General features: G+C 42.5%; 1 protein-coding gene across 15 annotated transcripts; it reads right to left on the reverse strand.

Moving 5' to 3' along the window:
• Positions 1-13064: 13064 nt before the first annotated feature.
• Positions 13065-116849, reverse strand: LOC140690317 (trafficking protein particle complex subunit 9-like). 15 transcript variants are annotated; one of them, XR_012065548.1, is made up of 4 exons: positions 61923-62188; positions 39226-39369; positions 37974-38034; positions 37180-37443 (listed from the first exon to the last, which is right to left on the reverse strand). XR_012065548.1 is itself a non-coding variant. In XM_072952020.1 (3 exons), exons 1-3 carry the CDS (start codon positions 116690-116692, stop codon positions 13343-13345), a joined length of 474 nt encoding a protein of 157 aa, XP_072808121.1. In that variant the 5' UTR covers positions 116693-116849; the 3' UTR covers positions 13065-13342. The 15 variants fall into 15 exon arrangements, 1 of the variants encoding a protein (XP_072808121.1); XR_012065551.1 differs by lacking the exon at positions 61923-62188 and adding an exon at positions 46357-46396; XM_072952020.1 differs by lacking the exons at positions 37974-38034; positions 39226-39369; positions 61923-62188 and adding exons at positions 13065-13591; positions 116602-116849 and having other exon boundaries at positions 37310-37443.
• Positions 116850-144179: the final 27330 nt, after the last annotated feature.

Consider the following 144179-nt stretch of genomic DNA (forward strand, 5'->3'; position numbering starts at 1 on the left):
CCGTTTTCACTGTAAAACCGAGTTGGAGCTTGTTCCTCCCCATATATATGTATGGAGTGGAGTTTGCAACTGAAGAGAAACTTTGTGTTCCATTCAAGATAGGTGAAGTACGGCTTTCACACACACTTATCTCTCAGAAATGAGCATGTGGAGAGACGTTCGTTCATCCAGCACAAAGGGAACTGGTTGCAGGAGAAACCCTTACTCAGGTTTCTCAGTCTGTTTCCTAGTGCCGGTTTGAAGTCCCTCCGTTTTCACTGTAAAACCGAGTTGGATCTTGTACCTCCCCATATAAATGTATGGAGTGGAATTTGCAACTGAAAAGAAACTTTGTGTTCCCTTCAAGCTAGGTGAAGGACGGCTTTCACACACATTTTTCTCTCAGAACTGAGCATGTGGAGAGACATTCGTTCATCCAGCACAAAGGGAACGGGTTGCAGGAGAAACCCTTACTCTGCTTTCTCAGTCTGTTTCCTAGTGCCGGTTGGAAGTGCCTGCCGTTTTCACTGTAAAACCGAGTTGGAGCTTGTTCCTCCCCATATATATGTATGGAGTGGAGTTTGCAACTGAAGAGAAACTTTGTGTTCCCTTCAAGATAGGTGAAGTACGGCTTTCACACACACTTATCTCTCAGAACTGAGCATGTGGAGAGACGTTCGTTCATCCAGCACAAAGGGAACGGGTTGCAGGAGAAACCCTTACTCAGGTTTCTCAGTCTGTTTCCTAGTGCCGGTTTGAAGTCCCTCCGTTTTCACTGTAAAACCGAGTTGGATCTTGTACCTCCCCATATATATGTATGGAGTGGAATTTGCAACTGAAAAGAAACTTTGTGTTCCCTTCAAACTAGGTGAAGGACGGCTTTCACACACATTTATCTCTCAGAACTGAGCATGTGGAGAGACTTTCGTTCATCCAGCACAAAGGGAACGGGTTGCAGGAGAAACCCTTACTCTGGTTTCTCAGTCTGTTTCCTAGTGCCGGTTTGACGTGCCTGCCGTTTTCACTGTAAAACCGAGTTGGAGCTTGTACCTCCCCATATATATGTATGGAGTGGAGTTGGCAACTGAAAAGAAACTTTGTGTTCCCGGCAAGCTAGGTGAAGGACGGCTTTCACACACACTTATCTCTCAGAACTGAGCATGTGGAGAGACGTTCGTTCATTCAGCACAAAGGGAACGGGTTGCAGGAGAAACCCTTACTCTGGTTTCTCAGTCTGTTTCCTAGTGCCGGTTTGAAGTCCCTCCGGTTTCACTGTAAAACCGAGTTGGAGCTTGTACCTCCCCATATATATGTATGGAGTGGAGTTGGCAACTGAAAAGAAACTTTGTGTTCCCTTCAAGCTAGGTGAAGGACGGCTTTCACACACACTTATCTCTCAGAACTGAGCATGTGGAGAGACGTTCGTTCATCCAGCACAAAGGGAACGGGTTGCAGGAGAAACCCTTACTCTGCTTTCTCAGTCTGTTTCCTAGTGCCGGTTTGAAGTGCCTGCCGTTTTCACTGTAAAACCGAGTTGGAGCTTGTACCTCCCCATATATATGTATGGAGTGGAGTTGGCAACTGAAAAGAAACTTTGTGTTCCCTTCAAGCTAGGTGAAGGACGGCTTTCACACACTTTTATCTCTCAGAAATGAGCATGTGGAGAGACGTTCGTTCATCCAGCACAAAGGGAACGGGTTGCAGGAGAAACCCTTACTCTGGTTTCTCAGTCTGTTTCCTAGTGCCGGTTGGACGTGCCTGCCGTTTTCACTGTAAAACCGAGTTGGAGCTTGTTCCTCCCCATATATATGTATGGAGTGGAGTTTGCAACTGAAGAGAAACTTTGTGTTCCATTCAAGATAGGTGAAGTACGGCTTTCACACACACTTATCTCTCAGAAATGAGCATGTGGAGAGACGTTCGTTCATCCAGCACAAAGGGAACTGGTTGCAGGAGAAACCCTTACTCAGGTTTCTCAGTCTGTTTCCTAGTGCCGGTTTGAAGTCCCTCCGTTTTCACTTTAAAACCGAGTTGGATCTTGTACCTCCCCATATATATGTATGGAGTGGAATTTGCAACTGAAAAGAAACTTTGTGTTCCCTTCAAGCTAGGTGAAGGACGGCTTTCACACACATTTATCTCTCAGAACTGAGCATGTGGAGAGACATTCGTTCATCCAGCACAAAGGGAACGGGTTGCAGGAGAAACCCTTACTCTGGTTTCTCAGTCTGTTTCCTAGTGCCGGTTTGACGTGCCTGCCGTTTTCACTGTAAAACCGAGTTGGAGCTTGTACCTCCCCATATATATGTATGGAGTGGAGTTGGCAACTGAAAAGAAACTTTGTGTTCCCTTCAAGCTAGGTGAAGGACGGCTTTCACACACACTTATCTCTCAGAACTGAGCATGTGGAGAGACGTTCGTTCATCCAGCACAAAGGGAACGGGTTGCAGGAGAAACCCTTACTCTGCTTTCTCTGTCTGTTTCCTAGTGCCGGTTTGAAGTGCCTGCCGTTTTCACTGTAAAACCGAGTTGGAGCTTGTACCTCCCCATATATATGTATGGAGTGGAGTTGGCAACTGAAAAGAAACTTTGTGTTCCCTTCAAGCTAGGTGAAGGACGGCTTTCACACACTTTTATCTCTCAGAAATGAGCATGTGGAGAGACGTTCGTTCATCCAGCACAAAGGGAACGGGTTGCAGGAGAAACCCTTACTCTGGTTTCTCAGTCTGTTTCCTAGTGCCGGTTTGAAGTGCCTGCCTTTTTCACTGTAAAACCGAGTTGGAGCTTGTTCCTCCCCATATATATGTATGGAGTGGAGTTTGCAACTGAAGAGAAACTTTGTGTTCCCTTCAAGATAGGTGAAGTACGGCTTTCACACACACTTATCTCTCAGAACTGAGCATGTGGAGAGACGTTCGTTCATCCAGCAAAATGGGAACGGGTTGCAGGAGAAACCCTGACTCTGGTTTCTCAGTATGTTTCCTAGTGCCGGTTTGAAGTGCCTGCCGTTTTCACTGTAAAACCGAGTTGGAGCTTGTACCTCCCCATATATATGTATGGTGTGGAGTTTGCAACTGAAAAGAAACTTTGTGTTCCCTTCAAGCTAGGTGAAGGACGGCTTTCACACACACTTATCTCTCAGAACTGAGCATGTGGACAGACGTTCGTTCATCCAGCACAAAGGGAACGGGTTGCATGAGAAACCCTTACTCTGGTTTCTCAGTCTGTTTCCTAGTGCCGGTTTGAATTGCCTGCCGTTTTCACTGTAAAACCGAGTTGGTGCTTGTACCTCCCCATATATATGTATGGAGTGGAGTTTGCAACTGAAAAGGAACTTTGTGTTCCCTTCAAGCTAGGTGAAGGACGGCTTTCACACACAGTTATCTCTCAGAACTGAGCATGTGGAGAGACGTTCGTTCATCCAGCACAAAGGGAACGGGTTGCAGGAGAAACCGTTACTCTAGTTTCTCAGTCTGTTTCCTTGTGCCGGTTTGAAGTGCCTGCAGTTTTCACTGTAAAACCGAGTTGGAGCTTGTACCTCCCCATATATATGTATGGAGTGGAGTTGGCAACTGAAAAGAAACTTTGTGTTTCCTTCAAGCTTGGTGAAGGACCGCTTTCACACACACTTATCTCTCAGAACTGAGCATGTGGAGAGACTTTCGTTCATCCAGCACAAAGGGAACGGATTGCAGGAGAAACCCATACTCTGGTTTCTCAGTCTGTTTGCTAGGGCCAGTTTGTAGTGCCTGCCGTTTTTACTGTAAAACAGAGTTGGAGCTTGTACCACCCCATATATATGTATGGAGTGGAATTTGCAACTGAAAAGAAACTTTGTGTTCCCTTCAAGCTAGGTGAAGAACGGCTTTCACACACACTTATCTCTCAGAACTGAGTATGTGAAGAGACGTTCGTTCATCCAGCACAAAGGAACGGGTTGCAGAAGAAACCCTTACTCTGGTTTCTCAGTCTGTTTCCTAGTGCCGGTTTGAATCCCTCCGTTTTCACTGTAAAACCGAGTTGGAGCTTGTACCTCCCCATATATATATATGGAGTGGAGTTTGCAACTGAAGAGAAACTTTGTGTTTCCTTCAAGCTAGGTGAAGGACGGCTTTCACACACACTTATCTCTCAGAACTGTGCATGTGGAGAGACTTTCGTTCATCCAGCACAAAGGGAACGGATTGCAGGAGAAACCCTTACTCTGGTTTCTCAGTCTGTTTGCTAGTGCCGGTTTGTAGTGCCTGCCGTTTTTACTGTAAAACCGAGTTGGAGCTTGTACCTCCCCATATATATGTATGGAGTGGAATTTGCAACTGAAAAGAAACTTTGTGTTCCCTTCAAGCTAGGTGAAGAACGGCTTTCACACACACTTATCTCTCAGAACTGAGCATGTGGAGAGACGTTCGTTCATCAAGCACAAAGGGAACGGGTTGCAGGAGAAACCCTTACTCTGGTTTCTCAGTCCGTTTCCTAGTGCCGGTTTGAAGTCCCTCCGTTTTCACTGTAAAACCGAGTTGGAGCTTGGACCTCCCCATATATATGTATGGAGTGGAATTTGCAACTGAAAAGAAACTTTGTGTTCCCTTCAAGCTAGGTGAAGGACGGCTTTCACACACATTTATCTCTCAGAACTGAGCATGTGGAGAGACATTCGTTCATCCAGCACAAACGGAACGGGTTGCAGGAGAAACCCTTACTCTGGTTTCTCAGTCTGTTTCCTAGTGCCGGTTTGACGTGCCTGCCGTTTTCACTGTAAAACCGAGTTGGAGCTTGTACCTCCCCATATATATGTATGGAGTGGAGTTGGCAACTGAAAAGAAACTTTGTGTTCCCGGCAAGCTAGGTGAAGGACGGCTTTCACACACACTTATCTCTCAGAACTGAGCATGTGGAGAGAAGTTCGTTCATTCAGCACAAAGGGAACGGGTTGCAGGAGAAACCCTTACTCTGGTTTCTCAGTCTGTTTCCTAGTGCCGGTTTGAAGTCCCTCCGGTTTCACTGTAAAACCGAGTTGGAGCTTGTACCTCCCCATATATATGTATGGAGTGGAGTTGGCAACTGAAAAGAAACTTTGTGTTCCCTTCAAGCTAGGTGAAGGACGGCTTTCACACACACTTATCTCTCAGAACTGAGCATGTGGAGAGACGTTCTTTCATCCAGCACAAAGGGAACGGGTTGCAGGAGAAACCCTTACTCTGCTTTCTCAGTCTGTTTCCTAGTGCCGGTTTGAAGTGCCTGCCGTTTTCACTGTAAAACCGAGTTGGAGCTTGTACCTCCCCATATATATGTATGGAGTGGAGTTGGCAACTGAAAAGAAACTTTGTGTTCCCTTCAAGCTAGGTGAAGGACGGCTTTCACACACTTTTATCTCTCAGAAATGAGCATGTGGAGAGACGTTCGTTCATCCAGCACAAAGGGAACGGGTTGCAGGAGAAACCCTTACTCTGGTTTCTCAGTCTGTTTCCTAGTGCCGGTTTGAAGTGCCTGCCGTTTTCACTGTAAAACCGAGTTGGAGCTTGTTCCTCCCCATATATATGTATGGAGTGGAGTTTGCAACTGAAGAGAAACTTTGTGTTCCCTTCAAGATAGGTGAAGTACGGCTTTCACACACACTTATCTCTCAGAACTGAGCATGTGGAGAGACGTTCGTTCATCCAGCACAATGGGAAAGGGTTGCAGGAGAAACCCTGACTCTGGTTTCTCAGTATGTTTCCTAGGGCCGGTTTGAAGTGCCTGCCGTTTTCACTGTAAAACCGAGTTGGAGCTTGTACCTCCCCATATATATGTATGGTGTGGAGTTTGCAACTGAAAAGAAACTTTGTGTTCCCTTCAAGCTAGGTGAAGGACGGCTTTCACACACAGTTATCTCTCAGAACTGAGCATGTGGAGAGACGTTCGTTCATCCAGCACAATGGGAACGGGTTGCAGGGGAAACCGTTACTCTAGTTTCTCAGTCTGTTTCCTTGTGCCGGTTTGAAGTGCCTGCAGTTTTCACTGTAAAACCGAGTTGGAGCTTGTACCTCCCCATATATATGTATGGAGTGGAGTTGGCAACTGAAAAGAAACTTTGTGTTTCCTTCAAGCTTGGTGAAGGACGGCTTTCACACACACTTATCTCTCCGAACTGTGCATGTGGAGAGACGTTCGTTCATCCAGCACAAAGGGAACGGATTGCAGGAGAAACCCATACTCTGGTTTCTCAGTCTGTTTGCTAGGGCCAGTTTGTAGTGCCTGCCGTTTTACTGTAAAACAGAGTTGGAGCTTGTACCTCCCCATATATATGTATGGAGTGGAATTTGCAACTGAAAAGAAACTTTGTGTTCCCTTCAAGCTAGGTGAAGAACGGCTTTCACACACACTTATCTCTCAGAACTGAGTATGTGAAGAGACGTTCGTTCATCCAGCACAAAGGAACGGGTTGCAGAAAAACCCTTACTCTGGTTTCTCAGTCTGTTTCCTAGTGCCGGTTTGAATCCCTCCGTTTTCACTGTAAAACCGAGTTGAAGCTTGTACCTCCCCATATATATATATGGAGTGGAGTTTGCAACTGAAGAGAAACTTTGTGTTTCCTTCAAGCTATGTGAAGGACGGCTTTCACACACACTTATCTCTCAGAACTGTGCATGTGTAGAGACGTTCGTTCATCCAGCACAAAGGGAACGGATTGCAGGAGAAACCCTTACTCTGGTTTCTCAGTCTGTTTGCTAGTGCCGGTTTGTAGTGCCTGCCGTTTTTACTGTAAAACCGAGTTGGAGCTTGTACCTCCCCATATATATGTATGGAGTGGAATTTGCAACTGAAAAGAAACTTTGTGTTCCCTTCAAGCTAGGTGAAGAACGGCTTTCACACACACTTATCTCTCAGAACTGAGCATGTGGAGAGACGTTCGTTCATCAAGCACAAAGGGAACGGGTTGCAGGAGAAACCCTTACTCTGGTTTCTCAGTCTGTTTCCTAGTGCCGGTTTGAAGTGCCTGCCGTTTTCACTGTAAAACCAAGTTGGAGCTTGTACCTCCCCATATATATGTATGGAGTGGAGTTGGCAACTGAAAAGAAACTTTGTGTTCCCGGCAAGCTAGGTGAAGGACGGCTTTCACACACACTTATCTCTCAGAACTGAGCATGTGGAGAGACGTTCGTTCATTCAGCACAAAGGGAACGGGTTGCAGGAGAAACCCTTACTCTGGTTTCTCAGTCTGTTTCCTAGTGCCGGTTTGAAGTCCCTCCGGTTTCACTGTAAAACCGAGTTGGAGCTTGTACCTCCCCATATATATGTATGGAGTGGAGTTGGCAACTGAAAAGAAACTTTGTGTTCCCTTCAAGCTAGGTGAAGGACGGCTTTCACACACACTTATTTCTCAGAACTGAGCATGTGGAGAGACGTTCGTTCATCCAGCACAAAGGGAACGGGTTGCAGGAGAAACCCTTATTCTGGTTTCTCAGTCTGTTTCCTAGTGCCGGTTTGAAGTGCCTGCCGTTTTCACTGTAAAACCGAGTTGGAGCTTGTACCTCCCAATATATATGTATGGTGTGGAGTTTGCAACTGAAAAGAAACTTTGTGTTCCCTTCAAGCTAGGTGAAGGACGGCTTTCACACACTTTTATCTCTCAGAAATGAGCATGTGGAGAGACGTTCGTTCATCCAGCACAAAGGGAACGGGTTGCAGGAGAAACCGTTACTCTGGTTTCTCAGTGTGTTTCCTTGTGCCGGTTTGAAGTGCCTGCCGTTTTCACTGTAAAACCGAGTTGGAGCTTGTACCTCCCCATATATATGTATGGAGTGGAGTTGGCAACTGAAAAGAAACTTTGTGTTTCCTTCAAGCTAGGTGAAGGACGGCTTTCACACACACTTATCTCTCAGAACTGAGCATGAGGAGAGACGTTCGTTCATCCAGCACAAAGGGAACGGGTTGCAGGAGAAACCCTTACTCTGGTTTCTCAGTCTGTTTCCTAGTGCCGGTTTGAAGTGCCTGCCGTTTTCACCGTAAAATCGAGTTGGAGCTTGTACCTCCCCATATATATGTATGGAGTGGAGTTTGCAACTGAAAAGAAACTTTGTGTTCCCTTCAAGCTAGGTGAAGGACGGCTTTCACACACACTTATCTCTCAGAACTGAGCATGTGGAGAGACGTTCATTCATCCAGCACAAAGGGAACGGGTTGCATGAGAAACCTTTACTCTGGTTTCTCAGTCTGTTTCCTAGTGCCGGTTTGAAGTGCCTGCCGTTTTCACTGTAAAACCGAGTTGGAGCTTGTACCTCCCCATATAAAGGTATGGAGTGGTGTTGGCAACTGAAAAGAAACTTTGTGTTCCCTTCAAGCTAGGTGAAGGACGGCTTTCACACACACATATCTCTCAGAACTGAGCATGTGGAGAGACGTTCGTTCATCCAGCTCAAAGGAACGGGTTGCAGGAGAAACCCTTACTCTGGTTTCTCAGTCTGTTTCCTAGTCCCGGTTTGAAGTACCTGCCTTTTTCACTATAAACCCGGGTTGGAGCTTGTACCACCCCATATATATGTATGGAGTGGAGTTTGCAACTGAAAAGAAACTTTGTGTTCCCTTCAAGCTAGGTGAAGGACGGCTTTCACACACACTTATCTCTCAGAACTGAGCATGTGGAGAGACGTTCGTTCATCCAGCACAAAGGGAACGGGTTGCAGGAGAAACCCTTACTCTGGTTTCTCAGTCTGTTTCCTAGTGCCGGTTTGAAGTGCCTGCCGTTTTCACTGTAAAACCGAGTTGGAGCTTGTTCCTCCCCATACATATGTATGGAGTGGAGTTTGCAACTGAAGAGAAACTATGTGTTCCCTTCAAGATAGGTGAAGTACGGCTTTCACACACACTTATCTCTCAGAACTGAGCATGTGGAGAAACGTTCGTTCATCCAGCACAAAGGGAACGGGTTGCAGGAGAAACCCTTACTCAGGTTTCTCAGTCTGTTTCCTAGTGCCGGTTTGAAGTCCCTCTGTTTTCACTGTAAAACCGAGTTGGATCTTGTACCTCCCCATATATATGTATGGAGTGGAATTTGCAACTGAAAAGAAACTTTGTGTTCCCTTCAAACTAGGTGAAGGACGGCTTTCACACACATTTATCTCTCAGAACTGAGCATGTGGAGAGACTTTCGTTCATCCAGCACAAAGGGAACGGATTGCAGGAGAAACCCTTACTCTGGTTTCTCAGTCTGTTTCCTAGTGCCGGTTTGACGTGCCTGCCGTTTTCACTGTAAAACCGAGTTGGAGCTTGTACCTCCCCATATATATGTATGGAGTGGAGTTGGCAACTGAAAAGAAACTTTGTGTTCCCGGCAAGCTAGGTGAAGGACGGCTTTCACACACACTTATCTCTCAGAACTGAGCATGTGGAGAGACGTTCGTTCATTCAGCACAAAGGGAACGGGTTGCAGGAGAAACCCTTACTCTGGTTTCTCAGTCTGTTTCCTAGTGCCGGTTTGAAGTCCCTCCGGTTTCACTGTAAAACCGAGTTGGAGCTTGGACCTCCCCATATATATGTATGGAGTGGAGTTGGCAACTGAAAAGAAACTTTGTGTTCCCTTCAAGCTAGGTGAAGGACAGCTTTCACACACACTTATCTCTCAGAACTGAGCATGTGGAGAGACGTTCGTTCATCCAGCACAAAGGGAACGGGTTGCAGGAGAAACCCTTACTCTGGTTTCTCAGTCTGTTTCCTAGTGCCGGTTTGAAGTGCCTGCCGTTTTCACTGTAAAACCGAGTTAGACTTGTACCTCCCCATATATATGTATGGAGTGGAGTTTGCAACTGAAAAGAAACTTTGTGTTCCCTTCAAGCTAGGTGAAGGACGGCTTTCACACACACTTATCTCTCAGAACTGAGCAACTGGAGAGACGTTCGTTCATCCAGCACAAAGGGAACGGGTTGCAGGAGAAACCCTTTCTCTGGTTTCTCAGTCTGTTTCCTAGTGCCGGTTTGAAGTGCCTGCCGTTTTCACTGTAAAACCGAGTTGGAGCTTGTACCTCCCCATATATATGTATGGAGTGGAGTTTGCATTTGAAAAGAAACATTGTGTTCCCTTCAAGCTAGGTGAAGGACGGCTTTCACACACACTTATCTCTCAGAACTGAGCATGTGGAGAGACGTTCGTTCATCCAGCACAAAGGGAACGGGTTGCAGGAGAAACCCTTACTCTGGTTTCTCAGTCTGTTTCCTAGTGCCGGGTTGAAGTGCCTGCCGTTTTCACTGTAAAACCGAGTTGGAGCTTGTACCTCCCCATATATATGTATGGAGTGGAGTTGGCAACTGAAAAGAAACTTTGTGTTCCCTTCAAGCTAGGTGAAGGACGGCTTCCACACACACTAATCTCTCAGAACTGAGCATGTGGAGAGACGTTCGTTCATCCAGCACAAAGGGAACGGGTTGCAGGAGAAACCCTTACTCTGGTTTCTCAGTCTGTTTCCTAGTGCCGGTTTGAAGTGCCTGCCGTTTTCACTGTAAAACCGAGTTGGAGCTTGTACCTCCCCATATATATGTATGGAGAGGAGTTTGCAACTGAAAAGAAACTTTGTGTTCCCTTCAAGCTAGGTGCAGGACGGCTTTCACACACACTTATCTCTCAGAACTGAGCATGTGGAGATACTTTCGTTCATCCAGCACAAAGGGAACGGGTTGCAGGAGAAACACTGACTCTGGTTTCTCAGTCTGTTTCCTAGTGCCGGTTTGAAGTGCCTGCCGTTTTCACTGTAAAACCGAGTTGGAGGTTGTTCCTCCCCATATATATGTATGGACAATATGCCGACACAAAAGAAGAGATTGTAGTAAAGATGAAGTGGCTGAAATCAATGTCCGTAAAACCTAGCTAAGTTTCCTAAATGTCCCAACTTAACTAACCACAGGTTGCCGCATCAAGAATGGGGCAAATAGTACCTTGTGGATTTTTTTTTAATAAATAAATAATGATCCACTTCCTACCACCGGCTATTATGATAATACTGATTATAATTTCTTACAACAAATAGTGTAGAAATCATTATTTCTACTTGATTCAAACCACTTCTTCTATAAAATTTGAATCTTTTTTCTTCAGACGGATTTTTGCCATTTGACCTAGTGATAAAATTTTCAACTGGCTTTTATTAAAAATATTCACCATAGTGAGAGTTTATTACATCAACTATTCCTTTATGGGAATCCCTTGTGCCTTGTCACTGTCTTTCATAATATTTCCTGTGGAAAATTCAATCCTTCATTCAGGAAAATGCTGAGCAATATTTCTCATGGAAATCCGTCCTAAACTGCAACCCAAGAAAATGAAATTGACACTGAGCAGCCCGTGAAGCCGGCAGACACATGCAGTGCACTGTTGTGTTCCCGCCTCGAATTTCTGTAACCAGCAGGAAAATTTGTATCTCAAGAAATAGACATAAACTATTTTCAGGACCTCAGCACACAGTTTCCCTTTCAGGGTTTAGTGTGCTTCCATTTAATTCTATGAGAAATGTTTAAAACAACAGAACAACAGCTGAGATAGGTTTTAAAATAACTTTTATTTCAGTGAAAATATAGCCAACTGACTGTTATCATTTTTACTTTATTTGATCTCACTCTCTTACTTTACCTTCCCAACCTCCTCCACAAAATGATGGTGAACATCCCCTCCTGGGTCAGAAATCTAAGTAGAAATTACCAATCACATTGAGGTGTGCTTTGTTGTTTTATTTTTCAAAACAACCAAGTTTCATTCATATGATTTAATAATTAAGATCAGAAACAAAGTCTACTCAATAAATGGTAGACAACACATGTCGTCATAGCTGCTCATCAGGTTTGGCCCCACGTTACACACTTTTACATGGACATGTGCCATGTGCTGTCATGGGAAACGGTGAGTGGGGACAGGGCCTCTGCTCTCACAGGGCACACAGCCTGGTGGGGCAGTCGGTGTTCAATCATTGCCCTTTTCTCTTTAATATACTTACAAATTATGGGAAATGCTATTTAAAAAGAACAAAATGAGTCAATGAAAGTGAAAAATACAAGGACAGTATTTAGGCTGAGGGAAGACAGGGAATCTCTTTGAAGATCTGACACTCCACTGAGACCCAAAGGACAACTCTGGCACTGAAGGTGAAGGGCAGGGACACACTGATAAAGGGCTGAAATCCAGAATATACCAAAATTTCTTTACACTCAACAAGAAGGATGAATAACCTGATTAAAAAATGAGCAAAATGCCTGAACACACACCTCATCAAAGAAGAAATCTGGATGCCAAAGAAGCCTTTGGAAAGATGCTCCACAGCACCTGTCATCAAGGGGATGCAGACTGAAACAGCGAGATACCACTGCACACCTGTCAGAACTGCCAAAATGCAGAACACTGACAGCACCGAATGCTGGTGAGGATGTGGAGCACCAGAAATTATAATGCATTGTTGGTGGGAATGAAAAATGGCCCAGGTACTTTGGAAGACGTTCTGGCAATTTTTTACAGAGCTAGACGTAATTCTAACATATGATCCGTCAACTGTGCTCCTTGGTGTTTACTCGATGAAATGGAAACTTATGTTCACACACAAATCTGCATACAGATGTTAATAGCAGCTTTATTCATACTCAACAGGATTCAGAAGCAACTAAGCTCTTCTTCAGTAGGTGAATGGATAAATAAACTGTGGTCCCGCCAGAAAATGGACTATTATTTGGTGCTAAAATGAAATGAGTTATCAAGGAATGGAAAGACATGGAGGAACCTTAAATGCATATTACCAAGTGAAAGAAGCCAATCTGGGAAGTTTCAGCAACTGTCTGATTCCAACTGTATGGTGTTCTGGGAAAGGGAAAAACACAGAGACTGAAAGATCAGTGGCTGCCAGAGGCTAGAGGGGAAAGAGCAATGAATGAGGTGCAGCACGGAGCATTTTAAGGTCACTAAGACACACGACTCTGTATGATGCTGTGATGGTGGATACATGTCATTGTACATCTGTCCAAAACCACAGAGTGCACAACACAATGTGTAAATCCTAGTGTCAACTATGGGCTATGGGTGATGATGACATGTCAGTGTAGGTTCACCCATTGTCACAAATGTACACTCTGGTGCAGGTGTCAATATTGAGGAGGCTGTGGGGGCAAACTGCAGTTCATACACCCAATCCAGCCCCAGCCACCGCTGTTAATAAAGCTCTATGGGTGTGTGGACTATCTGGCTGTTCTGGCATCTAAACAGTAGAGCTGAGCAGCTGCACCAGAGATCAGGAGGTTTTCAGACCCTGAAATATTTACCCCCAAGCCCTTGAAAGGAAAAGTCTGCTGAGCCCTGTTCTAAATGAATCAAGATTCACCCTGATGAGGCAGGACAGCAGGGCCCAAACCAGGCATGGTTAATGGGGCTGAAGCAATGTTTTAGTTCCAACACATTTGCTGAAGTCCTGCAAGTCCAGTGACAGACTGTAGCCAGGAAGCGTCTGCAGGAGGAGTCGGGAGCAGGCCTTCCCGCCAGGCTCCGGGATGCCGGGGGCCGCGTGCCGCACGGGGGCCACCCGCTTGAAGAAGGTGGACTTGCAGTGGAAGCCGATCAACTCGTAGAGCTCGCAGAGGATGCTGCACGGCTGAATTTTCTCCTCAGAACGCTGAAGCACAGGGAGAAAAGCAACAAGCATCTGAATGAAACACGTAAGTGAAAAAAGACCCATAAAAATGGTTTTCCCTTAAAACAGAGACCCGATGACACAGGAAGGAAGAGGAAGGCTGACTTAGTGCACTGATGGGACCGGATGCAGAAACGCAGGGAAGCAGCACTGTGCAGACACTCCAGACCCCCTCTGGGCCCCACCTCTCCGCATTCCACCTGTCCCTTTACTAGAAAAGCCCGTATTCCCTGAAATAGAGGAATCTGCTACCTAAACATGGGACACAGAGAAGGGAAAGAGGAAAAGGAAGGGAAAGTAAAGGAACAACAGTTCATCTAGACCCTAGGGTCTGGGCGGGACTTTCACCAAACACACAACTTCTCAAAGCACAGAGCGCACAGGGAGAGGCTGACAGAGTGACTGCGACTTCTGCTCCTAAAGCACCCAGCTACCTGTCAGCACACGCTGCGCCCATTACTGAATCATTACAATCATCTCAGAAACAACTACTACCCCGGCTCACAGGCAAGGAAATCTGAAACTCGGGGAGGAATTATTATCATCCTGGACAAAGTCCCACAGCCCAGTAGTCTCAGAGCCTCCGGCAGACCCTGGGCTAAAATGCTCCTCATCACCACGGGCCCTGAGACTCAGGCTGAGGCCACGTCAGGTCTGCACGGGCCCAGAGCACAGTCTGTGGGACAGGGAATGCTCCCACTCGAAGTGCCAGGTCAAGGCCCTCAGGAACTTGTGTAATGAAACCAAATCCCCAAACTCATTTCCAACCCACTGCCCTGTCCGGGAGGACTGCTCGGCACAACTGCGCTGTCACCTGTGCACAGGCTGAGCAAGGGGCCCAGACAGTGATGTGACATCCCAGTGGAAGTGGCTCGGAGACCACTTCATCACAGGACAGATTCTCCCGGCTTCCAACGTTAACTCTCCATTCCATTTCCAACTGGAAAGTAAGTTTAGACTTGTTTTCCTCTCTTAGAAACAAAGAGAGCGGTAACATCAGAGGGAAACTCAAGACTGAGGAAGAGTCTCCTGGTCATTTGCAAGGATAGGCCGGGGAGGGAACAGAGACAGGGATCAGAAAGACCCGTGTTCCAGTCCAAAGTCTGCACGTCACTCGCTTTGACAGTTTCCTTTTTAATACAGGTGATAAAATCTAATTATGATTTTTGGGAAAACTAAATGAAATAACGTATTCCACTAGCATAGGTGTAAAATCCTCCATGAGTGTTCCAGAAATGGACGTGATCGTGGTTAGTTACTGTCTGCCAATTCTTGTGTTCTCAGCTCACATCACCCAACCAGAGATGTGCGAGAGAATGCCTCACCAGCCAGCAGCCTTCTCCAACTTGGAAACTTACAGTGTCCGAAGAGCAGGCAGTGTTGGATGCTTTGCGGCACTCTGGAGGTAGCACTCCAGTGATGACTTTAAAAAGCTGGGGAGAATTTAGGGGACCATACAGTTCAAATACAGAGTACTCATTCCATGTCTACAAATATTCATCTCTAGCCATGATGATTAAGAGAGGAAATACATATTCAAACATACATCATTTTCCCACATAAGTGCATCAAAACAATTTGGAAAGAGTGTAACTTTCTTCTCTAGATCACACAGCGGGGATTACAAGGTTTGTACTGACAGCCCTACTTGTAAATCATCTGCAAACGTAACTGGGTCCACTATCAGTCATCATAATTTGAAGGGAATGTTAGAAAAGAAAAAAGCCAAGCTAATACTCTCCAATCTTTTGTTTGGTTACGATGTCACAGAGGAGATGGACAGCTCAATAAGGAACCACTCTGCCGTGATCACGGAGCCGGGGAGCGGGATGTGCGGCAAGATGTATGACGCAGCCGCAACTGTGCCCATGATTCTAGGCAGGTACCCAAAGTCACCTTGACAAGGTGTGAAACGTTTATGCCCACGTCCTCATAACCTGACATGTATTAAGGAGAAATGGAAACTTATAAACAGCCAATACCCTTGGTGGATACACCGTCCAAAGAGCAAAGTCACAGTTTGACAACTGGCCATCCTGGTACCTTGGGATTCATTCTTGAAGAACCTTAAAAACCACTCCTCTGTCCTCAAGAAGTGCTGCCTACTAGTCCTATCTTTGGCTCATGGATACCACATGTTGAAGTGAACTTCAATGTCTGCACAGATTTGACTGTCTTTCTCCAGGTTCACTTGTCCATTCTGAAGAGGCCTGAGTTAAGTCCAAATTCCTTAAGATTAATTCCCTCCAGTGACAACTCAACGAGCCTGTAATTACAAGCCAACTGAACAGGACTGTCCTCAGCGAAAAATGTCACCAACCCTTCACTGCTTTCTTAAACTCCTCTCCTGGTTAATTGCAACATACTAACACCACCCTCCACCAAGTTCCCCAACTATGTCAAATAGAAAGTAAGGTCCATAAAAGAGGAGACAACTCCATAGTCACCTTTGAATTCCTAGCATAAAGTAATGTCAATAAATAGAACTATGATTATGGCTTCTTTCCTTTAAAACCTTTCTGGTTATTTAAATGAGACCATGGAAGGGAGGTATTTGAGTCCAGTATCTTGATCCAGAAGACTCTGGAGGCCTTTTTCAGAATGGCTGTCCACTGATTCATTCAAAACACACCTTCTCTTTCCGGGAGGAGCTGTGATTTTCTGCCATGGGTTTGTGGTCACTCTCATGCCAGAACAGCTTTAAACTAAATCCTTACTTTGGATATGTTATTTTTTCCCGCTTCCAAAAAATTTTACTTTCCTTACTTCCTTGCCTTGAGGAATGCTTTTATTCTTTTCTTTCTAATTCAACCTTTTATAAAGCAGGATTCTCAGGATGTGCTTGGCCTTATATAAGAACAGCCATCCAACTCCCAGTGTGAGAGGCCACAGGCTCACCTCCTGCCCTCCTGCCAGGGCAACTGAAACTCAGTTCAGGAGCCAACCGGCACCCCAGGGCTTCTGAGGCTCACGTATCTCCCAGAATCCCTGCTTTCTGGTTTGTCTTGGCTTCTGAGAATTTCCCCTCACTTTCTTGACAATTAGCTGTGCAGCTTGAAAGATGAGGAAGGAAGGTTTTATTTCTTAATCAGAATTTAAAGGAACTTATGTAATGAAGCTTTTCACGAGTTTCTAGATCCCTCCATTGCTGAGACAGAAAACACACAAGATATTTTCTAAATTTAGCTATCATGTGCATTTTTTCTTTGCTTTTGTTTTGTTAACTGCTAATAGACATTTTTTAATTAAAAAATAAAATAAGGTCCCAAATAAGATAGAAAATTGAAGGGGCAAACAAAATTAAAGAGCAAAGACAGAAAAATGATAAGTACTCTACAAAGTTAATAGAATAAATACACTATGGATCAGACCAGCAATTCTCAGTAACAGCTAATTGAAACCTGACCATGAGGTAAAACGTCTCTCCTGTCAGGAGATGACCAACAGAAAATAGAATTAAATCAACAACCTAAAATTCTAAGTCTGGCGGGGTATAGAAGTCTACCAGCTAAGTATGTCTTCTTCTGGAAAAGAGGGAGACTCACCAGCTCTTTTCTGTGGAGCCTGAGCCCAGGGGAGGACAGTGAAGTGTGTTCTGTAAGTACCCAGTTAGCAAAGTGAGTGATGAATAAAGAGATGTGAGCTTTGATGAGAGATGATACTACTATTCACTTGTCCTGTAAAGTATGTCTTCGCGTTCAGAGATCAATATCTCAGCAGGAAAATGCACAGCCCGGGACCAGACCACTTCTGTGATTGTGACACTGCACTTAGATGTCTCAAGGGCACCTCCAACTCCACCTGCAAAGAGCTAACTTCACGGTGTTCCTCCCATAGCCATCCTGCCCAGGGCCCTTGGTCGGGGGCAAGGTCTCCCTGCCTCTCCCAGCTCAGGCCAATCACTCACAGATGTGACAAGACCCCTCCTTCAGGGGCAAATTTCCTCAGTCAACGAGATCCACCACCCACACCTGTCCTACCAGGTACTCACTGGCACTCCCTCAGCACTCACTCTGTGCTGGGGACCATGCTGCACACTGTGCACACGTTATCTCACTGGATCTACACAGCAGTCCTGGGAGTTCGGTACATCACTGCTTCTATTGATTAGATAAATTGTTTCACTTCCTTGGGTGTGTCATCCAAAGTGACACGGCTACTGAGCCACAAACCTGGGACTGAAAATCACTTGAAAATTGAACACTGCTACACCTCGCAGCCACCCTACTCTGACTCATCACATCACCTCCTGCCGAGCCTTCTAAATGTTTCTAAGCATTCTACAAGACAAAAGTGATCTACGAGAGCATCGCACTAGCCTACTTAAAATCTGTCAATGACGGTCCACTGCTCTTAGGAGAAAGCCCCACCGGGCCTGAGCACAGCCCAACTGCCCGGCATCTGCTTTCCCTGCGCGGCCGCGCCGCCTCACCCACCATGCAGCTCTACACGTGCAGCGTCCAGGACAGGGATGCTGACTCCGTACAACCCGGGGCTCGTCTCACTCAAACAATGATCACCCTCTTCAGTGGTTACCTTCTTCAATACTGAATCTCAGAAAAATATTTTCTCTGGATGAATCAATATCTTTTTCCTTACAACTTCCCATCATTGATAATGAGCTCCCCCCAAAAGAGAGAAGACCTAATCCTCAGTCTCCTTATCTGTAAAGTGCAAATAACAGGGAAATATGAGAGGTTTTATTAGAAGTAATATTCATGTGAGGCTGAGGGACAATTCCCAACATACAGTAAGTACTCAATATGTGCTTACTTAATATTAATAAGAATAGATTACATTCCAGCAACCTTAAATCAATGCTTTATGGCTTTGTCTAAAAGACTACCGACAAACTGTTGGACGAACTGTTTTGAGCAGATCAGCACAAGTGTACTGGGCGAGGTAAGCGCTGACTCCAGTTACAGCTGCAACCAACCAGCACTACGGGGCGGGAGCAGTTTGCTCAAACTCTTACATGTTGCTTGAGCATTTAGTTGTAGTTATTGAATAAAGACAGGTATTATTGACTCAAAGCTCCTGAAACATAAATCTTCAAAGATTGATGCAAATTATGTTTCAAGTACAACACTCTCACTAGAAATTACTTGAAAATTATAGTCTTAGCTCCTCCGCACATCAAAACAGCATTTTCCTAATGTATCTGACTATGTACTCTGAAAGGATTGTTTAAAAGAAATTAAGATGAAGCCATCCTGAATAAGATCTCAGTATCATCTACACAAACCCCACCCAAAGGTCTCATTTCTCACTTCCACATAGGTGTTCAGATGGCTTAAGCTGGGTCTTGGTTTCTTATGACACGGGGGTGGGAAGAATTGTGGATAGATCAATGTAGCAAATATAAACCTAGGGTATTTGCTATGTAGGAATCCTAGAAATAAATAAATTGATATATATAGTCCCACCCTTATGAAGCTAAGCCGTTCCATTTACAACTGCATAAAAAATAAAATGAGAGATACATTTAACAAAAGTTTACAAGATTTGTACATTGAATATTTTGAAGTATCACCAAAAAAAATTTAAAATATCTTCATATATGGAAGGCATCCCATGATCATGCAATGGTAGAAAATATTGTTAAAAATGTTAAGACTTCCCAAAGTAATCTACATATTTAATGGAATCCCTATCAAAATTCCAGCTGACTTCTTTGCAAAAATTGAAAAACTGATCCCAAAATTCATATTGAAAGCAAGGGACCCAGGTCAGCCAAAACAATCTTGAAAAAGAAGAGCAAATTTGGAGGACTCACTCAAAGGTTACAGCAAATCTATAGCACTCAAGTCATTATGCTTCTGTCATAAGTTTGGATGCAGAAATCTATGAGACACAATAAAAAATGCTGGGGGGAAACTTACATTTACAGTCAGTTTTCCAGAAATGTGCCAACAACACTCCATTGAAAGTATAGTCTATCCAACAAATGGAGCAGAGACACCTGGGTATCTGAAGGCAAAAGAATGAATCTGGAATCTGGACCCCGTATTTTATATAACAAATATTAATTCAAAATGGATCACAGACAGAAACGTAAAAACTAAATATATGAACTTTCTAAAAGAAGACATAGTATGAATCTTTGTGGTCATAGGATAGGCTATGGCTTCCTAGATACAATACCAAGAGCACAAGTGATAAAACAAAATAGATAAAATGGACTTCATCAAATTAAAATCATTTGTTACAAAGGACAACATCAAGAGTGTGAAATGAAAGGGGAAAGGGGTAGCTCAAATGATAGAGTGCGTGCTAAGGAAGAAAAACAAAATGAATAAATCTAATTACCTCCCCTATAAAGAAATTGTTTTAATGTTTAAAAAAATTAAAGTGAAATGACAATCTGCAGAATAGGAGAAAAATCTTGCAAAGCATATATCTAATAAGAGACTAGTATCCAGGATATAAAACAAATGCTTACAACTGAACAATACAAAGAAAATCGACCCAATTTTTTAATTTGCCAAGGATTTAAATAGATACACAATTGGCCAATAAGCATCTGAAAAGATGGTCAGCATCACTAGCGAAATCATAATCAAAATGAGATCTCATTTTAAACTCACTAGGATGGTTATAATCAAAACATGGACAATAACAAGTGTCAATCAGGAGGCAGAGAAATGGATACCCTCAATATGCAGCCGTTGGAAAGGGGCAATGGTGCAGCTTCTTTGGAAGAGCCCGATGTTTCCTCAAAAGGTTAGAGTTATGTGGCTGAGCAATTCCACTCCTACATGTAGAGTCATCCTTCAGTGTCCTCGGGGGGTTGGTTTCAGGAACCCCCCACCCTGGATACCATAATCCAAGGATGATCAAGTCCCTTTGCAATCAGCCATCTGGATCCATGAAGTGGAAACTACAGATATGGTGGGCCAACTGTACAGCCAACAGAATGGAAATGTATTCTCACAAAAACTTGCACATCAATATTCATAGCAGTATCATTCAGAGTAGCTAAAAGTCACTAAAAATATCCATCCATCAATGAATGGATAAACAAAATTACCAAGAATAGTCCCACAAACTTTTGGTAATTGAATCTTTGACAAAGGAGGTGAGAACATACAATTGAGCAAAGACAGCCTCTTCAGCAAATGGTGCAGGGAAAACTGCACAGCTGCATGTAAATCAATGAAGTTAGACTACCCCCTCACAACATACAAAAAAATGAATTCAAAATGGCTTAAAGACTTAAAATTGTAGACAAGACACTATAAACCTCTTAGAAGAAGACATAGGCAAAACATCTGACATATATCTCAAAAATATTTTCCAAGAGCAGTCTACTCAAGCAATAGAAATACAAGCAAAAATATACAAGTGGGTTCTAATTAAACTTACAAGCTTTTGCACAGAAAAGAAAACAAAAATTAAAGCAAAAAGACAACCTATGGAGTGGGAGAAAATAGTTGCATTAAATGAAAGTGACAAGGGCTTAATTCCCAGAAAATGTAAACAGCTTTTACACTTGATAAAAAAGAAAAACAAACAATTCAATCCAAAAATGGGCAGAAGACCTAAAGAAACATTTCTCCAATGAAGACATACAAATGGCCAATAGGCACATGAAAAAATGCTCAATAACATTATCAGAGAAATGCAAATCAAAACTGCAAACAAGTATCACCTTTCACCAGTCAGAATAGCCATCATTCAGAAGTTCATAGACACTAAATGCTGGAGAGGCTGTGGAGAATTGGGAACACTCCTACACTGTGGTGGGAATGCAGTTTGGTGGAGCCATTGTGGAAAACTGTATAGAGGTTCCTCAAAAGACAAAACCTTGGGGGCCCAGATGACACAGCAATCCCACTCCAGGGCATATATCCGAAAGGAAACGTAATTCAAAAAGACACTTTCACCCCAATGTTCACAGCAGCATTATTTACAATATCAAGACATGGAAACAACCTAAATGTCCACTGACAGACGACTGGATAAAGAGGTTGTAGTATATATGTCCAATAGACTACTATTCAGCAATAAAATAATAATAAAATAATGCCATTTGCAGCAATATGAATGGACCAGGAGAATGACATTCTAAGTGAAATAAGCCAGAAAGAGAAAGAAAAATACCATATGAGATCGCTCACATGTGGAATCTAAAACAAACAAAAAAAAAAACAAAAACAAAGGAACAAAAAGATAAACTTATCTACAGAACAGAAACAGACACAGAGACATAGAAACCAAACTATGGTTACCAGAGGGGAGAGGGTGTGGAATGAATAAATTGGGAGTTCAAGATTTGCAGATGCTGAGTATGTATACAATAAACAGCAAGTATATACTGTATAGCACAGGAGAATATATTTAATAACTTATAGTAACTTATGTTTAAAAAGAATATGAAAATGAATGCAGGTATGTTCCTATTTAACTGAAGTTTTGTGCTGTACACAAGAAACTGACGCAACACTATAAACTGACTAGACTTCAATGAAAATATTTTTAAATAGACCAAAAACGAAAAAAAAGGAAAAGGATATTATCAAACAAAAAGAATAATGTACTGATTCAGGCTACAATATGAATGAACTTTGAAAATTTATGCTAAAATAAGCCCGTCACAAAAGGGCAAATAGTGCCCTTTAAGGTGAACTGTATCTAAGCATTTATTGTACTACTCCTGTAAATTTTCCGGAGTTTTGAAGTCTATCAATATCAAAATAAAATGTATTATTCATTAAAAACTTAAAACCCTTCCTCACAGGAGGGCTTTAATTATTAAATGCAGAAAAGCATGTAAAACTCTTGGAACAACAATTTTCACGTCCACACACAGTCACTGCTGTCACTGCCACTCAGAGTGTGGTGCCAGCGCTGATGAGAGCTGCCTCCACTCGCTCCCCTGCAGACAGGAGTGAAGGCCTGAGCTTTGACAGGCAGGGTTTGCGTGAACCTGGGTCAGCCACAGCCACGTCCCAGACTCTGCGTTACCCAAATTTCTTATACAAACTGCAACATGTAATGTAAACACGCTAGAGGGATGTATCTTACAACACAGGGAATACAGACAATGTTTTACAGTAACTATAAATGGAGCATCTATTGTACACCTGAAACATATATTTTAAATCAGCTATGTCTTTATAAAAAATTAAAAAATAATTTAAAAATGTTATCCCTTTAATATTCAATTTGGTTTTTAATTAACTACTAAACAGCTTAGAATATATAAAAGCATTTAAGTGTGATGTTTGTTTACATATTTATTTACTTCAGCCTCCTGCTAAAAGAGAAACTAAACAATTTTTTAAACACAGCTTAACAACCATAACAACAAAAAGGCAAAACTGAGAGTGAAGAGAAAATGGAGATTCAATACTTAAATGAAACCAGGGGGAGGTAAACTCATAAAAATGGATTCCATGAAGTCAGGGCAAGTGTTAAAGGCCGACTAGAAATTCAGCTGTAAGATTCTTGGCAGCTAAAGCAAAAAGAAAAAGATGATGGGGCAGGTGGTAGAGCGTGTGCTTAGTGTGAACAGGGTCCTGGGTTCAAGCCCCAGGGCCTCCACTAACAGATAAATATACCTAATTACCTACCCCCCAAAAGAGCCCCAAAGAAAAGAAAAAGAGAAATTTCTTTCCAAAAAAATCCTGATATTAAATTTGGATTAAATACTTTAAAAATAAAAGGAAAATAGAAAAGATGAGTGACACTGTGAACAAAAACCCCAGCTGGGCTAACAAGCTAAGTCACAAATCTAAGTGTGATAAGTGTCGGTTTCCTGATCTAAGTTTTGCTGGGCTAACTCGTAAATCTGAAGTTCAGTGTCAGTTTACTGGGCTAACAAGCTAACTCGTAAATCCAAGGTCAACAATTGTCAGTAACGTGATCTGTTCCAAATTGATAAGCTTCAGTGTACTGATTCCTTGCTTTTTGTTGTTTGAGCCTTATTGGCTAAAAGCCCCATACTTGTAATTAACCCTATAAAACCTCATGTGCACGTCTTGGATGTGCTCAGGGCTTGGGAACAGAAGCCCCTCTGAGCCCGCTGGCATAATAAATCTCAGTACTCCCACCCTCTGAGTGCTGCTTATTTCTTGGCTGGCCTGTTGTTTCCGTAACAACACAAGCGATAATGCCCGTGAGATAAATCTGCGATGGCTGCTGGCAGGTCCCCATGTCTCATGTGGGAAAATCTGAAACATATTTCTCACCACTCAGAGTCATCCTCAGCCCACCCCACATCTCCCGCTGTTAAATGCAGGAACACAGGCAGGGCCCGGCCTTTGCTCTCTCTGTGTCATCACAGTGAGACAGGATGGAAGGGGGCAGAGCAAGCCATTCAAGAAAGACCACAGCAATTAACATCAAAATGGTGAAGAATTCAACCCCCAATAGGTCTTGAGGCTCAGGATGAAGAGATTTAACTTCTAGTAGATCCTGAGCTTCATTATACACCCATTGTAATAGTAACATGGTGAATAACACGGCCCCAGGCACCATGGCAGTCACAAGGCTAGCCACAAAAGGTCAAAGGGTGGAAAATGGCCAACTCCCTGGAATCCCAGCCCCTTGCCCTAAGGCTGGTCCTTCTACTTATTAGTATATGAAACCACGAAGCCCAAGAAAAGGAGCAACACAGAGCCACATCCCAGGAACCCCTCTCTCTACCTCTTCGGAGAAGGCCCACACTATTTCTGTGGAGTGTGTGCCTACTTTTAATCTGAGCATCAAACCCCCATACTTCGTGACGTTTCTCATGCCTGTCAATGTATCTCTCTGAATAAATCTACCTTTACTCAACACTGGCTTGTTCTTGAATTCTTTACTGCATGAAGCCAAGGAACAAAATCTGGTGGGGCACATCCCAGGGGCTCAACGGAAGCCTGGGACACAGCCCTTCTCATGCCCCACATATTTTTTCTTGTATCAACAGGACTGGGATGTGAAGTGAGGTCTGAGACCCCAGCTAAGGGACAGAAGCAGCCTCCAGGTCTCCAATTGGTGGGCAGCCTCTCCCCCATCCGGGGCCATGGGGTCTGCCTGGTTCTCTGTGTTTTTTTGTTGTGCTGACTCCCCAGTCAGAGAGATTTCTCCTTAGGCCTGGCTCCACAAAACCCTTCTCTCCAAAATACAAGCACATTATGTCACAATCCTCTTGTTCAACCATGAATTGTTCAGCCAACTTTTTCCTTCCCCAGTTAAGTACATAAATGTCCTCCCTGCCATCCCACCACTTCTTTCTTTTTGAGAACTCTGCACTCCCCACACACCATCCTGAACGCAGGTGCCTTGCTGGCTGGGACCGAGATGTTTCAGTCTCAAACATCCTGAGTCCTTTCTCTTTCCACTTTCTAACTTAAAAAGGCCTTCCTGTGTCTCCCACCGCTCTGATTCTGAACGTCAAAAAATGCTCAGGTTACATTCACTCTGTGAATACCTCCCAGGTTTTGGCTAGGTTTCCTTCCCAAGATCTTCATTAAGGAGCTGCATCAAGAAGTTTAAAGGGGCTATTCTTACATTTGAGTGGAGGAGCCTGCAAGAAATTTAAATGGCTTTGAAGAGAGAGTTAACCAGGGACAGAGAGGTCGCAGGTCCTAGTCAACAGTGTCATGAGGCAAAATGTTCTTCAAAGGCTCAGAGTGGCTTCTGAACACGGAGTCGGCAGGGAGGAGGTGACAGGCAGTGAGTGGGGTGAGAGACACAGGGTACGGTCCCCCAGCAGGGGAAGAATTGGTTATTTTCTAGTTTTCCAATTTCTTACTACCTTTTTCTCTTATTGCCACATACCATTTCCTACGAATTAAGCATATCAATGTCAGTCATTTGGGCCACTTGGGAGAAGCTGCACGATGCCATTCACAGGGCTGGGACATGACAGCCACACCAGTCTAGGTTGAAAGACCAGTGGGGGTATTTCCATGGTAATCACGGGCATGCAGCAAACTCCCCAGCTTCAATGACCTCCTCTCAAAGTTGGAGCCAATAAAACTACCAAGCAAAATGCGTGATGATTCTGGCCAACATCTGTTTATTAGTTAAGTGCCTGTGACACCTGCCACTTAATAGGGAATGAGTACGATCAACGAGGCCCTGTCTACCTGGCCACACGCGCCCTGCCTTCCTGCCTTGGTGCAGCAGCACAGCTTGTTTAGCTGAGATGAGCGCCCCCAGAGCAGCCCCGACGGGAAAGCTCCCAGCTCTGCACGGCCAGACATGTTCCTTTCCTTCTCAGAGCTGATCACAATTTGCTGTCGTCTGTTTTTATGTTTATCCCTTTTGTAACTGCCTCTCCTCCGGAGATTTTGCTCAAGCAGCACAGGACCAGGTGTGTCTTGTGGCCTGCCGGATATTCTGGGCTGGGAAACAGCCGAGCCCACATCTGGCTCTGGTGCTGAACGGAGAGAGCAGAAGGCCCAGGAGCCCATGCTGAACCGAGTCCCCTGCACACAAAATTATGGTCTGACTTTGGGCAAATTACAGTCTTTTTTACCCTGAGATTCCTCATCTGTCCATAAAAATAACTGCCCATGGCACACAGAGTTACAAGTATTAAAGGAAATCACCAAATTCACAAAGTAGCCAAGGGGCTACCAGTGCATCCTAAACAGACACATGCTGCCTTTAAGGCTCTGACACACACCAAGCGTGGTGGTCGAACAAAGTGTACACTGCTAAGTGTCAGTGTGTTAAGTGCTTCATGTGTGCTATAATAATCTTCAGAACTTACAACAAGCCCAGGAAGTAACGAATATTATCATGCCCATTTCACAGACTCACCATCAGTTTAAGAGAGGTTACATTCAAGTCCAAGGCGCTATGGTGAGTAAATGGCGATTTCAACCTGAATATGGGCCCAGGCCTGGGCTCCATCTCTGTCCCATCCACCTGACCACTGCCTATGAATTCCACCTGTCCAATACCCAAGTTGAAGCCAGCCAGCTCTTAAATGCAATGTGTGTCACTGTTTGTCAATGTTGGTTCATTACCATAAACAGTTGTCAGAAAGCACTTCAGAAAGGAAAGTTGGACTCACATACCTGCCCACAAAGAAGAAGAATTCTGCCTTGCCTTCTCCTGTAACGTGCAGACACCCTTCCCATTCACCACCGAATCCTTTTGTATGCTTCCTCCGTGTTCATGTTTACACATGGCTTATTAAAGTAGAAGTTACCTGCAGTAATTCCATCTCGGTTCCATTCCAAGCTTCCAGATTATCCATAATCAGGGTAATACCATAATTTTCTGTGAATGAAAACACTACAAATTGAATGAAAATATTGCAACCATGTCACTAAACAAAGAATGCTGAAAACAAGTCATCAGCGGCTGCCGCCACCCCCCAGTGAAGACAGGCCTGCAGCCATTCACAATGGTGCCCTCTGAGCAGACTCAGAATAAGAAAGGACAGATTACTGGCCCTAGATAGCTAGGTGCTTGTCTAATGTATATATTCAGTCAGCCCAAATGTTGGCTTCCTCCCATATATTGAAAAGCATTAAATTCATGAACTTGAGATACCTGGCTTTCTTTAGATAACAAGCAATGTTTTATTGTTCTGACTACCTGGTCTTTGTTGTAAAGCTCCTATATAATCCTAGCTTCTCCCCTACTCTTGCGAGCAGTCCCTCAGAGTGTTCTGAGAGGCGGTCATCCTGGCTCGAGTCCATCTGACAAATAAAACATAACTCTTAATATTCAGGCTGCACGTTTATTTCAATCAAGTCCCAGAATAGACACAACTCATCAATTGTGTAATGGGACACACTGGATCAGGAACCAAAAGAGTGTAGTAGTCCCTAAGAACTACGGCTCCCTCTTTCTTCCTGTCATTATACAATCCCACCAGAACTCATTACTTTGCTGTCTGCTCCTCTGGCAACCAAACTCAGAGAAGAGTCAACTCAGCAGAGCGTCCTGCTGGGGAGAACCCCCGCAGCAGCACTGCAGGCTGCCTGCCCTCCCGCACGCTCTGACGACTGCTAGTGTCCTCCGTGGAAACCAGGCCAACAGAGCTGTTCCCTACAGCTACAAAGTCCCAAATATTAAATAAAACCTTTCATTTTATACTATATGTTACATATATACCCATCTCTGAAAACAGCTTTGCCAGAAGCCCAAATCTTCAACATTAATCTGCAAAGGCAAATCAGGTCCCCAAGGGAAAACAAGTCTTAAGACGATGCTAAGACCTCCAAAGTCCTCTCCACGACCATAAACCAAACTGCCTGTAGGTCTGCAGCTGCAGGAGGCTACATGTCTGCTTTTAAAGCAACCCCTTCCTGCCCTCGGGTGCTACAATGCCCTTCTACGCCCTCCCATCTCAGGGTAAGAGCACCCACTGCAGAACCTTGCAGGGCAGCACTGACAGGACTGGACAATGAGGATCAGAGCTAAACTAAGCCTTCTGATGACACGAGTTGTCACTCTGTCACTTTACAGATGAAGATATATATAGAGAGAGGTGGGGTGTTATTGTTCAAAGTCACACAGATAAAAAGTGACAAAGTCTATAACTCTGCTCCTCCCTCTGGTGTGACGCCCCAACTGGGACAACCACAGGGTTCTTTCGTGCCTGCCTGACCAGTTCTTTCCTATCACTCATGACCCACCACAGGGTCTGAAATTAGCCTGCATTTGCAGCATCTTTTCCCTCCAGTTTCTCAGGAACAAGGCTGTTCGGGCCACTTTATGACTTCCAGGTCCCTGAAATCTCCGTGCTCAGGCTGCTCTTGCCTGTGCATCCGGCCCGCTGCTCAGAGGCTCTTCCTCCCCTGCAGGAGGACGTTTCTACTCTTCACAGGGACACCCCCTTAGGGGATCCCTCCTCTCGCCCTCAGCATGGCAGGTGTCCCAGGCCACATCACGAGATGCCCCAATAGGACTGCATCTGCCCAGGTCTGCTAGTCAGACCAGCAGCCTCAGAGCCAGGGATTATGCCCAGGTCACACTGCAAACCTACTGCCCGCCTCACAGACCCCAGCCAGCAGGTCACCTGGAAGTCACAGCAAGTGCCCCACCCAATCCAGAAGCCTCTTCATTTCCCAGCACCACTGATGACTGGTTTCCAAACTTTGGTCAGTTTCACACAAAACAACACCTTCTACTGTGTAGCGGGTGGTTTTTGCTTCTGCACCCCATTCTTACTGAAAACGTTAAGGGAAACCAAAAAGCCTCTTCTCAACCCTTTTCTGATGATACCCTCCCACCCACAATATACATATGCTCAAGAGATTTGGATCCACGTGATTTTGTTTCCCTTACGATAAGTGGCTCAAAACACTGCGGGATTATTTTTCCTTTGAGGGTATTAGGACTCAGTTTCTCGGCTTTAATCTGTTTTTGTCTTTGTCTTCTTTGTTCCTAGCAGTTGCCACCTCTTACTCCCTTCAGCAGCCTCCCTCCCAACTTCTAGTCTAGGAAATCAGCTGTGATGAGGGGCACGGGGGCATTCACAGAAGATGCAACAAAGGCAAAGAGAGGCTATATAATTTGCCAAAGATATCACCTTCAACCCCCAACAGAGTGTGTCATGTCCCTGTGTTTAACTCTTATTCTAAGCAAGTTAACTTTTTGTAGATTATGTTTATAAACAGATGAGAAATCAAAATACATACAAGGACACACATCAACTCTAAGATATTCATTAACTCCACTATTTTGTTTCTATTTATTTTATTTGTATTAAAAAATTAAGAACCCCTGCAACCAATATAGCAAAATGTTACTGGGTTTTAAATACAGAATATAGAGGGGTTAAGTGTGTCATTACTCATCCTTATATGTATGTTCACAAGATAAAATTATTTGAAAGTCTCTCTCCCCTCTCCCTACTCACTACTGGCTCTCACCTGAGATCCCAGACCACACATCTAACAACCTTTCACTTTACCCACAGCTGAACTCATCAGTTTTCCCCCAGAACTCCCTCTGCAGCTTTCCCTCCTCAGAACACAGCAGGACCATCATTTAACTCATTAATCCACCCAGAAACCTGGGCCTTACTCCATCCTACCTTCACAGACAGCTTTAAATCTTTCTTTTTACCATCTAAACATGCCTTCAATCTGTTCGCTTTTACCCACTATCCTACCGCTCAAGTGGAAGCCACCAACACTGCCCACCTGGACTCACGAGTCTCCCAAGTGGCCCCACAGCCACTCTCCCCTACTTGAGACAAATGGGATTGTGTCACTCCCACGCTTTTTGGGCTCTTTTCAGACCCACTGTTCATAGGAGAAACTCCAATTTCTTCACCTTGTGAAGGTGTTTGCCATGAAACTGTCAGCTCATGGAGGGCAGGGCACGCCCTCTCCCCTCAACCCCACTCTCTGGCAGAGCATCAGCTTGGGAGGACCCGCTGAGCTACATCAGCCTGTATCCTAAACCTGGTCTTGGGTTCTTAGCAAACTGCTTCACTTATCCATACATATCCAAGGTAGATAAGAAAGATTTTAGATGTTGAGCTAGACTATTCATTAGGGGATTTTGCACTGGCAACCTGCAAGTATATGTTCTAATGTTTGTGTCTTGTTAAAACCACACCCAGATTAAAGGAGTATTTGTGGAATGTCTTCGGAGTAAAAGGGTTCTGTACTTTTACAGATTTTATGTTTTATAACATGAATAACCCGGACAGGGTCACAAATGGAACCGCCTCACAAGTGACAGAAGACAGGTGAGATGCATATAGCAACAGGTCACAAAGATGGTAAGAGCAAAGTTGTTTCTCCAAACCCCAAAAAAATTCCTCCAAGAACAGAAAACTCAGAATTTTGAAAGTAAAATACTATCATATAAGGAAAGAAAATAAATAATCCTCTTCATCAGGGTTTCAAGATCTGACTGCAGAGTTATTAGCAGGCTATACTGAATCCTAGCACAGAAAAATCAGATGGACTACTGGTGAGTAAGTTCCAGGAAAACGGCAGTAATTCCTCCACTTGAAAGAGGACACACACTCACTTGTTCAAGGTGATTGTAAACAATATTCTGCAGAAATTCAGAATATTCAGGCACCGCTTCTAGATGGTGATGACACGGAAGGATGGCTTGGATGCATGCTTCTAAATGAGTCACCGGCATTCTTACACTGCAGGGGGAAACGGAGGCCCTCAGCCAAGAGCAGAGATGTTCCTGTCATGTATCCCAGGTCGTGCCTCGGGGACTCAGTGTCCTGTAGCAGTCCGGCCCCAGGCGAGGACCAGCAGCGTGGCCCACCCAAGCAGGAAGGGCACTGTGCTTGAGAAAGCCCACACCAGATGGGAGCAAGAGTGGCTGGTGGGGTTTTGTGAACCTATGAATGCTCATACAAAAACACCTGCATACATTCAAGTGATACAATTAACAGTAGCATTCTTTTTAACAAAATTTCAAATGTCAGTGGTAATTTTACCATTCCTTTTCTCTTGTCCCCTGCACTCTGAGACAGGCTTAGGTTCTCTCACACTTGCAGCTCTGATGCAATAGTTGTGAAGTTATTTTACTTTACTGCAAGTGTCTTCGCTCCACGTGTCACTGTGACTGTCGTCTCTTAACACAGTCAGATATCTTCCTGGATCTCTCCATGAGTTCCTTGCTCCTGCTTCTCAGATCCTGAGATAAAGAACAGGTGAAGGCACATGACTGGAAAAGTCAATGTGGACTTGAGCAAAGTCCTCAGTGACCCCCTAGGTGAGTGTTGACCACCCCTTAGCTTCGATTCTCAAAGTTCTGCCCAGGGTGACATCCAGACAGGAGGGAGTCCTGGGCCCAATTAAAAGCTGTGTGGCTTGGGTGCGGGGAAAGGTGCAGGAGCTAGTTCCGTAGCCGGGACCCCCCACACCTCTGCTCCTCTCTCTCCCGAGGCCCCGCTGCCAAGCCCCCACGCTCCCTGATATTCTGTCCTTCTCTTCTACTCTACTTCAAGCCCTTTTCCTCTTCCTTTATTCCCTGATTATCTGCAACTGGAGAGATTTTTGCATCACAAAATCTGAAAAAATTTCCTGCAGCTGAAAAAGAGGTCTCCAGAGGTCAATGCCCATATGGTGGTTCCTGAAGAGAGCCCCTGGTTAGGGGGACCCTCACCAACACTCACGGGACATCAGGTATGTTACAGGGTCGACCACCCCCAACAAGAGTTTGCTGTGACCCCAAGGCACGCACAGCATCCCTGCTCACTAAAGTGTAGTTGTAATCCGTTATTAAGAAGCAAAAATAAAAAAAAATTTCTCATGTTTCTTACTAAAATTATTTATGAGTTAGAAAAAGAAATTGTAAAAGAAAAGAACAAATTTGACTCCATGTTAGATGTGTTCGTTTGGCTTTAAACCTGTACCTTGTTTTCTAGGCTCCGACTTGCTATCTCTGCACCTTTTGTAAAAAAAAGTTGCCTTTAGCCTGAAATATCCAGGACAGCCTATTCTCCGGGCTCTGATCTTTAAGGATATTAGCTCTTCTACACTTATGTACAGATGGCAAGTTGCAAAATAGATAATAACCTTTCTTTTATTTGGAGGTTTTACGGGGGCACCTTAATTTGACCCACCATGGACAGCTGCAGGAACAAAGGATTCCAAGGACAAAGAATTCGTACAGCGAGAAGTTTGCAACAACCAACCACATCCCCGCCGCTTTTTAGTATAAAAGGAGACTGAATTCTGCTTTGGGGAAGAGAGTTCTACTGGATATCAATATGCCATTTTCTGGGTCTGCCAGATTTTCAAATGAAGTCACTATTCCTTACTCCAACATCTCATCTCCCCATTTATTGGCCTGTCATGCAGCAAGCAGAACGAGTTTGGACTTGGTAACAAAATGACTGCATTAGAGGTAGTATGTCTCCACTGTTTCCTCATTTCCAGTATGTCACAACCTATCAATTTTATATGCTGTTTAACAACATGACAAAGACCTATTATACGGAATTGATTCCACAGAAATAAAATTATTTCTACTCCCTCAAGACTTTTTTCTTTTCTATTTTATTTTGTTTTGCTTATTGAAAAGAAAATAAAAGTCAAATCATTTTATTCCATGTATTTATATAGCTACATAATGTAAATACTACAAAAATATTTAAATTGCAATAAAAATTGTTAATATATTTGTATAAAGATATATAAACAATCAATGCAGATTAGGAAAGGAGTAGATATTTACTAAAAATCTACTGCACATCCAGTCTTTTACAAGCATATCCTGGAATATAAGCTCTATTATCCAGGGGTCCCCCACCCCCATTCTCACTGCCGATTCCCTTAGTAATCAACTACCAAGGCACCAGCATAGAACCATGCGATCGCTATTTTAGGTATAAATGAATGAATTAGCTCATTCAATTCTAAAACAGAAACCTTAAAATAAATACTGAACTTATTTACAGATAAACAAATTTGGACACAAAAAAGTACAGTTTCTCCCCCAAGACACAAAGATAATAATTGGTAAAGGCAAGATTTGAACTAATCTGCCTGATTATAAAGCTAAGGTGGAAATCCCCTTCGACTGTGTAGGTCCAGCAGCACAGCCCATCACCCTATCTTTGTTCAGATCTGGCTTTAGACAGCCTGAGACAGCACCCCATTCCTATGGAACTCGAGGGGAAATGATAACAATAAGGATTTTATATTCAGTAGTTTCTTAGGTCTCAATTATATAAAGTGTCAGCAGGTCAGCAGAAAACTCTGGGAAATATGAGTGGGTCCAGAGCTTTTCGCTGATAAGAAACTCAATCTATCAGGACAGAGTGACCTTCCCATGAGTGGCCTCATGAACATAAACTAAAGGCAGCTGAAATGAAAACTAGCAAGAACATGGAAGTGAAGCAGGAAGGATCCCTACTATCCCCTGCCCAGTTGCCTCTTCACCCGCGTGGACAAGATGGCAGAAGACCCAGGTTCTTGTCTAAGTTACAACATCATGGATTCTCACCCATAAAATGTTGCGACTCTATGCTGTCTTAAGTCCTTTACAACTAAAATATGATGACACCAATATCTCAGCGGAATGTCTATGTCTCCACTTTCTCTCTTCTATTAGGAGACTATATCTATGGCCACAAACAGAAATTCAATTAAAAACACCATGCACGAAGCCTGGTGAAAGTCTGTGTAAGAGACATTGTTCTCACTCTCTGTGAATGAAAACTCAGAAAAAGTGGACCTTCTCCCTCTGTAAGTGGGAGGTAGACTGATTTTGTGTGTGTGTGTGTTTGCACGCACATGTGTGTGTGTAAATCATATAAAATATATTCTGGGATTTGCAGAGTTTTTTTTTATGATACTATCATTTCATGAGGATGAGCCAACCTTTAAAGTAATTTGAATCTATTTTTCTGAGAGGCTCTTTTGGTGGAGGATGGGAAAGGGGAAAGGAAAGGAGGAAAGAAGTAAATGAAGCAAAGCTGTAAGAATACTGCTAGGGAAAGGCAAGACATTAATTTTGTACCTACTTGCATCACACACAAATTAGGGACTGGCTTTCCCCCATGCCTTGTCAAGCACTGAGCTGCAGAAGAACAGGCGACAGCCCATTTCTCACTGAGCTTGTGACTGTATGTGACATCTTATAGACACAAATTATTTAACCTGATCAAACACTCTAGCAGCAGGATGTAATTCTCCTAATTTGAGAGACAAGAAAACAGGAAGTGAAAGACGGTATATAGCTTGACAAAAGTCAGAGGACAAGTAAACTAAAGAGGATGAATTCAAACTCAGATCTGAATGCAGAGACTGATATTCCCACTCCCAGGGCTGGAAAATCCTTAACACAAGGTTCCCCAGCTCCTCTGCATTGTTCCTGGCACCAAGCATTTCCCATGGCGATGGTCTCCAATTCTCAGACACAGTGCTCTGTGCAGCCAATAACCTCCATTCGACCTTGATCATCTACCTGCCACGCCTACCAGGCTTCACCATACAGGCAGGAAAGCTGGATTTCAAGTGCATACAAAGCCACCCTGGTTTAAGCTGGACTGTTTATCAGCTTTTCCAGCATAAAGGCAGCCATGAAAGTGCTCACAGTTTGTACATGAGCCACACTACCTCTCTCCATCTGTCTCCCCACCTATACTACTTAGCTATGACCATTTTGAGAATCTTGGAAACAAATTTTTAAAAACAGAAAAGAAAGGATTCTGTAACAAGTACTTAATACTTACAATTTTAAATGAGAAGTTACAAAGTGAGTATTTACAAACCGAATCTGCCTTCCTAGGTGTCAGTTTTAACAGTTAAAAAATATAATAGCAAAAATTTCTCACTTAAAAAATTAACAAAAACATCAACAATAATCTGGAATAAACTCAAAAACAATGCCCATGTTGTACATGGAGAAAGTACAGGACTGTACTGAGGGGTAAAATAAAAGTGTGAAAGTAGAGACATCAACCTTTTGTATGGAGGAAAGCAGTTTTAAAGATGTACGTTCTCCTAAAGATAATTCAAAATTACTAAAAAATCCCATGACAACACTTATCTGTTTTTTTTAACTTGAAAAAATTATATTAGAATTCTTCAGGAATAATAAAGTCATAATACAAGCCAAGAAATTTAGGGATCGAAAAAAGAATCAAAAAATTCGCACTGTAATATATTAAATAAATTTTTACAATATGTAAGATATAGTGCTAGAGTAAGAAAGTAAGATTGACAGAAATAAATCATGAGCTCAAAAATAGACTCTAGTATACATAAGTATTTTTTACAGGTGGGATTTCAAATTAAAAAGCAAAGTATGAATTTAATAATTGTCTTGTTACAATCAGAGAATACCTGGAAAAAACAAATTCTATTCCCGTCAAAATGACCACAAGAAAAATTACAGAAAATGATGTAAATATTAGAAAGTACTAATAAGAGCAAATACAACTCTTTGCTCATATCAATTCAGCTTCTCCTCACTGTAACAAGTACCATTATCATCTCCATCTTAGAGATTAAAAAAACCTACAGAAGAAATTTATACCATTATAAGAAAGCATTTCTAAGAATAAAACCCAAAAAGAAGACATTTACTATCTTAAGATTATTTTGGGCCACAACAATAATGAACCTACTGAACAAAATGAAAGGCAAGAAATGACAAGTAAAAGCTCTCTGATACATGTTGATGAAGACAAGGGGTTAATGTTCATAATACACATTGAGCTGTCACAAAGCAGCAAGAAGCTCCCCCACTTAAATGTTTGCAAAGGACAAAAGGGATCATTCACTTTTTAAAAGTCAGATGGCTAATGAGTGAAAAATGCTCAAAACCTCACTGGTCATCAAGTGCAAACTAAAATAATGAAAATCATTTTGCTCGTCATATTGGCAAATATGTTTAAAAGATATTCTAGGTAGTGTCCATCTTTGAGACAACAAACTGTGAGCGATCTTTTGGAGGATGACATGTCAATGGATATGTAAACTCTGAAAAACGTGTGTGCACACAGGCTGAACTCCACTTTTAGGAATCGTTACATTTAGAAAAAATCAGTTCAAAAAGATGTACTCATCAGAACATTTGCACAGCACTGTTTACAATGGTGGGAAGAAATGCTGAAGTGAAATCATATCCAGCGATAGAGAATTGGTTACATAAGTTATTCTACATCTTTTCATTCCCCACAGGAGAAGGAATTTCAAGATTCACTTGAAAGCATCCTGTGATGTATGAAGTTGTCACATCCAAGGACTAAATTTCCAGAAACCTTAGCTAAAGGAATACTCATACAAGATCACAGGAATGTTTGTACAAGAAGGATGCCAGTCAAACACCCTTTCTGACAGTGGAAAATGGAGAAAACTTAAGTGTTCACCATCAAGACAATGATGCGGTAAATCACGGAGAGCTGTGGGCACTAAAGTTGCAGCGTTTCAGCGTGGTCCAAGGCCTTGTCCACAGTACTCTCCCACGAAAGGTGTCGTTACACAAGAGACCAAACCTGCACATCAGGAGACCCCTTTACTCTATCTGAAAGGACCGGGTGAGTCTGGAGTGGGAGGAGGTCTATGATATATACGTTAGTGAATAAACTGAGCTACAGAAAACATATAGTATGGCCTTATTTTTCAATAAAGCATATATACACACACATATACATAGATTTCTCATATACGTGTATGTATGTGTGTATATATATATGACAAAGGCATAAAGGTCATGAAATATATACTCCACATTGTCAGCAGCTTTTACTCTCAGGAAAAAAGGGGAAGGGAAGTAGGGGACTTTCGGTACCACCACAGTTCTCTTTTCAGAATTTCAATTAAGTATACTTGGAATTTAAAAGTTTACTTAAGTACAAAGTAAAATGGACGATGCCTCCACAAAACAGAATGCTATACTGGTCATTAAAAATCATGTCAGGGGAGATAGAATATTGTAGAAAAATGTGTAATAAGCCGAATGGAAAATGGAGGTCTCCACACAGTAAACAGGCACACAGTGCTCGCTGGTTTTTATGACAGAGCTGATACACACTGATGAAAAGAACAGAAAATAGATGTTAAAGTGTTAATTATTATCTTTGAGTACTGGGACCAGGATAGACCCTTTTGACTCTTTTTTCAGACTTTTATATTAAATACACATTATTTTTCATCTGAAAAATGCATTTTTAGATGTCTAGTACCACACATTGGAAAAAATACATGAGTAGTTACAGAAACAAATAACTAGGAGACACCGCAGCACCGTCACACAGTGTAGAAAGGGCGATCCTGAATAACACCACGCAGTTACATAAGGACCCACAAAGTGAGAGCACCCGCTGTAACAGGACGTGGCTCCCTTCCATTTGTCAGTTGTGTCTTCAGGGCTGAGGCATTTCTGAGCACGGCCAGTGTCAGTGCTGGTGTCTGGATGGATGCCACTGGAGGTGAGGGCACCTGCAAGCCGAGAGGAAGAACAGAAGTAATCCTCTGCTTTTTCTGTCTTGTTTCTTTGTTACTTTTAAAGAGAGTCGTAAATAAGATAAACTGAATCTTCCTTACTGAAATTTCAGTAATGAAGCCATTTTTAAAGTGTTCACAACTTATATTCTGCCTATAACTGTCTTTTCAAAAAAGCCTCATATTTATTAAATGTTAATTAACTCAGTTAATTAACTACATGTTGAAACCTTTTAAAAAACATGAAATGCACTACGTGAAAGCACCACACATGCAGTGACTAGCTCAGCTGTCTTTACGGCAGTGCAGTCAGCCCCCACCATCCCGAGACGCTGAACTCCTGATGCTGGGAAGAGAGCACGCTGCTTCCTCAGATGGAGAGAAACGGTAAAAGCATTTTCTGAAATCTACAGCACTGACAAAACATAACTGCTTAATCCCAGGCTCCTTTGAGGCTGTCATTTTCCGTTTCTGGCCAACACCCGTCAATGAGCAGAACCACCCCATTCCCGAGTCATGGGACTCACGTGGGCAGCAGTTTTGGAGAAATTTCCAGTTATAGAATGTTAACCAACTATACATAAAACTCTGAAAAAGAAAAGATGCAATACTCAGATTTTGGAAGACACTCAATATATTCTCCTAAGTCTTAGTATTTGGAAAGGCTGGGCTTCTCCTAAGCCACTTATTTATTTCACAGCCAGTGAGCATCTCCCACAAACCCTGCTTCCCTGTGTGTGCTGGGAGCCTCAGGCACATTGATGCTGTCTATCTTATAAGTCAAAAGGCAGAGGTGTGTGTCTCACGCCTGCAACTCTCACACAGGCTCAACTCCGAGCCTCAATTTGTGAACTTGGCCCCATTTTCTCACCTGTTTATTTGGTATCTGTTCTTCTGTAAGCTGCCTGAAGTGCTTCTTGGAACAAGTCAGAAGAATGAGTGGGTAGAGAAATGGACAGATGGACAGGTGAGAGATGGGCAGACAAAAAGGGAGACTCCAAGAGAAGGGGAGCAAACAAAATTTCCTATGCAAAACCCTCTTCTAGTGAAGGAAGAAAACCATCACGAAGAAGTGTGAAGAGGCAGGTGGCTTAGGACTGTTTCCTGGATTCCATCAAAAGTCACACCACGTGATGAGAGGGTAGAAGTATAAATAATAAAAGAAAAAAAGCATGCATGTTTGAAAAATATATCCATATTATGTACTTTCTAAAGAATAGATTTATATCAGCAAGGCTCAATAACACAATCTTTGGGTATTTACAGAAGTGAGAATCCCATCTCCAATCCGCAAGACATCCCTTCGGAGCACTGAGGGTCTACACGGTGGGATCATAAAGCCGTAACCGCAAAAGCTGTGCTATCCTGCACTTACGAGGAATGAGCAGCTGTGCTTGGCCTGCCCACGCGCGTCGTTTACAACCCACAGCACCTCTACGGGGGAGGGATGACTAGTGAGCCCTGTCTCTGCAGGAAAGAAAAAAGTCCGGGAGAGGCTAAGCCGACCTATAAGTTCTCCATTTCACAGGACTTGTCACTCCAGAGCAGGACTCGAACTCGGCCCACGTTTGTAACCACAGTACTACCGTAATTTATGTGCTTTTTGTGTGTATAATACATTTGTTTCTGGCATGAAAGTGTATTTAATAAATGATCGGTTGTCTTGTATACTTCATTAGCTCACAATCTTTATATTTTTGAATTGTACTCTTCCCCTGGAGAAATGAACGGAAAGAGCAGTGGTCAGAATGAGGTGGGGCTTCATTCTTTATCTGTTACCTCATCTCATCCAAGTCCCCAAGCAGGGAGAAGGAGCAAATGTTCTCTTCATCTTTTAAAGAGAGGGCTCCAGTGATGGTGATTTACTCAACTCCAAAACTAAGTCTGGGGGAAGGGCACATGCAGCAACGAGAGCAGTATCACCTGTAGGAAGGCAAAAAGAGCTCAGGGGATGGCTCAATGGGTCAGCCTGATTTAATTTCAATTGATAATTCAATAACACACTCTAAAAATACTAGCATGCAATGGATTTGCTCTTTCTTGACATCTAGCAAGTTTCCACAGCCGACATGTAACATTATCATGAACTAGTGAAAAGAAGAGTCCACAGACAAGGAAAATCAATGCCACAGGCAGGCTGAAACCCAGGCTGGAGGAAAGGAAGAGAAAGGGCATATTTAAGAAGAGGGGAAAGTCTGGGAAAAAGACATCATCACAAGGACTCTAAAGCGTCATCCAGCAATCATATAATCATTCTTTCAAGAGAGAGTTACTTAGGTCCTATTTTGTGCGAGATTTTACAAAGGGCAAAGAGAGACCACAGCGTCCATGGTGGCAGCAAGTTGCGGGGCTATAATACAATTCTAATCCTGGTACCTTGCACAATTGTCCTCAGTATAAAGGCAAAAATTAAAGTAAAATAATACTATGTAAACCATACACATTGCTGAAATAAATTAAAGAAGACCTAAATACCTGGAAAGACAAACCACACAAATTCCTGGATCACATGACAATATTCTTGGGATGGCAGTGCTCCCCAGAGTGAAGCACACATACAACGTGGTCTTGATCACAATCCCAGCAGGCTCCTCAGCAATAACTGACTAGCTTCTGCTACAATTCATATGGGAATTCGAGGGTCTCAGTAACCAAAACGTACCTGAAAGAGTAGAACAAAGTGAGAGGACTTGAAATTCTCAATTTCAAACATTACAACTGTATCTACAAGTGAGATTAGAGGCCATTTTTAAGGTATTATTGTGTTTATCCTTATTTTCTAAATTCTGTACAACGAATATACCTGTTACAATAAGAAAAATAAAAACTAAAGTATCTTTTAAAACATGCACACCGATTCATTCATTGGGGAAAATTATTTTAACTATAAAGAGGTAAACAAATATCTAGTGAAAAAGGACTACTTAAAAACAAGTGTGCATTTACAATTTTCATAAATTGAAAACTGAAAAGCACAAACACATCAAATTTCTAGGGAGACTGGTGAAACATATTAATAATTATTTTCAAAAATTCTAATTGCACAATGAAAACACAAGAAAGAGAAAATCGTGATTGACAGGAAACTGCGAACACGTGGAGAGCAAAGGCCTTGAAATCACTGTTCCTTTAACTCTGCTACTAGCTCAATAGGAGAGGAAATTCCTCACTGAGGGGACAGTGGAATCCCATGCATAAGATAGGATACACAGTACAAACTGCAGTAGTATGGGGAGTGAATATGTTAGAAGAATTCTGAAGTTACAACATTGCTGAAAAACTATAAAAACACTGACAGACAGATTAAAACACACAGTCATACATATTATATAGAAACATGAACTCTGCTCCCATGTTGCATAGAAATACAAACATATTTGTTCATTTATGGGCACTGATTACTTTATCCCAGGTAGAATATTTCAACTAAAACAAATAATCAATATTACACTCCTATTGTCAAATGTACTTGATAACTTACTCTGCTATGTAACCATATGTGTCTAAGATAGATCTAAAATTAGTGAAAAAGAGCTTTGTATGGTTTCTTGAATTCTTCTCAAAATTCCAAGCTTAATTTTAAAATAGATCTGAGCAGTATTTCTATATTATCTTTTCCCTTGTGAAATGAACAACACAGTCTGTTGTCAAAATTCTGTGCTTACAATGATTCACGAGCACCATATCCTCACAAAACTGCTGGACAGCAAGTCACTATCCAGACACTGTGACCAAATAAATGAAACAGAAGGAAGACAGTGATACTATTCTGGAGGGCTTATAGTCTGTGTCAACACTGGGGTTTTTACTTGATTGGTTTGATTGGGTAGCAAAATAAAATCAATCAAGTACTTTCTTTGAGCATTCTATAAGTCATGACTGTTTTTAGTGTCATTAGCAGGAAAGACTTAAGCATGACTTGGTTAGGTCAACTAGCAACAATCATCACTGGAGAGTGAGTAATAAAGAAGTTAACTGATAGCAATGCTTCTGCCTACATGAGACCTAAAATAAATCTACACTGATATCCGAAAGGAAAATAAGGAGATGAGGTCCCCAATGAGAAAACAAACTAACAAGAAATCAAAAAATGAAAGTCATTTTCATTAACGATTCCAGGCAGTAGTGGAGCATGGTGGTGAAGATCACAAATGCTGGGGACAAACATGAGGGTCTGAAATCCCACAGCACTAGGTAGATGTGACACTGACATTTCAGTGAAATTTTCTGCATCTCAGTCTCCTATCCATAGACTGGGGACAACAACTGCACCCATCTCCTATAACGGTCCTAAGAATTAAGTTATTTTATATATAAAAGCTTAAATAAAATAACTCAGAGTTTAAATAATACCCCAAAAGCACAAGAAACAAAGAAAACAGAGACAAATTGCAGTTCATCAAAATTTAAAACTTTGCTTCAAAGGGCACCATCCAGAAAGTGAAACAACAACACAGAGGAGAAAATTTTTTCAAATCACTTATCTGGTAAGGAATTTGTATCTCAAAATGAAGAAAAAAAAAACCCTACAACTCAACAATAAAAAGGCAACTCAATTAAAAGGTTAATAAAGTATCTGAAAAGGTATTTTTCAAGGAAAATATACAAATGTCCATAAAGCACAATGTAATGATGTTCAATAGCATTAGCTGTAAGGGAAATCAAGTCAAAACCACTAGGAGAAACCACTTCACACTCACTACAATAGGGTATAATAAAAAAAAAAGCGTAACAAGCACTAAAGGGGACACAGGGGAAGCGGAGCACGCAGCCCTTGCTGGTGAGGATGTAACACAGCGTGGCCACTTTGGAAAACAGCCTGGCAGGGCCTCAGAGAGTTGAACATTTCGTTTCTGACTTACCCAGCAATTCTGCTCTCTGGGCACACACGTAAGAGAACTGAAAACAAATATCCACATAAATAATACCACATGAGTGTTCACGGCGACATTACTCATCACAGCCAAAAACAGAAACAACCCAAATGCGTATCACCTGATGAATGGGTAAACAGTGGGGCCCAGCCATAGAGTGGAATGTTATTCAGCAATAGCATAGCATAGAATAGTGACTAAGGCCACAACATGAGCAAATATTGAAAACGTTACTCAGTGTGAAAGAAGTCAGTCACAATAGACGTTTCCACTTATATGAAGTGACTCGATTTACATGAAATGTCCAGCACAGGCAAATCCACAGAGAGAAAAGTGGCTCCTTGGGGCTGGGGAGGATGGGGAAGATGGGAATGTCTGTTTATGCGTACAGGGCTTCCTGTTGGGGGGATGAAAATATTCTAAGATTGAATGGGATGCACAATTCTGGGCATAGAGTAAAAACCGATGTACATTTTAATGGGTGAATTGTATTAAAACTCTTAAGAACAAAAGGACCTTGGGCCAGTATCTTCCATAGTAAATGCAAATTGCTAACTTTTATTAGAGGAAAAAGAAACTGCTCTCAGCATGAAAGCAGGAGATCAGCAAATGTGAGTTAACCGAAATTGGACAAGAGCATTTCACTTGAAACAGTTGCTGAGTGTACACGAAATATTCAGAAATAGGAAAATCACCTTGACATCACGAGGAAGCATTCTGTTTCAAATACAGATCAAGGATTCGGCAAGCCCAGCTGCCAGAAATGACCAGAGAAGAAACTTGGTTTATAAAACTAGCACCAGAGACAACAAGGAATGGTGATGAGGAAAGCAGGCGGCAAATATCTGGAACAGTTCACTATAAATAATTTCTCCACCAAAAATTGAAAAATAAAATGAAAGTGATGAAATGCTCTGTTGACATCTCGAGAATGGGCTTCCTTCGGTGCTCGACTGTTCTGTAACCCCGATTGAGAGACTAAGGAGAATCAGCATGGCTCCTGGGGGTCCCCAAGTGACTGCCCACCAGCACGCTGACCACCATCACATCTGCCAGGTTTGAATTGCAGAGAAGAGACCAAGTTCTGAAAGGCACAGGAAATATTGACAAGGGAAGAAAACGCTGAGGTCAGTCCTGGGACAGAGGCCCTCTGAGCAGAGGCCAGAAGGCTGCAGGTGAACTGCAGTTGACCTGGGGCAGGAAGGGATCACGGGGGAGCATATCTCAATTCTCTTCTGTCTCTGCCTCCGGTAGGAGAGATAAAGCCTGCATCCTTCTCACCTGGAACTGTGGGTTCTGGCTGGAAGACGTCTTACCGACAAGGAATGATTATTCAAGACTCTGTGGAAAAAGTCAAGAAATCGAGAGGGATTAGGGAGCCATCTCCATGAGCCTCTCAAATGCTCCCATATTTATAGGGTATAATCAAAGGAAAACTTCGTTAACAGTTGTGAGATAGTAAGGAGGGAATTCGGGAAAGACAGGATGAGGCAGAGATTGTAGAATACACAATGAGTACAAAGGATTAGTGTATCTTTAGGGAAGTCATGGGGTGAGGGGAACAAGATACATTTTTAGATATGTTCATTAAAAAGCAGACCACCAGACCAGCCAGGTCCTTGTTTTGGGGATAATACATTATCTAACAACACACAAGCCCAGCGTTTATAGCTGAGGGTCTCGGTCCTTGCTTTACAACCAGCAGAGTGCTATCTAAAACCTCAACTACACAAGCAAAGCATTGTCTCTGCTTTTTAAGGCAAGGAGTCTGGAGTGAGGATGCACAGGAACTTGCTTGTAAAGCAGTATCAAAGCATATTTTTTCTTCTTAAAATTCAGAGGCGACTGGGGTGTGTTACAATTTGTTAACCCAATCATCTGCTTCCACATGGAACTATTATGGAGGACACCCTAGGATGAAAATCCTGGATGTGGGTCTTTTCCTGCCATCTTCAGCCACTCTATCAGGGTCTAGGCACATCCGTGAATAACGATCCTACAGTACCACTCACTCTCTTAACTCCTGGTGATTGAAACTTAATTTTAGCTCTACACAACTTAACGTAGAAAAGTTTCAGCAATAAAAGATATAATATTCCATTTATATCTCATCATATTACTGATTTTCTGATTGCTCTAAGCTGCTTCTACTTGGTAAAGCACCTCATTCTGAAGCTGAATTCAGTAATTTCCATTGTGCATTTCTAGCCAGTTTGGGCTCGCTAACTTCTTTTGGTCAAATATCGATATACTTAATTGATTTCTTTGTTTATCAATTTCAACCAGGAGGAGAGGGAGTGTCACTCTTTTCCTCAGCCCACCCTCAACTCTTTTCCCATCAACTCAGGCCTCCTGAAAACAAAACAAAGTATTTTTTCCCCTTCTACTCTTTCCACAAACACAACAGGAAACATCAGCCTGGAGAAAGAATTCAACACAAATGTTAAAACAAAAATCTATAAACCTGAAACAATACCATCTCCGAATCATGATACACAATGACATGAGATTAAGTGTGTCAGGCACAAAGCATGAGGGAGCCTGACTACCTGATTTCTATTCTTCAAAGGAAGGAAGGTTTTCGTATTTTTTATTATCATTCTTGGTCATTGTTTCTGATTATGCCAAAAAATAATTTATGAAATATTTATGCACTGCAATAACTGATTTTTATTGTATCAATTTTAGAAGGCATTCAGAGGGGATAGGAAAACCCACCTCTGTAAAAAATGCAAAATTTCTTCCCCTGTTAAGAACACGTATACAAAATGCAACAGAGAATTCAAATTCTTGTGGAGAGGAGCAAAAGACACAGAATCAAATCAAAGTCATTACAATGAGTCAATTTAAAATTCACTGGACAAACATGCTCAATGCATACAAATAATTTTAAAGGCACACTGCAAACCATTCACTTAATGATCTGCAGGCTAGAGGAAGAATTTCACTCTTTAACAGACAACAGAAATCAATAGGGTGCCCCACCAAACAAGGAGCAGTGAACAATCAGGTTTTTAACAGTTCTGAGAAATCAGCATGTTCTAAAGATCAAAATCCAGAAATTTTAAACATTCATTCAAACCACAATGAAAAAAGCACTTAAAGAAAAACAAAAAGAAAGTAAGCACATAGATCATTGCAACAGAACAATGAGAATTTCTTGTACCGCTAGAAGAAAGAACAGGATATAGCCTTTTACTTGAAAAGAGACTACTTTTAAAAATAACTGCTAAAACACATTTCATCATTCATGTTGCATTTAAAAATCTGAGGTACATGTATCTGATCAGAAAAGCAATTCTGAGTAATAGTATGTTACAATTCAGTGCCAGTTTGCTTTAGAAGAAAAGAGAAAAGTTACTGTTTCTAATTCTGCACAAAGTTTAAAGAACCTCCCTGCCTCTATCTCCTCCCATTTCCTAAGCTCATGCTCCCTAATCCTTCTGAAACAAGTATGAGAAAGTCTTATTCCCAACATGCCAAATGACAACTGAATATCAATTTATTAGTGTAAATATATGCCAACACCTTGAAATGGAGGAGAAAGGTATCAGAAGTCTATATGGAATTTCTTTCTACCTTCCTGAAATCACACACACCAACGTTCACACAGACACCAACGTTCACACAGACACAGACACAGACACAGACACATACCCCCTGGATTACTGGGCACTTCACAAGCTTAGTACTTACAACTTGTAGAAGGTAACTTTGTAGTTACTTTAAAATACAAAACTGTCAGCTTTTGAAAGCCTTCATCATCTGCTAAACCATCTAAATATCAAAGAGACCCAATTAGCCTTCTCTGTAGAATGTAATTTCCCTTGATGGCAAAACAGTCTCTAAGAAGTACTGGATCAAAGATTCGTGTTTATCACTATCTATGATCGTTTTTAAGCACATTAACAGATTCAGAAATGTATGTCTCAAAAACATTTATTCCTATTGAAATAGTATACGTGTTCAATTGTCTATACAGTGACTAGGTCCCATGATGGTGTTTAAGAGCTATTTTGTGTATAGCAATATTTACCTTCAAGTGCAGAAAAGGAGGGTGTGTATTACTCAGTTGTAGAGCACCTGCATAGCATGCAAAATGTCCTGGCTTCAGTCCCCAGTACCTCCAAAAAAAATAAATAAAAATAAGTGCATATTTAAAAATAAGAATAAAGTTATAAAAAATGCAGACTAAAAACCACTGCAATCTAGGTGCTACAATTATACTAAAAAAACAAGTGTTTCTATCAAATATTAACTATATGCCAATCACAGAGACAACCAAAAGTCACACCTGAAGCATCATGTGTGATTCTCAGCAACCCTACTAAGTAGACACGGATGAGAAACCCGGCTCTGCGGATGAGGAGACGGAGCTCGGAGGAGCCGGGGACGCTGACTGTCCTGCTCCCCGTGACACCGCGTCAGCCCAGGGCAAGCGCTGACAGAGCTGCACTGAGGGGACACCCAGCTGCATGGAACCTTGGGGCACTGGGGAGTCCCAGAAAACACTAAAAACTTTTCAGTGAAAAACCAGCTAAAATATATTACACTGTGCTGCATCCTTTAAACAGGGAAAGTGACTGAGACCTTTTTGATGCCTCCGTGTCCTTTCTGCCATTATCAGTTACTTGCCCTCACAGTGCGACCAGTGATGATCTGGACCCCATATGAAGTGCACTCAGATGGAAGAGCATTTAAAGCTGGTTTATGAAGTTTGTAAGACTGTCTATGACTCACAAAGGCGGTCATTCATCACTTCTCACCGGTGTGGACGTACCACCTGAAATCACTCCTTTCTGCTTTTTAAAATCCCTTCATCTACTCCAGACTTTTCAACAGCAAAGAAGTAGCTCAACCACAGACAGTGGACAGCTTTTCACCAAATGGACTCGAACAGCCCATCTGACAACCTGGAAGCCCTTGTCTTCTATTAAACCCACTTCCAGGTACTTCATCATTTTCTGATTGGTGGACTCGGCCTCTGACTGGCCTACTCAGAGAGCTCCCAACCTCACATCCAGGGGTGGGAGAGGACCATGCTGTTGGGGGAAATCAGTGAGGAAGCTGGACATCCTCCAGCCACGTCTGCACGGGTAGAAGTGCCTCAACGTGCTCAGAAATTATACCGTCATCATCCCTGGGCTCCCATGGACTGGTTTCACATTAACCAAGCTCATGAGACACTGATGCAAGAAAACCAGAAACTTAAATTTTTAATGTAACAGAAGACGTGAATCTATGAACCAGACTGAAATATCAGAGTTCAACCATGAGTACATTTTCTCCTCCACGGCCCAATCACGGGCAGGCAGTCACATGGCAAGCATGGACAGAAACGGAGCAGGAAGGGTTTCTAGATTAATTCAATGGACTATATTTCTATTATACGAACAGATCTACTGCCCAGAAGTCAATTAACGCCAATCACGGTGCACTCTCCGTGGACAGCGGCAAGACATGACTATGAGCTCCTGTGTAACACTCCTTTCCCTGTCCTTTCTAGGCTAACTGATGCACAGAGGTATAAAGATTCAGGGATGTCGATAATGCTAAACACCCAAAGCCCATCTCTGGGAGCCTCAAAACCAGACAGCCAGGGTTTAAATACCAGCTCTGCCAATTACTAGTTCTGTGATTTTGCCAACTTAATTACCCTCTGTGTGCCTCAATTTCCACACTGTAAAACTGGGATAACAATCAAACCTTCCTTACTCGCTTGTTGAGAAGATTGAAGGATTCATTTCTGTAAAATGCTCAGAAAAGAATGTAGCACATTTTGGGTGTTCAACAAATGTCAACTTAATATCAAATTGTTTTACAAGTCTCCCCTCTAATCATCTTATCTGTTTCCTGGCTAGCCTAAGTCCCAAATAAAATCCTTATTTCTCCTTTTACACACTCTTGGGGAGCACCCTTATGTTCCATCCAACCACCTGTTTAAACTGAGGGAGTGGATGTCTCCTAACCACTCCTCTGGGCCATGGAGGGTGCTTCTCCCTTCACACCCCTGGCCCCTGGCCCACAGCTAGCACTCATTACACTAACAGAGTGAGGTGTGAGTCCGGGGAGACAAGCAGGGCATGTGAAACCCTTCCTTTCACTCCAGTGTTGGTCACCATTGGGAAGCACGCGGGATGCTCAGCTCCATGTCAGGAAAGCCCTGTGCATGAAAGGGCAGGTCTTCTCAAGGGAAGGCTCGCTGTGGCCCAGAGCTACATGGGACAGGGTGAGTCTGTATTTCTGGGACACAGTATCATGACACGCATTTTCCCACAGCCTTGAAGTTCATGGAGAACGTGGCTTCATCAGTAACAAAGAAGACATTTATTGCCTGTATACTCTTTTGTGTCATCTCTCAGTAGGCTGCTGGAGACAACATATGTATAAGTATTGGATCTCCTTAAACCCCAAAATATATGAAGTAACAAATAATTCTGTGGCTTAACGTTGGTTTAGGGTGACTGTGTAACAGTTCTGACTCTGCTGATGCTAAATTATGGGTATAGGAACTATGGAACCTCCTCAAATATCTTTCATCATAAAACCATCTCTTCTTATTTTCCTGTTTCTTAGTAATTGCCAAAGACTCTCAAATGATGGCTTCACACAAAACAGCAGCTAAAGTTTAAGAGCCCTCTTGACATACACACTGTGGTAAACACTGCACATAATTTCTAATTCTCACAATTCTACAAATCAGATACGAATGTCCCCATCTCACAGACGAGGGAAAAACTCAAAACGAACTGACTCAGGCTCAAGTGGCTCAGTGGCAGCGCGTGCAGGCAAACCATATCAAAAACTACACCCCTTCGTATATGTACCAAATCTCCTACCACCAATTAACACACAGCGGCGGGGTCAAAACTCAGGGAACTCAATACACTTTTCACCTTTAAGGTCCTCCAGATGCCGCTTCTAGCTGTTTTATAAAATCCCGGCTCACTGGTTTCTAACACTAGAAGAAAAGCCCGATTTTGCTATTGTTTGCACAGCAAGTCTGAAATGTTCACAGTGAGATGACAGAATAAATCTAAGATATAAGCAGAATAACTTTTCCAGTTAGACAGACATAATGGACATTGGGCTATTCTGAAGCATTAAGTAAAGTAATCAAAATAAAATAACGTTGTTTAAGCCTCCTTTTACAAACAGGAAAGTTAAGACTGTAAGTAGGTGCAACAGTGCCACCTATGGGTAAAATGACCTTCCAGGTTACCAGGAAAGATGCAACACAAAAATTGCCTGTAGGATCAGTAACGAGAATCAGATAAATAAAACTTATATAGCACATGCTGCACTTTGATTCGGGGGAAAGGAGGGATATTCAGTATTTAATCTGATATTGCTAATACTCCTGAATATAAACAGAAGATATAGGCTCATGGAAACTCATCTTAGAAGAGGAAAGAATCCAGTTCAGCCACTTCATTTTACAGGAGGGGAAACTGAGACATGGGATCTGTCCTCCTGGCAATCAGCAGCAAAGTTCTCCTATGCCTCATGTCTTGCACTGTAGCAAAAACCAACAGATCTGTACTAGGCCTATATTCATAAAATTCACATTTGTATTTTTCCAACAGTAGGTTATCTAAGTATCTTGCAAAATACTAAAAGAGCCAGGATATCATACAATTTTGTTGCCATACAAAAACATTTATTTACATAATAAAACAGCATGAGCTTTATTCTCTCTATTAAAAAAGTGACATGTCAAATCAATGTTTTGATATTTTAAACCTGTTAAGAATGTAGAAAAAAATCAAAATTTTCTTTAATCACAAAATAGAGGAGCTTATTCCCTGAAAATGATCAATATGGATTTTACTAAACTTAACGGATCTGGTCAGAATCCCACGAATTTAAATGTCTGAGTGGATGGTTACACGGCAACATAAATTCTGATTTGTAACAATACATATTCTGTGTAAATAATCTTCAAGGTCATCTGATTAAGGCAATTTAACTAGTCCCTGTCTCACTAGAATGATACAGATTTCATTAAAACTTCATACTACACCAAAAAAAAAAATGAATCCTTGTTACTTTAAACCATATTCAAATATATCATACAAATACATATTGAATATGTATCAGAAATAAGCGACACTCTTTAGTATTCAGAGTTGATCCTTCTAAAATATCTGTCATTGTGACAGCACACTTTTATTAAGCACCTCTTGGGTTCTTTGTATACAAGGCATCTACCTCTCACAGTCAGACAAATTAAACGATATTACTCAAATTTCACAAATGAGGAAATGTACTTAAGCCATGAAAATAAAGTACATATTCATCAACAGGAAAGAAAAGAGTAAAGACTTTTCTTACAATATTCACTGACAATCTTTTCTTCCATATTAAAACTACATAAAACCAATTCAGTCTTTGTAAGTATTTCTGTCAAAAAGGGCCACAAGAGAAAAACAAGCAACATCATTAGCAGTGGTTGGACTTTAAGAGCTCACTTCTCTTTTGCACTATAATTATTTTTAATGTTTTGTTTTTAGTGCTTACAGAGCACTAAAATAAAAAAAATAACTTTTTATGTAATTACCTGAGAATTAAAAATTTGTGAAAATGAACAATTTTAATTTCTGCCACTCTGTCTCAACTTCTCAATGGTGTCTCTTCTTTCAAGGCCTCATCAGTCTGAGATCACTAAACTCGGCCGTTTATGGAGTCACAGGTGTTCGGGTAACCACTTAACGGGAGGCTGATAAGAGGAGCAATTAAGAATGCATTCTGTGCAGCCTGGGTTCCAGCACCGAGCTAGCCACAGCCTGCTGCGTGTAATTTGGGACAAGCTGCTCCATCTCTCAATCCCTCAGCTGCAAAAAAGGAGACACTGATACCTACAATCAAACACCTGCTATGAATTAAAACATGAGGAAAACATTTTAGCCTTAGGTAGGTGTCCACTCACAGTGAGTTTGGTCATTATGATGATGAGGATGGCTGTTAACAAATTAAGCTAGACCAAACAGGAGAAATCCCCTTAAAGGAGAAACATTTTAAGTCAATGAGCATTTCTTTTTGGATGAATTGTAGAATATTCTAATGATTTTTTAATAAACCAAATTTTGTCCATTAATTATAGATTTACAGGTTCATGGACAAGTCTCCAGAAAAAGAATTAGAGGCCTCTTACCTCTGTAAACTAAGAAAGTAAATTTTAACAAAAATCACGGAGGAGATTATACCTCATTTGGGAGAGTAAGTGCTTAACATGCATGAGGCACACAGTTCAGTCCCCATTAACTCCATTTAAAAACATGGTTTTGTAGGAAATGGAAAATTAAAGCAAAAAGATGGAGGAATACAGAATTTTTTAGAGACTCATCTCAGATTTAAGATGGGGAAGGAACCATCCATTTCTCAGAAGAAATCTTGAGGACTATGTAAACTGGATCTGAGATGTCTAGTCCTTTAACATTATTCAAGAATTCATATTACCAAGTCTTAAAATTACCTGATAATGCACAGTGGTGATACTGACCATAACAGCTTCCATCACGGATCGAGCTCTGGCTAGGACTGCTCTGTTCTGACATCTCTGCCCCTCAGGCCTCACCAGGCTGAGAGCACTAAATTCGGTCATTCAAGAGCATCTTTTGTAAGTCCTCCATTTGTGCTTCTGACTCTCCCCTCACCAGCTCCTCTGAGGGAAGCACTGTTATCATCTTTCCCACTCACAGATAAGGCCACTGAGGCACAGAGACTAAACTCGTTCCAGGTCACATTGGCATTAAAGGAATTCTGTATTTCTGCTGTTTGCTTTTGACAAAGGAATCTGAGATATCAATTCAAGGCAGACTGTTAAATAATCAAGTCTGTCAGGTCTTCACCTCAAAGAGCAGATACTATAAATTCCTGATGTAGGATGAGGCTGCCGCCACAAACTGACTCAGCTTGAAATTAATATCCAAGATGAAGCAGCGGATACACGTAAATATTCACGATTGTCAACTCTGCTCACGGGTCTGGGCCCTTCACTGCCTGAACGGGGGTGCAATCCCCACCCGTGTCTGGGAGAGAAGCGCGGCTCTTCCCCGGCTCACCCAGGCTTCACGGGGTATTTCCCCCCACAGACTGGCCTCAATGATTAAAAGATCTCAAGATTTTTACACCATGCAAATCTAAAAGACATTTCTGCAGATGGAGCACTTTCTCAGGCTTAAAACTTTTTTGCCTACACTCAGCCAGGGGGAAAAAAGAAACATGACTCTACAAAGTCTCTGACCCGCACCACTCACAGGAGTAGAATGGCCAGAGCAGAAGATGATTCTTCACATTGCAGGATGAGAAAAAAATAAAGATGCCCCGACAACAGGCACTCCCAGAGACAGTGCTCAGAAGTCTTCTGCACACTCACGGTTGTGCAGCCCTCATCACCTTCTATTTCCAGAACACTTCATCACCCCAAAAGAATCCCCCTGTCACTAGCAGTCACTCCCTAATCCCCCTCCAACCAGCTCCTTCCAACCATCACCTGCTCTCTGCCTCTGCATGTGCCTATTCTGGGCTTTTCATATCACTGAAATCAACAATTTGTGGGCATTTGTGTCTGCTTCCTTTCAATTAACATGCTGTTATCAAGTCTTGTACATTTTGAAGTGGTATCAGCATCTCTTTCTTTTTTTTTTTTTTTGAAAACGTTAAAGATTATTAGAAGGTGGTAAGTACTATCAAAAAGAGTAGAGTGGAGCATAAGTGATTGGGTTTCAAAGGGAAAAGTGTGGGTTGAACAGTCAAAGTGGACTTCCCAAAACAGGTGGCATTTTTCATTTTCCTCTTCTTTTTTGTCTTTTTTATTCACTCTTACATGTGAATAATGTTCCACTATATGGAGATACTACATTCTGTTCATCCATTCAGCAGGTATTTATGGACGAGGCCAGAAAAATGAGTGTAAGAGGTGACTAGCATGTATGGCATTGAAGCAAAGGGCAAAATGTGCTTTCAAAAAAATCCAACAAAGAGAGGCACAAGGAAATTCAGTCTGTTTCTGAGCAAAGTGCTTGCTTGCTTCGGCAGGACTACCGTGCAGGGCTGGGGTGGATATTGGCAGGAGTCACGGTGAGGGAGTCAACTAAGACTCCCCACTGCAAGCAGCTCAGCCAATCCTCCTCCCTCATGCTGTATTGTTAGAGAAATGTTTCTAGGTTGCTCTTATTTCAAGTAATAGCATTTTAACTGCACATCTGATCATCTCCATCAGACCACATTATCTCCAAGCCACAGAAAATCATTCACTGACCGGAGCAGCTCCAGGACATAAAGGTGAATGATCAGGGAGTCCTGCAGCATTCCAGCCTGCAGGCACAAACCCCACATGTGCCCTGGTGATGTCCAGAAAATAAAATGCATGGAAATTTCTCACTGCTGGCACACGACATCTGCCCTCAAATTGCCCCCAAATCATGCTGGCAAAGCACTACTCAACCCTCTCACTATAAAAAAAACCAAAAAGCTAAGAAGGCAAATTTAGGCTCTCCCATTGAAAACCAGCAACCATCACTGCCAGTATCTGAGCAGGAATGCTCCTGACTTCGAAAACCACTGCGCAGATACTTTTCAAACGTGAAACTCATATATGTATTCCAAATAGATGATATTGCAGTAGGATTTTTCTTTTCAAAATTTCCACTTGCAACATTAGCGCAAGAAAATTTATGTTTAGGCTTTAAAAAAATCATTTATCCTCCACTTTCTTAGTTTTGAACTTATTATTATTTTATAAATGGAGTTATGCTGTGTATTATAAACCGTTTGATTTCTGAAAACAAGACCTTTATGACCTCACTATTTCAGAGAAAACTTTAACGATTCTTTGAGAGGTGGGACCTGGGGCGCTCACTAACAGCTCTTTAAATACTGACAAGGATGTGCTATTAAGTAATGCAAAGGCTCTAACTTCACATTAGCTCAGAAAGCAAAGAAACCACACCAAAGACTTCCTTAAATATTTTATATATTCGTATTCTTTTGAATATTAAAATTCTTAAAAGAGGATTTTTTGAAAAAGACAACAGCTGTTTTAAATTTCCGCTCACCAAGAAAGCAATCTTTCTCAAGAATAAAAACCCCTATGGAAATCGAAATGACAGGACGTTTCTAGCTAAGTGAACATCCAGATCTGAACACAAACCTAAATCCAATCAGATCTCACTCGAACGAGCTCAACAAAGTCCTGGGCAACCCTGGAAATTAGCTCTTTTGTTCCAAATGTTGGCTGAGCTAAGATCATCAAACAAGGAAGGGAAAGAGAGAAGACGAAAGTCCACCTGGTAGCCTCCATTAGTTTTCTTACAGCCACAAGGTGCCTCAAGGGCGGCCCCGCTAACAAGCCCCCCATAAAGAAAGCCGGCATCCACACTGCCCCTGCCGTCCCCAAGTAGCCCCGATGCCCATATTCCAGCCTGTGAATGGTATTCTTATGATCCCCCAGTTGGTGGCACCCACCCCCTCATCCCCGCTACACACACAGAGCCACGGCAGCCTTCCCAAATCACAAATTTGATTACATCAACCCCACTTCGAATGCTTCAGAGGCTCCCTGTTAGAGTTCTAGCTCCACCCCAGACCCTGCTTGCCCAGCCTCACCTCAGTACACAGGTTCCCAGTGACCTCAGGGGTCCCCTGACATGCTCCTACCTCTCACTTGCCTCCAGGCTCATTTTGACTGTTTCCCAAGGAAGCCTTCCCTCCCTCCAACCTCCACAATTTGTTCCTCTCTTCCTAGAGCTTTCTAGGCTAAGTCAACTTCTGACAATGCTAAGCTCTCAAGAAGCAAATACATTTTGCTTATTATCGTGGCTACACCCTCTCTCCCCTATACTCACAGAAGTGCACGTGTTATGAATAAATGAATGACAGGTTGGATCTCAAAGGGACAGACATACCTGCTCTCGCCCATCCCGATCCTTCTGTCTGTAGAATATCAGAAGCAAAACCTGAAGTACCTTTCCTGAGGGTCACTTTCTGTTGACACCCTTCACTGCCTACTGTGTCAGTTCTAGTAAAACTCAACTTCTTCCAAAGCCCTACACCACGGACTGTCTCCAGTGTCCTCCCGAGCAGGGGCTCCCTCCACCCTGGACTGCACAGGGCACTCTCCCCGGGTCCCCACGCCAAAAGCCTCCAGGCCTCTGCCCGGGCTGCACCTGCGACCTGAGCCACATTCTTGACTCCTTCTCCTGGCTGACTCTTACTCTGTCCTCACAACTGAATTTAGAGCCCATTTCTTCCAGGAAGTCCTCTCTGATAATGTCCTTAAGTCTTGTCTGGGCTCTATCTACAGCGGCAATATATGGAGACCAACTGGGTGCCTGCTCCTAATAAGACCACGAACCCTTGGGGGCCACGTGGGAAGGAGTGAGAGATTACAAGACGGGTGGGGGAATCAAAAGGCAAAAATCACAGCCCAAGTCCCAAATTCAAGGATACTTTCTCAGAAAAAAGTATAAACTATTTCACACGGGTCCAATTTGGCTACTATTTTTGTGGCTTGTGGACAGCAAGAACTTGGTGTTCTAGCCCAAAACCCAGGTTACATGCAAAGAAATGTATATATTCTTATCCAAAGGAAACCAGAGCTGCTCAACAACAGTTTTCATTTAGAACTGAAAGGAAATTTGATAAAGGCAATCTCTCTCTCTCTCTTCTTTCTTTACTGGAATCATATAATTTTAGAAGTATTTGCGTGACTAACAGATGGCTACAGCCCGTGATTTTGCACAGGAGTGTTTGGGGCTTAGGAAGCCCAGATTAGATTCACTCTGTAAATGCAATCACACCAACACACTGATAGGTGCCGTGGTGGTGAAGCTGATGTTCCAAAGCAGGCAACCTTATTCTGTAAGAGAACTCTAAATAGAAAGCAAGAAATGCAATGTCCTATACTGAATTTCATTTGCTATATGGGTCATTAATTGATAGTATATCTTGACTAATGGAACCCAAAAATAAATTGTCAACGTCGGTTTTCTTCATCTGACCATTTTATGCTAAATTTGGATATTAAACACTCACTCCATACGGAAAGCTCAGGTTTACGCTGCAGCACAGTTACATCCCGCGGAAGAAAGCTGACCAAGGGAGAACTGGAGAGTTTCCGTTCAGAAGCTGCAGAGTCTGGTTTTGCACCTGTACATCATTTGCAACCACGTCATCTTCAAAGGAGTTAGACGTTACCTCTGTGGGGCGAAAAGCACTGCGTGCTTCAGAATCATCAAAGAACGCTGAGCTTTGTGAAACAGTCCTGAGGCACTTAAATCATACTTTTTCTGAAAGGCTCCAAAACTGACCCACTTCACCATTCCAGGTATAACAGGGAAGTACTGGAAACAGTAGAGAGAAAATGACCTTGAAGTCTGACAAGGCCCTGCTTGAATCCTGCTACAGCATTTACTAGCCGCTAAACAGACCAATTCCTTAACCCCTCTGAGAAGGCTTCCCATTCTGCAAAAGGGGGCTGCCACTGCCCACCTGGGAGGCATGGATGTGAATGCAACACGCAAGTAGGGTGGCCGACTGGTACCTGACACGGGGCCTGGCTAGTTTCCCTCCGCTGCCCTTCTGCCCCTTTAAACTTGCACTGTTCCCCCGGTAACGATCAAGCCCCCGGAACAGACTGCCCGTATCTTCTGTGTATCCCTGGATACATGCCTTACCCTTAGGAGGCCAGAAAAACAACTGCCTCCTCCCAAGTCACTAACAATGTTCTTAAGAGTCTGGGTATATTTAACTCTATTTTTCAGGGAGACTACTCCAGAAATTTCCAAGCACCATTCTCCAGGTTGGCTCCCCTCCCTTTGCCCATCCCTTCTCACCTCAGATCCTCTGTCTGACTGCCTTCTGTTCATGGGAAAGAGAGTCCGGTAAGGTGGGGACTCCCTAGGCCTCCCTCCCTCCCTCACAGGTGACTGTGACTACATTCTCCCCACTCCCCACTCCAACTTCAGCTTCTGAGGACTCTACCCTCCCAGACCCTGCAGCCTCTGCACCTTCCCAAGACGCACATGTGGCCACGACCCTCCCTGCAGATTTCTTCCTGGTTGGCCCTGCCCACCCCCTGGCCCCTTAAGGATAAATAGCATTGCTCTGAAAATGGCAAATGCAGCTAACTGACACACCAAAGCTGCATGGTCTGGGCTTTCCTCCAACCCAGGCACAGCCCTGCCCCCCCTCAGCCTCAGTCTGCAGCCCTCGAGAAGATCTAATTCACATGCAAGGCTGTGAACACCAGCTAAGAATGACGACTCCCAACGTGTATCTCTAGTCCGGCTCCTTCACTTGAGCCCCAGGCTCATCGAACCGAGTGCCTCTTTGAAGTCCTAACTTGGATGAAAAATGGCATCTTAAAAATGCCTCATGTCCACCATTTACTCTGGAATTCGATTCCTGGCAGGTATCTCCCAGACTCCCCATTTTAGTAACAGCCCCAGCACCCACCTAGTTGTCTGAGGTCACATTCAATTTCCACTCTTCCCTCCCCCCGGCCCTGCCCTGCAATCAGTCCTGTTATTTATGACAATAAGTCCATCTCAAGCGTGGTTCTGCAGGGACCATGTTCGGAACCCCACAAGCTCACAGCATGGTGCACTGAATAACAGTCCTCCGTAGGGGGCTCCCCGGCGGGGGAGGCATCTCCTGCCACTGGCCACCTCAGAAGGCACTGGATTCTCACACAGGAGGCCCAGGAGAAGGGACTCAAGGTTCTCCCGTGGTCTGAGCTTTGAAGGGCCCGAGGTCTGGGGGAGCTCCTAATTAGCAGACACACTTGAAAGTGAGCAGATGAGGATGTGGGAACCCAGGCAAGGCTGTTCTCACTCCAACTCCTGGGCTCATGGGAGCCACGGGAAAGGCCTGTGTCCAGGGTACAGCCCGGCCATCACAGATCCCAGCCTGCAATTGCCAACCCGGACAGCCTAGACTCCATCTACTTGCGACACTTACTTCTGTTCTGTTCCCCACCCAGAATGTGATGGACTCATTCAGATATTCTGGCCTGTCTCAAGTGAGACAAATTCAGTGAAAAATGAAGTGTCCACACTTGGACCAGAGCATGAAAGGAGAAACAAGGCCTCATGGTCAGCATGATGGTGGTGGCCAAACCCTTCCACCGGGTGAGATGAACCATGGTGAGGGTGAGAATCCAAGGTCCTAGGTCGGCCAAATCATCTTCCTTCACGGTTGTCTGGGGTGTTGGAGACTGACTACCACAAACTAATGACACAGCCGTCAGTGGTGAACGTCAGCTGCAACAGAAACGGATTCAGCTATTTACTACCAACATGGGTTAAAAGTAAATCCCTGGGTAGGAAGGTCTGCACGGCTGCTGAGGCAAACCACAGACCCAGCTCTGAATGCCCACTGGCTGAAGCAGAGAGGAAGCTATGGCCCTTTTAGCTGTCCCTGTGTCCAACAGATCCAGGTGAGCCAGCTACTTAGGAGAAGGCCATGTTGTCCTGATACTCAGAAAAACCAGCCTCGTAAAGGGAACAAAATAGTGGCATGGATTTTAGACCCAATTCGGCCCCTTTATGAAGGCAAAGTAAAGTAAATGGCACGGGGAAGTTGAATGCAAAAAAAAAAAAAATTAAGGAACCAAACGGTGACTGCTTCCTCCAACAGCGTCCCCTGCAGATGCTCACCCCCGAGCCGGCCACTTCCTCACCAGTGACCACCGGCCAGGAAGCGCCGTCATGCACGTCACACAGCGACAGCCAGGAACCTCGTGCCGAGCACGTTTGTATAAAAGCAGGAATCGTGCAAGTTGCCGCAGAATTTGACTTTACAAGTTTAAATACTCCATGAAAAGAATCCCTCAGCAGCCGCCTAAATCAATTCGCATCTCACTTCTTCAAAACAATGAAACAAATTTAATAAGGGCGCATTTGTCACCAAATAAAAAGAGGACCAAACAGGTTCCTCAAAGCAAGGATTTTAACAGGTATCAAAAACCAGTGGGTAATGTGCAAACAAAGTAAATATTCCAAAAATTAAGAAAATACAAAATGACGAGGATAATACATGGATCAAGACAGCTGTTAAGTTTTTGCTTTTTAAAATGATTGAGACAGCACGGATGGCAATCTGGCTATTTCCAATGCAGGATGTGCACAGCCCACATTTTCAGATGCAACAACATGCTCACTGGGCAGTACAAGTGAAAAAGGAATAAAGAAAAAGGAAAAGATGAAGACGAGAAAATTAGAAACACACAAGAACAAAAATGATTTTGACAGCATGTACAAGAATTTACGTGAGTGTGTGAGGCCAGGGACGCGGGGATGGTGAAACCCACCCTCACCTCTTGCTCCAGGGAAAGCAGGGGCCTGAGGGGAGCGGTGCTGCCGGACGACCCCAACGTGGTCAGCGCCCCTAACCCAAATTCCACCTACAAGCGTCTAGGCAGATTTTGAGCTACAAATTGTGGTCGCATTTCATTCTGGACCGTTTTACTCACTTCCACCAAGAGTAGCAGGAGAGAATTAGGTTCTGCTCCTTCACCAAAGCATTGTTTAAAAAACTAATGACTGTGGAATACTAAAAGCAACAATGTGGTAAAAGTGACTGGAGGAGAATGTGCTTGACCTGAGCTCACTGGCCGCGTTATCTCACTGACGTTCAGAAGCTGGCTGAGCTCTTATGGTACCAGGACAGACAGACCCACAAGGAGGGAGATTTAATGCGCTGCTGTATTTTGATGCCGGGAGCCATGCCTGGTACATGAGGTTCTGGGTAATCAATGGTGACAGTGTCAAACACTGTGGGCTAAGTACACATTCGGCTACTCCGCCAAGTCCCAAGGGCAGACTTCAAAAGACAAAAACAAGCTGGCATTCTTTGGTGGCTCTGCAGACTCAGAGACAAGCATTTGTTGAGTAAAACTGTCACCAGTGACTCCTATGACAAAAGAGGAGGCACTGGCGTGGGGGCTGGGGCAGGGCTCAAGGCTTCAACTGCTCACTCACCAGTCTGTCCAGGGGGAGAAGGTGGTCCCTGCTTACGTTGCACCGATGCACCTATCTTGACTAATGCCTGGGGCCTCAGCAGGTGTTGACAGGTGAGGTGAACAGAGCCAGACTCGGTGTAGCACGGTGCTGGGAGCTATGCCCTCAGCAGTGCCCAGGCTCCTAAACATACCAGCACATCCCCAAGAAGCAGAAGGGGAGTGCGGGCATGTAGATCACAGGGCCCTGTGAGGACAAGCACAGATCATGGCCACGACAAGCCTCTCCCCTTCCTTAAGCCATACAGGTATATCTGGGAGGAACAGAAAATTCATCCAGAGACCGCTAAGTGGGCTCTCGCAGGTGGGACTCGGGTCCACTTCTCTTCTCACTCACAGGGCTGGTCTAGATATTCTTTTTATCAATTCTCTAGCATCTTCTCCTCCAACTTACCAACAACCAGAAAGTAGGATCTGATCTTAGGTAAGTTCAAGAATCACAGAGCACTGCCTTCATGGCGGGCCCAGCAGCATGTGCCAGGTTCTCGGACCGTCACCTGTGGGACCACCATGAGCCCTCTCCAGACACAAGGACAGAGGCCATAGGACGGGGGGACACAGCTTCCCTTACTCTACCCAGCAAAGGGGGACCACTTCTCGGCAAAGACATCTCACCCTCTTCTGCCCGAGGGACAGCACGATAGATACACCGGGAACAGAGCAGAAGGTGGGGGGGTAGGCAGCCCAAAAGAGCTCGTCTGTACTTCCGAGGCAAAGTGGGGACTTTGACTTAATCACAGGGACAAACTGAGAATGAACATTTCCCTGCTCTGTCCCATACACCGTGATACGCCTTTCCCTGCATAAGGAGTTCATTCGGGAGTCCCTGGCGGTGTTTCTGATGTCCTAACTTGGCATGGTGGCTGTCGGGCAAGAAGAGAGGGCCTGAGCCGAACAGGTGCTGGGCCTGAGAGGCAGGAGACACCGGCTCCAGCCCCAGCTCAACCAGTGCCCCGTTCCGCCTCTCGGGGTTAAGCATCTCATCCAAAAGCAAAGGAATGAGACTGTCCCAGGACAGGCTTCCCAACAGAAATGAAATGAGAGCCATGTAAAGAAAGTTTCCCAGTTGCCACGTTTAAAATGGTAAACAAAGAAACAAACCAACAAACAAAAAACAAATACTAGAAACTGATTTTAAGAACAGATCTTACTTAATCAACTGTATGTAAAATACTATCATTTTGACATGTAATCAATGTAGGAAGTAAGGAGATAGTTTATATACATTTGCTAGACAAGCCTCAGCGTCTGATGTGCATTTGACCTACAGCATATCTCAGCTCAGTCCAGCCTCCTCCCCAGTGCTCCTAGCATCAGTGGCTTTGGCTAATTTATTGGACAGCAACTCCAGGGTTCCCACCATGGTCCTGGCTGTAAAGCGGGAGTAAGTGTCCACACTAACCCTAAAAGGATCTCTCTGAAACAAAGGCGGATTCACTTTGAAATGTCTGTAAACCAGCGGGCTGCACCTCCCTCCCCCCTTGGGTACAAGACAGACTTCTTCCTTGCTGATCCCTTTCTGGATGTAGGGAAGCAATCCGGCACAAAGCCAGGGTGGGCTGGCCTCCAGGTAAACTTACCTGCTGTCTGTGTCCAGTCCCATGAAGTCCTCCTTCTCAAACAGGATGCAGAGGAGGGGAATCTTGCCCCAAAATTCTTGTGGCCACCATCCAGCCACTTGGACTTGAGCAAGATGAAGAGTGACTCAGTGAAGTCCTCGATCCTCTTCTCCACCACCCTGCAGTCCTCGTAGATTGAAGGACACGTCGGTGAACGGCTGCTCGGCTACCTCCCCATGCAGCACAAAGACAAAGAGCTGAGAGTCATTAAGCGCGGTGCCATACAGCCCCTCTGCACGTGCAGCTTCTCCAAGGCCTTGGCAGAGAGACAGTTGGTAATGGTGACAAGGCCCACGACTTTGCGGTGTGTCTGGAAGACGCTCCACCCATTCTCGGGCACATAGTGGTGCCTGTAGTGGATACAGAATGTCCACTGGGAGCCGCATGGGCTGATATGGCACACCGAGGTGAGTAGCTGATAGATGCAAAAGAAATTCTCCTCTGAGATGATCTCCATTGGTTGGACCACAACGGGACGAGTCTGGTGGTCCTCAGCACACTGCACATAGTCAGGGATGCTCATGTTGCTGGCCCTGCCGAGAGGGGTGAGGAGATCGAGGTACATAATCTGCTGTGTGCTACGGGCCCATCTGGGTTGCTGTGACCTGGTGTGTACCAGCCAGAAGGCAAGGGAAGCCAAAGCAAATCCAAGGGTACAGTTTGTCCTCAGAGTCTGCATATGGCTACTGTAGCTCGATCACATTACCCAGCTTTTGGTCTAGGCTTCCTGCCTCTGCAGAGAAGGGTCATTTCTTATTTTCTATTTCCAAGCACCTAGCAAGGCCCTGATGCAAAGTCACTGCTCAAAAATGCTGAATAAAAAATGAACAAAGAAAATGCTTTCCCCAAACCCCTTCAGCAGAATATAAAGAAAAGGACCACAGTAGGATTAAAAGATCTGGATTTGTATCCAAATTATTTGATCCCCTAAGCTTCATAATAATGGATAAGAAAACTTGCCTAGGGGAAGAGGATACAGTTCAGTGGTACAGCACATTTTTACCATGTACGAGGTCCTGGGTTCAAAACCCAGTAACTCATTTTAAAAAATGAAACAAATAAATACACGTAATTACCCTCCTGAAAAAGTATTTTTAATTCAAAAGTCAAAAAACACCTTGCAATTGACACAACATTGTAAACTTGACTATACTTCAATTAAAAAAAAAATCCTTGCCTTACAAGAATATATCTGAATTACGGATGTTTGCAAATGTAAAATGTCTAGGGTACCACCTGCATAAAAAGAGGTGACTGTACAAATGTACTATCCCTCCTTAATGAGCTATACTTCCTTTCGGAGGGTTATAACCTCTCAGAGCTAATTTTCTCAGATTAAAAAATATAAACATTGCCTGATTCTCAGTAGTGATGAATAATCAGATAAGCCAAAGAAAGCATCTGACCCACAGAGTTTACTCAATAAATGTTTGTTGAATGAATGAATGAATAAACAAGCAAGTGAATGCTGCTCCCTGCCACAGACCATCATAATGGTACTGCCTGGAAATCCCAAGCCGACGTTCACCCGACTCTGCACTAACAAAGTGGGTGACCTGGGTAGGCCTGTGTGCTTCTCTAAGCCCCAGTTTAATCATGAATAGAAATGAGGGCAATAACACAAACCTCAAATTGTTAGTGAGTCAGTAATGAATTGTACCTCACCATTGCAAGATGGAACCATGAAGGAAAACTGGGCAAAAGGATCCATAAGCCCTCTCCATATAATCTCTTACTACCACATGGGAATCAACATTACATCTCAAAATAAAAAGTCTAATTTTTTAAAGAGGTTATTGAGGTTAGGTGAGCTCACTGTCTCAAATTAGGAACACACAGTACAAATAGGTCAATGCCCAGCCCATGAGATACACTCAGTTATCATTCCCACTGGACCCACTGGTACCTCCAACTTCAGAGCAAGAGAATGGGTCCTCGTGGCAACAGGCCACAGCACCTGAAGCTAACAAAGCTAATGGTGTCCATTTCAAAGAGCCCCTGAAACCACCCTTGTTCTAATTTTCTATTTGTAATTTTTATTTCTTTTCATTAAATAGAAACTCCCAATTCCATAGAATTCTTACCAGATATCATGATGGCAGCCCTTCAAAGCCTGACCAAAGAGATCATGATGGCAGAACTTCTTGGTGAAACAATAAAATGAAAAGCTATTTCCACAAGACCTCTGAGAAAATCTACAAGGGAACTTCATCCTGGACTGAGGAAGAGGACTGGGGAGGAGGGGGTAAACTGGGGCACAGAGAACTATGGCCCACCTGTCCCACAATGGGCTTCAGACTCACCCTCACCCTCCAGGAACTTAAAATACACACAGACAGTCTGCTATGGACAAGATTTTTTTTTAAACAAATCCCTGAATCCCTAGCAGGTCTTGTTTCTACCGAGACACAAATGGCTTATGTGTATAATGTTTCACAAAAGCCTTAAAATATTATCACCCCAACTTGACACATCAAGAAACTGAGGTAGAGAAGTTTATCACATTCTACAAGATTAGAGAGAGGCCACGTCAGTCACCATATTTAAATCCAAGCCCCTGCTCCAGTGCTCACACTAGAAAGTGTGACATACTGCCCCTTTCCTGCCCTCTCCCTGCAATCAATCTCTGAAGAGTCTTTTCTGTTTCACCTGGGATCACAATCACATTCATATTCCACAAAGAGCTATGTCACTCCTTGGAGGACTTATCAAAATCTAAAGGGTTGGGCTGAGAGGAGAGATTTGCATTTTCTGTTTCTCAAAGGAAACATGGCTTTAAAAGAAACTGAAAAGTACTTATCAAGTCTAAGCCCTCATTGTGCAGAGAAAGAACTGGAGGCTCAGATGAGTAGAGGAAAGGGCCTTATTAACAAATATTGCCTCAGCGCAGCACCAAGCCAGCCCTGGGCCCTTCTGGGGGAGGATCTGGAAGGCCCAGGAGAATGAGTGTAATAAAACAGAAAGAGAAGAAGCATACAATTCCCTGTCTCTACACCACCATACCATGAATTTCCACCAAATTACCCAGTATGGGTGCAGCCAATATTAAGGTTGTCTAAACAGGTTATAGAACCCTGGAATTCTCAACCATACTTGAAATTCCAAAATTTACTGTGCCTTTTTCCCAGTTCAAGCATCAATTCAGTGGGCACTCTGTACCAGGGACTACAGAGGCCTGAATTTGTCCCAAATACAGATCTCTATTACCACGTGTGCAAACCACATAAAGGCCACCAGAATAAAAGCACCCACAGATAAGATGAAATTACTGAAACTGAAAGCAGCCAAAGAGCATATATTACTAGGAAAAACGGTGCTCCTATAAATGGACTCATGAACATAGAAAGTAAACTGTGTTTAGCAGGCAGGGAAGGGGGGATTAACAGATACAAATTAGTAAATATAAAATAAATGACAAGGACCTGCTGTATAACACAGGGAACTATATTCAATTTCTTGTAATGAGTTATACTAAAAACAATCTAAAACATATATATACATATGCATATGTTTATAACTGAATCTCTTCTGTACACCTGAAACTAACATTGTAAATTGACTAAACTTAAATAAAAAAGAATTTAAAAAAATAAGTAAAAATAAAAGCAACGCCATTAAGAAAAAATAAAAGAACACTCTAATCCCCTTAACTGTATGTGGTGGAGAATTCTGGTTACAAGCACCAAGTCCACTGGATCACTCCAGCACTGGCTGTCACTCTTTCTGACCATCAGAGAGTCACTTGCTTCACTGAGGTTACTTTTCTCTTCTGTGAAAGACTACAGTTGCAACTAACAATGTATAGAATCTCATCATTCACAAGTACAACAAGTAGTGAGGATTCCCATGGGCCAGTCACTGGACAGATGAAAAGATAGGGTCCCAGATATATTCATGGGTAGAAGAAGTTTATGCCATAAAGACATTAATTCTTCCAGTTTTGATAGACAGATTCATTGCAATTCTGATTAGAATTCCTACCAGATTTTTCTTGGAATGTAACAAGTTAATTTATGATCAGGAATAGCCAAGAAATTTCTTTAGAACCACCACTTCGGAGGGGTGGATAGGTCATTCATTTCCACTGGTCTTTCTGAAGTGATGAAAACGTTCTGGAATAATAATGGTTGCACAACTGTGAATATGCTAAAAGCTGCTGAATTGTACCATTTAAATGGATGGAATTCATGGTGTGTGAACTATATCACAATAACACTGTTACATGAAGAAATATTTCTTGACAATTATTTTTCTGTTTATACCACTAGTCTATCACACAATTTAAGAAAAACAAAAAACCAAAACAAACCAAACTGTGCCAGGAGCTCTTTAGGACTGCAATATCCCTGGGTCTCCAAGGCCTCTGGTGGTGCTGTTCCTCTTAACACATACTAGCTGGGCTGTGCTAGTTAGGGACTGTAACTATCTTTTGAAAATCGAGGATCACTCCTTTCACCCTCGGAGAGGGAAGGAAGGAGGATGTCACAGCCTCATGCCTTCAGCTCATTTTTAACAGAACCAAGCCCTGCTTTCACCACTGTAATCACTCTCACTATAAAAACACGTGACATCAACAAGCACAGCCATGATAACACCTGAAAGTGTTAAAAGTACTTACCTGCAGCAGAAAAACTGAGGGAGGAGACAGAAGCTCGCTCAGCACTGAGGCTCCCTTTTTCCGACTCCAACTGGAGAAGCAGGGCGTTACAGCCGGAGGTTCTCAGCCCAGGGAGCAGTGCCCAGGCCACTGAGCTGGTCCTCCGGGAGCGGGAAAGGGAGAGGAGGGCTGCCCCGGGGGGGAGGGAAAGGGGAGGGACGCGGGCTGCAGCCCTGCTCGGAGGTCAGCCCCAGCCCCAGCCCCCCGCCCCGTCCGGGTCCGCAGTCCCCGCCCGCCCGGACACAGCCCTCCCAGGGGCGTGAACGGGCCGGCGGCCAAGGAGAGGAAGCCAGGGAGGAGAGGACTCGCGGGCGGGAGAGGGGAAGGGGACGCCAGCCGCGGACTGAGGGGATCCCGGCTGGGTGAGAGGTGGCAGGGGCACACCTGGCCCTTGGCAGCTGTGGCCGGGGCGCCGGGGCAGGTGGCGCGGGTAGAGGGGTCTGGCCTGAGCAATTCATCTGAACACGGGCTGCCTGGCGCCCTTGGGGACTGTGACAGGCGGACCGCCCTCCCGCAACCGCCTGACCACTTTCCCGGGAGCCCCCCACCTTGCACTTCCACAGCCAGAGGCCCCGGCCCCAGACAGGAACCAAAGTCCTACCGGGCGACAGAGTTGAGAAACCTTTCGGCCCGATCCCCGGCTAGGATATAGAGCTTCCAACCAGCGGACCATTTGGCACTGACTGCGCATGCGCAGGAGGGCCAGCGATCCTCTCTGGGTTCTGTGAGAGAAGGTGGGACAGGGAGGGAGGGAGGGAGAAGATGGGAGCGGGTGGAGAGGACGGGAAAATTGGAGAGATACAGATGGACACGATGAGCATAGAGTAGGGAGGGATCTGGAGAGGGGAGGGTCTTAGCGGAGTTGGAGAGAAAAAGCTTTACCTCTGGGGCACCCCTAGGCGGCAGACCTGCCTCTGTACCCTTCTGTAACCCTTCAAGTTCCGCAGCTCAAATTGTACCTCCCTGATCCAGCCCTCCATGGGATGCTTCTGCAGAAACTCTATGGGGATCACACCCATTGCCCCCACGCGGACCTGGGTTTTCTCTTGCTCTAAGAACCAAGCACCCGCAGGTGTTGTCGCTCAGAACTACCTTGGAAAGGTACATAATCCCCTTTTACACGCTGGGAAACAGGCAGGCAGGATCACTGCCTTAGCTCCACTGTCCCAGGTGTTGGGCTGGCGGTGAGCGGGATGGTACAAGATCAGAGCCCCAGACAGAGCAGACTGCCTGAGTGTTGGTGCATAGTCCCCATCCCTCCTGGGTAAACCATACCCAACCCTAGTGGAAACATCAAGGGCTCACAGTAGTTCCCTGGGTGTGGGAGAGCTGTCCTCATGTGAAGGAAAAGTCCAGCTGGGCTAACAAGCTAAGTCACAAATCTAAGTGTGATAAGTGTCGGTTTAATGATCTAAATTCTGCTGGGCTATCTCATATATATGAAGTTTAGTGTCAGTTTATTGGGCTAACAACCTAACTCGTAATTCCAAGCTCAACAAGTGTCAGTAATGTGATCTGCTACAAATTGATAAGCTCCAGTGTACTGATTCCTTGCTTTTTGTTGTTTGAGCCTTATAGGCTAATTCCCCCTTACTTGTAATTAAGCCTTTGAAACCTCATGTGCACGTCTTGGAGGTGCTCAGAACTTCAGAGCAGGAGTCCCACTGAGCCCACCGGCATAATAGTTCTGAGTACACCAACACCCCGATTGGTGCTTTTCTTGGCTGGCCTGTTTCCATAACACTCAGCTCCAGTGCCCAGCTTTCTAGGTAGATAGGAGTGTTACCAAGTCGAAATTCTTTCTCCTCAGTGCAGGACAGGACAATAAGTTGGGAGACCAGATGTTGGGGCATGGAATAGCAAGTTTCTGTAGACCTAGATGGCAAACTAATGTCCTGGAAAACCATCTCCCCAAGTCACAATTCAGGATCCTTTCCTATGTGCTTGGTTGTTGCAAACTTCTTAGTGTAGGAATTCCTTCTTGTTAGAATCATTTCTTCTTGCAGCTATCTGCGTGGGTCAGATCCCTGCAAACCTCCAACAAAACAAACGTTATTTTCTATTCTGCAATTTGCTATCTTTAAATGAATGAAAAAGTGTTAAATATCCTTAAAGGTCAGAGGCTTCAGAATAGGCTCTCCTGTATATTTCAGGCTCCAGGCGACATTGATTACAAGCAAGATGAAGCCTAGGAGACAGAGCATAGGGTTAAATTCAAAGGAACAGATCTAATATGGAGTCAGATTTGTTCTGTTCTATTACCCGGCCAGAAGCCACTTGAGGATTTAAATCCGTTTAAGTTAAAAATAACTAAAATTTTAAAGGAATTTACATACATAGGTGGGAATGTGCAAAGCATATCTGGAACAGCACCCAAAGGATAGCAAACAGTGGCATCTCCAGAGAGGGCTGAAAGAACAGAAGATGAGGGAAAACTTCTTTCACTTGTGTATTTTTGTGCTCTGTTTGAGTTTTTTTTTTAACCATTTGCTTGTATTTCTTTTTCAGTTAAAAAAACTGTGTAATGGAACAAAGGAGTAACTAGCATAGCAAATACAGCAGCCATGGAATCACTGAGTCATCACTTTTGGTTTAAGCCAGAAAGCATTTATTGACTCTCTCCAATGTGCAGTCGTGTTTTAAGAATTCTTTTAATATAATTATTACTATTATTATTATTACTACTACTACTACTGCTACTACTATTAATATTACTATTATTACTATTATTTTATGAAATAATAACATGGTTTATCTCACCCCTGCCCATGGCTGGTGAAAAACCAACTGAGTTTTTCTTGAGTTGTTTTCCAAGGAGTAGAGATAAGTTTATAAACAGAACACATCTTCAGGGTAAAACAGGCAGAGTGCTTTTCCAGCAGGCCAGACAGCTATGAAGGGTTTTCAACAGAGGCGCCCAGAAGCTGAGAGAGAAAGCCTCCAGGACACTACAAAAAGCTGCCCAAACTGCCTTCTCCATGGCACTACTGAAATAGGAAAGAACAAATCTGACTCCATATTTGATCTGTACCTTTGCCTTTAACAAAGCCAAGTTAATATGCTCCGGTCTTTTCATGGGTTATGATGTGACAGAGGAGATGGACAGGTCAACAAGGAACCACTCTGCCGTGATTACAGAGCCGGAGAAAGGGATGGGCTGCAAGATGTATGACGCAGCCGCAACTGGGCCCGTGCTTCTAGGCAGGTATCCAAAATCGCCTCGACAAGGTGTCAAACACTTGTGCCCACGTCCTCATCAAAAGACATGTATTAAAGACAAATGGAACCATATAAAAGGCCAATACCCTTGCTGGGTACACCGTCCAAAGAACAAAGTCTCAATTTGACAACTGGCCATCTCGGTTCCCTGGGATTCATTCTTGAAGAACCTTAAAAACCACTCCTCTGCCCTCAAGAAGTGCTCCATATTTGTCCTATCTTTGGCTCAGGGATGGAACACGTTCAAGTGAACTTTAATGTCTGCACAGATTTGACTGTCTTTCTCCAGGTTCACTTGTCCATTCCAAAGAGGCCTGAGCTAAGCCCATCCTCCGTAAGATCTATTCCCTCCAGTGACAGCTCATTGAGCCTGCAATTAAAAGCCAAGTGAACAAGACTGTCCTCAGCTAAAAAGTTCACCCACCCTTCACTGTTTTCTTAATCTCCTCTCCTGGCTAATTGCAACAGACTAACACCTCCCTCCACCAAGATACCCAACTATGTCATTTTGTCTCCCCAAAGAGAAAGTAAGGTCCATAAAAGAGGAGACAACTCCATAGTCACCTCTGAATTCTTAGCATATAGTAATGTCAATAAATAGAACTCAGATTATTGCTACTTTCCTTTAAAACCTTTCTGGTTATTTGAATGAGACCTTGGAAGAGAGGTGTTTGCTGTCCAGTATATTGATCCACAAGACTCTGGAGGCCTTTTTCGGAATAGCTGTTCACTGATTCATTCCAAACACAACTTATCAATCAAGGAGTAGCTGTGCTTTTCTGCCAGGAGTTTGTGGTCACTCTCATGCCAGAACAGCTTTAAACTATATCCTTACTTTGGATTTGTTATTTTCCCCCTCTTCCAAAAAATTGACTTTCCTTACTTTCTTGTCTTGAGGAATTTTCTTTTTCCTCTTTCACCCTTTAGTAAACCAAGATTCTCAGGATGGGCAAGGCCCATTATATGATCACCCATCCAACTCCTAGTGTGAGAGGCCTGGGGCTAAACTCCTGCCCTCCTGTCAAGGCAACTGAAAATCAGTTCAGGAGCCAACCAGCACACCACGGATTCTAACGCTCACTTATCTCCCAGAATCCCTGTTTTCTCGTTTGTCTTGGCTTCTGAGGATTTCCCCTTTCTTGACAATGAGTTGTGCAGCTTGAAAGATGAGGAAGGAAGGTTTTATTTCTCAATCAGCATTTTAAGAAACTTGTCTAATGAAGGTTTCCAAGAGGTTATACAACCCTCCATTGCCGAGACAGAAAACACACTAGACATTTTCTAAATTTAGCTCTCATGTGCATTTTTTCTTTGCTTTTGTTTTCTTAACTGCTAACAGACATTATTTAATTAAAAAAAAATAAGGCCCCAAAAAGGATAGAACACTGAAGGGGCAAACAAAATTAAAGGGCAAAGACAGAAAAATGATAACTACTCTACAAAGTTAATATAATACATACACTATGTATCAGATCAGCAATTCTCAGTAACAGCTAATTGAAACATGACCATGAGGTAAAATTTCTCTCCTGTCAGGACATGGCCAACAGAAAATACAATTAAACCAACAAACTAATATCCTAAGTCTGGCAAGGTACAGAAGGCTACAAGCTAAATGTGTCTTCTTCTGGAAAAGAAGGAGACACACAAGCTCTTCTCTGTGGAGCCTGAGCCCACGGGAGGACGGTGAAGTGAGCTCTGTAAGTACCCAATTAGCAAAGTGAGTGATGAATAAATAGACGTGAGCTTTGTTGACAGTGATGATACTACTATTCATTTGTCCTTTAAAGTATGACTTCACTTTCAGTGATCAATACATCGGTGTCCTCAGGGGTTGAGATTTTAGGAAAATGCACAGCCTGGGCCCAGAACTCCTCTTTAAGCTCGTGACTCTGCGTAGATATCTCAAGGGCACTCGCAACTCAACCTGCAAAGAGCTGACTTCACGGTGCTCCTCCCATAGCCGTCCTGCCCAGGGCTCCTGGTCGGAGGTAAGGTCTCCCTGCGTCTCCCAACTCAGGCCCATTACTCACAGATGTGAATGGACCCCTCCTTCAGGGACCAGATATCCTCAGTCACAGAGTACCACCACCCTCAACTGACCTACCAGATACTCACTGGCACTCACTCAGCACTGGCTCTGTGCTGGAGACCACGCTGCACACTGCACAGTGTATCTCACTGGATCTCCACAACAGTCCTGGGAATTGGGTACACAACTGCTTCAATTGATTAGATAAATTGTTTCAATTCCTTGTGTGTGTCATTCAAACTGACACGGCTACTAAGCCACAAGCCTGGGCCTGAAAACAACTTGAAAATTGAACACTGCTACACCTCGCAGCCACCCTACTCTGACTCAGCACATCACCTCCTGCCAAGCCTTCTAAACTTTTCCAAGCATTCTACAAGACAAATGTGAACTACGAGAGCAGCCTATTCTCCTACTTAAAATCTGTCAATGATGGTGCACTGCCCTTAGGAGAAAGCCCCACCGGGCTTGAGCACAGCCTAAGACCCCAGCATCCGCGTTCCCTGCGTGGCCGCGCTGCCTCACCCAGCACGCAGCTCTACACGTGCCGTGTCCAGGACAGGGATGCTGACTCCACACAACCCAGGGCTTGTCTCACTCGAACAATGATCACATTCTTCAGTGTTCATCTTCATTGCTGACACTCACAAAAATGTTTTCTCATGATGAATCAATATCTTTTTCCTTACAACTTCCCATCATTGATAATGAGCTCCCCCCAAAAGAGAGAAAACCTAATTCTCAGTCTCCTTATCTGTAAAGTGAGAATAACAAGGAAATATATGAGGTTTTAAGAGAAATAATATTCATGTGAGGCTGAGGGACAATTCCATCATACAGTAAGCACTCAATGTGTGCTTACTTAATATTAGTAAGAATATATTGCATTCTAGCAATCTTCAATCAATGTTTTATGACTTTGTCCAACAGGCTACTGACAAACTGTTGGATGAACCACTTTGAGCAGATCAGCACTAGCGTACTGGGAGAGGTAAGCACTGACTCCAGGTACAGCTGCAGCCACCCAGCACTACGGGGCGGGGGCAGTTTGCTCAAACTCTTACATGTTGCTTGAGCATTTAGTCCTCGTTATAGAATAAAGATAGGTGTTCTTTAGTCAAATCTCCTGAAACATAATTCTTCAAAGATTGATGCAAATTAGGTTTCAAGTACAACACTCTCACTAGAATTTATTTGAAAATTATAGTCTTAGCTACTCCGCACATCAAAAGGGCATAATCTTAATGTATCTGACTAAATACACTGAAAGGGTTGTTTAAAAGTAATTAAGAAGAAGCCATTCTGAATAAGCTCTCAGTATCATCTGCACAAAGCCCCAACCATGGGTCTCATTTCTCACTTCCACATAGGTGTTTTCAAGTAGCTTACCTTGGGTCTTGGTTTCTTATAACACGGGGCGGGGAATAGTTGTGGATAGATTTATGTAGCAAATATATACCTAGGGTATTTGCTGTGAAGGAATTCAAGAAATAAGAAGATTGATATATAGTACCACCCATAAGAAACTCAGCCTTTCCTTTTACAACAGCATTAAGAATAAAGTGAGAGATACATTTAACAAAAATTTACAAGATTTGTACATTGAACTTTTTGAAGTATCAACAAAATAAATTTTAAAAGATCTACATATATGGAAGACATTCCATTTTCATGGAATGATTGACAATATTATTAAAAATGTTAAGACTCCTCAAAGTAATCTATATATTCAGTGGAATCCCTATCAAAATTCCAGCCAACTTCATTGCAAAAATTGAAAAACTGAACCCAAAATTCATATGGACGTGCAAGGGGCCCAGGACAGCAAAAACAACCTTGAAAAAGAAGAGTAAAGTTGGAGGACTCACTTTAAAGTGTACTAAAATGCTATAGCACTAAGTCAGTATGAAACTGGCATAAGTTTGGATAAATAAATTTAAGAGAATCAATAAAAACCCACGGGGAAAACTTTCATTTACAGACAGTTTTCCACCTGGGGGCCAAAAACACTCCATTGAAAGAATAGCCTATTCAACAAATGGTGCAGGGACAGCTGGGTATCTGCAGGCAAAAGAATCAATCTGGAATCTGAACACCCATATTTTATATAACAAATAAAATTAATTCAAAATAGATCACAGACAGAAATGTAAAAATTAAACTTATAAAATTTCTAAAAGAAGACACAGTATAAATCTTTGTGGGCCTAGGATAGGCTTTGGTTTCCTAGATACAAAACCAAGAGCACAAGTGATAGAAGAAAAAAGCAGATAAACTGGACTTCACCAAAATTAAAATCTTTTTATTACAAAGGACATCATCAAGAAAGTGAAATGACAGGGGAAATGGTTATCTCAAGTCAGAGAGGGCGTGCTTAGTAAGAAAAATAAAATAAATCATTTCATCTATCTACCTCCCCTGTAAAGAAATTGTTTTAATGTTTAAAAAAATATAGTGAAAAGACAGTTTGCAGAATAGAAGAAAAATTTTGCAAAGCATGTATCTAATAAGGGAGTAGTATCCAGGATATATAACGAATGCTTTCAACTGAGCAATACAAGAAAATAGACACAATTTTTAAATTTACCATGAATTTAAATAGATATACAAATGGCCAATAAGCATATGAAACGATGCTCAGCATCACTAGCGAAATCAAGAACAAAATGAGATCTCATTTTACACCCACTAGGATGGTTATAACCAAAACATGGACAATAACAAATGTCATTCAGGAGGCAGAGAAACCTCATATGCGGCCAGGGGAAAGGGACAATGCTGCAGCTTCTTTGGAGAAGTCTGTTATTTCCTCAAAAGGTTAGAGTTGTATGGCTCAGCAATTCCACTCCTATATGTAGAGTCATCCCTCAATACCCTTGGGTGGTTGGTTTCAGGAACCCCACACCCTGGATACCATAATCCAAGGATGTTCGAGTCCCTTTACAATCAGCCATCTAGATCCATGTAGTGGAAACTACAGATATGGCGGGCCAAATGTACAGCCAAAAGAATGAAAACATCTTCTCATAAAAACTTTCACATCAATATTCATAGCAGTATCATTCAGAGTAGCCAAAAGTTACTAACAATATCCATCCATCAATGAACGGATATACAAAATTACCAAGAATAGGCCCACAAACTTTTGGTCATTGAAACTTTGACAAAGGAGGTGACAACATACAATGGAGTAAAGACAGCCTCTTCAGCAAATGGTGTAGGGAAAACTGAACAGCTGCATGTAAATCATTGAAGCTAGACTACTGCCACACAGCATACACAAAAAAGAATTAAAATCTGTTAAAGACTTAAACATGTAAACAAGACACTATAAACCTCTTAGAAGCAACCATAGGCAAAACATCTGACATACATCTCAGCAATGTTCTCCTAGATCAGTCTACTCAAGCAATAGAAAAACAACCAAAAATATACAAGAGGGATCTAATTAAACTTACAAGCTTTTGCACAGCTATGGAAACAGTAAGCAAAACAAAAAGACAACCAACCTATGGAATGGGAGAAAATATTTGCAATAAATGAAACTGCTAGGGGCTTAATTCCCAGAATATGTAAGCAGCTTTTACAGTTAATATGAAAAAAAACAAACAAACAATTCAAAAATTGGCAGAAGTCCTAAAGAAACATTTCTCCAATGAAGACGTACAAATGGCCAGTAGCCACATGAAAAAATGTTCAATATCATTATCAGAGAAATGCAAATCAAAACTGCAATCAAGTATCACCTCTCACCAGTCAGAATAGCCATCATTCAGAAGTTCACTGACAATAAATACTGGAGAGGCTGCGGAGAATTGGGAACACTCCTACACTGTGGAGGGAATTCATTTTGGTGGAGCCATTGTGGAAAAGTGTATAGATGTTCCTCTAAAGACAAAAAATTGACCTCCCATATGAACTAGCAATGCCACTCCTGGGCATATATCCAGAAGGAACCCTAATTGAAAAAGACACCTACACCCCAATGTTCACAGCAGCACTCTTTACAATAGCAAGACATGGAAACAACCGAAATGTCCACTGAGAGATGACTGGATAAAAAGGTTGTAGCATATTTGTCCAATAGACTACTATTCAGCCATAAAATAATAATAAAATAATGCAATTTGTAGCAACATCAATGGACGTGGAGAATGTCATTCTAAGTGAAGTAAGCTATAAAGAGAAAGGAAAATACCATATGAGATTGCTCACAGGTGGAATCTAAAAAAAAAAAGAAAGAAACAAAAAGATAAACTTATCTACAGAACAGAAACAGACACAGAGTCATAGAAACCAAACTATGGTTACCAGAGGGGAGAGGGTGTGGGAAGGAATAAATTGGGAGTTCAAGATTTGCAGATACTGAGTATGTAACAAATAAACAGCAAGTTTATACTGTATAGCACAGGAGAATATATTTAATATCTCATAGTATCTTGTGTTTAAAAACAGTATGAAAATGAATACAGGTATGTTCCTAATTAACTGAAATGTTGTGCTGCACACAAGAAACTGACACAAAATTATAAACTGACTAGACTTCAATGAAAATATTTTTAAATAGACCAAAAACGAAAAAAAGGAAAATGATATTATCAAACAAAAAGAATAAAGTACTAATTCAGGCTACAATATGGATGAACCTTGAAACTTTATGCTAAAAAGCCAGACACAAAAAGTCAAATAGTGCCCTTTAAGGTGAACTGTATTTAAGGTTTTATTTTACTACTCCTTTAAATTTTCTGGTGGTTTGAAATCTATCAATATCAAAATAAGATGTATTATGCATTAAAAACTTAAAACGCTTCCTCACAGGAGGGCTTTTATTATTAAATTCAGAAATGCATATAAAGCTCTTGGAAAAACACTTTGCACGTCCACACACAGTGACTGCTGTCACTGCCACTCAGAGGGTGGTGCCAGCACTGATGAGAGCTGCCTCCACTCGCTCCCCTGCAGAAAGGAGTGAAGGCCTGAGCTCTGACAGGCAGGGTGAGCGTGAACCTGGGTCAGACACAGCCACGTCCCAGACTCTGCATTACCCAACTTTCTTACACAAACTGCAACATGTAATGTAAACACGCTAGAGGGATGTATCTTACAACCCAGGGAATACAGACAATGTTTTACAGTAACTATAAATGGAGCATCTATTGTACACCTGAAACTAATATCATATTTTAAATCAGCTATATCTTTCTAAAAAATTAAAAAATATTTCTAAAATGTTATCACTTTAATATTCAATTCGGTTTTTAAGTAACTACTAAATAGTTTAGAATGTATAAAAGCATTTAATTGTGCTCTTTGTTTACATATTTATTCACATTCAGCCTCTTGCTAAACAGAATTTAAACAATTCTTTTAAAAACAGCTTAACAACCTTAACAACAAAAAGGCAAACCTGAGAATGAAGAGAAAATGGAGATTCAATACTTAAATGAAACCAGGGGGAGATAAACTCATAAAAATGGATTCCATGAAGTCAGAGCAAGTGTTTAAGGCTGACTAGAAATTCAGCTGTAGGATTCTTGGCAGCTAAACCAAAAAGAAAAGATGATGGGGCGGGTGGTAGAGCGTGTGCTTAGCGTGCACGGGGTCCTGGGTTCAAGCACCAGGGCTTCCACTAACAGATAAATACGTCTAATGACCTGCCCAATAAAAGATCACCAAAGAAAAGAAAAAGAGAAATTTCTTTCCCAAAAAACCCTGATATTAAATTTGGATTAAATACTTAAAAAAAGCAAAAAAGAAAAATAGAAAAGATAAGTGACACTGTGAAGGAAAACCACAGCTGGTCTAACAAGCTAAGTCACAAATCTAAGTGTGATAAGTGTCGGTTTACTGATCTAAGTTTTGCTGAGCTACCTGGTAAACCTGAAGTTTAGTGTCAGTTTAATGGGCTAATAAGCTAACACGTAAATCCAAGGACAACAATTGTCAGTAACGGGATCTGTTCCAAATTGATAAGCTTCAGTGTACTGATTCCTTGCTTTTTGTTGTTTGAGCCTTATTGGCAAATAGTCCCATACTTGTAATTAACCGTATAAAACATCATGTGCACATCTTGGAGGGGCTCAGAGCTTTGGAAAAGAAGCCCCTCAGAGCCCGCCAACGTAATAAATCTCAATACTCCAACCCTCTGAGTGATTCTTGTTTCTTGGCTGGCCTGTTGTTTCCATAACAACACAAGGGATAATGCCCGTGGGATAAATCTGCAGTGGCTGCTGGCAGGTCCCCATGTCTCACGTGGGAAAATCTGAAACATCCTTCTCAACACTCAGAGTCATCATAAGCCCACCCCAAACCTGCAGCCTTTAAATGCAGGAGCACAGGTAGGGCCCGACCTTTGCTGTCTCTGTGTCATCACAGTGAGACAGGATGGAAGGGGGAAGAGCACAGCCATTCAAGGAAGGCCACTGCAATTAACATAGAAATGGTGAAGGATTCAACCCCCAATAGGTCTTGAGGCTCAGGATGAAGAGATTTAACTTCTAGCAGATCTTGAGATTCAGTAAACACCCATTGTAATAGTAATGTGGTGAATAACATGCCCCAGGCACCATGGCAGTCCCAATGATAGCCACAAAAGGTCAAAGGGTGGGAAATGCCCAACTCCTTGGAAACCCCAGCCCCTTGCCCTAAGGCTGGTCCTTCTACTTATTAGCATATGAAACCACCAAGCCCAAGAAAACAAGCAACACAGCGCCACCTCGCGGTCACCACTCTTTCCCTCTCTGGTGAAGGCCCACACTCTGTCTGTGAAGTGTGTACCTACTTCTAATCTGAGCATCAAACCCCCACACCTCGTGAAGTTTCTCTTGCCTATCAATGTATCTCTCTGAATAAATATACCTTTACTCAACACTGGCTTGCTCTTGAATTCTTTACTGCATGAAGTCAAGGAACAAAATCTGGTGGGGCACATCCCAGGGACTCAACAAAAGCCTGGGACACAGCCCTTCTCATGCCCAACGTTTTTTTATTCTTCTATCAACAGGACTGGTCTGTGAAGGGAGGTCTGAGACACCAGCTAAGGGACAGAAGCAGCCTCCAGGGCTTCAGCTTGCAGGCAGCCTCTCCCCCAGCATGGGTCTTGGGGTCTGCCCGGTTCTCTGTGTTTCTCTGTTGTGCTGACTCCCCAGCCAGACAGCGTACTCCTTAGCCTGTCCCCACAAAACCCTTCTCTCCAAAATACAAGCACATCATGTCACAATCCTCTTGTTCAACCAGGAAATGTTCAGCCCACTTTTTTCCTCCCCAATAAAGTACCCAACTGTCCTCCCTCCCATCACATCAGTTCTTTTTTTGTGAGAACTCTGCACTCGCCACACCCCATCCTGAACACAGGTGTCTTGCTGGCTGTGACCGAGATGTTTCTTTCTCACATAGCCTGCGTCCTTTCTCTTTCCCCTTATTACCTTAAAAAAGCCGTTCCTGAGTCACCCACCCCACTGATTCTGAACACACAAAGTGCTGTGGTTGCAGTCACTATGTGCATACCTCCCAGGTTTTGGCTAGTTTTCCATCGCAAGATCTTCATTAAGGAGCTGCATCAAGAAGTTTAAAGAGGCTATTCTTACATCTGAGTGGAGGGGCCTGCAAAAAATTTACATGGCTTTGAAGAGAGAGTTAACCAGGGACAGAGAAGTCACGGGTCCTAGTCAAAAGTTTCATGAGGCAAAATGTTCTCCCAAGGCTCAGAGTGGCTTCTGAACATGGAGTCGGCAGGAAGGAGGTGACAGGCAGTGATTAGGGTGGGTGATACAGGGTACGCTCCCCCAGCCGGGAAAGAATAGGTATTTTTCTAGTTTTCCAAACAATTTCTTACTGCCTTTTTTCCCTTATTACCACATACCATTTCCTACGAATTAAGCATATCAATGTAAGTCATTTGGGGCAATTGGGAGAAGCTACACGATGCCATTCACAGGGCCGGGACATGACAGCCACACCAGTCTAGGTTGAAAGACCAGTGGGAATATTTCCATGGTAATCACGGGCATGCAGCAAACTCCCCAGCTTCAATGACCTCCTCTCAAAGTTGGCGCCAATAAAGCTACCAGTCAAAATGCGTGACGATTATGGCCAACATCTGTTTATTAGTTAAGTGCCCGTGAGAGCTGTCGCTTAATGGGGAATGAGTACGATCAATGAGGCCCTGTCTACCTGGCCACACGCGCCCTGCCTTCCTGCCTTGGTGCAGCAGCAGAGTTTGTTAAGCTGAGATGAACGCCCCCAGAGCAGCCCGACGGGAAAGCTCCCAGCTCTGCACGGCGAGACGTGTTCCATTCCTTCTCAGAGCTGATCACAGTTTGCTGTCGTCTGTTTTTATGTTTATCCCTTTTGTAACTGCCTCTCCTCCGGAGATTTTGCTCAAGCAGCACGGGGCCAGTTGTGTCTTGCGGCCTGCCTGATATTTTGGGCAGGGAAACAGCCGAGCCCACATCTGGCTCTGGTGCTGAACGGAGAAGGCACAAGTTCCAGGGGCCCATGCTGAACCGAGGCCCCTGCACCCAAAATTATGGTCTGACTTTGGGCAAATTACAGTCTTTTTTACCCTGAGATTCCTCATCTGTCTATGAAAATAACTGCCCATGGAACACAGAGTTACAAGTATTAAAGGAAATCACCAAATTCACAACCTAGCCAAGGGGCTACCAGTGCATCCTAAACAGACACATGCTGCCTTTATGGCTCTGACACACGCCAAGCTTGATGGCCGCACAAAGTGTAAACTGCTAAGTGCCAGTGTGTTAAGTGTTTCATGTGTGCTATAATACCCTTTAGAACTTACAACAATCCCAGAAAGTAACGAATATTATCATGCCCATTTCACAGATTCACCAACAGGTTAAGAGTGGTTACATTCTAGTCCAAGGTGCTATGGTGAGGTAATGGCGATTTCAACGTGAATATGGCCCCAGGCCTGGGCTCCATCTCTGTCCCATCCACCTGACCACTTGTCTATGAAATCCACCTGTCCAATACCCAAGTTTGAAACCGGCCAGCTCTTAAATGCAATGTGTGCCACCGTTTGTCTATGTTCCTTAATTACCATAAACTGTTCTCAGAAAGCACTTCAGAAAGGAAAGTTGGACTCACGTCCCTGCCCACAAAGAAGAGGAATTCTGCCTTGCCTTCTCCTGTAACGTGCAGAAACCCTTCCCATTCACCACCGAATCCTTTTGTATGCTTCCTCCGTGTTCATGTTTGCACACGGCTTATTAAAGTAGAAGTTACCTGCAGTAATTCCAACTCGGTTCCTTTCCAAGGTTCCAGATTATCCATAATCAGGGTAATATCATAATTTTCTGTGAACGAAAATACTACAATGTGAATGAAAATACTGCAACCATGTAACTAAACAAAGAATGCTGAAAACAAGTCATCAGCGACTGCTGCCGCACCCCAGTGAAAACAGGCCTGCAGCCACTCACAACGGTGCCCTCTGAGCAGACTCAGAATAAGAAAGGACAGATTACTGGCCCTAGATAGCTAGGTGCTTGTCTAAAGAATATATTCAGTGAGCCCAAATGTTGGCTTCCTCCCATATATTGAAAAGCACTAAATTCTTGAACGTGAGATACCTGGCTTTCTTTAGATAACAAGCAATGTTTTATTGTTCTAACTACCTGGTCTTTGTTGTAAAGCTCCTATATAATCCTAGCTTCTCCCCTACTCTTGGGAGCAGTCCCTCAGAATGTTCCGAGAGGCGGTCATCCTGGCTCGAGTCCTCCTGACAAATAAAACATAACTCTTAACATTCAGGCTGCACGTTTATTTCAGTCAAGTCCCAAAATAGACACAACTCATCAATTCTGTAATGGGACACACTGGATCAGGAACCAAAAGAGTGTAGTAGTCCCGAAGAACTACGGCTCCCTCTTTCTTCCTGTCATTATACAATCCCACCAGAACTCATTACTATGCTGTCTGCTCCTCTGGCAACCAAACTCATAGAAGAGTGAACTCAGCAGAGCACCATGCTGGGGAGAACCCCCCGCAGCAGCACTGCAGGCTGCCTGCCCTCCCGCACGCTCTGCCGACCGCTAGTGCCCTCCGTGGAGACCAGGTCAAAAGAGCTGTTCCCAAAAACTGCAAAGTCCCACATATTAAATAAAAACATTTTATATTATACGATATGTTACGTATATACCCATCTGTGAAAACAGCTTTGCCAGAAGCCCAAACCTTCAATATTAATATGCAAAGGCAAACCCGGTCCCCAAGGGAAAACAAGTCTTAAGACGACACTAAGGCCTCCAAAGTCCACTCCACGACAATGAACCAAGCTGCCTGCAGGTCTGCAGCTGCAGGAGGCTACATGTCTGCTTTTAAAGCAGCCCCTTCCTGCCCTCGTGTGCTACAATGCCCTTTTATGCCCTCCCATCGCAGGGCAAGAGCAGCTGCTGCAGAAACTTGCAGGGGCCTCAGAGCCAGGGATTATGCCCAGGTCACACTGCAAACCTACTGCCCGCCTCACAGACCCCAGCCAGCAGGTCACCTGGAAGTCACAGCAAGTGCCCCAATCCAGAAGTCTCTTCATTTGCCAGCACAACTGATCACTGGTCTCCAACCTTCGTCAGTTTTGCACAAAACAGCACCTTCTACTGTGAAGTGGGTGGTTTTCGCTTCTGTGCCCCATCCTTACTGGAAACGTTAAGGGAAACCAAAAGGCCTCTTTCAACCCTTTTCTGATAACACCCTCCCACCCACAATACTCATATGCTCAAGAGTTTGGATCCACGTGATTTTGTTTCCCTTATGCTAAGGGGCTCAAAACACTGCGGGATTCTTTCTCCTTTGAGTGTATTAGCACTCAGTTTCTTGGCTTTAATCTGTTTTTGTCTCTCTCTTCAGTGTCCCTAGCAGTTGCCACCTCTTACTCCCTTCAGCAGCCTCCCTCCCAACATCTATTCTAGGGAATCAGCTGTGATGAGGGGCCCGGGGGCAGTCACAGAAGATGCAACTAAGGCACAGAGAGGCTACATAATTTGCCCAAGAAATCACCTTGAGCCACCAACAGAGTGTGTCACGTCCCTCTATTTAACAGTTATGCTAAGCAAGTTAACTTTTTGTAGATTATGTTTATAAACAGAAGAGAAATCAAAATACATACAAGGACACACATCAACTCTAAGATGTTCATTAACTCCACTGTTTTGTTTCAATTTATTTTATTTCTATTAAAAAATTGAGAACCCCTGCAGCCTATATAGCAAAATGTTACTGGGTTTTAAATCCAGAATATAGAGGGGTTATGTCATTACTCATTCTTATATGTATGTTCAGAAGACAAAATGATTTGAAAGTCTCTCTCCCCGCCCCCTACTCACTACTGGCTCTCACCAGAGCTCCCAGATCACACATCTAATACCTTTTCACTTTACCCACAGCTGAACTCATCAGTTTTCCCCCAGAACTCCCTCTGCAGCTTTCCGTCCTCAGAACACAGCAGGACCATTATTTAACTCATTAATCCACCCAGAAACCTGGGCCTTACTCCATCCTACCTTCACAGACAGCATTGATCCTTTCATTTTAACCATCAAAACATGCCTTCAATCTGTTCGCTTTTACCCACTGACTGTGCTACCACTCAAGTGGAAGCCACCAACACTGCGCACCTGGACTCATGAGTCTCCCAAGTGGCCCCACAGCCACTCTTCCCTACTTTAGACAAATGGGATTGTGTCACTCCCGCGCTTTTTGGACTCTTCAGACCCAATTTTCTTAGAAGAAACTTCAATTTCTTCACCTGGTGAAGGTCTTTGCCATGAAACTGTCAGCTCAGGGAGGGCAGGACCCGCCCTCTCCCCTTGGCCCCGCCCTCTGGCAGAGCTTCAGCTTGGGAGGACCTGCTGAGCTAAATCAGCCTGTATTATAAACCTGGTCTTGAGTTCTTAGCAAACAACTTCACTTATCCATACAAATCCAACGTAGATTAGAAAGATTTTAGATGTTGAGCTAGACAATTGATTTGGGGATTTTGCACTGGCAACCTGCAAGTATATGTTCTAATGATTGTGTCTTGTTAAAAGCACACACAGATTAAAGGAGTATTTGTGGAATGTCTTCGGAGTAAAAGGGACTGTACTTTTACAGATTTTATGTTTTATTACATGAACAACCAGGACAGGGTCACAAATGGAACCGCCTCACAAGTGACAGAAGACAGGTGAGACGCATATAGCAACAGGTCACAAAGATGGTAAGAGCAAAGTTGTTTATCCAACCCCCGAAAAAATTCCTCCAAGAACAGAAAACTCACAATTTTGAAAATAAAATTCTATCATCTAAAGAAAGAAAATAAATAATCCTCTTCATCAGGGTTTCTAGATCTGACTGCAGAGTTATTAGCAGGCCATACTGAATCCTAGCACAGAAAAATCAGATGGACTAGTGGTGAGTAAGTTCCAGGAAAACGGCAGTAATTCCTCCACTTGAAAGAGGACACACACTCACTTCTTGAAGGTGACTGTAAACCGCATTCTGCAGAAATTCAGAAGATTCAGACACTGCTTCTACATGGTGATGACACGGAAGGACGGCTTGGATGCATGCTTCTAACTGAGTCACCGGCATTCTTACACAGCAGGGTGAAACGGAGGCCCTCAGCCAAGAGCACAGATGTTCCTGTCATGTATCCCAGATCGTGCCTCGGGGACTCAGTGTGCTGTAGCAGTGCGGCCCCAGGCGAGGACCCGCAGCGTGGTCCACGCAAGCAGGAGGGGCACTGTGCTTGAGAAATCCCATCCCCGATGGGGGCAAGACGGGCTGGCGGGGTTGTGTGAACCTATAAATGCTCATAGAAATAAACCTGCATACATTCACGTGATAAAATTAACTGTAGCAGGCTATTTAACAAAATTTCAATTATCAGTGTTAATTTTACCATTCCTTTCCTCTTGTCCCCTGCACTCTGAGACAGGCTTAGGCTCTCTCACACATGCAGCTCTGATGCAATAGTTCTGAATTTATTTTATTTTGCTACAAGTGTTTTCACTCCCAGTGTCGCTGTGACTGTCGTCTCTTAACACAGTCAGATGTCTTCCTGGATCTCTCCCTGTGTTCCTTGCTCCTGCTTCTCAGATCCTGAGATAAAGAACAGGTGAAGGCATATGACTGGGAATGTCAATGTGGACTTGATCAAAGTCTTCAGTGACTCGCTAGGTGAGTGCTGCCCACCCCTTACCTTCGATTCTCAAGGTTCTGCCCAGGGTGACATCCAGACAGGAGAGATTCCTGGGTCCAATTGAGAGCTGTGTGGCTTGGGTGCGGGGAAAGGTGCAGGAGCTGGTTCCGTAGACGGTCACTTCCATTTCTCTGCTACTCTCTCTCCCGAGGCCCCGCTGCCAAGCCCCCAGGCTCCCTGATCTTCTGTCTTTCTCTTCTACTCTAATTCAAGCCCTTTTCCTCTTCCTTTATTCCCTGATTATCCCCAGCTGGAGTGATTTTCCCATCACAGATTCTGAAAAATTTTCCTGCAGCTGAAAAACAGGTCTCCAGAGGTCAATGCCCATATGGTGGTTCCTGAAGAGAGCCCCTGTTTAGGGGGACCCTCACCAACACTCACGGGGCATCAGACATGTTGCAGGGTCGAGCACCCCAACAAGAGTTTGCTGTGACCCCAAAGCACGCACAGCATCCCTGCTCACTAAAGTGTAGTTTTAGTCCTTTATTAAGAAGCAAAAATAAAAAAATTGCTCATGTTTCTTACTAAAATTATTTATGAGGTAGAAAAAGTAATTCTAATAGAAAAGAACAAATTTCACTCCATGTTAGATGTGTTCGTCTGACTTTAAGCCTGTACCTTGTTTTCTAGGCTCAGACTTGCTGTTTCTGCACCTTTTGTAAAAGAATGTTGCCTTTAGCCTGAAATACCCAGGAGGGCCTATTCTCCGGGCTCTGATCTTTAAGGATATTAGCTCTTCTACACTTATGTACAGATGGCAAGTTGCAAAAAAATTCTTTTTTTTGGAGCTTTTACAGGGGCACCATAATTTGACCCACATGAACAGCTGCAGGAACAAAGGGTTTCAAATAGAAACAATTCGTACAGCAAGAAGTTTGCAACAACCAGCCACATCCCCGCCGCTTTTTAGTATAAAAGGAGACTGAATTCTGCCTTGGGGAAGAGAGTTCTACTGGATATCAATATGCCATTTTCTGGGTCTGCCGTCTTTTCAAATAAAGTCACTATTCCTTACTCCAACATCTCATCTCCCGATTTATTGGCCTGTCATGCAGCAAGCAGAACGAGTTTGGACTTGGTAACAAAGTGACTGCATTAGAGGTAGTATGTCTCCACTGTTTCCTCATTTCCAGAATGTCACAACTTATCAGTTTTATATGCTGTTTAACAACACGAACAAAAAACCTATTATACGGAACTGATTCCAAGAAATAAAATTATTTCTACTCCTTCAAACATTTTCTTCTTTTTATTTTGTTTTGTTATGCTTATTGAAAAGAAAATAAAAGTCAAATCATTTTATTTCACGTATTTTTTAAAGCTACATATTGTAAGTACTACAAAGATATTTAAATTGCAATAAAAATTGTTCATATATTAGTATAAAGATATATACACAATCAATGCAGATTAGGAAAGGAGTAGATATTTACTAAAAATCCACTGCACATCCAGTCCTTTACAAGCATATCCTGGAATATAAGCTCTATTACCCCGGAGTCCCCCACCCCCATTCTCACTGCGGAGTCCCTTAGTAATCAACTACCAAGGCACCAGCATAGAACCATGCAATCACTATTTTAGGTATAAATGAGAGTATTAGCTCATTCAATTCTGAAACAGAAACCTTAAAATAAATACTGAACTTATTTACAGATAAACAAATTTGGACACAAAAAAGTACAGTTTCTCCCCCAAGACACAAAGATAATAATTGGTAAAGGCAAGATTTGAACTAATCTGCCTGATTCTAAAAGCTAAGGTGGAAATCCCCTTTGACTTTGGAGGTAAAGCAGCACAACCTATCACCCTATCATTGTTCAGATCTAACTTTAGACAGCCTGAGACAGCACCTCATTCCTATGGAACTCGAGGGCAAACAATAACAATAAGGATTTTATATTCAGTATTTTCTTAAGTCTCAATTATATAAAGTGTCAGCAGATCAGCAGAAAACTCTGGGAAATATGAGTGGGTCCAGAGCTTTTTGCTGATAAGAAACTCATTCTATCAGGACAGAGTGACCTTCCCATGTGAGGCCTCATGTACATAAACTAAAGGCAGCTGAGCAATGAAAACTAGCAAGAACATGGAACTCAAGCAAGAAGGATGCCTGCCATCCCCTGCCCAGTTGCCTCTTCACCCACGTGGACAAGATGGCAGAAGATCCAGGTTCTTGTCCAAGTGACAACATAATGGATTCTCACCCATGAAATGTTATGACTCTATGCTGTCTTAAGTCCGTTCCAACTAAAATATGATAACACCAATATCTCAGCAGAATGTCTATGTCTCCACTTTCTCTCTTCTATTAGGAGACTATATCTATGGCTACAAAGCCGAAATTCAATTAAAAACACCATGCACGAAGCCTGGTGAAAGTCTGTGTAAGAGACATTGTTCTCACGCTCAGTGAGTGAAAACTCAGAAAAAGTGGTCCTTCTCCCTCTGCAAGTGGGAGGTAGCCTGATTGTGTGTGTGTGTGTGTGTGTGTGTGCACACGTGTGTGTGTGTAAATCAAATACAACGTATTCTGGGATGTGCACAGATTTTTTTTTATGTTACTATTATTTCGTGAGAATGAGCCTACCTTTAAATTAATTTGAATCTATTATTCTGAGAGAGTCTCAGGCTCTTTTGGTGGAGGATGGGAAAGAGGAAAGGAAAGGAGGAAAGAAGTAAATGAAGCAAAGCTGTAAGAGTACTGCTAGGGAAAGGCAAGACATTATTTTTGTTCCTACTTGCATCACACACAAATTATGGACTGGCTTTCCCCCATGTCTTGTCAAGCACTGAGTTGCAGAAGAACAGGCAACAGCCCTTTTCTCACTGAGCTTGTGACTGTACGTGACATCTTATAGACACAAATTATTTAACCTGATCAAACACTCTAGCAGCAGGCTGTAATTCTCCTACTTTGAGAGACAAGGAAACAGGAAGTGAAAGAGGGTATATAGCTTGACCAAAGTCAGAGGACAAGTAAACTAAAGAGGATGAATTCAAACTCAGATCTGAATGCAGAGTCTGAACTTCCCACTCCGAGGGCTGGAAAATCCTTAACACACAGGGTCCCCAGCTCCTCTGCATTGTTCCTGGCACCAAGCATTTCCCATGGCGATGGTCTCCAGTTCTCAGACACAGTGCTCTGTGCAGCCAATAACCTCCATTCGACCTTGATCATCTACCTGCCACGCCCACCAGGCTTCACCATACAGGCAGGAAAGCTGGCTTTCAAGTGCATACAAAGCCACCCCTGGTCTAACCTGGACTCTTCAGCAGCTTTTCCAGCATAAAGGCAGCCATGAAAGTGCTCACAGTGTGTACATGAGCCACACTACCTCTCTCCATCTCTCTCCCCACCTATACTACTTAGCTATGACCATTTTGAGAATCTTGGAAACAAATTTTTAAAAACAGAAAAGAAAGGATTCTGTATCGAGTACTTAATACTTACAATTTTAAATGAGAAGTTACAAAGTGAGTATTTACAAACCGAATCTGCCTTCCTAGGTGTCAGTTTTAACAGTTAAAAAATATAATAGCAAAAATTTCTCACTTAAAAAATTAACAAAAACATCAACAATAATCTGGAATAAACTCAAAAACAATGCCCATGTTGTATATGGAGGAAGTACAGGACTGTACTGAGGGGTAAAGTAAGAAGTGTGAAAGTAGAGACATCAACCTTTGTATGGAGGAAAACAGTTTTGTAAAGATGTACGTTCTCCTAAAGATAATTCAAAATTACTAAAAAATCCCATGACAACACTTATCCTTTTTTTTAACTTGAAAAAATTATATTAGAATTCTTCAGGAAAAATGAAGTCATAATACTAGCAAAGCAAAATAGGGATCGAAAAGCAAATCAAAAAATTTGCACTGTCAGATATTAAATAAATTTTTACAATATGTAAGATATAGTGCTAGTGTAGGAAAGTAAGATTGACAGAAATAAATCATGAGCTCAAAAAGAGACTCTAGTGTACATAAGTATTTTTACAGGTGGGATTTCAAATTAAAGAGCAAAGTAGGAATTCAATAATTGTCTTGGGACAATCACAGAATCCCCTTGAAAAAACAAATTCTATTCCGGTCAAAATGACCGCAAGAAAAATTACAGAAAATGATGTAAATATTAGAAAGTACTAATAAGAGCAAATACAACTCTTTGCTCATATCAATTTAGCTTCTCCTCACTATGACAAGCACTATTATCATCTCCATCTTAGAGATTAAGAAAACCTACAGAAGAAATTTATATCATTATAAGAAAGCATTTCTAAGAATAATATCAAGAATAAAACCGAAAAAGAAGACATTTACTATCTAAAGTTTATTTTGGGCCATAACAAAAATGAACCTATTGAACAAAATGAAAGGCAAGAAATGACAAGTAAAAGCTCTCTGATACATGTTGATGAAGACAAGGGGCTAATGTTCATAATATACATAGAGCTGTCACAAAGCAACAAGAAGCTCCCTCACTTAAATATTTGCAAAGGACAAAAGGGATCATTCACTTTTTAAAAGTCAGATGGCTAATGAGTGAAAAATGCTCAATACCACACTGGTCATAAAGTGCAAACTAAAATAATGAAAATCATTTTGCTCATCATATTGGCAAATATTTTTAAAAGATATTCTAGCTAGTGTCCATCTTTGAGACAACAAACTGTGAGCGATCTTTTGGAGGACGACATGTCAATGGATATGTAAACCCTGGAAAACGTGTGTACACACAGGCTGAACTTCACTTTTAGGAATCGTTTCATTTACAAAAAGAATCAGTTCAAATAGATGTACTCATCAGAGAATTTACACAGCACTGTTTAAATTGGTGGGAAGAAAAGCTGAAGTGGAATCATACCCAGGGATAGAGAATTGGTTACATAAGTTATTCTACATCTTTTCATTCCCCACAGGAGAAGGAAGTTCTAGATTCACTTGAAAGGAGCCTGTGATTTATGTAGTTGTCACATCCAAGGACTAAATTTCCAGAAACCTTAACTAAAGGAATACTTATACAAGATCACAGGAATGTTTGTACAAGAAGGATGCCAGTCAGACACCCTTTCTGACAGTGGAAAATGGAGAAAACTTAAGTGTCCACCATCAAGACAATGATGCGGTAAATCACGGTGAGCTGTGGCCACTAAAGTTCCGGTGTTTCGGCGTGGTCCAAGGCCTTGTCCACAGTTCTCTCCCACGAAATGTGTCCTTACACAAGAGACCAAACCTGCACATCAGGAGACCACTCTACTCTATCTGAAAGGACCGGGTGAGTCTGGAGGGAGAGGACGTCTGTGATATATACCTGAGTGAATAAACCGAGCTGCAGAAAACATATAGTATGGCCTTATTTTTCAATAAAGCATATATACACACACATATACATAGATTTCTCATATACGTTTATGTATGTGTATATATATATGACATAGGCATAAAGGTCATGAAATATATACTCCACATTGTCAGCAGTTTTTACTCTCAGGAAAAAAGGGGAAGGAAGTAGGGGACTTTCGGTACCACCACAGTTCTCTTTTCAGTATTTCAGTTAAGTTTACTTGGAATTTAAAAGTTTACTTAAGTCCAAAGTAAAATGGACGAGGACTCCACAAGACAGAATGCTATAATGGTCATTAAAAATCATGCCAGCGGAGATAGAATACTGTAAAAAAAATTGTCATAAGCTGAATGGAAAATGGAGGTCTCCACACAGCAAACAGGCACACAGTGCTTGCTGGTTTTTATGACAGAGGTAATACACACTGATGAAAAGAACAGAAAATAGATTTTAAAGTGTTAATTATTATCTCTGAATACTGGGAACAGGATAGACCCTTTTGACCCTTTTTTCAGTATTTTATATTAAATACACATTATTTTTCATCTGAAAAATGCATTTTTAGATGTCTAGTAACACACATTGGAAAAAATACATGAGTACTTACAGAAACAAATAACTAGGAGACACTGAAGCACCGTCACACAGTGCAGAATGGGTGATCCTGAATAACACCGCGCAGTTACATAAGGACCCAAAAATTGAAAGCACCCGCTGTAACAGGGCGCGTCCCCCTTCCATTTGTCAGTTGTGTCTTCAGGGCTGAGGCAGTTCTGAGCACGGCCAGTGTCAGTGCTGGTGTCTGGATGGATGCCACTGGAGGTGAAGGCACCTGCAAGCCGAGAGGAAGAACAGAAATCATCCTCTGCTTTTTCTGTCTTGTTTCCTTTCTCTTTTAAAGAGAGGCGGAAATAAGATAAACTGAATCTTCCCTACTGAAATTTCAGTATTGAAACAGTTTTTATATTGTTCACAACTTATATTCTGCCTATAACTGTCTTTTCAACAAAGCATTATATTTATTAAATGTTAATTAACTCAGTTAATTAACTACCTGTTGAAACCTATTAAAGAACATGAAATGCACTACGTGAAAGCACCACACCTGCAGTGACTACCACAGCTGTTTTGACGGCAGTGCAGTCAGCCCCCACCATCACGTGGCCCTGAGCTCCTGATGCTGGGAAGAGAGCACGCTGCTTCCTCAGGCGGAGAGAAACGCTAAAAGTATTTTCTGAAATCTACAGCACTGACAAAACATAACTGCTTAATCCCAGGCTCCTTTGAGGCTGTCATTTTCTGTTTCTGGCCAACACCCGTCAATGAGCAGAACCACCCCATTCCCGAGTCATGGGACTCACGTGGGCAGCAGTTTTGGAGAAATTTCCAGGTATAGAATGTAAACCAACTATACATAAAACTTTGAAAAAGAAAAGATGCAATACTCAGATTTTGGAAGACACTCAATATATTCTCCTAAGCCTTAGTAGTTGGAAAGTCTGGGCTTCTCCTAAGCCACTTATTTATTTCACAGACAGTAAGCATCTCCCACAAACCCTGTTTCCCTGTGTCTGCTGGGAGCCTCAGGCATATTGATGCTGCCTATCTTAAAAGGCACAAGGCAGAGGCGTGTGTCTCACGCCTGCAAATCTCACACAGGCTCAACTGCAAGCCTCACTGTCTGAAATTGGCCCCATTTTCTCACCTGTTTATTTGGTATCTGTTCTTCTGTAAGCTGCCTGAAATGCTTCTTGGAACAAGTCAGAAGAATGAGTGGGTAGAGAAATGGACAGATGGACAGGTGAGAGATGGGCAGACAAACAGGGAGACTCCAAGAGAAGGGGAGCAAACAAAATTTCCTATGCAAAACCCTCTTCTAGTCAGGGAAGAAAACCACCACAAAGAAGTGTGAAGAGGCAGGTGGCTTAGGACTGTTTCCTGGATTCCATGAAATGTCACACCAAGAGATGAGAGGGTAGAAGTATAAATAATAAAAGAAAAAAAGCATGCATGTTTGAAAAATATATCTACATTATGTACTTTCTAAAGAATAGATTCAAATCAGCAAGGCCCAATAACCCAATTCTTGGGTATTTACAGAAGTGAGAATCCCATCTCCAATCCACAAGGCATCCCTTCGGAGCACTGAGAGTCTACACGGTGTGGTCATAAAGGCATCACCGCAAAAGCTGTGCTATCCTGCACTTACGAGGAACGAGCAGGTGTGCTCGGGCTGCCCACTCATGCCATTTACACCCCACAGCACCTCTACGGGGTAGGGATGCCTAGCGAACCCCATCTCTGCAGGACAGTAAACAAGTCCAAGAGGGGCTAAGCCGATCTACCATTTCTCCATCTCACAGGACTTGTCACTCCAGAGCAGGAATCAAACTCGGACCCACGTTTGTAACCACAGTACTACCGTAATTTATGTGCTTTTTGTGTGTATAATACATTTGTTTCTGGCATGAAAGGATATTTAATAAATGATCGGTTGTCTTGTCTATCTCATTAGCACACAATCTTTATATTTTTGAATTGTACCCTTCCCCTGGAGAAATGAACGGAAAGAGCGGTGGTCAGAATGAGGTGGGGCTCCATTCTTTATCTGTTACCTCATCTCATCCAAGTCCCCAACCAGGGAGAAGGAGCAAAGGTTTTCTTCATCTTTTAATGAGAGGGCTCCAGTGATGGTGACTTACTCAACTCCAAAACCGAGTCTGTGGGAAGGGCACATGCAGCAACGAGAGCAGTATCACCTGTAGGAAGGCGAAAAGAGCTCAGGGGATGACTCAATGGGTCAGCCTGATTTAATTTCAATCGATAATACAATAACACACTCTAAAAAATCTAGCATGCAATGGATTTGCTCTTTCTTGACATCTAGCAAGTTTTCACAGCCCACATGTAACATTATCATGAACTAGTGAAAGGATGAGTCCACAGACAAGAAAAATCAATGCCACAGGCACGCTGAAACCCAGGCTGGAAGAAAGGAAGTGAAAGGGCATAGTTAAGAAGAGAGGAAAGTCTGGGAAAAAGACATCATCACAAGGACTCTCAAGCATCATCCAGCAATCATATAATCATTCTTTCAAGAGAGAGTTACTTAGGTCCTATTTTGTGCGAGATTTTACAAAGGGCAAAGAGAGACCGCAGCGTCCATGGTGGCAGCAAGTTGCGGGGCTATAATACAATTCTAATCCTGGTACCTTGCACACCTGTCCTCAGTATAAAGGCAAAAAATAAATAAAATAATACTATGTAAACCATACACATTGCTGAAAAAAATTAAAGAATACCTAAATACCTGGAAAGACACACCACGCAGATTCCTGGATCAGATGACAGCATTCTTGGGATGGCAGTGCTCTCCAGAGCGATGCATACATACAACGTGGTCTCGATCACAATCCCAGCGGGCTCCTCTGCAGTAACTGACTAGCTGCTGCTACAATTCATATGGGAATTCGAGGGTCTCAGTAACCAAAACGTACTTGAAAGAGAAGTACAACGTGAGAGGACTTGTAATTCTCAATTTCAAACCTTACATGTGTATCTCCAAGTGAGATTAGAGGCCATTTTTAAGTTATTATTTTGTTTATCCTTATTTTCTAAATTCTGTACAACAAATATACCTGTTAGAATAAGAAAAATAAAAAGTAAGTTATCTTTTAAAACATGAACACCGATTCATTCATTGGGAAAAAATTATTTTAACTCTAAAGAAGTAAACAAATATCTAGTGAAAAAGGACTACTTAAAAACAAGTGTGCATTTACAATTTTCATAAATTGAAAACTGAAAAGCACAAACACATCAAGTTTCTAGGGAGACTGGTGAAACATATTAACAATTATTTTAAAAATTCTTATTGAAAAATGAAAACTCAAGAAAGGGAAATTCGTGATTTACAGCCAGCTGCAAACACATGGAGAGCAAAGGCCTAGAAATCACAGTTCCTTTAACTCTGCTACTAACGGAATAGGAGAGGAAATTCCTCACTGAGGGGACAGTGGAATCCCATCCATAAGATAGAATACACAGTACAAACTGCAGTAATATCGGGAGTGAATAACTTAGAAGAATTCTGAAGTTATAACATTGATGAAAAACTATAAAAAACACTGACAGGCAGATTAAAACACACAGTCATATATATTATATAGAAACATATGTAGTCTGCTCCCATGTTGCATAGAAATACAAACATATTTGTTCATTTATGGGCACTTATGACTTTATCCCTGGTAGAATATTTCAACTAAATCAAATAATCAATATAACACTCCTCTTGTCAAATCTACTTGATAAGTTACTCTGCTATGTAACCATAAAGTGTCTAAGATAGATCTAAAATTAGTGAAAAAGAGCTTTGTATGGCTTCTTGAATTCTTCTCAAATTTCCAAGCTTAATTTTAAAATAGATCTGAGCAGTATTTCTATATTATCTTTTCCCTTGTGAAATGAACAACACAGTCTGTTGTCAAAATTCTGTGCTTACAAATATTCACGAGCACAGTATCCTCACAAAACTGCTGGACAGCAAAGCACTATCCAGACACTGTGACCAAATAAATGAAACACAAGGAAGACAGTGACCCTATTCTGGAGGGCTTATAGTCTGTGTCAACACTGGGGTTTTTACTTGATTGGTTTGATTGGGTAGCAAAATAAAATCAATCAAGTGCTTTCTTCTTTGAGCGTTCTGTAAGTCATGACTGTTTTTAGTGTCATGAGCAGGAAAGACTTAAGCATGACTTGATTAGGTCAACTAGCAACAATCATCACTGGAGAGTGAGTAATATAGAAGTTAACTGATAGCAATGCTTCTGCCTACATGAGCCCTATAATAAATCTACACTGACATCCGAAAGGAAAATAAGGAGATGAGGTCCCCAATGAGAAAACAAACTAACAAGAAATCAAAAAAGGAAAGATGTTTTCATTAATGATTCCAGGCAGTAGTGGAGCATGGTGGTGAAGATCACAAATGCTGGGGACAAACATGAGGGTCTCAACTCCCACAGCACTGGGTAGCTGTGACACTGATATTTCAGTGAAATTTTCTGCACCTCAGTCTCCTATCCAAAGACGGGGGAAAACAACCGCACCCATCTCCTAGACTGTTTCTACAAATTTAGATATTTTATACATAAAAGCTTAAATAAAATACTTCAGATTTAAAATAATACCCCAAAACACATGGAACAAAGAAAACAGAGATAAATTGGAGTTCATCAAAATTTAAAACTTTGCTTCAAAGGGCACCATTCAGAAAGTGAAAAAACAACACACTAGAGAAAATTTTTTCAAATCATTTATCTCATAAGGAATTTGTATCTCCAAATGAAGAAAAAAAACCCCTACAACTCAACAATAAAAAGGCAACTCAATTAAAAAATTAATAAATGTTCTGAAAAGGTATTTTTCAAGAAAAACATAGAAATGTCCAATAAGCACAATGAAATGATGTTCAATAGCATTAGCTGTAAGGAAAATCAAGTCAAAACCACTAGGAGAAGCCGCTTCACACTCACAACAATAGGTTATAATAAAAAAAATGGTAACAAGCACTAATGAGGACACAGAGGAAGTGGAGCGCACAGCCCTTGCTGGTGAGGACGTAACACAGCGTGGCCACTTTGGAAAACAGCCTGGCAGGGCCTCAGAGAGTTGAACATTTCGTTTCTGACTTACCCAGCAATTCTGCTCTCTGGGCACACACGAAAGAGAACTGAAAACAGATATCCACATAAAAAATCCCACATGAGTGTCCACGGCGACATTACTCATCACAGCCAAAAAGCAGAAACAACCCAAATGCCTATCACCTGGTGAATGGGTAAACAGAGGGGCCCAGCCATACAGTGGAATGTTATACAGCAATAGCAAAGCATAGAATAGTGACTCAGGCCACAACATGGACAAACATTGAAAACGTTACTCAGTGTGAAAGTAGTCAGTCACAATAGACGGTTCCACTTACATGAAGTGACTCGATTTACATGAAATGTCCAGCACAGGCAAATCCACAGAGAGAAAAGTGGCTCCTTGGGGCTGGGGGAGGATGGGGAAGATGGGAATGTCTGCTTATGCATACGGGGCATCCTGTTGGGGGGATGAAAATGTTCTAAGATTGAATGGGATGCACAATTCTGGGCATAGAGTAAAAACCGATGTACATTTTAATGGGTGAATTGTATTAAAACTGTTAAGAACAAAAGCATCTCGGGGCAGTACCTTCCAGAGTAAATGCAAATTGCTAACTTTTATTAGAGGAAAAAGAAACTGCCCTCAGCATGAAAGCAGGAGATCAGCAAATGTGAGTTAACCGAAATTGGACAAGAGCATTTCACTTGAAACAGTTGCTGAGTGTACACGAAATATTCAGAAATAGGAGAATCACCTTGACATCACGAAGAAGCATTCTGCTTCAAATGCAGATCAAGGATTCGGCAAGCCCTGCTGCCAGAAATGAGCAGAGAAGAATCCTGATTCATAAAACTAGCACCAGAGCCAACAAGGAAATGGTGGTGAGGAAAGCAGGCGGCGAATATCTGGAAGAGTTTGCTACAAATATTTTCTCCACCGAAAATTTAAAAATAAAATGAAAGTGATGAAATGCTGTGTTGACATCACGTGAATGGGCTTCCTTCGGTGCTCGACTGTTCTGTAACCCAGATTGATAGACTCAGGAGAATCAGCATGGCTCCTGGGGGTCCCCAAAGGACTGCCCACCAGCACGCTGACCACCATCACATCTGCCAGGTTTGAATTGCAGGGAAGAGACCAAGTTCTGAAAGGTACCGGAAATGTTGACAAGGGAAGAAAAGGATGAGTTAAGTCCTGGGACAGAGGCACTCTGAGCAGAGGCCAGAAGGCTGCAGGTGAACTGCAGTAGACCTGGGGCAGGAAGGGATCACGGGGGAGCATATCTCAATTCTCTTCTGTCTCTCCCTCCGGTAGGAGAGATAAAGCCTGCATCCTTCTCACCTGGAACTGTGGGTTCTGGCTGGCGGAAGTCTTACCGACACGGAATGATTATTCAAGACTCTGTGGAAAAAGTCAAGAAATCGAGAGGGAGTAGGGAGCCATCTCCATGAGCCTCTCAAATGTTCCCATATTTATTGTGTATAATCAAAGGAAAAATTCGTTAACAGTTGTGAGATAGTAAGGAGGAAATTCGGGAAAGACAGGATGAGGCAGAGATTGTAGAATATACAATGAGTACAAAGGATTAGTGTATGTTTAGGGAAGTCATGGGGTGAGGGGAACAAGATACACTTTTAGATATGTTCATTACAAAGCACACCACCAGACCAGCCAGGTCTTTATTTTGGGGATAATAGACTAACAACACACAAGCCCAGCGTTTATAGCTGAGGTTCTCGGTCCTTGCTTTGCAACCAGCAGAGTGCTACCTAAAACCTCAACTACACAAGCAAAGCATTGTCTCTGCTTTTTAAGGAAAGGAGACTGGAGTGAAGATGCACAGGAACTTGCTTGCAAAGCAGTACCAAAGCATATTTTTTCTTCTTAAAGTTCAGAGGCGACTGTGCTGTGTTATAATTTGTTAACCCAATCATGGGCTCCCACATGGAACCATTATGGAGGGCACCCTAGGATGACTAATCCTGGATGTGGGTCTCTTCCTGCCATCTTCAGCCACTCTAGCAGGGTCTACGCACATCCGAGAATAACGATCCTACGGAACCACCCACTCTCTTAACTCCTGATGCTTGAAACTTAATTTTAGCTCTACACAACTTTCCGTAGAAAAGTTTCAGAAATAAAAGATATAATATTCCTTTTATATCTCATCATATTACTGATTTTTCTGATTGCTCTCTGCTGCTTCTACTTGGTAAAGCACCTCATTCTGCAGCTGAATTCAGTAATTTCCGTTGTGCATTTCTAGCCAGTTTGGGCTCGCTAAATTCTATTGGTCAAATATCGATATAGTTAATTGATTTCTTTGTTCATCAATTTCAGCCAGGAGGAGAGGGAGTGTCACTCTTTTCCTCAGCCCACCCTCAAGAATTTTCTCATCAACTCAGGCCTCCTGAAAACAAAACAAAGTATTTTTTCCCTTCTACTCTTTCCACAAACACAACAGGAAACATCAGTCTGGAGAAAGTTTTCAACACAAATTTTAAAACAAAAATCTATAAACCTGAAGCAACTCCATCTCCGAATCATGATACACAATGACATGAGAGTAATTGTGTCAGGCACAAAGCATGAGGGAGCCTGACTACCTGATTTCTATTCTTCAAAGGAAGGAAGGTTTTCGTATTTTTTATTATCATTCTTGGTCATTGTTTCTGATTATGCCAAAAAATAGTTTATGAAATAATTATGCAATGCAATAACAGATTTTTAATGTATCAATTTTAGAAGGCATTCAGAGGGGATAGGAAAACCCACCTCTGTAAAAAATGTAAAATTTCTTCCCCTGTTAAGAACACGTATACAAAATGCAACAGAGAATTCAAATTCTTGTGGAGAGGATCAAAACCACAGAATCAAAGCAAAGTCATTACAATGAGTCAATTTAAATTTCACTGGACAAACATGCTCAATGCATACAAATAATTTTAAAGGCACACTGCAAAGCATTCACTTAATGATCTGCAGGCTAGAGGAAGAATTTCCCTCTTGAACAGACAACAGAAATCTGTAGGTTGTCCCACCAAACCAGGAGCAGAGAACAATCAGGTTTTTAACAGTTTTGATAAATCAGCATGTTCTAAAGATCAAAATCCAGAAATTTTAAACATTCATTCAAACCACAATGAAACAAGCACTTAAAGAAAAAAAAAACACAAAGAATCTAAGCACAGAGGTCATTTAGATAGATCAATGAGAATTTCTTGTACCGCTGGAAGAAAGAACAGGCTATAACCTTTTACTTGAAAAATAAAACTTCTTTTAAAGATAAATGCTAAAACATATTTCATCCTTCATGTTGCCTTAAAAAATCTGAGGTACTTGTATCTGATCAGAAAAGCAATTCGGAGTAATATTATGTTACAATTCAGTGCCAGTTTGCTCTAGAAGAAAAGAGAAAAGTTACTATTTCTCATTCTGCACAGTTTAAAGAACCTCCCTGTCTCTATATCCTCCCATTTCCTAAGCTCAACCTCCCTAACACTTCTGAAACAAGTATGAGAAAGTCTTATTCCCAACATGCCAAATGACAAAAGAATATCAATTTATTTATGTAAATATATGCCTACACCTTGAAATGGAGGAGAAAGTTATCAGAAGTCTATATGGAACTTCTTTCTATCTTCCTGATATCACACACACAAACGTTCACACAGACACAGACACATACCCCCTGGATTACTGAGCACTTCACAAACTTAGTACTTACAACTTGTAGAAGATAACTTTGTAGTTAATTTAAAATACAAAACTTTCAGCTTTTGAAAGTCTTCATCATCTGCTAAACCATCCAAATATCAAAGAGACCCAATTAGCCTTCTCTGTAGAATGTAATTTCCCTTGATGGCAAAACAGACCCTAAGAAGTACTGGATCAAAGATTCGTGTTTATCACTACCTATGATCGTTTTTAAGCACATTAACAGATTCAGAAATGTATGTCTCATCAACATTTATTCCTATTGAATTAGCATACGTGTTCAATTGTCTATACAGTGACTAGGTCCCATGATGGTGTTTAAGAGCTATTTTGTGTATAGCAATATTTATATTCAAGTGCAGAAAAGGAGGGTGTGTTTTACTCAGTTGTAGAGCACCTGCATAGCATGCACAATGTCCTGGCTTCAGTCCCCAGTACCTCCAAAAAAATAAATAAACTAAGTGCATATTTAAAAATAAGAATAGTGCAGCCACTATGGAAGACAGTGTGGAGATTCCTCAAAAGACTAGGAATAGACTTACCATATGACCCAGGAATCCCACTCCTGGGCTTGTACCCAGAAGGAAAACTACTTCAGGATGACACCTGCACCCCAATGTTCATAGCAGCACTATTTACAATAGCCAAAACATGGAAACTACCTAAATGTCCATCAACAGGTGACTGGATAAAGAAGATGTGGTATATTTATACAATGGAATACTTCTCAGCCATAAAAACCGACAACATAATGCCATTTGCAGCAACATGGATGCTCCTAGAGAATGTCATTCTAAGTGAAGTAAGCCAGAAAGAGAAATAAAAATACCATATGAGATCGCTCATATGCGGAATCTAAAAAACAAAAACAAACAAAAACAAAGCATAAATACAGGACAGAAATAGACTCATGGACCGAGAATACAGACTTGTGGTTACCGGGGGGGGGGGGTAGAGGGTGGGAAGGGATAGACTGGGATTTCAAAATTGTAGAATAAATAAACAAGATTACACTGTATAGCACTGGGAAATATACACAAAATGTTATGATAAATCACAGAGAAAAAAATGTGACAATGAGTGTGTATATGTCCATGAATGACTGAAAAATTGTGCTGAACAATGGAATTTGACACAGCACTGTAAAATGATTATGAATCAATAAAAAATGTAAAAAAAAAAGAATAAACACAGGGAAATATACACAAAATGTTATGATAAATCACAGAGAAAAAAATGTGACAATGAGTGTGTATATTTCCATGAATGACTGAAAAATTGTGCTGAACACTGGAATTTGACACAACACTGTAAAATGATTATAAATCAATAAAAAATGTTAAAAAATAAAAATAAAAATAAATAAACAAAGTTGCAAAACAAAAAAAATAAGAATAAAGTTATAAAAAAACGCAGACTAAAAACCACTGCAACCTAGGTACTACAATTATACTAAAAAAACAAGTGTTTCTATCAAATATTCACTATATGCCAATCACAGAGACAACCACAAGTCACCCCTGAAGCTTCACGTGTGATTCTCAACAACCCTACTAAGTAGACACGGATGAGAAACCCGGCTCTGCGGATGAGGAGACGGAGCTCAGAGGAGCCGGGGACGCTGACCGTCCTACTCCGTGTGACACCGCGTCAGCCCAGGGCAAGCGCTGACAGTGCTGCACTGAGGGGACACCCAGCTGCATGGACCCTTGGGGTACTGGGGAGTCCCAGAAAACACTAAAAATTTTTCAGTGAAAAACCAGCTCAAATATATTACACTGTGCCGCATCCCTTAAACAGGGAACGTGAACGAGACCTTTTTGATGCGTCCATGTTCTTTCTGCCATCATCAGTTACTTGCCCTCACTGCGTCACCAGTGATGATCTGGACCCCATATGAAGTGCACTCAGATGGCAGAGCTTTTAATGCTGTTTTATGAAGTTTGTAAGACTCTGTCTATGCCTCACACTGGTGGTCATCCATCACTTCTAACCAGTGTGGACGTACCGCCTGAAATCATTCCTTTCTGCTTTTTAAAATCCCTTCATCTACTCCAGACTTTTCAATAGCAAAGAAGCAGCTAAACCACAGACAGTGGACAGCTTTTCACCAAATGGACTCGAACAGCCCATCTGACTACCTGGAAGCCCTTTTCTTCTATTAAACCCACTTCCAGGTACTCCATCATTTTCTGATTGGTTAACTGGGCCTCTGACTGGCCTACTCAGAGAGCTCCCAACCTCACATCCAGGGGTGGGAGAGGACCCTGCTGTTGGGGGAAATCAGTGAGGAAGGTGGACATCCTTCAGCCACGTCTGCATGGGTAGAAGTGCCACAGCGTGCTCAGAAATTATACCGTCATCACCCCTGGGCTCCCATGGACTGGTTTCACATTAACCAAAGTCATGAGACACTGATGCAAGAAAACCAGAAACTTAGCTTATTAATGTAACAGAAGACGTGAATCTATGAACCAGACTGAAATATCAGAGTTCAACCATGAGTACATTTTCTCCTCCACTGCCCAATAACGGGCAGGCAGTCACATGGCAAGCATGGACAGAAACGGAGCAGGAAGGGTTTCTAGATTAACTCAATGAACTAAATTTCTATTATACGAACAGATCTACTGCCCAGAAGACAATTAACGCCAATCACGGTGCACTCTCCGTGGACAGCGGCAAGACATGACTATGAGCACCCATGTAACTCTCCTTTCCCTGTCCTTTCTAGGCTAACTGATGCACAGAGGTACAAAGATTCAGGGATGCTGATAACGCTAAACACAAAAAGCCCATCTCTGGGAGCCTCAAAACCAGACAGCCAGGGTTTAAATACCAGCTCTGCCAATTACTAGTTCTGTGATTTTGCCAACTTAATTACCCTCTGTGTGCCTCAATTTCCACACTGTAAAACTGGGATAACAATCAAACCTTCCTTACTCGCTTGTTGAGAAGATTGAAGGATTCATTTCTGTAAAATGCTCAGAAAAGAATGTAGCACATTTTGGGTGTTCAACAAATGTCAACTTAATATCAAAGTGATCTACAAGTCTCCCCTCTAATCATCTTATGTGTTTCCTGGCTAGCCTAAGTCCCAAAGAACATCCTTATTTCTCCTTTTATAAACAATTGGGGAGTACCCTTATGTTCCATCCCACCACCTGTTTAAACTGAGGGAGGGGATGCCTCCTAACCACTCTTTTGGGCCATGGAGAGTGCTTCTCCCTTCACACCCCTGGCCCCTGGCCCACAGCTAGCACTCATCACACTAACAGAGTGAGGTGTGAGTCCGGGGAGACAAGCAGGGCATGTGAAACCCTTCCTTTAACTCCAGTGTTGGTCACCATTGGGAAGCACCTGGGATGCTCAGCTCCATGTCAGGAAAGCCCTGTGCATGAAGGGGCAGGTCCTCTCAAGGGAAGGCTCGCTGTGGCCCAGAGCTACATGGGACAGGGTGAGTCTGTATTTCTGGGACACAGTATCATGACACGCATTTTCCCACAGCCTTGAAGTTCATGAAGAACGTGGCTTCATCAGTAACAAAGAAGGCATTTATCGCCTGTCTACTCTTTTGTGTCATCTCTCAGTTGGCTGCTGGAGACAACATGTGTATAAGTATTGGATCTCCTTAAGCCCCAAAATATATGAAGCAACAAATAATTCTGTGGCTTAACATTGGTTCAGGGCGACTGTGTAACTGTCCTGACTCTGCTGATGCTAAATTATGGGTATAGGAACTATGGAACCTCCTCAAATATCTTTCATCATAAAAACAGCTCTTCTTATTTTCCTGTTTCTTAGTAATTGCCAAAGACTCCCAAATGATGGCTTCACACAAAACAGCAGCTAAAGTTTAAGAGCCCTCTTGACATACTCACTGTGGTAAACACTGCACATAATTTCTAATTCTCACAATTCTACAATTCATATATGAATGTCCCCATCTCACAGACGAGGAAAAAACTCAAAACGAACTGTCTCAGGCTCACGTGGCTCAGTGGCAGCACGTGCAACCAAACCCAAGTCAAAAAACTACACCCCTTCGTATATGTACCAAATCTCCTACCACCAATTAACACACAGCTGCGGGGTCAAAACTCAGGGAACTCAATACACTTTTCACCTTTAAGGTCGTCCAGATGCCGCTTCTAGCTGTTTTATAAAATCCCGGCTCACTGGTTTCTAACACTAGAAGAAAAGCCCGATTTTCCCATTGCTTGCACAGCAAGTCTGAAATGTTCACAGTGAGATGACAGAATAAATCTAAGATATAAGCAGAATAACTTTTCCAGGTAGACACACATAAAAGACATTGGGCTCTTCTGAAGCATTAAGTAAAGGAATCAAAATAAAATAAAGTTATTTAAGCCTTCTTTTACAAACAGGAATGTTAAGACTGTAAGAAGGTGCAACAGTGCCACCTATGGCTAAAATGACCTTCCAGGTTGCCGGGAAAGATGCAACACAAAAATTGCCTGTAGGATCAGAAAGGAGAATCAGATAACTAAAAGCTTATGTAGCATATACTGCACTTTGATTCGGGGGAAGGGAGGGATATTCAGTATTTAATTTGATACTGCTAATACTCCTGAATATAAACAGAAGACATAGGCTCATGGAAACTCATCTTAGAAGAGGAAAGAATCCAGTTCAGCCACTTCATTTTACAGGAGGGGAAACTGAGACATGGAATGTGTCCTCCTGGCAATCGGCAGCAAAGGCATCCTAGGCCTCATGTCTTGCACTGTAGCAAAAACCAACAGATCTGTACTATGCCTATGTTCATAAAAGTCACGTTTGTATTTTTCCAACAGTAGGTTATCTAATATCTTGCAAAATACTTCTCAAAGATCCAGGATATCATACAAGTTTGTCGACATACAAAAATATTAATTTACATAATAAAAGAGCATGAGCTTTATTCTCTCTATTAAAAAAGTAATGTGTCAAATCAATGTTTTGATATTTTAAACCTGTTAAGAGTATAGAAAAAAATCAAAATTTTCTTTAATCACAAAAGAGAGGAGCTTATTCCCTGAAAATGATCAATGTGGATTTTACTAAACTTAATTGATCTGGTCAGAATCCCATGAATTTAAATATCTGAGTGGATGGTTACACGGCAACATAAATTCTGATTTGTAACAATACATATTCTGTGTAAATAATCTTCAAGGTCATCTGATTAAGGCAATTTAACTAGTCCCTGTCTCACTAGAATGATACAGATTTCATTAAAACTTCATACTACACCAAAAAAAAAAATGAATCCTTGTTACTTTAAACCATATTCAAATATATCATACATATACATATTAAATATGCATCAGAAATAAGCGACACTCTTTAGTATTCAGAGTTGATCAATCTAACATATCTGTCATTGTGACAGCACTTTTATTAAGCACCTCTTGTGTTCTTTGTATACAAGGCGTCTAACTCTCACAGTCAGACAAATTAAACAATATTACTAAAATTTCACAAATGAGGAAATGTACTTAAGCCATGAAAACAACTTACATATTCATCAACAGGAAAGAAAAGAGTAAAGACTTTACTTACAATATTCACTGACAATCTTTTCTTCCATATTAAGACTACATAAAACCAATTCAGTCTTTGTAAGTATTTCTGTCAATAAGGGCCACTAGAGAAAAACAAGTAACATCAATAGCAGTGGTTGGACTTTCAGAGCCCACTTCTCTTTTGCACTATAATTATTTTTAATGTTATGTTTTTAGTGCTTACAGAGCACTAAAATATAAAATTAACTTTTTAAGTAATTACCTGAGAATTATAAATTTGTGAAAATAAACAATTGTAATTTCTGCCACTCTGTCTCACCTTCTCAATGGTGTCTCTCCTTTGAAGGCATCATCAAGCTGAGATCACTAAACTCGGCCATTAATGGAGTCACAGGTGTTTGGGTAACCACTTAACGGGAGGCTGATTAGAGGAGCAATTAAGAATGCATTCTGTGCAGCCTGGGTTCCAGCACCGAGCTAGCCACAGCCTGCTGCGTGTAATTTGGGACAAGCTGCTCCATCTCTCAATCCCTCAGCTGCAAAAAAGGAGACACTGATACCTACAATCAAACACCTGCTATGAACTAAAACATGAGGAAAGCATTTTAGCCTTAGGTAGGTGTCCACTCACAGTGAGTTTGGTCATTATGATGATGAGGATGCCTGTTAATAAATTAAGCTAGACCACAAAGGAGAAATCACCTTAAAGGAGAAACATTTTAAGTCAATGAGCATTTCTTTTTGGATGGATTGCACAATATTCTATTGATTTTTTTAATAAACCAAATTTTGTCCATTAATTATAGATTTACAGGTTCATGGACAAGTCTCCAGAAAAAGAATTAGAGGCCTCTAAACTCCGTAAATTAAGAAAGTAAATTAAAAAAAAATCAGGGAGGAGGTTATACCTCATGTGGGAGAGTATGTGCTTAGCATGCATGAGGCACTCAGTTCAGTCCCCAGTAACTCCATTTAAAAACTTTGTTTTTTAAGAAATGGGGAATTAAAGCAAAAAGATGGAGGAATACAGACTTTTTTAGAGACTCATCTCAGATTTAAGATGGGGAAGATACCATCTATTTCTCAGAGGAAATTTATGTAAACTGGATCTGAGATATCTAGTTCTTTAACATTATTCATGAATTCATATTACCAAGTCATAAACTACCTGATAATCAACAGTGGTGATACTGATCATAACAGCTGCCATCACGGATCGAGCTCCGGCTAGGACTGCTCTGTTCTGACATCTCTGCCCCTGAGGCCTCACCAGACTGACAGCACTAAACTAGGTCATTCATGAGCACCTCGTGTAAGTCCTCCATTTGTGCTTCTGACTCTCCCCTCACCAGCTCCTCTGAGGGAAGCACTGTTATCATCTTACCCACTCACAGATAAGGTCACTGAGGTACAGAAACTAAACCTGCTCCAGGTCACATCGGCATTAAAGGACGTCTGTATTTCTGCTGTTTTGCTTTTGACAAAGGAATCTGAGATATCAATTCAAGGCAGACTGTTAAATAATCAAGTCTGTCAGGTCTTCACCTCAAAGAGCAGATACTATAAATTCCTGATGTAGGATGAGGCTGCCGCCACAAACTGACTCAGCTTGAAATTAATATCCAAGATGAAGCAGCGGATACACGTAAATATTCACGATTGTCAAGTCTGCTCACGGGTCTGGGCCCTTCACTGCCTGAACGGGGGTGAAATCCCCACCCGTGTCTGGGAGAGATGCACGGTGCTTCCCGGGCTCAAACAGGCTTCACGGGCTATTTCCTCCCACAGACTGGCCTCAACGATTAAAAGCTCTCAAGGTTTTTACACCAGGCAAAGCTGAAAGACATTTCTGCAGATGGAGCACTTTCTTAGGCTTAAATCTTTTTTTGCCTACACTCACCCAGGGGGAAAAAAGAAACATGACTCTGCAAAGTCTCTGACCCTCACCACTCACAGGAGTAGAACAGCCACAGCAGAAGATGGCTCTTCACATTGCAGGATGAGAACAAAATAAAGATGCCCCAACAACAGGCACTCCCAGACACAGCGCTCAGCAGTCTTCTGCAAACTCACGGTTGTGTAGCACTCATCACCTTCTATTTCCAGAACACTTCATCACCCCTAAAGAATCCGCCTATCACTAGCAGTCACTCCCTAATCCCCCTCCAACCAGCCCCTTCCAGCCATCACCTGCTCTCTGCCTCTGCATGTGCCTTTTCTGGGCATTTCAGATCACTGAAATCAACAATATTTGACCGTTTGTATCTGCTTCCTTTCAATTAACAAGCTGTTATCAAGGCTTGTATATTTTGAAGTGGTATCAGCATCTCTTTCTTTTTTTTTTTGAGAACGTTAAAGATTATTAGAAGGTGGTAAGCACTATCAAAAAGAGTAGAGTGGAGCATAAGTGATTGGGTTTCAAAGGGAAAAGTGTGGGTTGAACAGTCAGGGTGGACTTCCAAAAACAGGTGGCCTTTTTCATTTTCCTCTTTTTTTTTTCTTTTTTATTCACTCTTACGTGTGAATAATCTTCCACTACATGGAGATACTACATTCTGTTCATCCATTCAGCAGCTATTTATGGACGAGTTCCAGAAAAATGAGTGTAAGAGTTGACTAGCATGGATGGCATTTAAGCAAAGGGCAAAATGTGCGTTCAAAAAAAAGCCAACAAACAGAGGCACAAGGAAATTCAGTGCGTTTCTGAGCAAAGTGCTTGCTTGCTTCGGCAGGACTACCGTGCAGGACTGTGGCGGATATTGGCAGGAGTCACGGTGTGGGAGAAACCTGAGAAGACTCCCCACTGCAAGTAGCTCAGACAATTCTCCTCCCTCATCCTGTATTGTTAGAGCAATGTTTCTAGGTTACTCTTATTTCAAGTAATAGCACTTTAACTGCACATCTGATCATCTCCATCAGACCACCTTTCCTCCAAGCAACAGAAAAGCATTCAATGACCTGAGCAGCTCCAGGACATAATGGTGATGGATTAGGGAGTCCTGCAGCATTCCAGCCTGCAGGCACAAACCCCACATGTGCCCTGGTGATGTCCAGAAAATAAAATGCATGGAAATATCTCACTGTTTTTACACGACATCTGCCCTCAATTTGCCCCAAAATCATGCTCGCAAAGCACTAATCAACCCTCTCAATACAAAAATAAAAAAGCTAAGAAGGCAAATTTAGGCTCTTTCATTGAAAACCAGCAACCATCACTGCCAGTATCTGAGCTGGAATGCTCCTGACTTTGAAAACCACTGCGCAGTTACTTTTCAAGCGTAAAACTCATATATGTATTCCACGTAGATGATATTGCAGTAGGATTTTTCTTTTCAAAATTTCCAGTTGCAACATTAGCACAAGAAAGTTTATGTATAGGCTTTAAAAAAATCAATTATCCTCCACTTTCTTAATTTTGAACTAATTATTATTTTATAAATGTGGCTATGCTGCGTATTATAAACCGTTTGATTTCTGAAAACAAGACCTTTATGACCTCACTATTTCAGAGAAAACTTTAACGATTCTTTGAGAGGTGGGGCCTGGGGCGCCCACTATCAGCTCTTTAAATACTGACAAGGATGTGCTATTAAGTAATGCAAAGGCTCTAACTCCACATTAGCTCAGAAAGCAAAGAAACTACACCAAAGACTTCCTTAAATATTTTATATATTTCTATTCTTTTGAATATTAAAGTTCTTAAATGATATGATTTTTTTGAAAAAGACAACAGCTGTATTAAATTTCCTCTCACCAAGAAAGCAATCTTTATGAAGTAAAAAACCCCTATGGAAATCGAAATGACAGGACGTTTCTAGCTAAGTGAACATCCAGATCTGAACACAAACCTAAATCCGATCAGATCTCATTCGAACGAGCTCTACAAAGTCCTGGGCAACCCTGGAAATTAGCTCTTTTGTTCCAAATGTTGGCTGAGCTAAGATCATCACACTAGGCAGGGAAGGAGAGAAGAGGAAAATCCACCTGGCGGCCTCCATCAGTTTTCTTCCAGCCACAAAATGCCTCTAGGTCGGCCCGCTAACAAGTCCCCCAATAAGGAAAGCCGGCATCCACACTGCCCCTGCCATCCCCAAGTAGCCCCGATGCCCATATCCCAGCCTGTGAATGGTCTTCTAATGATCCCCCAGTTGGTGGCACCCACCCCCTCTTCCCCGCTATACAAACACAGAGAGCCACGGCAGCCTTCCCAAATCACAAATTTGATTACATCAACCCCCACTTCAAACCCTTTAGAGGCTCCCTGTTAGAGTTCTAGCCCCACCCCAGACCCTGCTCGCCCATCCTCACCTAAGTACACAGGTCCCCAGTGACCACAGGGGCCCCTGACCTGCTCCTACTTCCCACTTGCTCCAGTCTCATTTTGACTGTTTCCCAAGGAAGCCTTCCCTCCCTCCAACCTCCACAATTTGTTCCTCTCTTCCTAGAACATTCTAGGCTAAGTCAACTTCTGACAATGCTAAGCTCTCAAGAAGCAAATACATTTTGCTTACTAATGTGGCTACACGCTCTCTCCCCTAGACTCACAGAAGTGCACGTGTAATGTATAAATGAATGACCGGTTGGGTCTCAAAGGGACAGACATACCTGCTCTCGCCCGTCCCGATCCTTCGGTCTGTAGAATATCAGAAGCAAAACCAGAAGTACCTTTCCTGAGGGTCACTTCTGTTGACACCCTTCACTGCCTACTGTGTCAGTTCTAGTAAAACTCAACTTCTTCCAAAGCCCTACATCCCGGACTCTCTCCAGTGTCCTCCCCAGCAGGGGCTCCCTCCACCCTGGACTGCACAGGGCACTCTCCACGGGTGCCCACGCCAAAAGCCTCCAGGCCTCTGCCCGGGCTGCACCTGCGATCTGAGACACATTCTTGACTCCTTCTCCTGGCTGACTCTTACTCTGTCCTCACAACTGAATGTAGAGCCCATTTCTTCCAGGAATTCCTCTCCGATAATGTCCTTTAGGTCTTGTCTGGTCTCTATCTATAGCAGCAGTACATGGTGACCAACTGGGTGTTTGCCCGCTCCTTTGAGACCACGAACACTTGGGAACCACGTGGGAAGGAGTGAGAGATTACAAGACGGTTGAGGGAAGCAAAAAGCAGAAATCACAGTCCAAGTCCCAAATTCAAGGATACTTTCTCAGAAAAAAGTATAAACTATTTCACACGTGTGCAATTTGGCTAGTATTTTTGTGGCTTGGGGACAGCAAGAACTTGGTGTTCTAGTCCAAAACCTAGGTTACATGCAAAGAAATGTATATATTCATATCCAAAGGAAACCAGAGCTGCTCAACAACAGTTTGCAGTTAGAACTGAAAGGAACTTTGATAAAGGCAATCTCTCCCTCTCTGTCTTCTTTCTTTTCTGGCATCATATAATTTTAGAAGTATTTGCGTGACTAACAAATGGCTACAGCCCGTGATTCTGCACTGGAGTGTTTGGGGCTGAGGAAGACCAGATTAGATTCACTCTGTAAATGCAATCACACCAACACACTGATAGGTGCCGTGGTGGTGAAACTGATGTTCCAAAGCAGGCAACCTTATTCGGTAAGAGAACTCTAAATAGAAAGTAAGAAATGCAATGTCCTGTACTCAATTTCATTTGCTATATGGGCCATTAACTGATAGTATATCTTGACTAATGAAACCCAAAAATAAATTGTCAATGTCGGTTTTCTTCATCTGACCATTTTATGCTAACATCGGATATTAAATCCTCACTCCATACGGAAGCTCAGGCCTATGCTGCAGCACAGTTACACCCCGTGGAAGAAAGCCGACCAAGGGAGAATTGGAGAGTTTCCCTTTAGAAGCTGCGAAGTGTGGTTTTACACCTGTATATCATTTGCAACCACATCATCGACAATGGAGTTAGACGTTACCTCTGTGTGGCGAAAAGCACTGCATGCTTCAGAACCATCCAAGAACGCTGAACTTTGTGAAACAGTCCTGAGGCACTTAAATCATACTTTTTCTGAAAGGCTCCAAATCTGACCCACTTCACCATTCCAGGTATAACAGGGAAGTACTGGAAACAGTAGAGAGAACATGCCCTTGAAGTCTGACAAGGCTCTGCTTGAATCCTGCTACAGCATTTATCAACCGCTAAACAAACCAATTCCTTAACCCCTCTGAGAAGGCTTCCCAATCCCCAAAAGGGGGCTGTCAGCGCCCACCTGGGAGTCATGGATTTGAATGAAACACACAAGTAGGGCGGCCGACTGCTACCTGAAACGGGGCCTGGCTAGTTTCCCTCCGCTGCCCTTCTGCCCCTTTAAACTTGCACTGATCCCCCTGGTAAGGATCAAGCCCCCGGAACAGACTGCCCGTATCTTCTGTGTATCCCTGGATACATGACTTACACTTAGGAGGCCAGAAAAACAACTGCCTCCTCCCAAGTCACTAACAATATTCTTAAGAGTCTGGGTATTTTTAACTCTATTTTTCAGGGAGACTATTCCAGAACTTTCCAAGCACCATTCTCCAGGTTGGCTCCCCTCCCAGTGCCCATCCTTCTTACCTCAGATCCTCTGTCTGACTGCCTCCTGTTCATGGGAAAGCGAGTCCGGTAGGGTGGGGACTCCCTAGGCCTCCCTCCCTCCCTCACAGGTGACTGTGAATACCTTCTCCCCACTCCAACTCCAGCTTCTGAGGATTCTAACCTTCCGTATCCTGCAGCCTCTGCCCCATCCTAAGACGCACACGTGGCCAAGACTCTCCCTTTGGATTTCTTTCTGGCTGGCCCTGCTGACCCCCAGGCCCCTTAAGGATAAATGGGATTGCTCTGAAAATGACAAACGCCGCTGGCTGACACACCAAAGCTGCATGGTCTGGGCTTTCCTCCAACCGAGGAACAGCCCTCCCCTCCCTCAGCCTCAGTCTGCAGCTCTCGAGATGATCTAATTCACATGCAAGGCTGTGAACACCAGCTAAGAATGACGACTCCCAACTTGTATCTCTAGTCCAGCTCCTTCACCTGAGCCCCAGTCCCATAGAGCCGAGTGCCTCTTTGAAGTCCTAACTTGGATGAAAAATGGCATCTTAAAAATGCCTCATGTCCACCATTTACTCTGGAATTCGATTCCTGGCAGGTACCTCCCAGACTCCCCATTTTAGTAACAGCCTCAGCACCCACCTAGTTGTCTCAGGTCACATTCAATTTCCACTGTTCCCTCCCCCCGGCCCTGCCCTGGAATCAGTCCTGTTATTTTCGCCAATAAGCTGATCTCAAGTGTGGTTTTGCAGGGACCATGGCCGGAAACACACAAGCTCACAGCATGGTTCACTAACAGTCCGCCGTAGGGTGCTCCCTGGAGGGGGAGGCATCTCCTGCCGCTGGTCACCTCAGAAGGCACTGGATTCTCACACAGGAGGCCCAGGAGAAGGGACTCAAGATTTTCCCGTGGTCTGAGCTTTGAAGGGCCCGAGGTCTGGGGGAGCTCCTAATTAGCAGACACACTTGCCAGTGAGCAGATGAGGATGGGGGAACCCACGCAAGGCTGTTATCACTCCAACTCCTGGGCTCTCGGGAGCCACGGGAAAGACCTGTGTCCAGTGTACAGCCCAGCCATCACAGATCCCAGCCTGCAATTGCCAACCCGGACAGCCTAGACTCCATCTACTTGCGACACTTACTTCTGTTCTGTTCCCCACCCAGAATGTGATGGACTCATTCAGATATTCTGGCCTGTCTCAAGCGAGACAAATTCAGTGAAAAATGAAGTGTCCACATTTGGACCAGAGCATGAAAGGAGAAACAAGGCCTCATGGTCAGCATGATGGTGGTGGCCACACCCTTCCACCGGGTGAGATGAACCATGGTGAGGGTGAGAATCCAGGGTCCTAGGTCGGCCAAATCATCTTCCTTCACGGTTGTCTGGGGTGTTGGAGACTGACTACCACAAACTAACGACACGGCTGTCAGTGGTGGATGTCAGCTGCAACAGAAACGGATTCAACTCTTTACTGCCAACATGGGTTAAAAGTAAAGGCCGGGGCAGGGAGTTCTGCACGGCTGCTGAGGCAAACCACAGACCCAGCTCTGAATGCCCACTGGCTGGAGCAGAGAGGAAGCTACGGCCCTTTTAGCTGTCCCTGTGTCCAACAGATCCAGGTGAGCCAGCTACTTAGGAGAAGGTCATGTTGTCCTGATACCCAGAAAAACCAGCCTCGTAAAGGGAACAAATAGTGTCATGGATTTTAGACCCAATTCGGCCCCTTTATGAAGGCAAAGTAAAGTAAATGGCACGGGGAAGTTGAATGCAAAAAAAAAATTTAAAGAACCAAACGGTGACCGCTTCCTCCAACAGCGTCCCCTGCAGCTGTCACCTCCGTGGCGGCCACTTCCTCACCAGTGACCGCCGGCCATGAAGCGCCGTCACGCACGTCACACAGCGACAGCCAGGAACCGCGTGCCGAGCACGTTTGTGTAAAAGCAGGAATCGAGCAAAATGCTGCAGAGTTTGACCTTACAAGTTTAAATACTCCATGAAAAGAATCCCTGAGCAGCCGACTAAATCAATTCGCATCTTACTTCTTCAAAACAATCAAACAAATTTAATAAGGGCGCATTTGTCACCAAATAAAAGGAGGACCAAACAGGTCCCTCAAAGCAAGGATTTTAACAGGTATCTAACACCAGTGGGTAATGTGCTAACAAAGCAAATATTCCAAAACATTAGAAAATACAAAATGACTAGGATAATACATGGATCAAGACAGATATTAAGATTTTGCTTTTTAAAGCGATGGAGACAGTATGGAGGGCAATCTGGCTATTTCCAATGCAGGGTGTGCACAGCCCACATTTTCAGATGCAACAACATGCTCACTGGGCAGTACAATTGAAAAAGGAATAAAGAAAAAGGAAAAGAGGAACAAGAGAAAATTAGAAACACACAAGAACAAAAATGATTTTGACAGCATGTACAAGAATTTACGTGAGTGTGTGAGGCCAGGGACGAGGGGATGGTGAGACCCACCCTCACCCCCTGCTCCAGGGAAAGCAGGGACCTGAGGGGAGCGGCGCTGCCGGGGGACCCCAACGTGGTCAGCGCCCCTAACCAAAATTCCACCTACAAGCTTCAAGGCAGCTTTTGAGCTACAAATTGTGGTCGCATTTCAGTCTGGACCGTTTTACTCACTTCCACCAAGAGTAGCAGGAGAGAATTAGGCTCTGCTCCTGTACCAAAGAATTGTTTAAATAATTAATGACTGTGGAATACTAAAAGCAACAATGGGGTAAAAGTGAGTGGAGGAGAATGTGCTTGACCCGAGCTCACTGGCCGCGTTATCTCACTGACGTTCAGAAGCTGGCTGAGCCCTTATGGTACCAGAACAGACAGACCCAAAAGGAGGGAGGTTTAATGCGCTGCTGTATTTCGATACTGGGAGCCATGCCTGGTACACGAGGTTCTGGGTAAACAATGGGGACAGTGTCAACCACTGTGGGCTAATTACACATCCGGATACTCCGCCAAGTCCCAAGGGCAGACTTCAAAAGACAAAAACAATCTGGCATTCTCTGGTGGGGCTGCAGACTCAGAGACAAGCATTTGTTGAGCAAAAATATCACCAGTGCCTCCTATGACAAAAGAGGAGGCACTGGCGTGGGGGCTGGGGCAGGGCTCCAGGCTTCCACTGCTCACTCACCAGTCTGTCCAGGGGGAGAAGTGGTCCCTGCTTATGTTGCACCGATGCACCTACCTTGACAAATGCCTGGGGCCTCAGCAGGTGTTGACAGGAGAGGTGAATGGAGCCAGACTTGGTGTAGCACGGTGCTGGCAGCTATGCCCTCAGCAGTGCCCAGGCTCCTATACATGCCAGCTCATCTTAAGAAGCAGATGGGGAGTGCGGGCATGTAGATCACAGGGCCCTGAGAGGACAAGTACAGATCATGGCTACAGCATGCCTCTCCCCTTCCTTAAGTCATAGAGGTATGTCTGGGAGGAACAGAAAATTCATCCAGAACCTGCTACATTGTCTCTCGCAGGTGGGACTCGTGTCCCCTGTGCTTCTCACCCACAGGGCTGGTCTAGACATTCTTTTTATCAATTCTCTAGCATCTTCCCCTCCCACTTACCAACAACCAGAGAGTAGGATCTGATCTTAGCTAAGTTCAAGAGTCACAGAGCACTTCCTTCACAGCGGGCCCAGAAACATGTGCCAGGTTCTCGGACCGTCACCTGTGGGACCACCATGAGCCCTCTCCAGACTCAAGGACAGAGGCCGTAGGCCGGGGGAACACAGCTTCCCTCACTCTCCCCAGCAAAGGTTTCCACGTCTCGGAAAAGGCATCTCACCCTCTTCTGCCTGAGGGACAGCACAACAGATACACCGGGAAACAGAGCTGAAGTTGGGGGTTAGGCAGCCCAGAAGAGCTTGTCTGTACTTCCGAGGCAATGTGGGGCCGTTGACTTAATCACAGGGAAAAAGTGAGAATGAACATTTCCCTGCTCTGTCCCATACACCGTGATACGCCTTTCCCTGCATAAGGAGTTCATTCGGAAGTCCCCGGCGGTGTTTCTGATGTCCTAACTTGGCATGGAGGCTGTCGGGCAAGAAGAGAGGGCCTGAGCAGAATAGGTGCTGGGCCTGGGAGGCAGGAGACACCGGCTCCAGCCCCAGCTCAACCAGCTCCTCGTTCCACCTCTCGGGGTTCAGCATCTCATCTATAAGCAAAGGGATGAGACTGTCCCAGGACAGGCTGCCCAACAGAAATGAAATGAGAGCCATGTAAATAATGTTTCCCATTTGCCACGTTTAAAATGGTAAACAAAGAAACAAACCAACAAACAAAAAACAAATACTAGAAACTGATTTTAAGAACAGATCTTACTTAATCAACTGTATGTAAAATACTATCATTTTGACATGTAATCAATATAGGAAGTAAAGAGATAGTTTATATACTTTTACTAGACAAGCCTCAGTGTCTGATGTGCATTTGACTTACAGCACATCTCAGCTCAGTCCAGCCTCCTCCCCAGTGCTCCTAGCATCAGTGGCTTTGGCTACTTTATTGGACAGCAACCCCAGGGTTCCCACCATGGTCATGGCTGTAAAGCGGGAGTAAGTGTCCACACTAACCCTAAAAGGATCTCTCTGAAACAAAGGCGGATTCACTTTGAAATGTCTGGAAACCGGCGGGCTACATCTCCATCCCCCCTTGGCTACAAGACAGACTTCTTCCTTGCTGATCCCTTTCTGGATGTAGGGAAGCAATCCGGCACAAAGCCAGGGTGGGCTGGCCTCCACGTAAACTTACCTGCTGTCTGTGTCCAGTCCCATGAAGTCCTCCTTCTCAAACGGGATGCAGGGGAGGGGGATCTTGTCCCCAGAATTCTTGGGGCCACCATCCAGCCACTTGGACTTGAGCAAGATGAAGAGTGACTCAGTGAAGTCCTCGATCCTCTTCTCCACCACCCTGCAGTCCTCTAAATTTGAAGGCAACGTCGGTGCGTGGCTGCTCGTCTTCCTCCACATGCAGTACAAAGACAAAGAGCTGAGAGTCATTATCGAGGTGCCATACAGCTCCTCTGCACGTGGAGCTTCTCCAAGGCCTTGGCAGAGATACAGTCGGTAATGGTGACAAGGCCCACGACCTTGCAGTGTTTCTGGAAGACGCTCCACCCATTCTCAGGCACATAGCGGTGCCTGTAGTGGATACAGAGTGTCCACTGGGAGCCACATGGGCTGATATGGCTCACCGAGGTGAGTAGCTGATAGATGCAAAAGAAATTCTCCTCTGAGATGATCTCATTGGTTTGGACTACAACGGGAAGAGTCTGGTGGTCCTCAGCACACTACACGTAGTCAGGGATGCTCATGTTGCAGGCCCTGCCGAGACAGGAGAGGAGATCGAGGTACATACTCTGCTGTGTGTTATGGGCCCATCTGGGTTGCGGTGACCTGGTGTGTACCAGACAGAAGGCAAGGGAAGCCAAAGCAAATCCGGGGGTACAGTTTGTCCTCAGAGTCTGCACATGGCTACTGTAGCTCGGATCACATTACCCAGTTTTTGGTCTAGGCTTCCTGCCCCTGCAGAGAAGTGTCATTTCTTATTTTATATTTCCAAGCACCTAGCAAGGCTCTGATATAAAGCCACTACTCAAAAATGCTGAATAAAGAAATGAACAAAGGATATGCTTTCCCCAAACCCCTTCAGCAGAATATAAAGAAAAGGACCACAGTAGGATCAAAAGATCTGGAATTCTATTCAATTTATTTGAACCCCTTAGCTTCATAGTAATGGATAAGAAAACTTGCCTTGGGGTAGAGGGTACTGTTCATTGGTGGAGCACATGCTTAGCATGTACGAGGTCCTGGGTTCAAACCCCAGTACCTCATTTTAAAAAATCAAACAAATAAATACACCTAATTTCCCTCCTGAAAAAGTATTTTTTAATTCAAAAGTCAAAAAACACCTTGCAATTGACACAACATTGTAAACTGGACTATACATCAATTAAAAAAAATCCTTGCCTTTCAAGAATATATCTGGATTACGGATGTTTGCAAATGTAAAATGCCTAGGGTACCACCTGCATAGAAAGTGGTGACTGTACAAATGTACTATCCCCCCTTTATGAGCTATTCTTCCTTTGGGGGAGTTATAACCTCTCAGAGCTAATTTTCTCAGTTTAAAAAATATAAACATTACCTGGTTCTCAGTACTGCTGAAGAATCAGATAACCCTAAGAAAGCATCTGACCCACAGAATTTACTCAATAAATGTTTTTTGAATGAATGAATAAACAAGCAAAGTGAATGCTGCTCCCTGCCAAAGACCATCATAATGATACTTCCTGGAAATCCCAAGCCCACGTTCACCAGACTCTGCACTAACAATGTGGGTGACCTGGGCAGGCCTGTGTGCTTCTCTAAGCCCCAATTTAATCGTGGATAGAAATGAGGGCAATAACACAAACCTCAAATTGTTAGTGAGTCAGTAATGAATTGTACCCCAATATTGCAAGATGGAACCATTAAGGAAAACTGGGCAAAGAGTCCATAGGCCCTCTCCATACTATCTCTTACTACCACATGGGAATCTACATTACATCTCAAAATAAAAAGTCTAATTTTTTAAAGAGGTTTTCGAGGTTAGGTGAGCTCACTGTCTCAAATAAGGAACACACAGTACAAATAGGACAATGCCCAGCCCATGAGATACACTCAGTTAACATTCCCACTGAGCCCACTAGTCCCTCCAAATTCTAATGGTGTCCACTTCCAAGAGCCCATGTGACCATCCTTGTTCTAATTTTCTATTTGTAATTTTTTTCTTTTCATTAAATAGAAACACCCAATTCCATAGAATTCTTACCAGATATCATGATGGCAGCCCTTCAAAACCTGACCACAGAGATCATGATGGCAGCCCTTCTTGGTGAAACAATAAAATGAATAGCCATTTTCACAAGACCTCTGAGTAAATCTACTAGGGAACTTCATCCTGGTCTGAGGAAGAGGACTGGGGAGGAGGGGGCATTCAGGGGCACAGAGAATCATGGGCCACCTGTCCCACGATGGACTTTAGACTCACCCTCACCCTTCAGGAACTACTAAATACACACAGACAGAGTGCTATGGACAAGATTTTTTTTTTTAAACAAATCCCTGAATCCCTAGCAGGTCTTGTTTCTACCCATACACAAATGGCTTATGTGCATAATGTTTCACAAAAGCCTTAAAATATTATCACCCCAACTTGACACATCAAGAAACTGAGGTAGAGAAGTTTATCACATTCTACAAGATTAGAGAGAGGCCACGTCAGACACCGAATTTAAATCCAAGCCCCTGCTCCAGTGCTCACACTAGAAAGTGTGACATACTGCCCCTTTCCTGCCCTCTCCCTGCAATCAATCTCTGAATAGTCTTTTCTGTGTCACCTGGAATCACAATCACATTCATTTTCCACAAAGAGCTATGTCACTCCTTGGAGGACTTTTCAAAATCTAAAGGGTTGGTTTGAGAGGAGAGATTTGCATTTTCTGTTTCTCAAAGGAAACATGGCTTTAAAAGAAACTGAAAAGTAGTTATCTAGTCTAAGCCCTCATTGTGCAGAGAAAGAACCAGAGGCTCAGAAGAGATGAGGAAAGGGCCTTATTAACAAATATTGCCTCAGCGCAGCACCAAGCCAGACCTGGCACTTCTAGGGGAGGATCTGGAAGGCCCAGGAGAATGAGTGTTAGAAAACAGAAAGAGAAGAAGCATACAAGGCCCCGTCTCTTCACCACCATAACATGAATTTCCACCAAATTACCCAGAATGGGTGCAGCCAATATTAAGTTTGTCAAAAGAGGTTATAGAATTCTCAACCATAGTGGAAATTCCAACATTTACTGTGCTTTTTTCCCAGTTCAAGCATCAATTCAGTGGGCACTCTGTACCAGGGACTACACGAGGCCTGGGGTTCTCCCAAATACAGATCTCTATTACCACGTGTGCAAACCACATTAAGGCCACCAGAAGAAAAGCGCCCACAGATAAGATGGAATTACTGAAACTGAAAGCAGCAAAAGAGCATATATTACTAGGAAAAACGGTGCTCCTAGTAATGGACTCATGGACATAGAAAGCAAACTGTGTTTAGCAGGCAGGAAAGGGGGGATTAACAGATACAAATTAGTAAATATAAAATAAATGACAAGGACCTGCTACATAACACAGGGAACTATATTCAATTTCTTGTAGTGATTTATACTAAAAACAATCTAAAACATATATATATATACATATGCATATGTTTATAACTGAATCTCTGCTGTACACTTGAAACTAACATTGTAAATTGACTACACTTAAATAAAAAATAATTTTAAAAAATAAGTAAAAATAAATGCAATGCCATTAAGAAAAAATAAAAGAACTCTCTAATCCCCTTAACTGTAGGTGGTCGAGAAATCTAGCTGCAAACACCAAGTCCACTGGATCACTCCAGCACTGGCTGTCACTCTTTCTGACCATCAGAGAGTCACTTGCTTCACTGAGGTTACTTTTCTCTTCTGTGAAAGGCTACAGTTGCAACTAACGATGTATAGAATCTCATCATTCACAAGCCCAAAAAGTAGTGAGGACTTCACATGGGCCAAGCTCTGGTCAGATGAAAAGATAGGGTCCCAGATATATTCATGGGTAGAAGAAGTTTATGCCATAAAGGTATAAATTCTTCCTGTTTTGATAGACAGATTCATTTCAATTCTGGTTAGAATTCCTACCAGATTTTTCTTGGAATATAACAAGTTAATTTATGGTCAGGAATAGCCAAGAAATTTCTTTAGAACCACCACTTGGGAGGGGTGGATAGGTCATTCATTTCCACTGCTCTTTCTGAAGTGATGAAAACGTTCTGGAATAATAATGCATGCACCACTGTGATTATGCAAAAAGCTGCTGAATTGTACCATTTAAATGGATGGAATTCATGGTGTATGAACTATATCACAATAAAACTGTCCTATGAAAATTATTTCTTGACAATTATTTTTCAGTTTATACACTAGTCTGTCCCACAATTTAAGAAAAACAAAAAACCTAAACAAGCCAAACTATGCCAGGAGCACTTTAGGACTGCAATATCCCTGGGTCTCCAAGGCCTCTGGTGGTGCTGTTCCTGTTAACACACACTAGCTGGGCTGGGCTAGTTAGGGACTGTAACTATCTTTTGAAAATCGAGGATCACTCCTTTCACCCTGGGAGAGGGAAGGAAGGAGGATGTCACAGCCTCATGCCTTCAGCACATTTTTAACAGAACCAAGCCCTGCTTTCACCACTGCAATTCCTCTCACTATAAAAACACGTGACATCAACAAGCACCTCCATCATAACACCTGAAAGTGTTCAAGGTACTTACCTGAGGCAGAAACATGGAGGGGGGAGACAGAACCTCGCTTAGCAGTGACGCTCCCTTTTCCCAACTCCACCAGGAGAAGCTGGGCGTTAGAGCCAGAGGCTTTCAGCCCAGGTAGCAGCGCCCACGCCACAGAGCTGGTCCTCAGGCAGCAGGAAAGGGAGAGCAGGGCAGCCCCGGGGTCGCGGGGCAGGGAAAGCGGGGAGGGGGACGCGGGCTGCAGCCTCGCTCGGAGGACAGCCCCAGCCCCAGTCCCAGGCGCCCGCCCCCGGCCGGGTCCGCAGACCCCGCCCGCCCGGGACACAGCCCGCCCAGGGGCGGGGACGGGCCGGCGGACGAGGAGAGGAAGCCCGGGAGGAGAGGACTAGCGGGAGGGAGAGGGGAAGGGGACGCCAGCCGCGGACTGAGGGGATCCCGGCTGGGTGAGAGGTGGCAGGTGCACACCAGGCCCTGGACACTGTGGCCGGGGCGCCGGGGCAGGTGGCGCTGGCAGAGGGGTCTGGCCTGAGCAATTCATCTGAACACGGGCTGACTAGCGCCCTTGGGGTCTGTGACAGGCGGACCGCCCTCCCGCAGCCGCCTGACCCCTTTCCTGGGAGCCCCCGACCTTGCACTTCCACAGTCAGAGGCCCCGGCCCCAGGCAGGAACCAAAGGCCTACCGGGCGACGTAGTTGAGAAGCCTTTGGGCCCGATCCCCGGCTCGGATATGGAGCTCCCAACCAGCGGACCACTTGGCACTGACTGCGCATGCGCAGGAGGGCCAGCGATCCTCTCTGGGTTCTGTGAGAGAAGGTGGGACAGCGAGGGAGGGAGAAGATGGGAGCGGGTGGAGAGGACGGGAAAATTGGAGGGATACAGATGGACAGGATGAGCAGAGAGAAGGAAGGGCTCTGGAGAAGGGAGGGTCTTAGCGGAGTTGGAGAAAAAAAGCTTTACCTCTGGGGCACCCCTAGGCGGCAGACCTGCCTCTGTACCCTTCTGTTACCCTTCAAGCCCCGCAGCTCAATTTTACCACCGTGATCCAACCCTCCGTCCGATGCTTCTGCAGAAACCCTAGGGAGATCACACCCGTTGCCCCCACGCGGAGCTGGGTTTTCTGTTGCTCTGAGAACCAAGCACCCGCAGGTGTTGTCGCTCAGAACTACCTTGGGAAGAGTACATATTCCCCTTTTACACGCTGGGAAACAGGCAGGCAGGATCTCTGCCTTAGCTCCACTGTCCCAGGTGTTGGGCTGGCGGGGAGTGGTGTGGTACAAGATCAGAGCCCCAGACAGAGCAGACTGCCTGAGTGTTGGTGCATAGTCCCCATCCCGCCTGGGTAAACCATACACCACCCTAGTGGAAACATCAAGGGCTCACAGTAGTTCCCTGGGTGTGGGAGAGCTGTCCTCATGTGAAGGAAAAGTCCAGCTGGGCTAACAAGCTAAGTCACAAATCTAAGTGTGATAAGTGTCAGTTTACTGATCTAAATTCTGCTGGGCTATCTCGTAAATCTGAAGTTTAGTGTCAGTTTATTGGCCTAACAACCTAACTCGTAATTCCAAGCTCAACAAGTGTCAGTAATGTGATCTGTTACAAATTGATAAGCTCCAGTGTACTTATTCCTTGCTTTTTGTTCTTTGAGCCTTATTGGCTAATCCCCCCTTACTTGTAATTAAGCCTTTAAAACCTCATGTGCACATCTTGGAGGTACTCAAAACTTCGGAGCCGAAGCCCCTCTGAGCCCACCGGCATAATAATTCTGAGTACTCCAACACTCCGATTGGTGCTTTTCTCTTGGCTGGCCTATTTCCATAACACTCAGCTCCAGTGCCCAGCTTTCTAGGTAGATAGGAGTGTTACCAAGTCCAAATTCATTCTCCTCAGTGCAGGACAGGACAATAAGTTGGGAGACCAGATGTTGGGGCATGGAATAGCAAGTTTCTGTAGACCTAGATGGCAAACTAATGTCCTGGAAAACCATCTCCCCAAGTCACAATTCAGGCTCCTTTCCTATGTGGTTGGTTAGTGCAAACTTCTTAGTGTAGGAATTCCTTCTTGTTAGAATCCTTTCTTCTTGCAGCTATCTGCGTGGGTCAGATCCCTGTAAACCTTCAACAAAAGAAACGTTATTTTCTATTCTGCAATTTGCTATCTTTTAATGAATGAAAAAGTGTTATATATCCTTAAAGGTCAGAGCCTTCAGAATAGGGTCTCCTGTTTATTTCAGGCTCTAGGCAACATTGTTTTACAAGCAAGATGAAGCCTAGGTGACAGAGCACAGGGCTAAATTCAAAGGAACAAATCTAATATGGAGTCAGGTTTGTTCTGTTATAATACCCGGCCAGAAGCAACTTGAGGATTTAAATCCCTTTAAGTTAAAAATAACTAAAATTTTAAAGGAATTTACATACATAGGTGGGAATGTGCAAAGCATATCTGGAAAAGCACCCAAAGGATAGTAAACAGAGGCATCTCCAGAGAGGGCTGAAAGAACAGAGGATGAGGGAAAACTTCTTTCACTTGTGTATTTTTGTGCTCTGTTTGAGTTTTTTTTAAACCATTTCCTTGTATTTCTTTTTCAGATAAAAGAAATGTGTAATGGAGCAAAGGAGTAATTAGCTTAGCAAATACAGCAGCCATGGAATCACTAGTCATCACTTTTGATTTAAGCCAGAAAGCATTTTTTGACTCTCTCCAATGTGCTCTGTCCTGTTTTAAGACTTCTATTAATATTATTATTATTATTATTATTATTAATTATTATTATTATTATTATTATTATTATTACTATTACTACAAGTACTACTACTATGACTATTACTATTATTACTATTATTTTATGAAATAATAACACGGTTTACCTCACCCCTGCCCATGGCTGGTGGAAAACCAACTGAGTTTTTCTTGAGTTGTTTTCCAAGGAGTAGAGATGAGTTTATAAACAGAACACATCTTCAGGGCAAAACAGGCAGTGTACATTACCAGCAGGCCAGACAGCAATGAAGGGTTTTCAATAGAGGCACCCAGAAGCTGAGAGAGAAAGCCTCCAGGACACTACAAAAAGCTGCCCAAACTGCCATCTCCATGGTACTACTGAAATAGGAAAGAACAAATCTGACTCCATATTTGATCTGTTTCTTTGACTTTAACAAAGCCAAGTTAATATGCTCCGGTCTTTTCATGGGTTATGATGTCACAGAGGAAACGGACAGGTCAACAAGGAACCACTCTGCCGTGATCACGGAGCCGGGGAAAGGGATGGGCTGCAAGATGTATGAAGCAGCCACAACTGTGCCCGTGCTTCTAGGCAGGTATCCAAAATCACCTCGACAAGGTGTCAAACAATTTTGCCCATGTCCTCATCAACAGACATGTATTAAAGACAAATGGAAACATATAAAAGGCCAATACCCTTGCTGGGTACACCGTCCAAAGAACAATGTCTCAGTTTGACAACTGGCCATCTCGGTTCCATGGGATTCATTCTTGGAGAACCTTAAAAACCACTCTTCTGTCCTCAAGAATTGCTGCATATTTGCCCTATCTTTGGCTCAGGGATGCAGCACGTTCAAGTGAACTTTAATGTCTGCACAGATTTGACTGTCTTTTTCCAGGTTCACTTATCCATTCAAAAGAGGCCTGAGCTAAGTCCATCCTCCGTAAGATCTAGTCCCTCCAGTGACAGCTCATTGAGCCTGCAATTAAAAGCCAAGTGAACAAGACTGTCCTCAGCTAAAAAGTTCACCCATCTTTCACTGTTTTCTTAATCTCCTCTCCTGGCTAATTGCAACAGACTAACACCTCCCTCCACCAAGATACCCAACTATGTCATTTTTCTCCCCAAAGAGAAAATAAGGTCCATAAAAGAGGAGACAACTCCATAGTCACCTCTGAATTCTTAGCATATAGTAATGTCAATAAATACAACTCAGATTATTGTTAGTCTCCTTTAAAACCTTTCTGGTTATTTGAATGAGACCTTGGAAGAGAGGTGTTTGCTGTCCAGTATCTTGATCCACAAGACTCTGGAGGCCTTTTTCGGAATAGCTGTTCACTGATTCATTCAAAATACAACTTATCAATCAAGGAGTAGCTGTGCTTTTCTGCCAGGAGTTTGTGGTCACTCTCATGCCAGAACAGCTTTAAACTATATCCTTACTTTGGATTTGTTATTTTTCCCCTCTTCCAACAAAATTGACTTTTCTTACTTTCTTGTCTTGAGGAATTTTTTTTTCCTATTTCACCCTTTAGTAAAGCAAGATTCTCAGGATGGGCTTGGCCCATTATATGATCACCCATCCAACTCCTAGTGTGAGAGGTCTGGGGCTCACATCCTTCCCTCCTGTCAAGGCAACTGAAAATCAGTTCAGGAGCCAACCAGCACACCACGGCTTCTAACGCTCACGTATCTCTCAGAAACCCTGCTTTCTCGTTTGTCTTGGCTTCTGAGAATTTTCCCTCACTTTCTTGACAATGAGTTGTGCAGCTTGAAAGATGAGTAAGGAAGGTTTTATTTCTCAATCAGCATTTTAAGGAACTTGTGTAATGAAGGTTTTCAGGAGTTTCTAGTACCCTCCATTGCCGAGACAGAAAACACACTAGACATTTTCTAAATTTAGTTCTCATGTGCATTTTTTCTTTGCTTTTTTTTTCTTAACTGCTAACAGACATTTTTTAATTAAAAAAAAATAAGGCCCCCAAAAGAATAGAACACTGAAGGGGCAAACAAAATTAAAGGGCAAAGACAGAAAAATGATAACTACTCTACAAAGTTAATGTAATACATACACTATGTATCAGATCAGCAATTCTCAGTAACAGCTAATTGAAACATGACCATGAGGTAAAATTTCTCTCCTGTCAGGACATGGCCAACAGAAAATACAATTAAATCAACAAACTAATTTCCTAAGTCTGGCGAGGTACAGAAGTCTACAAGCTAAATGTGTCTTATTCTAGAAAAGAGGGAGTCTCACCAGCTCTTTTCTGTGGAGCCTGAGCCCACGGGAGGACGGTGAAGTGAGCTCTGTAAGTACCCAATTAGCAAAGTGAGTGATGAATAAATAGACGTGAGCTTTGATGACAGAGATAATACTACTATTCGTTTGTCCTTTAAAGTATGACTTCACGTTCAGTGATCAATACTTCGGCGTCCTTAGGAGTTGAGATTTTAGGAAAATGCACAACCCGGGCCCAGATCTCCTCTTTAAGCTCGTGACACTGCAGTTAGTTGTCTCAAAGGCAGCTCCAACTCCACAAGCAAAGAGCTGACTTCACGGTGTTCCTCCCATAGCCGTCCTTACCAGGGCCCCTGGTCGGAGGGTAAGGTCTCCCTGCGTCTCCCAACTCAGGCCCATCACTCACAGATGTGAATGGACCCCTCCTTCAGGGACCAGATATCCTCAGACACCGAGTCCCACTACCCTCAACTGACCTACCAGATACTCACTGGCACTCACTCAGCACTGACTCTCTGCTGGAGACCACGCTGCACACTGCACAGTGTATCTCACTGGATCTCCACAATAGTCCTGGGAATTGGGTACATCACTGCTTCAATTGATTAGATAAATTGTTTCACTTCCTTGCGTGCGTCCTTCAAACTGACACGGCTACTAAGCCACAAGCCTGGGCCTGAAAACCACTTGAAAATTGAACACTGCTACACCTCGCAGCCACCCTACTCTGACTCATCACATCATCTCCTGCCAAGCCTTCTAAATGTTTCCAAACATTCTAGAAGACAAATATGAACTATGAGAGCACCCCACTCTCCTACTTAAAATCTGTCAATGATGGTTCACTCCCCTTAGGAGAAAGCCCAACCAGGCCTGAGCACAGCCTAAGGCCCCAGCATCCGCTTTCCCTGCACGGCCGCGCCGCCTCACCCACCACGCAGCTCTACACGTGCCGTGTCTAGGACAGGGATGCTGACTCCGCACAACCCAGGGCTTGTCTCACTCGAACAATGATCACCTTCTTCAGTGTTCATCTTCTTCATTGCTGACTCTCACAAAAATGTTTTCTCATGATGAATCAATATCTTTTCCTTACAACTGCCCATCATTAATAATGAGCTACCCCAAAAGAGAGAAGACATAATTCTCAGTCTCCTTATCTGTAAAGTGAGAATAACAAGGAAATATGTGAGGTTTCAAGAGAAATAATATTCATGTGAGGCTGAGGGGCAATTCCATCATACAGTAAGCATTCAATATGTGCTTACTTAATATTAATAAGAATATATTGCATTCTAGCAACCTTCAATCAATGTTTTATGACTTTGTCCAACAGAGTACTGACAAACTGTTGGACGAACCACTTTGAGCAGATCAGCACAAGCATACTGGGAGAGGTAAGTGCTGACTCCAGTTACAGCTGCAGCCACCCAGCACTACGGGGCGGGGGCAGTTTGCTCAAACTCTTACATGTTGCTTGAGCATTTAGTTCTCATTATAGAATAAAGACAGTTGTTCTTTAGTCAAAGCTCCTGAAACATAAATCTTCAAAGATTGATGCAAATTAGGTTTCAAGTACAACACTCTCACTAGAATTTATTTGAAAATTATAGTCTTAGCTACTCCACACATCAAAAGGGCATAATCTTAATGTATCTGACTAAATACACTGAAAGGGTTGTTTAAAAGTAATTAAGAAGAAGCCATTCAGAATAAGCTCTCAGTATCATCTGCACAAAGACCCACCCAAGGGTCTCATTTCTCACTTCCACATAGGTGTTTTCAAGTAGCTTACCTTGGGTCTTGGTTTCTTATAACACGGGGCAGGGAATAGTTGTGGATAGATTTATGTAGCAAATATATACCAAGGGTATTTGTTGTGAAGGAATTCTACAAATAAGAAGATTGATACATAGTCCCACCCATAAGAAATTCAGCGTTTCCATTTACAACAGCATTAAAAATAAAGTGAGAGATACATTTAACAAAAATTTACAAGATTTGTACATTGAACTTTTTGAAGTATCACCAGAATAAATTTTAAAAGATCTACATATATGGAAGGCATCCCATTTTCATGGAATGATTGACAATATTATTAAAAATGTTAAGAATCCTCAAAGTGAACTATATATTCAGTGGAATCCCTATCAAAATTCCAGCTGACTTCTATGCAAAATTGAAAAACTGATCCCAAAATTCACATGGACGTGCAAGGGGCCCAGGACAGCAAAAACAACCTTGAAAAAGAAGAGTAAAGTTGGAGGACTCACTTTAAAGTGTACTAAAATGCTATAGTACTAAGTCAGTATGATACTGGCATAAGTTTGGATAAATAAATCTAAAAGACACAATAAAAACCCACGGGGAAAAACTTACATTTACAGACACTTTTCCACTAGGGGGCCAAAAACACTCCCTTGAAAGAATAGTCTATTCAACTAATGGTTCAGGGACAGCTGGGTATCTGCAGGCAAAAGAATCAATCTGGAATCTGAACACCCATATTTTATATAACAAATAAAATTAATTGAAAATAGATCACAGACAGAAATGTAAAAATTAAACCTATAAACTTTCTAAAAGAAGACACAGTATAAATCTTTGTGGGCCTAGGATAGGCTTTGGTTTCCTAGATACAAAACCAAGAGCACAAGTGATAGAAGGAAAAAGCAGATAAACTGGACTTCATCAAAACTAAAACCTTTTTCTTACAAAGGACATCATCAAGAAAGTGAAATGACAGGGGAAAAGGGTATCTCAAGTCAGAGAGTGCGTGCTTTGCAAAAAAATAAAATAAAACTTTACATCTAACTACCTCCCTTGTAAAGAAATTGTTTTAATGTTTAAAAAAAATATAGTTAAAGACAATGTGCAGAATAGAAGAAAAATTTTGCAAAGCATGTATCTAATAAGAGAGTAGTATCCAGGATATATAACGAATGCTTACAACTGAACAATACAAAAAAATACACCCAATTTTTAAATTTACCACGAATTTAAATAGATATACAAATGGCCAATAACCATATGAAAAGATGCTCAGCATCACTAGGGAAGTCAAAAACAAAATGAGATCTCATTTTACACCCACTAGGATGGTTATAACCAAAACATGGACAATAACAAATGTCGTTCAGGAGGCAGAGAAACCTCATATGTGGCCAGGGGAAAGGAACAATGTTGCAGCTTCTTTGGAGAAGTCTGGTATTTCCTCAAAAGCTTAGAGTTATATGTCTCAGCAATTCCACTCCTACATATAGAGTCATCTCTCAATATCCTTGGGGGGTTGGTTTCAGGAACCCCACACCCTGGATACCATAATCCAAGGATGTTCGAGTCCCTTTACAATCAACCATCTGGATTCATGTAGTGGAAACTACAGATATGGCGGGGCAAATGTACAGCCAACAGAATGAAAACATATTCTCATAAAAAATTTCACATCAATATTCATAGCAGTATCATTCAGAGTAGCCAAAAGTTACTAACAATATCCATCCATCAATGAACGGATAAACAAAATTACCAAGAATAGGCCCACAAACTTTTGGTCATTGAAACTTTGACAAAGGAGGTGACAACATACAATGGAGTAAAGACAGCCTCTTCAGCAAATGGTGTAGGGAAAACTTAACAGCTGCATGTAAATCATTGAAGTTAGACTACTCCCTCACAGAATATACAAAAATGAATACAAAATGTGTTAAAGACTTAAACATGTAGACAAGACACTATAAACCTCTTAGAAGCAACCATAGGCAAAACATCTGACATACATCTCAGCAATGTTTTCCTAGAGCAGTCTACTCAAGCAATAGAAAAACAACCAAAAATATACAAGAGGGATCTAATTAAACTTACAAGCTTTTGCACAGCTATGGAAACAGTAAGCAAAACAAAAAGACAACCAACCTATGGAATGGGAGAAAATATTTACAATAAATGAAACTGCTAGGGGCTTAATTCCCAGAATATGTAAACAGCTTTTACACTTATTAAGAAAGAAAACAAACAATTCAATTCAAATATTGGCAGAAGTCCTAAAGAAACATTTCTCCAATGAAGACGTACAAATGGCCAGTAGCCACATGAAAAAATATTCAATATCATTATCAGAGAAATGCAAATCAAAACTGCAATCAAGTATCACCTCTCACCAGTCAGAATAGCCATCATTCAGAAGTTAAATGACAATAAATACTGGAAAGTCTGCGGAGAATTGGGAACACACCTACACTGTGGTGGGGATACAGTTTGGTGGAGCCATTGTGGAAAAGTGTATAGATGTTCCTCTAAAGACATAAAATTGACCTCCCAGATGACCCAGCAATCCCACTCCTGGGCATATATCCAGAAGGAACCCTAATAGAAAAAGACACCTACAACCCAATGTACACAGCAGCACTATTTACAATATCAAGACATGGAAGCAACCGAAATGTCCACTGAGAGATGACTGGATAAAAAGGTTGTAGCATATTTGTCCAATAGACTACTATTCAGCCATAAAATAATAATAAAATAATGACATTGGCAGCAACATCAATGGACATGGAGAATGTCATTCTAAGTGAAGTAAGCCAGAAAGAGAAAGGAAAATACCATATGAGATTGCTCACATGTGGACTCTAAAAAAAAAAATAGAAAGAAACAAAAAAATAAACTTATCTACAGAACAGAAACAGACACAGAGACATAGAAACCAAACTATGGTTACCAGTGGGGAGAGGGTGTGGGAAGGAATAAACTGGGAGTTCAAGATTTGCAGATACTGAGTATGTAAAGAATAAACAGCAAGTTTATACTGTATAGCACAGGAGAATATATTTAATATCTTATAGTAACTTATGTTTCAAAAGAGGATGAAAATGAATACAGGTAGGTTCCTATTTAGCTGAAGTGTTGTGCTGTACACAAGAAACTAACACAAAATTATAAACTAACAAGACTTCAATGAAAATATTTTTAAATAGACCAAAAACGAAAAAAAAAGGAAAAGGATATTATCAAGCAAAAAGAATAAAGTACTGATTCAGGCTACAATTATGGATGAACCTTGAAATTTTATGCTAAAATAAGCCAGACACAAAAAGCCAATTAGTGCCCTTTAAAGTGAACTGTATCTAAGCGTTTATTGTACTACTCCTGTAAATTTTCCAGAGGTTTGAAATCTATCAATATCAAAATAAAATGAATTATGCATTAAAAACTTAAAACGCTTCCTCACAGGAGGGCTTTAATTATTAAATGCAGAAACGCATATAAAGCTCTTGGAAAAACAATTTGCACGTCCACACACAGTCACTGCTGTCACTGCCACTCAGAGGGTGGTGACAGCGCTGATGAGAGCTGCCTCCACTCGCTCCCCTGCAGAAAGGAGTGAAGGCCTGAGCTCTGCCAGGCAGGGTGAGCGTGAACCTGAGTCATACACAGCCACGTTCCAGACTCTGCGTTACCCAACTTTCTTATACAAACTGCAACATGTAATGTAAACACGCTAGAGGGATGTATCTTACAACACAGGGAATACAGACAATGTTTTACAGTAACTATAAATGGAGCATCTATTGTACACCTGAAACTAATATCATATTTTAAATCAGCTATATTTTTATGAAAAATTAAAAAATATTTTTAAAATGCTATCACTTTAATATTCAATTCGGTTTTTAAGTTACTACTAAACAGCTCAGAATGTATAAAAGCATTTAATTGTGCTGTTTGCTTACATATTTATTTACATTCAGCCTCTTGCTAAAAGAGAATTTAAACAATTCTGTTAAACACAGCTTAACAACCATAACAACAAAAATGCAAAACGGAGAGTGAAGAGAAAAAGGAGATTCAATACTTAAATGAAACCAGGGGGAGATAAACTCATAAAAATGGATTCCATGAAGTCAGGGCAAGTGTTAAAGGCCGACTACAAATTCAGCTGTAAGATTCTTGGCAGCTAAAGCAAAAAGAAAATGATGAATGGGCGGGTGGTAGAGCATGTGCTTAGCGTGCACGGGGTCCTGGGTTCAAGCCCCAGGGCCTCCACTAACAGATAAATACATCTAATTACCTCCCCCCCAAAAGAACCCCAAAGAAAAGATAAAGAGAAATTTCTTTCCCAAAAAACCCTGATATTAAATTTGGGTTAAATACTTAAAAAAAGATAAAAAGAAAAATAAAAAATATAAGTGACACTGTGAAGGAAAACCCCAGCTGGGCTAACAAGCTAAGTCACAAATCTAAGTGTGATAAGTGTCGGTTTACTGATCTAAGTTTTGCTGAGCTACCTGGTAAACCTGAAGTTTAGTGTCAGTTTAATGGGCTAATAAGCTAACACGTAAATCCAAGGACAACAATTGTCAGTAACGGGATCTGTTCCCAAATGATAAGCTTCAGTGTACTGATTCCTTGATTTTTGTTGTTTGAGCCTTATTGGCTAATAGCCCCATACTTGTAATTAACCCTATAAAACCTCATGTGCACGTCTTGGAGGTGCTCAGAGCTTTGGAAATGAAGCCCCTCTGAGCGTGCCAGCGAAATAAATCTCAGTACTACAACCTTGTGAGTTATACTTGTTTCTTGGCTTGCCTGTTGTTTCTATAACAACACAAGCGATAATGCCCGTGAGATAAATCTGCGGAGGTTGCTGTCAGGTCCCCATGTCTCACGTAGGAAAATCTGAAACATTTTTCTTACCATTCAGGGTCATCATAAGCCCACCTCACACCTCCCACCTTTAAATGCAGGAGCACAGGTAGGGCCCGACCTTTGCTGTCTCTGTGTCATCACAGTGAGACAGGATGGAAGGGGGAAGAGCACAGCCATTCAAGGAAGGCCACAGCAATTAACATCAAAATGTTAAAGGATTCAAACCCCAATAGGCCTTGAGGCTCAGGATGAAGAGATTTAACTTCTAGCAGATCTTGAGCTTCAGTAAACATCCATTGTAATAGTAACTTGGTGAATAACATGCCCCAGGCAACATGGCAGTCCCAAAGCTAGCCACAAAAGGTCAAAGGGTGGGAAATGGCCAACTCCCTGGGAATCCTAGCCCCTTGCCCTAAGGCTGGTCCTTCTACTTATTAGCATATGAAACCACCAAGCCCAAGAAAACAAGCAACACAGCGCCACCTCGCGGTCACCACTCTCTCTCCCTCTTTGGGGAAGGCCCACAATGTGTGGAGTGTGTACCTACTTCTAATATGAGCATCAAACCCCCACACCTCGTGAAGTTTCTCTTGCCTATCAATGTATCTCTCTGAATAAATCTACTTTTACTCAACACTGGCTTGCTCTTGAATTCTTTACTGCATGAAGTTAAGGAACAAAATCTGGTGGGGCACATCCCAGGGGCTCAATGAAAGCCTGGGACACAGCCCTTCTCATGCCCAACGTTTTTTATTCTTGTATCAACAGGACTGGGCTGTGAAGGGAGGTCTGAGGCCACAGCTAAGGGACAGAAGCAGCCTCCAGGTCTCCAATTGGTGGGCAGTCTCTCCCCCAGCATGGGTCTTGGGGTCTGCCCGGTTCTCTGTGTTTCTCTGTTGTGCTGACTCCCCAGACATACAGCGTACTCCTAGGCTTGTCCCCACAAAACCCTTCTCTCCAAAATACAAGCACATCATGTCACAATCCTCTTGTTCAACAAGGAAATGTTCAGCCCACTTTTTTCCTCCCCAATAAAGTACCCAACTGTCCTCGCTCCCATCACACCACTATTTTCTTTGTGAGAACTCTGCACTCGCCACACCCCATCCTGAACACAGGTGCCTTACTGGCTGTGATTGAGATGTTTCTTTCTCACACAGCAAGCGTCCTTTCACTTTCCCCTTGTTACCTTAAAAAAGCATTTCCTGAGTCACTCACCCCTCTGATTCTGAACTAACAAAGTGCTGAGTTTGCAGTCACTATATGCATACATCCCAGTTTTGGCTAGGTTTCCATCACAAGATCTTCATTAAGGAGCTGCATCAAGAAGTTTAAAGAGGCTATTCTTACATCTGAGTGGAGGAGCCTGCAAAAAAGTTGAATGGCTTTGAAGAGAGAGTTAACCAGGGACAAAGAAGTTGCAGGTCCTAGTCAAAAGTGTCATGAGGCAAAATGTTCTCCCAAGACTCAGTGTGGCTTATGAACACGGAGTCGGCGGGGAGGAGGTGACAGGCAGTGAGTAGGGTGAGTGATACAGGTTACGCTCCCCCAGCTGGGGATGAAAAGGTTTTTTCCAGTTTTCCAAACAATTTCTTACTACCTTTTTCTATTATTGTCACATACTATTTCCAACGAATTAAGCATATCAATGTCAGTCATTTGGGCCACTTGGGAGAAGCTACACGATGCCATTCACAGGGCTGGGACATGACAGCCACACCAGTCTAGATTGAAAGAACAGTCGGGGTATTTGCAAGGTAATCACGGGCATGCAGCAAACTCCCCAGCTTCAATGACCTCATCTCAATGCTGGGGCCAATAAAACTACCAAGCAAAGTGCGTGATGATTATGGCCAACATCTGTTTATTAGTTAAGTGCCCGAGACAACTGTCGCTTAATGGGGAATGAGTAAGATCAACGAGGCCCTGCTACCTGGCCACACGCGCCCTGCCTTCCTGCCTTGGTGCAGCAGCAGAACTTGTTTAGCTGAGATGAACACCCCCAGAGCAGCCCAGACGGGAAAGCTCCCAGCTCTGCACGGCGAGACATGTTCCTTTCCTTCTCAGAGCTGATCACAATTTACTGTCATCTGTTTTTATGTTTATCCCTTTTGTAACTGTCTCTCCTTCGGAGTTTTTGCTCAAGCAGCACAGGGCCAGATGTGTCTTGCGGCCTGCCGGATACTCTGGGCAGGGAAACAGCCGACTCCATATCTGGCTCTGGTGCTGAACAGAGAGGGCAGAAGGCCCAGGGGCCCATGCTGAACCGAGGCCTCTGCACCCAAAATTATGGTCTGATTTTGGGCAAATTATACAGTCTTTTTACCATGAGATTCCTCATCTGTCCATGAAAATAACTGTCCATGGCACATAGAATTACAAGGATTATAGGAAATCACCAAATTCATAACCTAGCCAAGGGGCTGCAAGTGCATCCTCAACAGACAAATGCTGCCTTTACGGCTCTGACACATGCTAAGCGGGGCGGCCCCACACAGTGAACACTGCTAAGTGCCAGTGGGTTAAGTGCTTCATGTGTGCTATAATACTCTTTAGATCTTACAACAATCCCAGGGTGAAACGAATATTATGCCCATTTCACAGATTCACCAACAGGTTAAGAGATTTTGAATTCTATTCCAAGGCCCTATGGTGAAGAAATGGCAATTTAAACCGGAATCTGGGCCCAGGCCTTGGCTCCATCTCTCTCCAATCCACCTGACCACTTGCCTTTGAATTCCACCTCTCCAATACACAAGTTTCAGCCGGCCAGCTCTTAAATGCAATTTGTGCAGTTTGTCAATGTTGGTTAATTACCATAAACTGTTCTCAGAAACCACTACAGTAAAGAAAGGTGGATGTAAGGAATTCTGCATTGCGTTCTCCTGCAATGTGCAGGATCCCTTTCCTACACCTCCAAATCCAAGTGTATGTTTCCTCCCTGTTTATGTTTGCACACGGCTTATTAAAGCAGAAGGTACCTGCAGTAATTCCATCTCGGTTGCTTTCCAAGGTTGCAGATTATCCATAATCAGTCTGTGAACGAAAATACTACAATGTGAATGAGAATACTGCAACCATGACAGTAAACAAAGAATACTGAAACCAAGTCATTAAAGGCTGCCGCCACCCCCCAGCTAGGACAGGCCTGCAGCTCAGCTGCTACAGCAACTCACAATGGTGTCATCTGAGCAGACTCAGAATAAGAAAGGACAGGCTACTGGACCGAGATAGCTAGGTGCTTGTCTAAAAAATGAATTCAGTGAGTCCAAATATTTGCTTCCTCTCACACATACAAAAGTACTAAATTCTTGAACTTGAGATACCTGGCTTTCTTTAGATAACAAGCAATCTTTTATTGTTCCAACAACCTGGTCTTTGTTGTAAAGCTCCTATATATCGTAGCTCTGCCTCAACCTCTTGGGAGCAGTCCCTCAGAGAGTTCTGACAGGCTGTCATCCTGGCTCGAGTCCTCCCGCCAAATGAAACATAACTCTTAACTTTTAGGCTGCACATGTATTTCAGTCAACAGTTTTGGACACCATGAAGCACCACAGCAGATTTCTCTCCACCTGAACTCTCCAAGTAACCGGAGCCTTGGTACCAGCAGTGGCCCTTTGTGCCCATCCACCTCCTCGGGGAGTCCAGATGAATTTGGGTGAGTCTCTCTAGGTTCTCGGATCTCACATATTGGTTGATGATCCTAAGTTTTATCTGGCGGTGTATCCAGGTACGTGGCCCTCCAGTTGAAAGAAACTGAGGTGAATTACCCACCTAGTGGAGACATATTGAGTGGGGCCTGGTTGAAAGATAACAGGAAATATCCACCTTGAGGATATGTCCAAAGTGGGGCTGGTGGAAACATATGAGGAAAATACTCACCCAGTGGAGACATCCTGAGTGAGTCCAAGTTGAAAGACACTGGGTTCAGGACTGAGTGGTTAGGTAAGAGTCTGGTCTAATATTTTCCTCAATTTGGTTACCTCCATTGAATTTTTCAGGATAAAAGTAAAACTCTTATGAGGAAACTTTCAACTCCAAAATTCGGACCAGCCTCCTGGCTGGTAACAGCTTTCTCGGGTGACAGAGAATCTTCCAGGAGTGGTAGACACAAAGACTTCATGACACAGAGTTGTCCCTGTGGGAAATCTTACTAGCAAATTTATTCTGAGAACCCGACCTTACAATGGGGAATAGAACTTTCAAAAAAAAAAATAAAGAACAGAAAAGAAAAGAAAAAGAAATGACAGATTGCCAGTCTCCAACTATTACCCCAGCCAGGTTTATGTACATACAAAATTTACAACATTAATTGGGAATAAGAAAAAAAAAAAACTCACCCTGAAAATAACTAACCAGGCCTGATAAAAACATTTTTTGGAATTCTGAACTTATAAAAACAAAATCCCCTTTAGGGGTAACTTGGATTTCTCTTCCTGTGTCCTTGAAATGTAAATGTTTTATCTTTCTCTGGGTGTTTTAAATGTGTGTATGTATGTATATGTATGTTTAGTTTATTTTTTAAAGGAAACCTTGGACTCCACCATACAAAAGTTTCAAGTATTGTGTACATATGGTGGCCACGCAAATAAATTGGGATTCTAAGCAATTCTTTGATTGTACCAATTTTCAGATATTTTGCCATCTTAAACTTGGCTGCATCAGCCTGGAACACAAAGGCTTTTAGCTTTTGGAGAGTAAACCTTTGAATTTTATTTAGGCAACACCCCGACTCTCATGTGGAAGTGCCTCTTCATCTTATTGGTTTAAAATCAGTATATATAATTATATTTGTATATAAATTGACGGCCATATGATGGATTTTTTAATTTGGAAAAACTTTTTAATTGGTGAAAGTTTAAAGAGATCTCATTATAAACAGTTGTTTTATGGTTTCTATTAAAATCAAGTTTAAATGTAGAAAAATATATCTAATGGTTAACCTAAGAACTTAGTTAAAAAAAATAAAACTGGTTTGAAAAGCTACGTTTGTGTTTTCCTTTCTGATAAATGTTTCTAGATATGCTAATAAAAACTTAGAATAATTAATGTTAATTAGGTTGAATAACTGGAAAAATGATTGTAAAAATGTCGAAAAAAAATAAGTGGCTTATCCCAAAAGGATAAATATTTTTATATGGTTATTTTGAATCAAATAAATAAAATGGACATTTTTGGATTTACATACAGGGTTTTGATACTACACAACGTAAAGTTAAAAAAAAAAGGGCCAAAGAGTTCACCTACTCCCCCCCAAGATTAAAGTTCAAACAAGCCCATTTTACTTACCACAGTTTGAAATATATGTATATATAGACTGAAATACTTGATCAATAATTGGGATAACAGACCAATTAATGAAATTAAAAACTGAGAAGTGCCTAAGCTCTTTGGCTGAATCTTGGGCATCCTAGAGACTTCTATAAAATTATATACAATGCACACACACACAAAAAAAGGTTTCTGGCACTCCTTCTAGAAATAAGAATTATTGATTAAACTTAATAAATATAAAAATTAAAGGTATAAGATTTAATAAAATTGAGATAAAAGTTTGTGAAATTGGTATATTTAAGTGGTCTTTATACAAAACTTTTGCTTGTGTTGTGGGATACATATGTTTAAGAGGAAAAACACTTCCCCTTCTTGGTATTATAAGGCTAGGCACATATCTGTCCCTCTGAAAATATTAATTGAACAAATTAAAATAAACCAATATAGTTACATAAGCCGTCCAATATAATGTAAAACTAAAAACTAATTTGAGTGGCTAATAAAAAAATACAGGTTTACCCTGGGTTTAACTTATAACACAAGGAAAAGAGATCTTACTAAATGCCTTATGCAAGTTTTGGAAGACATATTTAAGTAAGCCTTAAAGTTTTAAAACATGGAATTCTTTGTTTACAGCTCTTCTCACTGATACAAAAATGCCATTTAAGGAGATAAAATACGGCCTGGGTGAGAGAGCAGTTCTCTGGGGACCTGGAAGACAGTGTCTTTGTCTTGCACATCAGAAATATAAATACAACAAACAGTGACCTAGGACTGAGTCTAATTAGCTCAACGAAATAAACCTTAAGGCCAAGAAATTTTTGGCATATTAGAACTCAGAACTCTGAAGGGTCCTTCAGACATTGTGAAGAAATTTTAACTGTCTGTTTCATAAATAGTAAGCCTTAATGATTTGAACAAGCAAATTCAGCTTACTCCAACTATTATTATACCTATCTTATAAGTAAGTTTTAAAGTGAAGCTATGAGATCTCTAGCTTTTTTCTGATTATAAGCCTGTGTACACATTATAGAAGTGAGATATTTCTACTGCTAAAGAAAAAAAATTCAAAGTCATAGAGCTCTGCTTAATTGACGTAAAAATATAAGAGCTTAAACATTAAGTATTTTTAAAATAACAACTGAACAAATTGACTTTCAGCGTCATGTGAAATGGAAAATATTCAATATTAAGATAATATTTGATATTGTTTAGTTTAAGTATGTTCTAATTAATATAGACATCTTTAAAGTCATCAATATTATGTATAATACCTTTACTGTACCTAGGTTTAATGAAAGTCAAATAAGATCCTGTTATATCTGTTGCAGATTTGTCAAAAAAAAAATAAAAGTAATGTGCTGTGGTAAAATTTTAAGTAAATTAAATGCAAATGAGATGAGAGCTTTGGGTAAATATTTAAAATATATGTTTAAAATGTATGTTTAAGATAATCTCTAAGTGTTTGGTATCTTTAAATTCTAGTGTTGTGCTAAATTAAGTTAAATGACAAGATTTTATTAAATAGCTATGCCATTTTCAGATAAAATAACATTGAAATACGAATTACTTAACATTTAACTTCCTCTTACAGTGAAACTAAAGGTATATAGAAATATTAATAAATGGTTGGTGCCACACTGAAATAGTCTCTATTAGTAAGGGAATGATCTCAGTATCCTAGGAAAGTAATATAAATGCGTAAAGGAAGATATAAGAATGGAGTTATATTTTGTTAATGAAAAATAGTGACTTTCTCCTGAACCTGGTTACTTCTGAATAGAAGAAAAATAAGGGACACACTAATATAAGTATAGAAAGCTGTGGAAGGCTTGTGGAAAAGGAACCCTGAGGGAAGAGTTTTGTACATGGTCAGAATTGGCTAAGTTTAGAATCAAATTGGGCAACGTAAATGAATCTTAGAAGTAAGCTGGTACAAGATTAGAATTGTTTTTCTCTCTGTTAAGAGGAAAAAATTTTCTTAAAATGTTAATCCTCCTTCAGTAACAGATTGTAAAACTTCTTATACCACTTAGCTGATCTGTTCTGCCTTTACCTTTGACGTATTTTCTTGTTAATGAATTAGTACTACTTTACAGTGATCTATATGTTTATCTGATCAAGTGTTCTGAAATCTTTCAAAAAGCTCCCCAAATATAAAATTCTAATTAATTAAATAAAAATTAATTTAATTAATTAAAATTCTTTTAATCTCCAGTTAAGTTTGGGATGCTACAGAAGGCCCCTGAAACATCCCAAAGAGAGATTTTTAACTATAAAGTTTCATCTGGCATTTTAAATAACATGGAATTGTCAAATGAATCATAAAACTTCTAAGGTTATATTGAATGAGACAATATTATTAATATAGATATTGTAGAAATTATATGGACTCCCTAAAATTCTGGTATATCTGAAATGTTACCAGTGATAATTATGGGTATAGTGAACAGATTTCTTTATTGATTATAGTGTAACGGTGTTTAACCATGCTTTTAAATCTTTTGTCATTTATAGACAGTTAATTGTTTTCTTCTGATGGTTTTGCAAAATGATTTCTCTTCAAGGAGATTTACTGATTCCTAATAAATTTCACACTATAGCACTGAACTAAACTGGGTAAGACATTTTAAAGTTCTAATGAAAACTCTCATTAAAAGAATTAGTTACATGGGACTGATTAACCTGCTGAATATGGTTATAATTTTTGATATTGTTTGAAATACTACTGGCTTTTAACCTGTTTCCCAGACGTAAAGAATCTCTTCTCCTTAAGCTAGTTATGGTTCACAGCAATTTGATAAATTATACCTATGTAATCACACTTGGAACACTTATCTTTTCTCTCTATCTGATCCCTCAAGAGACTAAAAACACTTAGGTCCCCAGTGGCTCTATCAAACAAATTAGGGAGATCATCTCCTAACAGATATAGGAGTATAAAGATATTTTAAGGATTTTAAAGAGAAAAGAATTTACCTAAATCTGTAAGGCAGAAACCCATGAAAAGCCTTGACGTGTCTTTCTTGGCCTTAGCAAACCTTAACATTCTACCCTGAGACTCCGTATTAAAACTTCCAACACAGCCAATTTAAAAAAGCCTATATGATCAAATAATCAGACTTAACTTGTAAAAAATTAATCTTGATTTGGCTATATTTGAGAAAACTGAGGGTAACTTAAGAGAGAAAATAAATTATATTTTAGTGGATATTAAATTCTAGTTTTGTTAATTGAGGTCCATATTTACTAAGACACTTCCCAGATCATTCCTTGCTGTTATGTCACATTACTGTACGGTTTAATTGAATTATGAAAAGGATACTCTAGGTTTGTTTCTGAAGCTCAGAAATCTATCCTTGGGTAAAGTTCCAATGCCCCATGACCTGCAGCCAGGGGATTATACATACTGCAACAGGCATGACTTAAAGAACTGTCTCCAACCTGAATGGAAGGACCCTTTTTCAGGTACTCTTTACCAGACCATACACACCAAAGCTGAAGGAAACGGAGTCTCGGGTTCATTTCCTATCTGAAACATCCCCTGCAGTGCACTGGCCTAACGAGTGCTGCTCACCTTAAAACAATGCCCAAATGGAGAAAAAGCTACCAGACCAGGATGAGAAGAAGACGACATCTGAGCTAGATAGCTGACCCAAGACACCGGACCAGGACTGTATACCAATTACTTTGATAATTTCTCCAACCTTTGATTATGATCTACTCCACTTGTTAAGTTTATGATAAATTACCTATGTCTAGTACTTCTGTGTTACCTTGGTGGGTTTCCCTACTCCAAGGCTCTAATTAGATAGCCCTCAGAAACGTTATTCTAAAAAGAATTTATAGTTCTGTTTAGGCCACTGTTGATCTTACAAGGTGGGAGATTTCAACTGGCCAATTAATACCTGCTCTGACCCTGACCATAAATATGAACTTTCTCATAGGATCAAACTCAGAAACACAAGCAAAATTTTAACCCAAAAATACAACTTCTCGACTATTAAATTCTTACTCGTGACTTTATTAACGTTACTAGCTGTATTACTTATATCCTGTCTATTTTATAAAATTGTTGTCTGTTACATTTCCCAATGTGTAACTAGGCCCACAAGATTGATGATGGCTAAACATCTTGAAGAAACAGATAAAATTTATAACCCTGAATAAAATAAATATAATAGTGTGATTCTAGGTATGGGAATGAGCAAAGATGGGTAAACACTTTCTGTATCATAATAGACTAGTAAGACAGGTGATCCAGAGAACTTTTAGTATCAACAGGGCCTGACAAAAAAAAACTTACACCTTGAATGGCAACTTAGAAGATTCTTCACCTGAACTAGGAATGAGCCATCCTAGCACCGTGGGACAAAATTGGTCATGAAATGTCTCTCAAAATATTGGTCAAATTTAGGACCAAGTGGGAGCACTGTGAATGAAAATACTACAATGTGCATGAAAATACTGCAACCATGACAGTAAACAAAGAATGCTGAATCCGAGTCATCAGCGGCTGCTGCCAACCCCCAGCGAGTACATGCCTACAGCCCGGCCTCTCAGCCACTCACAGTGGTGCCCTCTGAGCAGACTCAGAGTAAGAAAGGACAGGATACTGGCCCTAGATAGCCAGGGGCTTGCCAAAGGAATGAATTCAATGACTCAAATGTTTGCTTCTCACCATACATAGAAAAGCAGTAAATACTTGAACTTGAGATATCTGGTTTTCTTTAGATAACAAGCAATATTTTATTGTTCCAATTACCTGGTCTTTGTTGTAAGCTTCTATATATCCTAGCTCCTCCCCTACCTCTTGGGAGCAGTCCCTCAGAGTGATCTGAGAGGCTGTCATCCCGGCTCGAGTCCTCCAGCCAAATAAAACAAAGCCCTTAACATATAGGCTGAACGTTTATTTCAATGACGTTCCAGAATAGACACAACTCATCAATTCTGTAATGGAACACACTGAATCAGGAACCAAAGCGTGTTTTAGTCCGGAAAATCTCCGGGTTCCTATTTCTTCCTGTCATTATACAATCCCTCTAGAACTCATTAATTTGCTGTCTGCTCCTCTGGCAACAAAACTCGTAGAAGACTCAACTCAGCAGAGCGCCCTGCTGGGGAGAACACCCCGCAGAAGCACTGCAGGCTGCCTGCCCTCCTGCACGCTCTGCTGACCCTTGGTGTCCTCCGTGGAGACCAGGCCAACAGAGCTGTTCCTAACAGCTACAAATTCGCACACGTTAAATAAATCATTTTATTTTATATGATATTTTACGTATATACACATCTCTGAAAACAGCTTTGCAGAAGCTCAAATCTTCAACATCAATCCCCAAAGGCAAATCCGGTCCCCAAGGGGAAACAAGACTTAAGACGACGCTAAGGCCTCCAAAGTCCTCTCAAGGACCGTCAACCAAACTGCCTGCAGGTCTGCAGCTGCAGGCTGTTACATGTCTGCTTTTAAAGCAACCCCTTCCTGCCCTCGGGTATTACAGTGTCCCTCTATGCCCTCCCGTCTCAGGGTAAAAGCAGCCGTTGCAGAACCTTGCAGGGAAGCACTGACAGGAGTCGACAAAGAGGATCAGAGCTAAGCTAATACTTCTGATGACACGACCTTGTCACTGTGTCACTTTACAGATGAAGATATATATAGAGAGAGGTGGGGTGATATTGCTCAAAGTCACACAGCTAATAAGTGGCAAAGTCTATAACTCTGCTCTTCCCTTCGGCGTGACGCCCCAGCTGGGACGCCCACAGGGTTGTCTCATGCCTGCCTGAACAATCCTCTCCTGTCACTCATAACCCACCACAGGGTCTGACCCTAGCCTGCCTTTTCAGCATCTATTTCCTCCAGTCTCTCAGGAACAAGGCCGTTTGGGCCACTGTATGACTTCCGGCTCCCGGAAACATCAGTGCTCATGCTGGTCTTGCCTGTGCATCCGGCCCGCTGCTCAGAGGCTCTTCCTCCCCTGCAGGAGTACGTTTCCACTCTCCGCAGGGACACCTCCTCAGGGGAGCCCTCTTCTCGCTCTCAGCACGGCAGGGCCACATCCCGAGCTGACCCATTAGGACAGTGTGCGCCCAGGTCTGTTAATCAGACCAGCAGCATCAGAGCTAGGGAT

This window comes from Vicugna pacos, chromosome 30 (assembly GCF_048564905.1).
Source record: "Vicugna pacos chromosome 30, VicPac4, whole genome shotgun sequence".
Lineage (NCBI taxonomy): Eukaryota > Metazoa > Chordata > Mammalia > Artiodactyla > Camelidae > Vicugna > Vicugna pacos.

What these genes read in the sequence shown, in the direction of transcription:
- LOC140690317 (XM_072952020.1), bottom strand. Translation starts at nt 116,692, where the DNA reads ATGGTGGCCCCAAGAATTCTGGGGACAAGATCCCCCTCCCCTGCATCC. An exon ending in GGACTGGACACAGACAGCAG is followed by an intron (nt 37,444 to 116,601) that starts GTAAGTTTACGT and finishes CTCGGCTTGCAG; the next exon opens with GTGCCCTCACCTCCAGTGGC. An exon ending in ACAGCGGGTGCTCTCACTTT is followed by an intron (nt 13,592 to 37,309) that starts GTGGGTCCTTAT and finishes CCTGTGCTTCAG; the next exon opens with CGTTCTGAGGAGAAAATTCA.